At 42.9% G+C, this 144179-nt stretch overlaps 3 protein-coding genes and 2 non-coding genes across 5 annotated transcripts; 1 reads left to right on the forward strand and 4 right to left on the reverse strand.

Moving 5' to 3' along the window:
• Window positions 1-42766: 42766 nt before the first annotated feature.
• RASL11A (RAS like family 11 member A) lies at window positions 42767-44356 on the reverse strand. The gene is made up of 4 exons (XM_036404123.2): window positions 44186-44356; window positions 44034-44090; window positions 43880-43959; window positions 42767-43681 (listed from the first exon to the last, which is right to left on the reverse strand). The coding sequence occupies exons 1-4, from the start codon at window positions 44304-44306 to the stop codon at window positions 43229-43231; spliced, it is 711 nt and encodes a 236-aa protein (XP_036260016.1). The 5' UTR covers window positions 44307-44356; the 3' UTR covers window positions 42767-43228.
• Window positions 44357-48395: 4039 nt separating this feature from the next.
• Window positions 48396-53222, reverse strand: RPL21 (ribosomal protein L21). Its single transcript, XM_036404124.1, has 6 exons — window positions 53122-53222; window positions 51644-51722; window positions 51030-51091; window positions 49936-50048; window positions 49130-49280; window positions 48396-48531 (listed from the first exon to the last, which is right to left on the reverse strand). Exons 2-6 carry the CDS (start codon window positions 51708-51710, stop codon window positions 48442-48444), a joined length of 483 nt encoding a protein of 160 aa, XP_036260017.1. The 5' UTR covers window positions 51711-51722; window positions 53122-53222; the 3' UTR covers window positions 48396-48441.
• On the reverse strand, window positions 49744-49876 carry LOC118699929 (small nucleolar RNA SNORA27). Its single transcript, XR_004982148.1, has one exon. It is a non-coding gene; the product is annotated as a small nucleolar RNA SNORA27 (small nucleolar RNA).
• LOC118699928 (small nucleolar RNA SNORD102) lies at window positions 50255-50335 on the reverse strand. Its single transcript, XR_004982147.1, has one exon. It is a non-coding gene; the product is annotated as a small nucleolar RNA SNORD102 (small nucleolar RNA).
• Window positions 53223-66491: 13269 nt separating the features above from the next.
• USP12 (ubiquitin specific peptidase 12) lies at window positions 66492-99243 on the forward strand. Its single transcript, XM_036404145.2, has 9 exons — window positions 66492-66696; window positions 77497-77577; window positions 82956-83169; window positions 86175-86401; window positions 91394-91470; window positions 91651-91734; window positions 94070-94267; window positions 96018-96096; window positions 96638-99243. The coding sequence occupies exons 1-9, from the start codon at window positions 66649-66651 to the stop codon at window positions 96737-96739; spliced, it is 1110 nt and encodes a 369-aa protein (XP_036260038.1). The 5' UTR covers window positions 66492-66648; the 3' UTR covers window positions 96740-99243.
• Window positions 99244-144179: the final 44936 nt, after the last annotated feature.

Raw genomic sequence — 144179 nt, forward strand, 5'->3', positions numbered from 1 at the left:
TGCTGTCTTTGGGCCAATATTTACCAGTGTTTATTAGTTATTTGAAAGGAAATTAATTGCATAAAAGTCACGTTGCCTTTCAGACTCTAATGTGCTTGGGCAAGTCACTTATCTCTTCTATGATCCCTGCATGCATCAAGCATCTGACAGAGCACACAGGGAATAAAGCCATTGCGTCTCTGAGGCAAAGTTCACTGTGGATCTGGCTCCTTGAACTGCCACATGCCTTCACTTCCAGAGAAGTGGTTTGGTGGTCCATGAAGGACACTCAGACCATGTCAGGAGGTCCTGCCTCCACAGTATCTAAAAGTTAGGAGCCTAATTTCAAACCAAAGTATAAATCCATGGGCTAATACTTATTAGCTAGTGAAAAAACTCTACAGTTTCCTCAAAGGAGATTCTAGTGAGGTAGCTGTTGGTCTCTTTTCCACATAACAACAGATAGGATAAGTGGAAATGGCCTCAAGTCGTGCCAGGGGAGATCTAGACTGGATATTAGGAAAAATCTCTTCCCCTAAAGTGTTGTCAAGCCCTGGAATGGGCTGCCTAGGGGAGTGGTGGAGTCATTGTCCCTGAGGTATTTAAAAGCCGTGTAGAGGTGGCACTTGGGGACAGGTTTAGTGGTGGAGTTGGCAATGCTGAATTGGACTTGGTGATCTTAGAAGTCTTTTCCAATCTAAGTGTTTATGTGATAGTCTCTGCAGGCTGCTACCATTTCATTCACCTTTCAGATGACAATATGCAGGACCTAGTTTTTCAAGCTCTTCTGTAAAAGAAATCAGGCACTACTTTATTTCTCTTGTTACACAGGAAAGCAAACAGACACAGTACTGTATTTAGAATAGATTTGTGGTTTTTCTCTTTAAACCAGAAGACCTGAGAATGCTGGAAGTTGCTATGTGGATATGTCAGATTTTGGAAGGAAGAGGGTGATAAATGTTAAGTTTCTCTATTTTTAGCCTTCATCCTAAAGACTGAAACCCCTCAGTCATGTCTGTCTCTTTTTGGCACCAACTGTAAGTTTTTAGACAGGAATTACTTTGGAAGTTTAAAAACTTAAAACTTTGGAAGTAAGATAGGGCAAATTTATGCATGGCAACTGCAATTCTTTACCTACTGAAAACCCAGGAAAGTTTTTCCCACTTTCCAAAAGCTACATGGTAAATATACCACACTTATTTACTGCTATAGATAACAGATGAGCTTGAATATTGCCCTTGTGGTGTTTCTGAAACATCCTTTGATAGCTAGTCACTCTCTATAAATGATGTCATAAAAACCCAAGAAATTAATAAAAAATAGTCATATTTCTGATACTTTCTGTCTTTACACTTACATGAAAAAAATTGCATTTGTCTGGTCATTAAAGTTCTTTACTGGACTAAAATGATTCTGTGTTAACATTCACAATTCAGAGCTATGAAATTTCCCTTTACTAGGAAAAATGTAATCTTTCTCTTTTTTTCTTTTTTTTTTCAAAAATAAGTGAAAAAATATTAATTTCCTTTCCATTATAGATGCAGATCCTATTCCTTCTTAATTTGAAACCTTGTGGTAGACATTTTAAGTTTTTTGCAGCTATGCTGTAAGTTAACACCAATGCACGTCTTCCATATATTCTTTTGAATGCTATCTATGTCCTTGTGAACAACAGACTTTGAACTTTGCCTGTTGCTGTTGTGAAGGATTTCTTCATGAAGACCTCATCTTCCATTGCTTTTATTCTTGCAGTTAGTAAATAATATTACCATCAATTATATTTATGTTTTATTGAGCCACTTGCTGTACAGGCACCTAACAAGAGACGTGCCCTGCCCATGTGCATTAGACAACCAAGATTACTTGGTAAATATAATTTTCCTAAAGATCATGCAAACAGTTCATGTTTCCACATTGCACTTCCCTAGTTTGCCATTCTCCTTTTCTGGTTCCATTGGTTTATCTTAATACAATTCTAGGCTAATGTGACTGTCCTCACATTCTCCCAGCTTTCTCCACCATTGATTATCATGATGAACTGAGTTGCTGCATTGAAGCAAATCCCAGGCTGATAAGCAGCAATAGCATGTTAAGCAGGTTTCATGCTTCTTTCACAGATTGCTTGATTCAGCTGATACGGCCCTAAACTACAATTGGCTCCATTTCCCTCCCATGGTCATTTGACTTTAATGTCTCTCTGGTGCTCGGTCTGCGTAGTCAGAATGCAGTGATAATAACAACAGACAAAATCTCTCTTAATGTTGAACTCAAGCTTCCTTGAAAAGGTACCAAGATGTGTAGCAAATTTTTCTTCATCGAGTGGATTGTTACGTGTCTTGCACAGAAGGGTATTAATTGGAAGTGCACCAATTCAGAATTTCCCAGCTGAGATAACCTTTCAGTATAGCAAGAGATGTCACACAACCTTTATGCAATCTCACTGTGCTGCTTCAAAAACATCCTTTGACAGATTTAGATACATGGATCAGAGTGAGTCCTTGCTAAAACACTCCAGCCCTGAGGGCGTCCCAGGTAAGTCTGAGCTGCAAGCTGCAAGCCTCTACAAGTAATTGACCTGTGTGGAAAGCCAGCTGGATCACCTGCAGATGTTAGTCGTGGTAGGACACACTCGCCCACGGGGAACTGGATTGAAGTTACTCAGTTTTCATCAGATAGCAAAAATTATCCCTCTTTATTGACCCCAGATGAACCATGACTTCCCAGTGTGAAATGGCTCTGGATACCAGCTGGATCTCATTGAATAGGAGTAATGTCACCACTGGTTTCCTCCTGGCATTGGATGATCAGTGCAGACAGAAAGCCTTTGTCATTCTGCCCTCAGTACAGGGCAGAATGAGCTCAGTCCAACTCTTAACACTGCAGCTCTTAGCACAGCATCACAGACCACAGCCCTTACCTGCGAACTGCCTGCATCCAGATCTGTAATGAGCACTATATCCTCATCTCTCAATGAGTCCTGGTCAGAGGAGGTGTCTCAGATAGCCTTGGCCAATTAAAAACAGTCAAGAAAATCCAGATTAATACTGTTGGACCTGGACATGACTGTGGAATTAGCTGAGGGCCTGAATCACTAATGTAACAGCTTTGTGCCTGACTGCTTTCAAGGAGATAGGAATGTGTCCCCAGACCAGGATAAGCTCAGAACAGCCCTTCAAGATATTGGCAATGAAGTAAAATACCATTCCTCCGACTCTTTTAGTGCATGGTTGATGTGCAAGAGTCTTTACTCATTCAATATCTGCTTAAATGACTACAGATAGTATCAAGCCAGCTGGGAGGGTGGAGTTGCTGCAGGCACTTTACGGGAAGATAGCCATGTTTTGCCTTCATCCCCTCTGAAGTTTAAAGGCAGCTTCAGTGAGCCCTCCAGCTAAAAGGCAGTGGAGATCTCCTGTGACAGGAAACTCAGAGCAAAGAAAACAATGCATTCTGGGGAGATTGCTTGGGTACTGACTGGATAGTGTGGCAGACTTAAAATTGTAGAATCACAGGGTATGCTGAGTTGGAAGGGACCCATCAGCAGTTGAGTCCAGCTCCTGGCCCTGCACAGGACACCCCAAGAATCACACCATATGTCTGAGAGCATTGTCCAAATGCTTCCTGAACTCTGTCAGGCTTGGTGAAGACCTCCTGCATCTGCCTGAAACCTGGATCTGTGCTTGAAGATCTCCCCAAGCACTCATCTGCCATGACACCTGCTGTAAGAGAAACCAACCTTAGTTGCAATAGGCATGAAAATGGGGATACTGTAAAAAACTGCATTCTTATTTTAGGCAACATCTTTGCTATGACAAAGGCTAAGTTTTTAAATACAGTTTAAAGAAATGCTGCGACCTGGCCTGAGCATCTGGAAGGTCTGGTTGGGTCAGAATAGCACAGGTGTGTAAGTTTGTAACTGTATCTGCCCCTGAGAGCAGAAACAGTCAGTGTGGACCTCTTTAGGACTAGGAAGATGAGAGTGAGATCCTCAGATGGCTACCTATATCCCAGACTTTGTAAGAAACAGGTTCCAACACACGCTCTGAATTTGGGATGCTCACAGTACATGATATGAAGCCCTGCTTAGTCTTCCAGCTTTTGTTCACCTCAAAACTGAAATATTCTGTGTAAGAATTGAGTAGCAGTTTGAAAAATGGAGGAAACCAGTGGCTGGATAATTTACTTGATGGCAAAGCTAGAGTGATTCTTCCCAGAGGTGTACAGAACAGCAGTCCTTGACCTTGGTGGAAAGGAGGAGAAGGCCTTCTCTGGGAGCCCCAGTGTGTATCTCAGGATGTATCAGATGGTGAAAAACCCCCAAAGTAGTTTTCTTTGCCCTCTTCACTTTTCTGTATCTTTGTCCATATATCCACATATATCCATGAAATTTTTTTCTCTTCAGGAGCCATATGAGGACAATACTTCTCTGGAACCAGCAACACTCTCTGGTTACTCATCCCATTCCATTAGATCCAAATGGTCAATATGTTCCTAAAAGGTTATATCTCAGGCTGAAGCCCAAACAGACATGGATGGGACTGGAAAGCCAGTTTGAGAACCAGGAGTGCAGGCTCCTGTGTGTGCATCAAGAACCATGGGAGCAATGGGGAGCCCAGCACACACCAACATGTCAGCATTCCCATGCCTCCCTCGCTCACACTGACACTTCCACATGAAAGATCCATGCTCAAGTTGATTTCTCCTGGACACCAGAGCTCTGTCTTGCCCAGAGCCTTGGCTCCATCTTACAGCTCTATAACAGAGGTCCACAAGTTCTGGAAGTCACCAATTCCTCAGTGTGTCACAGACAACTTTAGCTCAGCAGAGCCCAGGAGTCCAGACTGCTTCACAACCTCCTAGAAAAGCTGGCAGCATCTCACAGTCAGATCTGATGGATGTGTGCCCAACATAATTGAAATTAGTGTATTTCTTGAATATTCTGGCTCCTGCAGATTGATGTTCAAGCCTGGAAATCCCTGTCTCTGCAGAACTTGCAGCTTGCCCTGACTCTGCCCTCAGTCCTGCTTTCTGGCATCAGGACAGCCCCTGCACAGTTCCCTGCACCTCCACCATCCCAGCAGGCACCACTGCTTTGGTGTTTTCCACAGACCATGATTCCACCTGAGTGGCCATCAATGCTGTCATGCATGTGGGAGGCATGTGGGACACGTTTTCTGTTGAGTATTGACAGGAGGTGGTGACCTTTGTGTTTGTGCTGCTGGGGATACATAGGGAGTGTCAGCACTGTGTTATTGAAGAGCTTTCACTGCAGGAAGAGTTAATAATGCCTGCTTCTTTCCCTCACACTCCTGCAGGACTCGGTCAAGCCCAGCACTGTGATTGATGGTGTGAGCAAAGCCTTGTTGGCGCCGTCTCAAAGGCAGGTGCCTATTAATGAAAGGAGAAGACAAGGATGAAGGTATCTTGCAGGACTTACAAGTCGCCTATCAGCGCTGGGCAGTCAGAGTGAGTGGCTTGCTCAGGGGGTGTATTTGCTGACAAAAGTCTGTGCAAACAAGGACCTTGAGAGAATGCACAGGGAACAGCTGCGCTCTATCTGGGAAAGGTGAATGCCGTTTGCAGAGCAAACTCGCTCTAATTCAGGCAAATACTGTTACAAGCAATGCAGCTGGAAAGAAAACATGTTTACTGGGATGTTAACATGACTCCTATCAAGTGCAGGGAAATGGGGAAAATGCCTGTGTCTGTGAAACTTCTGCCTGAAGCAAATAATTCCTGCCAGGAAAACCCTTTCACAAAAGCATCTTGCCTTGGCTGAACAGTCTCAATAGCTGGGGATAAAAGGTGTTCAGCATGTTGCAGGATTCAGCCTTCACAGGCCCCCTCCGAGCACCAGCTCAGTGGTTATTTGCAAAAATATTCTTGCTTCAGGTTTTGAGTGCAGGTTGAAGCTGCCCCCACTGTTGCACTGCAGAGGCAAGGGGTGCTGAACACTTCCCAGGAATCAGCATCTTTTAGGGGGCTGGCACTGAGCATCCCCATGCTGAGCACCTCAAACCACCTTTCCAGAAAAATTTCAAAAGAGATGCTGCTGAGCACCTCTTTTCACCCTTCCAGAAAAGTTTCTCCCTTCTCATCTCCAGGACCACTGCCACCACACTCAGCACCTCAGAGGGAAAAGATGCACATGCCTTCAGGAAAGCAGGAAAAGCTGCAAAATTTGGGGATAGAGCCCCACCTCGTGGAAACGACCTCAGGCCCTGCTTACCAGAGGCTTTTGTGAGTTGGCTTTTGAGCCCCAGCATGACCTCATGGCTCACATCCTGCCTGCTGCTACATTGATTAGTCTAATAAGAGGTTTTATCTCAGCGTCAGTCACAGTCACACCATGCACAGCACAAGCATGGGGTGGTGCCTGGGTCTTCATCCCCATAGCTCAAGATATTCTGTGAAGCCCACATGAATGGTAATGATATTTGTGTTACTATTGAAAAGAAAAAAGGTTTTATTCTTTACACTGGGTTTCTGATTTAGAGACCTGGTTGAAGGCCAGGCTGAGAATCTTCCATTGAAGCAAAGAAATTAAATGGCCTTTTAAGTGGTCCCAAGCCATGGAAAGGCACCAGACAGAGGAACCCCCAAGGACCAAGGGGTTGCCTACAGCCAGGTCAGCTGCCAGGAGAGCACTGGCTGGGGGAGCTGCTCAGCAAGCAAAGAAGGTGTAGCCCAGGAAAGGCTGCAAGTCAGCAGCTCCTTGAACCCTGTATTTGCTGGGTTTCAGGATCTAGAAATGGCCCTCTCCTTATTTCCCCACCTGTACTCAGGGAAGGTGGTCTCTACCCACATTTTTCATACATAAAGTGGGATAGTGAGAACAGTTCATTTTCCTCCACCTTCTGAAAGTCCCCCAGGAAAGTCCTGTGGCACTGAACCAAAGGGTACCATGCTTTGGAATAACTATGCATATATCTGTTGATGTTCTGCAGGCTGGGAGTTCCCAATGTTTTGCTCAGGAATCATTATTAGTTGATAACACATGAGAGTTGCTTAGACAGCCAAGCTCCCCACCAGCACCAGACACTGGTGTGAGGTAGGAGGTGCTCAGCCAAAGCAGTTGCCTTCTGCCAGAGCAGAGAAGCAGCAGCAAAACCCTGGTCTGTGCTCAAATGCCCTACTGATAATCAGATCAAGTTTTAAGCCTGACTATTTCTTAACCTTTTGCAGTAAAAATGCAGGGACTGTGCAGTGTCAGTATGCCTGGAATTAATGAGACTCTTGGGTACAGGGTTTGGGGTTTTGATTCAGATGTTTTATAGAAAGCCTGAACAAAAACAATGCTAATTAATGATTAGGCTGGCACCAAGCTGCTTTCAATTGATTTTTTAGAGGGGAAAAAGCAATCTGGAATCTTCATTTCCATGACACACAGGTGTCACACCTGTCATGTCACACCTTTACAGAGGAGTAACAGGGGCTGGCAGTCTGGACCTGCCACGCTGGGGAGCACAAGACCCTCAGCACACAGCACTGCAGCAGGGGACACTCTGTCAGGGACATCCCCAGCCCAGAAACGGTGACAGGAGGAGATGGAGATGGTGATGAAGAGGAGGTGATGGTGGAGACCTGCTCCCCAGGGTCCCAGCACCCTGCTTGGGGCAGGTGTCCCTGTGCCCAGCAGAGCTGACAGTAACATCTCCTCCCTTCAGGGCTCACCCCTTGCACAGATGCCAGCAGTGGAGGCAGAAGTTTGGATGCTGTCCCCGTGGCCGGTATGGCTCACAGGAGTTTCCCCGCTCAGGATGCCCATGATGCCCTCTGAACACCCCTGCACCGTCCATGGGCTACATTTGAGGTAAACCTTCCTTTCAAGCCTCCTTGCCTGCCTTGGCTGCCGCCTGCAGTGGGAAAAATGCGGAGTGGGGTTTGCCCACTGGTGCCTGGTGCATGGGTGACATCTACCGGCCGTGCCTTCAGCCTCGTTTTATGCTTTTACGACTAAAAAAACCTGTGCCAAGGAAAGTGACACTGGAGGCTGTGTGCTGTTTGAACTGCTCGTTTAACTGTGCCAGGGTCAAAGCCGATAGATTACTTTTATAACTGTGTGAAGGCTGGGTGTCTCATGCCACGGACTTTGTCTGGGGTTTGAAAAACAGCTGGGAATTCAAATGGAGCAATGCAAAGCTGTAGGAAATCTTGAGACATGAATGGAGGTTATCCCCCTGTAGTTTATTCCCCTGCAATTAAGATTGGATTTTGGATCTATTTCTTATATTGAAAATTCACAACCAGTTCAGAGCACAACTAAAAATATGAAGTAATATTAGTGAAGTTTTCTTTACAGAAAATTGCTGCCACTTATTTGAGGATTTGTTTTAGAATGGCAAAATAATGGTAATTTCTCTAATATTTTTTCCTTTTGAAGAGTATAAGGTAAAATTAGCAAAAAGCACCTGCCTAGCTGTGACCAAAACCTAGAATAATAACTAATCCAACACATATTTTCAAAAATTAAATACTTGTGTAATTTTTAGAATAAATACTTCCAGGCTGGTGGCTTTTGTTCTACTGGTATTGGATGAAATATTATAGTTAAGCTCCAGGTTATAACACTTGGATCCATGCTCAACAAACTGCCCTGGCTGGATACAACTCACCAAGTGCCTGGCTGTGGGCACAGCCAGAAATCTGGAGCTGGAGCATTGTTGCTCCACATCCTGGCTCTTGCATGAGGCTGAACCTTGCAAATTCTTATCAGTGCAGCCATAAAGAAAAAAAGTTGTAAATACACTACTCAAAGGGTCAAATTCAAAGGTGAATAGAAAATAAACAACCCTCATACTTTCAAATACTGTGATTTTTAAGCTTTTTATTATTTTGTCACCTGGCATATAATTTGTGAGTGTTTAGGTAAGGTGAGGCAGAGGTAGAGATGGTACAAGCAGTACCTTGGCATTCCCACAGTGTAATAGCACCCACAGCCACTGCAATATCTGCAGCACCATAAATGTTAATCCAGCTTGTCCTCTTTCCTCATGTTATTTCTTCACACCTTTATTCAGCTCCTAAAGCACAAGACTGGCACAGGGGCACCAAACTGCAGAGAAGCCTTGGGTGTTCTCGAGGATGAAAGCCTGGACATGAGCCAACAGGGCTTGTAGCCCAGAAGGCAAACCACATCCTGGGCTGCATCCAAAGAAGTGTGGCCAGCAAGAGGGGATTCTGCACCTCCACTCTGCCCTCATGAGACCCCCCCTTGGGGTGTTGTGTCCAGCTCTGGGGTCCTCAGCACAGGAAAGATGTGGAGCTGTTGGAGTGAGTCCAGAGGAGGGCACCAAGGATGATCAGAGAGCTGGATCAGAGCGCCTCTCTTGTGAAGACAATTGAGAGAGCTGGGGTTGTTCAGCCTGGAGAAAAAAAAGGATCCAGGCAGACCTTATAGCACTTTCCAGTACCTGAAGGGGTCTTATAAAAAGGAGGGAGAGGAACTTTTTGTATGGGCAGATACAAGGGGCAATGGTTTTAATCTGAAACAGGGCAGGTTTAGATTAGATATTAGGAAGAAATTCTTTACTCTGAGGGTGGTGTAGCCCTGGAACAGGCTGTTCAGAGAAGGTGTGGATGCCCCACCCCTGGAAGTTTTTCCAGCTTGGGTGGAGTTCTGAGCAACCTGTCTAGTCAATGGCATCTCTGCCCATGGCACCCATGGGATGTTGGAGCTAGATGATCTTAAAGATGCCTTCCAATCCAAACCATTCTATGATTCTCATTCTGTGGTGGGAAACTGGTTCAGGCTGGGAGAGGGCAGCACCTGTTCCAATCTCCAAGGCCACCAGTTCTTCCCCTACAATGTCCCAGTCCTCCTGTGCACTGACTGAACATCTCCAGGTACCATCCTGGGGTTCTGCTCTCTGCTTTGATCACTGGGGAAATTCTGTCCATGACCCAGTTCCTGAAGAATCTGCTGTGACCTGAAAGCCTGGCCTTATGTATGTGCTGTGTTGAATCCCATTTTCTAAAAGCTGTTTGACAATTTGTCTGAGGGCATCCAATGAGGTGCTTTTCAGATACCAACAAAGACTAAATAATTTTTTCCCTGTGAAGAAGGGTTCACGTTTATTTGGTATTACCTACCTTTTCTAGATCAATGTTCTTCCTATTTTTTTTAAATTCCTGTTTTATGTCCACTTCTTTGGATTTCTTTATTCAGCCCTTCATGGGCATGTGAATAAATAGGCCCATAAATTTTTCCTGTCTCCCATACTCCTTCTGAGTAACCTCATCTCAGTCCTCCTTGATTATATATCTTCTGCAAATCAATAGATATCACCTCCTGCTGTTAATAAATTGCCTTTATTACTTCATTTATATATTTTCTAATCTAAATCTCTCCTGATTAGCTCCATTTGATCACTGAGAAAACTTCCCCATGCTCCAGAGCAGGGTGTTAGTTCATCCATTAGTCACTGCTTCCCCAGCAGTCAGCCCCAAAGATTGGAACACTATAAGCAAGCACAGTATATTTCATGTGTGATGCAAATGACTAATACTATGTTTCATTTTGTGAATTATAAAATAAACTCCTTCTGGAGATACAAGAATGCAAATCATGCAGAAAATTATTTGTTCAGATTGTCAACCATGTGGAAGAAGAGTGTTTATCAACTTTAATGTCTGATCTCCAATAATAGACTGGATGAAATTTAATGCAGCCCATCTTGTGGTGCTCTTTTGGATAAAATCTGTAAAGAAAGCTCCTATAAGGAAAGCTCCTGCATGTTAACATCTTGCACTTTTATTTTTTTAAGAACATGATTTAGCAGATGTCCTTTGGCAAAATTCTCTCTTAAATGTTCTGCTCACCTACCCCCAGCTGACATCTTCCAACCCTTTAATGGTACCTCACAATTATTGCTTTTGAAGCCCTTAGAATTTACAGCTGTATAAATGTCAGTGCTGTTCTGTAAAAATGTCAGTTATGTGAAAATCTTGGAAAGATGCCCAGCTATGATACTGCCAGGAATTTGGATATAAGTGCAACATGACTGGTTTGGATTCGAAGGAGACTAGAGCAAGTTTTTTTGATTGATAGCTCCTAATAATCATGCTCTGAGTGTTGGAATAGAGTTTACTGTGGTTTAGATTTATCCATTCCTGCAGAGGAAGAAATTGCTCTGGCAGCTTCTCCATAAACCACATTGTTTGGGATGCCACCAGGTGGTGCCAGCAAATCAGGGAAACAAGAGCCGGACAGACTCGGGGAAATCAGCCTGGATCTGAGGATGAGACAACTCCCAGGACCTCTTTCTGTTTCTAGTCGGGAACTTCAATCCCAATCCCTTCCAGCTGCTCTTAAAATATTTTTCATGTTTTTGTGTCACACTTCAGAAGCCTATTTTAAGACTCAGCTCAGGATGCTGTAGGGCAGTTGGCATGCCCTCAAAAATGTCCTTTTTATAAAAAGACAAGCACTACTGTTGTTTTTCCTAGTTCCTAACAACTGTTTAAAGTCAAATGACGTGGAAAATCTAGTGATCTTTATGTCTTAATCTTTCATGCCTCATTTCTTTTGGATTAATATTTGACTGTGACTATTTTTGTTACTTAGTCATTGCAAAAATCAAAGCAAATTCCAGTGCTTCTTTTAAGAAATCAGTCATTCTAAGCTGTGTACCAGACTCTTTCTTCTGAGCTCATATTGCTCACATCCTGTTAAGCTATTGTCAGGATATTTCCCATCTTTGAGTCTGGATGTAAAATTAAGTCCTGCTCGAATTTAAATGGCATGGAAAACTCACATGGAGTTTTGTGAGGAAGCCCAGAGATCCATTACAGCCAGAGAGCTGTAATGGTGCTCTTGCCATGGGGTGGTAACAGGGCCAGGGAAATACCCTATAGCCCCATCATTTCACACAAGCTGGGCAAAAGGATGGGGTACATAGGTTGTTTCTCAGCCTTTGCTCATACAGGCAGAAGTAAAAAGAACATTGTAGTGGATCAAGAGAAGGGATTATCCCCTCTAATCACCCTCCATTATACCATATCTACATACTGCATCCAGTTTTGTATTCCCCAATACAGGAAAAATAAGATGGGGATGATGGAGAGAATTCAGCAGAGGTCATCAAGACATATTCCTGGATGTGAGTAGGATGAATTACCTTTAAGTGCTTTTCTCTCTCCTCTGATTACAGAGGGAGCCTAAGTACCTAAAGTTAGGCTACATGGATCTCCTACGAGGTGAATTTCTGAAAGTTGTAGGAGGGTCTGGACCAGAAGAACTGAAAGCCTGATTTTCTTGAGTGTTTAGCAGCTGCTCCAGCAACTGATTTGCTGTGAGTGTCTGGTTTGCCAGGCCTTTTGAATTGGTTCCACCTGTGCAAATGTTAACCTTTAGCCAAGCTTTCATTACAGGTTACTCAGTGAATGCATGTAAAACCTCTACATCTACACCACCATCTTTCAGGTGATCCAATCATCATTTCAACAGTAATTTTTGCATTGACCCAAGAAGAATAAGTCCATATCATCAGCTGAGTCAGTTTTTATGGGTAACAGACTCCATAGACCAGAAGCATCCTACAGACTTGTGTGTAGCCCTAAGAGAGAAATGGGTGTGATCAGCAATTCCTGCTCTGTGATCTGCATTTGAGCGCCTTGCCAATTGATGCTGTGATGCTGAGGTAGCCATGGAAGTCAGTACCTCCTGCTCCCAGGGTTCAGCCCCCTAATCCACTCTCGTTTTCAAAGGTGGAAGCTGAAGATGCTTGGCAGTGCAGGAAATGAGGCCTCTTGCGCAAGTCTGTAAATGCAGCCATAGATGTCGAGATGACATAAAGAAGAAAACAGATACAGCTGTCTCTTACATGTCTGCTGCCTTATAGACTCCTGAAACTATTATTGCACAGAGCTCTTGTCAGCCACTATTTAAATGGTAACAGCTGTAGCAGAAAAAAACATCCTAGTGTCTTCCTCACTGCATCTGCAAGACACCGTAAGGTAGGATACAAATTTAAAATATTATTTTTATCTCAAAGTCACAAGACATTTGGTGAAACTCTACCTCTCCTTAAAGAAGTGGATATTCTTGGAAGGTCAAATTGTTAGAAAGCTGTTTGCGTTATTTAGTCATCTCAAGATGATTTCAAAATTTTAAAATAATACAAAGAAATTGCACTTTTTTTCTTTTATTCTTCTTAGTTTTGCCATTCCTGCAAAAGTTCTGTGCCAACAGACCATACAGTCTCTGTGCATGCAGTCTCCTTCTGTAACAGTGACATTTAGGCACAGCTATTTAAGAACTCAGTGTAAGAGACTCTGCTACAGGTTGTATTTGATAACAGCAGAGGTGCCAGGAAGTCTGTGACCTTTAGTGCAATAAAATAGTGGGATAACAAGGATCAAAATTTAAATCCTGAGGACCCACAACAAGCATGGCTGATGCTGAGCCCTTGAAGGAAAGGCATCTTTGGAGCTGTCTGTCATAGCCTGCTTGATATGTCACATTAGCATCTTTTCCATGCTGACCCCACTGAAATGTCACAGCTCATTTATTTCATCCCAAGCATCCAGTGCCAGTGCTCGTGGCACAAGGTTGCATTAGCCCTGAAAGATTTCCTGTGCATTGGCCTGAAGACAGAAGACAAATAGGGGTACTCTGTGCTCTAGCTTGGTCAGTCAAATTGACCTTTCAGAGCAGCCTTACATGGATCTATCCCAGGTTTTCAGCACCATAATCTGAGGGAAGTTTTTTGCTTGTGTTGCAGAGAGGCATGCTCTCCTCCAAGAGGGATGGCAGATGTGTGTGTGGGAAGAAACCTCAACTAGTCCCTGCAGGAGGAATAATAAAATCATAGAATCATTTAGGTTGGAAAAGACCTCTCAGATCATCATGTCCAACCATTAACCCAGCACTGCCAGGTCCACCACTGAACTGCCCCCACGTGCCACATCTACACATCTTTTCAACACCTCCAGGGCTGGCTACTCCACCACTTCCCTGGGCAGCCTGTTCTAATGCCTGACCATCCTTTCAGGAAAGAAATTTATCCGAAGGAAAAGAAGGTCCCTTCCATAGGGACAAGGAGAGCAAACTGTGTAGGGAGCTCTGTCACCCTCTTCACAGAGTGTAAGACTTCCTCAGATCTTGCCTCTATCATCAACATTTGTTTCCATGCTTGCATGTGTCAGTGTTTATCAGAAACAGCACACTCACCTCCATAGACAATGGGAGAAGAGGCATGTCCCAGAAGACAGATACATGTCAACATACTCCTCGTCACTGGTGGTCAATGCTACTGCATGACCATGGCATAAGAACCTACACAGAAGAGAGTAAAACTTTTCCAAGTCTTACATTAATGTCGTTTTCTGGAGAAAAAAAAATAGTAATTTTATAGAGAAAGCTTTAGAAGCAATTAATATGTAGATGAACCAATAGCCAAATTATCCTTGTAAACCTTGGTGTACAGTTCTCAATACAGGGCAATAAAACCTGGGAAACAGGAGCTCAGTGTCCTTCAGCAAAAACCAAACAAAACCTTCCTTAGTCATTTTAGAAAGCTGAATAGCACTGCATAAATATATTTTCCTCCTTCAAAAGGCAGGTCACAACAGCCTTAATTATCAGAGGGACAGAATGGAAACAACATAAAAATAAATCCTTTGAAAGTTTGCTCTCATTACCACATTTGGCATATTTAAGCATAAACACCATCTGTGTTTATCAAGAAACACAGCAGTAGCTGCCGTCCGATCCCACAGTGACACCAGTGTTTACGGAGATTTACAGTAAGGGCACAGGCAAGGCTTCCACAGAAACTGAGCTTCCCTGAAAGGATTTGCTCAGTCGCCAGCTGCTCACGTAGATGAAGGCACTTTTGCCAAGAGAAGTATCATCACAGAAGGAAAGCAAAACCTCAAATCTCTTAGGGAAGTTTCTTCTGGCAACCCCAAGGAGGCAAATAGCAGCAAAAGTTGCTCACAGTGAGGCATGAAGCTATAAAACACACGTTGTGCTTTTAGCATTGTACCTACCAGGGCGGGAGGAGGAGCATCTGTGGCGCTGGGGTCAGCTCACTGCTCTGCCCCCCTCACTGGCAGAATGGGCCCTTCCTGCCCCTCTGCCTTTGCAGCAGGCTGGGAATGCTGGAGGGGACTCGCCCTGGCAGACCAGCCCCCAGGCAGGGAGGGAGTGGTTTGTGACCTGACTGGGCGCTTGCTCTTGCACCAGTCTCCCTCATCCAACTCTGGTGCAACAAGAGATCCGGGGGGGTTGTAGGCAAACAGGTGCCAGTGGGAACAATTCCTCTACAGATGCTGTGGTAGCTTGCACTGCCAGACACCTGTGCCCATGGTTTGGACCCTGGGTTATGTTTATTTGGGCTCTCCTTGATCCTACAGCATCCTTCTGTGCAGAAGCAATAGCAGAGGGAAAAAACAAGGACAAGAGCAGAAGCAAAACATGCCCTGCCTAAAGCCAGGATGCAATGTTGCCAAGGGGCAATGGTGGCTTCATCACAACCTGGACACTGTTGTCTAGCTCAGCACAGGCCTTTGGAATCCTCCCACCAGGACCAAACTGTCCCATGGGTGTGGATCCAGACAGCTGATCAGCAACAACCAGCAACATATCCTCTGTGAACGTGAAGCCCTGAGCTGTCTGAAACACAAAGGCACAGGAAATGACAGGCCTGCCTTCACTGCAGGCTGTGGCACCAGTCTTTGCTTCTCCTTTGCTGACACACAAGATTTAGGCAGACTGCTCATACTAAAATCCCAGTGTGCTTTATCTTCACCATGCAAAAGAGCTGTGTGAATAAATGTCAACTATTTTTAGATGATAGAATTATGTGAATACATAACAAGCTCTTTTACACTGAAACATTAGAAGAAAAATACACGGACATCCAAAATACATCACCTAAATCTGAACAGCCTGGAACAGCATCTGATTTCCACTGCTCTAGCATCATTTGCCCAAAACCAGTTAAGAAGACTGATACCAATATTCTCAGCATAATTTGGCTCTTCCTTCTTGTAGAGGTGGCATTGAGTGGCCTGATTGTGATAGAGATACAGTGACTGATGCAAAGGCAATCCAATTAAAATTAAAACAAATTAAAAATCCACAGTATTGATGTTATTTTTTTTTAATTCCAGCCTGATGGCTTTATGAGAAGCAGAACTGTGAAAGTTAGCAAAAACTGCAGGCAGCAGTTTCACTGCCTAAACTCTTTCACCAATATGTCCATAGTATTTAATTTGAATTTTCCTTTTCTTAATTTTCTCTCATTTACCCTAATTACATTGTCAGTGTGCTTGCCTGAGTAATTTTTTTCTATCAACAGTGTTTACTCTCCTCAGATATTTACAGACTGCTTTTACATCTGCCCAAACACATGTGTTATACATCAGAAAAACCTTATTCTGCTTTATGATTTTACTTTAGAGTTGATCACTCTGGTCTTCTCCTGAAATTGTGGCTTTGCTCTGGTTCTGTCATCCCACCTAGATGGTGGTCTCAGTGCTCAGTGTACACTCCCAGAGGCTTTGAAGGCAGCAAGGAAGACCTACATGGTAAACACCCTGTCCCAGACAGAGAAGCAATTTTCAACCTGTGCTTAACTCTAAGAACACAAGAAATCCTACTTGCTTTACTGAGATTACACATGCCCTTAAAATAAAACCTTGCTCAGCTGCTGTGCTGGAGTGGGACCAGAGGGTTCTGTTCTACATCAAGCCCATTAAAAAAGGTCTTTTCACCCATTTCTCCATGACAAAATGCATGTGTGTGAGTAGAGTTCAGGGTATGTTCTCTTGCAAGTATTTGATTTGCTGCCCGCTGTCACTTCAGTGTCTCTGGATGTGCTCTTGTACCTGTGCTTCTCCTCCCTGAACATTTGGGGCTTATGTATCTTTCCTGAACAACTTCATGTTCCTCCAAGCCAAGACACATTCTTGTTATTTTTTTGTCTGGCTTAAAAAGAGCATTTGAACAAGTGGAGGGATGAAGAGGGTTTTGGTGATGTGTTTGCCTTGAGAAAACATGACTTACGGTGGGAATGTAGGTGGAGTGGTTTCCTGGTGGATTTCTGCTGAGTCGCTGGATTATTTCGTGCCAGCTCCAAGACTTTTATCAGTGGCTGTGGTGGTCCTAATGTACCGGTCTCATAGAACTTCCCTGGTATCTGTGAAGACATTGGTCCTTTTCTCCTGCTTCCCCATGCTGACATGCCCAGCATCTCTTTTTCTCCTGTACATAGCCATTTATTTTTGTGAAAATAGTGAGACACATTAGCTTATGTCAGTCAAAATTTGATAGTGCAGGAATAAGGAGGAACACCTGCACACATGCTTTTCTGCCTAAACCATGGCATAGCAAGAGCTTCATTTGTGTAGCAAGCTTGGCTAAAAGAAGACTTGCTTGAGGAAACAAGGAGTTATCCCAGATGAGTTATGGAGAGTTGTACCATACTAATCACATTCTCACTCCTTTTAAGCTAACAACTGACAAAATCAGGGAGATCTGCAATGCTGAATGGCTTTAAAGGCAGATCTGCTTTACTTAGATGTCCAAGTATGGGCCTCAGTCTGTAATGCCACTCCTACAGATCTTGTAGCTGAAGCTCTCCAGGTCTGGCTGCACACTGCACTGGTAAGGCAGACAGATGCTGGTGACTGCTTCAAATAGAACAAGTTCGAAGATGTGACATCTGTGGTGTGAGGGAAAAACAGTATCAGCATATTGGAGCTGCAGGGGACCACGTGAGCAGTTGCTACATGCACCAGAGGCTTCATCTCTGATACTCAGACAGTGAAATGGCCACGAGCACAGCTCAGAGAGCTGGAAGATGTGTGGGGTAAGAGTGAAGGGCATCTGGCAGCCCTATGGTGAAAAATGGTGTGTGCCAATGGAGCTGCCATCCTGCCCAGCCACAGAGGGCATGAGCAGCCATAGCTCTACTCATGATGAGGACACCCAGGCCTGGCACTGCCAGCACTGGTGGAGCAATTAACTGGGACCCTTGACACACCCATACACAGCAAGTCTCACCTCCAAGGTGGTGGTAGACCTGGACTCTTCTGTCTGTCAGGCTTATTTTTTCATGAGTTGAGATCTCACAAATCTTGTGTTGTTGACCCCAAGGAAATTTTCTGCTGGGATGCCTGATTGCTCCTTTTGGTTCTTCTGTTGACCTAGAACAGATTGTAGAGCAACCAAGTGTGAGGGTAGTGCAGAGGGATGAACCCCATTGACTGCTACTGTACACGTGCAGTGAACATATCCATGGCAGTGTGCATTTGTTTGGATAACCTGCCTGCACCTACAGCTCAGGTGTAGATCCATACAGTCCATTGCACTTGTATGTGCACTGAGTCTCTTGGGAGCTGAACTGTGCCCAGGTTTGCTGCACCAAAGGCTGGCTGCTGGGCATAAAAACTGTGCCAGAGGTGTGCTAAGTATTCCACCAGCACAGCTGCAGGCCAGTGGTAGAGGCCCATGTCCTGTCCCTTCATAGTTTGTCTGCATAGGTGTATCCAGAGACCAAAAGGGGGCCCAGAAGAAGAGCAAGGCAAGGACAGTCTCTGGCAGAAGTGACGGTGTAAGAACTGAGCTGTAGCTGGAGTAACAAGCCAAGCCACCACACCACACAGCTGAGTTGCCAAAAGAGGTGAGCCCTGACCTCTGCAGAGTCAGCAGGAGGTGTCAGGTTGGAAGGGACAGGCAGAGGGGGAACAACTAGAGGGGGAACAACCATGCACACCAGGCTGGAAGGACCTCCCATGCACCTGGGGGCTGGATGGGCCATTTCTTTAAGAAAAATCATCCTCTGGCTCAGAGCCCAGACTCTCAAATCTGCTGTGAATGAAGCTGCCCTCTTTCAGCACTGCACATACCTTTCATATTTCTTTCCCTCAAGGAACTGTTTTGTGATGATTAATGAATTATGAAGGCCACCTTTTGAGTCTTCAGCTCTTGCAGAACTTGAAAGAAAACAAAATCCGGAAAAGTTTGAGCTAAAAGTGTCATGGCAAATGCATCCATTTTACTTTATTTATGATTATGTTCACAATGGACTTATTTAGTACGTTCTTTAAATAAACAGAACTTGAGACTGTTTGTGAAATACTGGGATTTTCTGCCTTAAAACATCTGCTGCCTATTTCTTAAGGGCCATTTGGGTAACACTAGAGCACGTACAGATATGCATCTATTTCCTGGAAATTGCTTAAGCATACTTCAAAAATGTAGAAATCTGCGCCTTTACCACCCAAGAAAACCTAAAACTAAAATGAATGAGACTGGGCAGTCTCTAGCCGAGAGAAATTCAATAAATCTACCCTGCACATGAACTGTGTTGGTATGTGAGATTAGAAAGCTTACTGGCAGGGGACAGGGAAGCTGACTGTAAGTGTGTATAACTCAGACTAATAATTTATCATGCTGCATAAAGCAACCTGGCTATTTGAGCACTGTGCTTTTTTCTAATGCTGTGCGTATTGAATAAACATCTGGACTTGCATCTTCTTCCACAGCTGATGATGCTCTGGATGAGAACTTCCTTTTGAGTGTCCATATCATTATATGGTTGGTAATTTATATCCTTGGGGAATCTTCTTTTAGATGCCAAATACAAAGAGGCAGATGTTAGCAACATCTGCAGGATAAGCTTTTAATGAGATGTGTTCTTGACAAAAATCTTCATGATGTTTGATGTCTCACCCCCTCTCTGTCTGTAAGAGTCCGACTGCACAATGACATCCAGTGGTTATATAGACAGTGTTAGACCTTCTCCAGTCTGGCTGCTTCTTGGCTTTCCTTTTTGTAACTCTCTTGTCTCTAATCAAAAGGAAGTCAGAAAATTAAGTCAGATTCAGCCTTCAAAGTCCAGCTGCTACAGAGTGCTCCACAGCATTTCTTGCAGCTTCCTACCTTCCTTGCTCCTCAGCCCATCACAGCCTCTATGTTCCTCTGAATAATGGCATGTCCTGCCCAAGTTTGCTTGAGCCACACTGAACTGACTTGAAGGATGCAGCTGAGACTGTAAGAAGACCCTTTGAACATTTGCTAAGCTGCTGTCACATGGGGTGTAGATATCCCATCCCGTTCATTTGTAGTGCAGATTGCTCTTCTGTTCTAGAAGAAAACAGAAGTCCAGTTTCCAGTGCATGCTGTTAACATGGCTAGACTGCACAATTGTTGCAGACAGTGTGATGAAACTCATTGTCTATGTCTGTTATGCTGATTGTTGGTCTCTCCAGCAGATGAACAGGGACCATATAAGCTTGTGAGTTTTGGATGAAAGCTGCCCTAGACTATATTTCCCCCTTCCAGAACTACCACACCTCATCAAAGACTAATCTTGCTCTAGACCTGGGAAAAAGAAGAGGGAAAAAACCATATGGGTTTTAACATAATGTGGTGCATCCTCTGGCTTGCAAGGGAGGCTTGAGAAACAGACCAGAATTTTTTACTACAAGAATGAAAGGACCCTTTCTGGTCTGGACCCTAAATGATAGCCATGTGATCCCAGCAATAAACAATCACCCTAATCACAATTCTTAAGGACATGTGACTTTATCTTCAGAGCTCACAGGTCATCTTCATGGCAGAAGGGTGAATTGGTTCCTAGCTGCTCACATCTGTTCCCCTCACTCAGCTCAGGAGCTGTTCAGAGGACTTACTCTCTCAAGCCTTTGCATAGCCCCCTTCCAATCTGATGCTTGAAGGTTTTGCAGAGCATGTGTGCAAAGGCTAAATTGATAGCCAGATTCTTTTACATTTATCTGGGGATGTACAAAAACACTATCACAACCCCTAAAGGATCATCTTAATTATTTAAAAATGCACAAATTCAAAGCATGTGAAATCTAAACTGCTTCTTTTTACTTAGTGATTTTGATCTTGGGTCCATTGTTCCTTTGGTCTTACCCTGCTCTTAACCAATCGGTTGAGACACATCAGACAGCTTCCTTGCCATTTCTAAAGAAATATCTTTATGCCAAACTCTCTTATTCCTGCAGATGAAGGATTTGTCACTTTCTCAGCTAGCCACAAATGCAAGCTCACAACAACTGGTTTTACACTAGTGATTGACAGCATATTATTTATTCCTAACTAGCAATGTCTCCATAGCTGTCCTGTCAGCTGTCTGCCAAGATGGTGCACATTGCATGGCCTCACTGCTGCTGAGCTGCATCAGAGTGAAGCCACCTTGACCTCTGGACATCACTCCAAACATTTCGTATCCTGGAACAACTGTAGCGACTCGCACATGTCTCTTGAAAGATCACCAGTCTGGATCCTGGATTGTCTGGATTTGTTATCAGTGAAAATGCACTGATCCTGCTGACATTTCTCTAGTTCCTGTGTGGCTGAAAGGGAGGCTCAATCTGGGCATGACAGCATGCTTGATTGTTAATATTAAATATGGTGTCTCTGGGCCTTGGAGCTTCGTACGCTATTCAGGACAGTTATTAAATTCTCCACCAAGACATCTGAGGAATGTTTTAATTTTAGGGAAAGAAGAGTGTCAGTCTTGAACAGGCAAGAATTAGCCATTCATGCTCCCTTACTATGGAGGGCATGGAAGAAGGAAGGAAAAACCTGGCAGGAGCATTGTTTGACTTGGCTTGATGAGAGCAAAAGGATGGTGTGATCTAGGATATGCCACTTGGAGAAAGTCCTTCTGGTCAGAGCTTTAGCAAGAGAAGCAAGGATCCTTCCTCGGATCAATCTCATCTTAAATACACATCAGAGGAATCCTGCAGCAATTCTCATGTAGAATTGCAGGCTATCAGGTAAGAGGGTTTGCTATATCATACAGGAGTCATTAGAAGAGAGAAAACTTTCTTGCTTGAGGGACTTCAGCAGCCTCCCACCTTGAAAATTCAATTTTTTTAGCAACAGCAACTGCCAGCTGATATTATTTCTCTCCCACCTGTGAAGAGAAAATAATAGCTCTGTCTTAGGTGTATGATTTTGATGGAAGTTGTGGTTAAGAATAGAAATGATGCTGAGATGCCAGAGTCTTGGCACCTCTGGGGTGCAGAGCAATGGGTCTTTCAGCTCTGCATACACCAGCAGTGGGGTGGGCAGTGCTCCCCTTCTCAGGCAGGGGCTGGCCCATCGCCTCGCTCCTTGGACCAGCTTTGACAACAAAGCAGCTCTGTGTCCTGTGTGTGTGTCAAGGTGCACAGAGTGCTGGGGAGTTCCAGACTGGTGAGAATGCAGGCTCTGTACAACTGCTGACCTTGCCAAAAAAAACCCTTACACAAATCTTCAAATGAAGATCAAATATAATCTCTTGATGATAAAATTTCACAGGAATTAATCATGTTCATCTGGATTTATGGAGTAGGAAGCTTTTGCTCTGTTCTGATTCAGTTAAATAATGATCTGTACCAGCTGCTGTAAACTGGGTGAGTTCACTTCTTTGATTCAGTTATGCCTACGCATTTTGGAGTCAGCATCCCCCTCCTGCATGGAGCTATCTTCAGAAAGCTTTGCCCTCCCATAGGGTTGGGAGAGCTGGTCTGCTGGCAGCAGTGGGGCCATGCTGTCCCACAGCCCACCTTTTGTGAGGACACCACCTCCCACGTGGCTCACTGTGCATGGATGAAGCATACACAACCAGAGGCAAAAGCCACAGTTTGCAGTGAAGTCCCCCTTAAACCTTGTCTTTGCTCTGATGGTTTCAAAACCCTGCGTAATATTTCAGATGCTGATATGCTGCGTCACCTCCTCACAGGTGTTCAAGGTTGTCCCCCCATCCCCCTCAGCTGCTTACCTTGCCAGGAGATCTGCCATCTCCCACCATGTCCTGGGGCACTGAGCACCTTGAGGGAAGGCACTGTGCCTCTGCACCATCAGTGAGATGGGGGCTGTGTCAAGAGTTCCCAGTCAGGCTGCTGGGGCTTGTGCAGGCTCAGATCATACCCCTGTCTCTGCACTGTCAGTATGGGGGCCTGGGGGTGGAGGTAGGGTGTCTCTCTGTTGGTTTTAGCTTCTATCAGCAGAATATCTCTTTTCAAGATGTCATTCTGTTCTGATTTTTCTAGTCACTTAGCCGTGGTCTCAGTCCTCCTGCAGTCTGAAGGGCTAATGGATAGTTACTCCTTTCAAGAATGACATGTACCTTCCTGAGGCATCTTTCACCTTTGGAGAAATTCCCTCTAGACAGAGATGACTCTTCCTTGCTTCTAAAGAGAGAGAACCCCTCAGAGGAAGGTCTGTAGTGATAGATATTGCAGAGCCTGGGTGTGGAGCAGACAGAACAGTCATAGACAGAGGTCATTTCAATTTTCTAGGTGGGCTAAACTATCCAGACAGGACAATGAAGTTACTGCTCTCAAGGCCTGCCTATTTTAGGCCTTTATGCCTAGGTCTCTGTGACATGTACTAACAGTAGAATGTTGCACTTCACAAGCATTTCTGCCAGACTCACTGACAACACAGCAGCAGCTGGAAGGGGTGCTGGTAATTTCCACTCTGCTTTCCAGTTAGGAGCTGGGACATCTTTCATAGAGCTTCAAGGAGAAGAAATGTAGCAATGAATAGATTTAGGTTCTGGCCTTCTTTTGTTCTTAATTGGAACAGCTCCTGTCCTAATTATAATCATTTGCCATGTGATTTTAAAGCAATCATGAATTGACTGTAATGCATGCAGATTACTGATCTCTCATGCACAAAATTAATTTACTCTGCCAGCAATTTCAGACACTGAACTTCAGCTGGTGACTCACAGCTTTGCGTAAATGATTCTACAGAAAACCAGTGAAATAGTAAACGTTCAATACACATTTTTCTTTAACAGAATCTTCATTATTACTCCTTAAAAGGAAGTTTTACCAATGAAAAAGAAAACACTCCCATGCAAACACAGGCAATTTAACTGGATACCTTTTATGAGGTAGGAGATTGTTTTATAACTGATGTATTTATTATGATTACACTTAATTACAGGGAAAAAAAGGAAAAAAAAAAGAAAATCACATGGGCAGAGAAAAGCTGAGAGCAAAACCTTACCAGGTTCCTTGTCCAAGAGTCACTGGGTTGTCTCTGCAGGTGCTGCATGAGAACTGCTGCAGGTTTAGTAACAGTGGCTGGAGGATGCAGCCCAGGAGGAGAAGCTATAAAACACAGAATGGTCCTTAAAAGATAGAGGCCCTTCCAAAACCACAGGCTGCTTATGAAACAGGCCAGTTCAGTCAAACCAATGGACATTCCTGCTTTGCAATCAATAATATAGACTTAAGTCTGATGAAATAGTTGAAAACTGCATGGAAATCATGGAATCTTAGAAAGGTTTTGACTGGAAGGGACCTTAAAAAGCACCTAGATGTCCTTCCCAAATCTTGGTCAACTTTACTAAATTATTCAAAACCATTTCAGACAAGACTGCCAGGGACCCATCTCAAATTATTCCATGTACCACCACTAGCATAGTGGCTCTCCAATGTCAGGGAAGCAGCAGATCCACTATATATGCACAAAGGCCATTTGTCAGGAACTTCTGGATGTTTAGAAGATTGGGAAGCTAACCTGGGAACTCAGGAGATCTCTGCCCAAGGAATCAGCCAGCCATCTGAATAAACAGGGATCGATAGCTTGCCATAGGAACCTTACAGCTGGTCACACACTGTCAGCAGAGGGAACTGATTCCAAACCCTCAGTTCCAGCTAAAGTTGTGCCAAGCAGTTCAGGCTGCAGAATTAGATCAGTCAATTCCTTAGCCTTTGTCATTGCCTGCCCAATATTCCCTTCAGAAGATTGTGATGATAAATTTACTACAGTTTCATAAAATATCACATGCAATTGCTTGCTTATGAACCACATTGTGACTCTTCTACAGCAGAGACCATTACCCAGCAGGAAAAGAGTGTGTTAATTCACAGCATCATTTCTGGGAGGGCAACCCAGAGCCCTGTATATGACAATATTGTATAGACAGTCAATTGTCTATACAGTACTTCTGAACACCAGGCTTGTCCTTCTTTTACTTACTGATAACAGCCACAGTATCTGAGGCTTAAGTCACATCAAGGTAAAATCCTGCTGGTTCCAGCGAAGGCCAACCCAGGCCCACAGTGATGAAAGAGTATTGGAGACCAAGTGTTCAGCTGCCTCATGAGTGGGAGTTATTAGCAAACAATGAATTAGTTCTCTATTATCTTTTATCTAGGTCTTGCAGCAGTGCACTCAGGGAGAGGAAACATAAGAGCCACTTGGAAAGGAACAACAGTACTACAGAGTGAATGAAGCCTTTATCACACAGCAGTCCAACAAAAGCAGGATTCCATGGCTGTGGCAGAGGAGTAGCAGCTCAGTAGCACTGCAGCCCTACAGGTATATATACCTCCAGGTCATCACATAAGCTGAGGTGTCAAAGGATCCAGTGCAGATAATTGAAGGGGACCATTAGGGAGACAAAGCATAGGACAACTCTTTGTTCCACAGATCTGCAAATACTTCACATCAGCAAACAGGTCAAAATATCCTGGGCACCTCTGGTTTTTGTGTCCTGAGTGTGTGCACTCGCTGTCCCAGGCTTGAGCAGGGACCATGGGCAAGGGCTTGACCTTAAATACAGTCCTTGGCTAGAGGTGAGTTGATAACCAGGGTCCTCATGCTCACCCCACAAATGTCCCCAGAATGAAGCAGAGCTATACAGTCCTCATTTATCTGGAAAAGAGAGGGAGGCAAGTGTGCAGTGCAGGCAAGTTGCTGGGAAATACCTGCAGAAGCACTGCTGGCCAAAAGGTGGTTGAGTATGATGCTGCTGGGGACTGCAATTACTGGTTTTACTGAGTCAAATGGAATTTGGTGGGACTTGCCCACTAGACAGAAAGTCCTGGAGACTAGATCCAGGCATTACTGTACTTACCCCACATCTTTGGTGGTATCCATTCCAAAGGCAGTTGTGGCCAATGTGACTATAATTTCACATTATCTTAGCTCTCTCATTTTCTGCCATCTTTCTAACAGCTCTAGCTCAGGAGAAGATAAGAAGGACAGAAACCAACCCAGGGAGTATAGAAGTTCAGGCAATTAACACATCAACTATGTTTTCTGTCTCTCTATCTATCCATCTATTCATGCATTTATCCATCCATCCCTTCCTTCTCAGGTACAGTCTACAGAGAAGGGCATGGTTGAATTGGGTCAGTCAGGAGATGGGACAGGTGGTAATCTGGGATTTCCCTTGTCTTCTAACTTCTATCCTGGCAGAAGCTGAACCCCAGTGGTACTTTCACTCAAGCTCAAGAGAGCCTTACTTGACTTTACCAGGCTGTCCAATAAGAACTTGCTACCTTTGTCTAAGACACAGATGTCTTTGCTGGCCAGGGGCCACACTTGTTTATGTAAAAACTACCTAAGTGGACTAAAGGTATAAGAACAAGCAGTCTTTAAACAAGGTACCAACTTTACTGAGTGGAAGAGACCCAGAGAGACAGCTCAAGTACTGAATCCCCCAAGCAGTTGTCCACACTCCGAGCTCATGCCCTGACTCCAATCCAGATGTCTTCAGCTATCTCTTTTCAAGAGAAATCTTGTACAAGAAGGACTAGCCCTGAGCATTGTGGACACTCAGAGCAGGAGGCTGGGGTATGTCTCCAGCAGTATTTAGTCTCCAGAATAACTCATCTAGTCTCCACTGTGTTTAGCTGTGTGGACAAAGCTGTGCAGAATCTGGGTGGTCAGTGTATGGATGACTGATCTATCCTCAAGTCATGAGCATATCCTTAGACTTCAACAGCAAGAATGGGAGTGAGAAGTAAGGAAGTAACGAAGTTATTAATGATCCTGGAAATTGAATAGAGTTGAAAGCCCATAAAGGAATCAAGAAGTAAAAACAGAGGTGAGGCTACCTGCATAAAAGTTTGAGAAGCTGTGATTCAGGGAACTCCTAACTAGGAATAACCAGGTTCTCTCAGCTGAAAGCAAATATATTGCTCTCTGGGGAGAAATGTGCAGTGTTTCCAATCTCTGACCCCTGAGTAGATTTTGTCAAGCCAAAGGCAACTTGAATGCACTCCTTCTCCATTGAGAACAAAAAGTGACATGAGAATCTGATGGTGGCAACTTCTCTAAAATCCCTGTTTGGATCTTAATATATAGTCATATAACAATTCCTTCAGAGACATTCAACAGCTGGTTGATTTGGTTGTGCTTCACTGCCCAAAATGTGAAACTGGAAATGGTAAAGCCTAATTCAAAGTCTTCTTCCTTGATGTTCAGGTAACATGTGTTCCCTAGAAATTGGGAGTTTAAAGGATTTTGGAAAGTTCACCTCCCAAAAGGCAGTAAGACCCAGAGGAGCATCTCTTCTGCATGGAAAAGCCTTCCTCCTCCTTCTTCATGGCTGCTTATGTTTTTTTTTTTCCTATCCATTCTTTTAGTACCTACAAACAAGAACATAGTGATGCTTTGCCTACCTCTTCAGGCTCCTTTGGATGACTCAGAACCACTCTGTGCAATTTTGTGACTTAAAAGATAAAGAGGGAAGGGCAAAGCTCGGCCACTTGTTACTGTACTTAAAGCTGTAATTGTGTGTAAGTACTTGCAAATATCAAGGCCATCTTTGGAGACAATGATGTGTAATGGCTCTTCCAGCTATATCCCTTTTTCCAGTGGGACATAATGGCTAAATCAATGCAAAGTGTCATGAATTTCTTTTTTCTGTTCTCCCTGGGGCTGTTCTTTCCAGTTACGTACGTTCAGCTTTGAACTCTAGAAAAATCAATGAAGATTTAGTTGTTCTCAAAAACCCCAAGCTAAAAATTGAAAGCATTTTCTGTCATCTTGGTGTGGAATTTGTAATCCCTCTCCCCCTCAAGTACCCTTTGGAGCATGTGACTCAGCAAGCTTTTGTTAAATAAGCAGTAGCATAAAAACAAGTTTTTACTGAAATGGTTTTTTCCTCAAATCTCATTCTTAAACATAATCAGTGAAATTTTATTAGTAGTACTGTCATAAAAGAAACACTACCACTTTGCTGTTCCTGAAAAATAAAGGCAGTTTTTACTCCCAACAAAAGAAATTAAAGAAATTGACTTCTGTATCCATGCGTTGACATTTTCCTTGTGTCAAACCCTGGTTTTCAGTTTACTTCTACACAATAGAAATGCTCATGGTGCAGTTAGCCAATGTCTGCAAGAAGACAAGGCATAGCTATGAAACTGTATGGAGGAATAATCTGAAAATAATAAAAAAAATTAGCCAGCACACTAAGCACAAACGAAAATATTTCTATGTTTATAGAAAAATAAATCTTTACAGAAGACATATTTGCAATAAAACCTTCATTTTAGCACTTAGACCTTCACAGTGGCTCTTGCTTCCAGTACAACTTCCCTGCTTTAGGAAAATCAGATACCACAACCAGTGGCTTACCTCTCAAGCCCCCTTTAGAAGCAGTAAAGTTTCATAACCTGACATATAATTCTGTTCTTACTACAGAAAAAACTACAATTTTCAGGAATGATGCAACACCATCAGAGCATCTCTCTGCAAAGTGTATCGGGGTCTTTGGAGCTAAAGGCATGGCACCCAGAAAGGTTTGGCACCACAGCTCACAGGCAGACTGTTCAATAAGGCAGTGGGAACACTGAGCAATCCAGGGCAAACAAAGCAATTCGTTACCATTTCAGAAAGTTCTTGGTTCTGATTTTAGCAGCTCAAATACCAAAGCTGCCTGGATATTGGAAAGTCAAAGCATCTGCTTAGGAGCATCAGGATTTCAACAGGTAAAAGTTGTGAAAAGTACTTTCAAGGCACCTCTTGGCCCATTCCTCTGATTTATATATTTCCTAGTATTTGTATATTCTTCCTATGGGTTGTGTGGAAGTTTGAGAGTTTTGCTTTGCAAACAGAAGCAGATTCAACAGCCAAGCTCAACCAGTTGCTAGCACTTCTTCTGAGGAAGGAAAGAAGCCAAATCCTCCAGCAGCATGGGGGTGTATCAGCACACCAGCTGGGTTACTGCTGACACTGCCAAGCAGGCAGGATGCAGAACCAGGCACAGCCATTCTGGTGCTGATTCTGTGCCCCAAGCACCCTCATTTCCCCCAGTAATAAGGTTAGTGTTGGCGTTGAGTTTATTTGGGTCTGATAGGAAGAATGTGTAACTCCATTTTAGGGGGGGAAAAACCAAGCTCTTTATCTGCAGCTGCTCAGTAACTGATGTCATCAAGACTGTTTCATTGCTTTAAGTTGAAAATTTTTTTGTCAAGCATCTTCCCCAATTCTTATGTAAGAACAGACTACACGCAGTGGAGAATGCCAGGAACCGACGTAAGCTTACATCTGTGGTCACATCGTCATAACTCTTGGGAGCAGAGGACAAAAAAGGGGAGCTTGAGAACTGAAAAGGCTTCTTGTAATGCCACTCATCAAACATGATGTCCTTGCAGGCCGTTTGTGGGGAGCAGGTAAGCCAGGAAATGAAGCTGGAGGGTATTCAGTGTTTGGCTCTATAACAAAGCAAAATAGCCCATGACATTTTGTTCTGGTTTATCTCATTCTCTCTCCCATCTTCTCTGCCTCAGCCAAACATCACCAGCCACACTGCAGGAATCATCTGGCACTTTTCTTAAAAGCCACAATCCAGCTCCAACTTGACTGGTGTCTTCAGAGTAATCTGAGAGAAGTTAAACCAGAAAATGAGATTCTCTCCTTATTTGACCAGCAGAAATTTCTGGAGAGCAAACTGCAGAAACCCAGGCATATCAGAGGTGCTCTGAGGAACAGGTCAAGCACACAGGAGTTTCAAACTTGGTGCTTGAGATTGTCTAACACAAATGAGATTTCTGAAGGCCAAATCTTGGCCAGCACTCAAGACTGTACTGGGAAGTGTGTGGAGAAGAGCACAAAGGCTTGAGTGAACCTGGTTCTTTCCAAGCCTTGGTGTCCTAGATGGGCAGGTGTAGAGGATGTCCCTGTGGATGCATACAAAATGCTTCTGTCTTCCAGAAGGTTCCTGTAGGATGCCCTGGTGAGACTCCTTCCCTCTGAAAGAGCACGAGAGGTCTGTGTAGCAGGGGATGACAGCACCTCCTTTCCACCTGGCTGGACCATCCGTCACCCATTCATGCCACTGCAGCAGAGACAAATCCAGTTGCTAACCCACCAGCTCCTCCATTCATCTCCTTCTGCCAAGGAAAAAAACATCCACACCAACTATGCGGCAAAACCCACCACCACCCCAATAGCTCACATTTGGGAATGTTGGGAGGATAGGGTACCCTGCTCTGCCTGGGCTGGAGAGGTGATGTCCTGTCTCTTGGCAAAAACAAGAGCAGGAAGAAGAGGCAGCACCCCAGCAAGGGGTGCAGGGACAGGGCTGGAGATGGGGACAGGGAGGGGCAGGAAGTACAGTCTGTGTGGTTCTGCACCCCACCACAGAGGACCAGGGATTGTCCCAGTGTCTCTGCTTGATCAGGAGCTCAGCAGAAAATGTTACATATACAAAACTCAGCAGAGGTTTAACACCACATTGTACACACAAAATCAGTACATGCTAACAAAATGAGACTATATATTTATTATATGCTGGAAAACAGGAAAAAAACAGTACTTACAAAAGACCCTGTAACTTTCTTTTGTGCTCAGCTTGAGCTGCCTCATGCTGGTTTCTGTGAGGTTGGGGATAGACAGCAAGATCCCCACATTGGGCCACCACACCCTGACACAGCAGAAGCTCTTGCTCAGGTGCGCTGAGGTTCCTGGGCTCAGTGTTTACCTGTGCACAGAGGGAAATAAGACTCAGGAAGACTTTTCTGAGCATTATAAATTTCTGCTGGAGATGGATGCTACCAGGCCTGGAGTAAGAGCCTCCCATGGTTGTTCACATATCACTGATGCCTATAAGCACTTGTTGAGCTCATTTCAGGAAATAGAACTAATGCCACATCCCACCCTCTCTAGAGGCTGATTTCACTGAGTCAGGGCTAAGCTGTGTCAGTAGCTCCTCCTTGGTGGGGTCTGCCCCAGGCAGCAATCCCCAGCTAAGTCTTGTGCACGAGGCTTCTGCTTCCTGCACTCTTCCCCCCTCAGCTGTGTGCTTTGGCTCTCCCAGCTGAGCACAACCCTCAGCCCCACGCTGATGGACAGTAACAAGGGCCTGGTTCAAATTAGAGCTGTTCATAGTAGCAACTTGCTCAAGTCTTCAAGCACAGCCCCAGGGAGATTAAACAAAGTTGTCAAAGTCCCCAGTGAGCAACATTTCCAACAAGTATAAGGGATAAATCAATCAAATTTCCTCAATCCTGGAGGAAGAGGGCAACAGCAGAGCAAGCAGATGACATACAGTAACCAGCATTTCCTTTCCCAAAGCACACCAACCCCTGTCTGGAACTCTCAAGAGCTGCAGCTCCCAGGTTTCCATGACTCAATGATTTTGGCTGACACAACTTTCCTCAGCTCACTCCAATGGATTGCATTACCATTTTCCTAAAGTACAGAAAAGCTGGAGAAGGGAGAAAAATCACCACAAACCACACTTTATCTTTCCTAATTCTGTCTCCACATTAGTAGATTGATTTAAAAATCATACAATTTAAAAGATAAGCGTTGGAGCTCAGGATGTTCTCTAATTTTCTGAACCTTTGGGTCACATTAGATCATAGCCCATTACTTTTCTTTTAGTGTGTGAAGGTCAGAAATTTGCATTGAATGACAGGAGAGATTTGTCTCCAGGAGACAAGGGTTTTAAAGTAAAAGTCAAACCACAGGACTTGTGCTGTAAAAGCAAAAATTTATAACATTAGAAATAATTTAGAAAAATTGGTAAGAAAATCTAGCCTGCCTTTGCTTTCTGGTGAGGAAAGTGACATTTTCTTGGGAGTAGCAGCAAAGAATGAATCCATCTTTATTTTTCAGACAGGAGAAGCTGTCTGTAGTTGTTAGTAATAAAATCTTCTCTCAGACTACCTGCTTGTGGATAGATTATATAGAGTTTTTCAGGAGAAGAAAAGGAACATAAGAAATAGAAAAAAATATAAGACATAAAAGTCTTCCAAGCTTCCATTTGCTTTGGGAAATCTTTCATTATGGCCTTTGATACCACAGAGTGCATCTTAGAACTAAAATTGGTGTTGACAACCTTCAAGAGGCTTTCTGAGGCTTCCCCATTTTAAATGTTGTTCAAATAATATAAACTATTACAGCAGTTGTGCTGTGCTGCTTGAATGCACACTGTTATATGTACAATACTTGCCCCCCAAAACAGACATCAACTTCCTTACTCCCACCTTTTGCAGTGTGCAAAACACCATCCCAGGACTACATCCCACCTTGCTTGCAGTTTTGCAGCAAATTCTGAGTGTTCACTGGGAACTAAAACAGAGCAGTGAACATCCATGGGTTAAAATTTTTATAAACCACTTTTAGAGAGCTCTGAAACTGCACATTGCACAGGCGCATCAAGGAATAGGCTGATTTCATTCGATAATGCAGAAGATTGGTGGTGGTTTTGCTTTTGTAACATCTTGTTTTAGCTAACTGGAAGAGAGATTTGTGACTTGAGATGTCTGTGAATGTCCTTAACTGTGGCTCCCGTGGGGTAAACCTGACCTGCAGGAGGGCTGGGGAAGAGTGCATGTGATTAGATATCACTGTTTTTTTTCTGGAAATGCACATGCTGAAGTGAAGAGCTTCAGCCCAGGTTTGACTGAAGTTTTTAGTCAAGACAAGGGTGGGCAGCACAGGCAGGAACAGCTCCTGCCCTTGCAGGGGTGGGAGCCCTTGGAGCCTGCCCTGGGAGCAAAGCTGCACCCTGAGCACCAGGGCTTTCCTCTCCAGTGAGCACAGAGCCGTGCATTCCACACTAGATAGTGACTGATGAGGTGGTCCAACCTTTCCATGGCATGCTGCTGAGCTGGAGATGGAGAAAGTGCCCTGACCACAGGGCCACAGGACACAGCTGTGTTGCTTTCTGACATGGGGAGGACAAAAGGGAGTTCCTGCTGAGAGTGGAAATCATGACAATTATAGCAGATTTCTGCTAGGTATTTGCTGAGTGATTCTCTAAATTAAGTAATCTAAAATGCTCCCTGGCAATGTTCAAGCCACTGCTGATGGTCATGCTTGAGAGCATGGGCTCCCTGCTAGATGGGAGCTGCCCCAACAGACCAAGGGATCCTTTCCAATTCCATCTCACCCAGCAGTATTCCCAGTGCTGGTGGCAGGGAGCCATGCAGCAAGGAGACTTGTTCTGGTTTATATTTTCAGCTCCCTTTCAAGATCAGCAGCCCTACCTACACATTCCCTGCATTTCCCTGGGTCCTCCAGGAAGGTGGGCAGCCCTCAGCCCTGTTCTCCAGGGGAGGATAGCAGCCCCTTTCCCCAAAGAGCTTGTGGGCTCACAAGCACCCACTAGCATGGCTCCACTGCTTTCCAAACCATGAAGAGATGGAGCTCCTGCTAATGAAGGAATGAAATGCATTTTTCTAGACCAGAAAATGAGAGAGTCAGAGAGAGCCCTTGAGGGCCTGGTCATGTGGAGAAAGGAGATGAAATGGGCAGATACTCACAGCTGAACAAAGCAAGATGGTACATTGAAGAGCCAAATGTGACCAAAAAGTGGGGCTGAGCAGGGCTTAGGAATTCATCCAGCATTTCCAGACCCAGTGCAGGAGTACCTAACCCCACTGCCCTCCTCTTTCTTTTTAAAAATTCTGAAGGGTGAGATTTTATGGGATTGATGTGCTCATTTTCCAGACCTAACTGCCCAGACTCTTAAAAATTATGTTCAAATTTCTGGCCTAAATCCCTGTGCAGCAGCTTATATCCATTATTTGCTGTCTTCTCTACAGCTGACAGGAAGGAGACAAGACAAGCCCCATGGAGATAGAGCTGAACTGTCGAAATGCCTGGAGGCAGGAGGCCTCCTCAGCACTAAGCCTGTGCTTCTCAGAAGTTAGGTGAGATCTGAGCCGGTGCCATGGACCCAAAGTGCAAACAAGTGGGGGATTACAGTCTGGATGTGGGATGCCAAGGGGGAATGCTTGTGACCTGACACCCTAAATCCAGCTGAAGGCCTGGGAGATCAGAGAAGAGTAACAGTGGCCCAGGGAGTATGAAAATGACAGCTTAGGAGCAAACTATCCCCTTGTGCAGCATTTTGTCTGAACAAGTGTCTTCTCAATTAACTGACATGTTAAATATATTTGTTTAACTTCTTTAGAAAAAACATTATCTAATTTGTTTTCCATCGGGATATACTGGGAGCAACTGCCATTTTGAGAACCACTTTAAAAAAAAGAGCAGAAACACTACAAGATAAAGCATCTACATAAGGTGCAAGCCCACCATTGCTCCAGGGGTCACAGAGCTAGTGTTCTAAAATAAAAGATAACAACAACTGAAAGCATGGGCAGGCAACTGAAAGGAGCCAGTAAGCACTGATCATTCACTCTGGGATGAAACCAGAAAGGACAAAGCTTGGCTGGATCTTAGACTGCCTGGCACAAGAAGAAACGTGAAGGATGGATGCTACACGTGTCTTAGCAGCAAAAGCAAATGTGGAGAAATTGTGAGTCCATCAACAAACGTGTGAGCCAAGCCACTGACAAGATGATAAGCAAAAAGACTAAAGCATTTAACACTTTTTTTTGCATACATTTCATTGGCAAGGCTTACTCCCACACCTTACATATCCAGCATGATTTGACAAGAAGGGGAAGAGATGAAGGTGTGCCTTGAGAAGCTGCAAGTATTGGGATTCAGGTGAGCAGGTGGGATTCACCTGAGGGTGCTAATGTGACCTCATGGCTGCTGTCCATTATCAGAAACTCCCAGTGGTCAGAAACAGCTCTGACAGCTGGAAATCCTCCTGCAGCATTTTCATGCAAAATCTGAGCAAACATGAATTGGATGAACAAATTGTTTGATGGATTGAAAATTAGCTGGACCAAAAATTAGCTGGACCATTAGGTCAAAGAATAATAATCAATGTTGTGATGGGCCATCTGGCAGCCAGTAATGAACAGAGGACCCCAGGGAATGACACAGGAGTTGATATTGTTCAATATTTTCATCAGTCACCAGGCTGATGACACAGAGGGCACTTTCAGCACATATACAGATGGTAATAGATTAGAAGTAATGACAGCCATCTCCATTTGGTAGAGCTGGCAGAGGCAGTCCAGAGGGACCTTGAGAAACTTGGGATGTGTGACAATAGAAATCCCATGGAGTTTAACCAGAGCAGTGCAAACCCTTTGCTTTGGTGTAGGACAGCATCCTACACAACAGCCATGCAGGAAAGGACCTGGGCTTTGCTGTAAGACTTCAGCACAATTGAAGGGTAGGTATTGCTCCCTTTTTACTCACTGCTAGTAAATCTGCCCCAGAAGTGTTGTCCCGTTCGGGGACAACAGTTCAGTAGTTCATTGAGGAACTGGAGAAACTCCATAGGATGGTCAGTGGCCTAGATAGAGCACATGAGCCACAAAGAGATGCTGAGGGACATGAATTTGGGTAGTCTGGCAAAGAGGTGGCTTAGGAGAGGTCTAAAATCAGTCTGAATCTGCATGAAGGGGAATGAAAAAGATAATGGGACCAAACTCTCTACATTAGTGGCAAGCTATAGAAAAAAATCCTGATCTTCACTGAGGTGAACAGGTTTGTCTCTTCAGGGGCCTGAAGGAGGGTCACTGAGTGGACCCCTGTGGTGGAATTCTGCCCACCTACTCCAGCCTATCTCTTCTGTGGGTGGCCCCAGCCAGCTCCCTCCAAGCACAGCCCTGGGAACAGCTCATTCCCACAAGTTGTCTCCCAAAAGATTGCATGGATGGGGTGGTGTTAGGTCCTGCCACACAGCCTTTAACAGAACCCTCTTGGGCATTGCATTCTAAAATGCCTCTGTGAGCCTCATGCAAGAAAACACAAAGCCTGTTTTGCATGCTTAAAGTACCATTTTTATGGGCTCAAACACAGCTCTCAAATAATTTGGGGTATTTTGAACTGCAGGGGGAAAGAAAAAAAGGAAAGAAACCATAATTTTAAAAATATTTTTATCATTTTTAATATTACTTGAGTATCCCAGAGGGCCCAGAAGAGTCCCAAGACTGAATATTATTTCATGTAGACCTTCCTAATCTAGGGGCAATCAGCTTTAACAGAGTAGGTATGGACCAGTTCCACTGGATGTCAGGACTGGGATTCAGTCTCCAGCTCTCTTTGATATGGAAGCATAGGCACAACCATGGAGACTTTCAGGCAGTTGCCAGGAGGAACTTCCCCAGTGTGTAAGTCATGTTTGCCAGCTCAGCTCCCTGCTGGGAGGGTGCTGAAGATCAGGAAGGGCACAAGCAGTGTGCCCATTGTGTTGCCTCCAGCTAAGCAAGAAGCTTTTATAATTACCACTTTTCCCATCATACAACACACAGGCACGTGCCTGGGTGGTGTGTCTGGAAGCAGAACTGACATCTCCTTACCTCTCTTCTGCTCTGTCCACATGAGGATGGACCCCTGAAATTCCCAGTTTCCTCCTGTGTTTTTCCTTCACTATGCAAGAGGACAATGCAGCCAGCAAGACAGCTCACTGCCTTGGTTAAAATAACTCAGTTCTGCTTAATGTCTTTCTTTTATTTCACCAGCTTCATATTTGAAGGTCTCATTAAGACAGACAAACAGATTGTAATGCCTTCTAAGCAAGCTTGATCAGAAATCCCTGAAATAATCAAAAACCCAGGAAAACAATTCATTGCATTTGATGTATCAGTTCTTGGAATTGCAGCTATATTAGGGAATACATCTTTGCTCACTCACATTAAGCTAATTGAATGCATATTTATTGTGCACTGTTCTTCATCATCCAGGCAAAATCAAAGAAGCCTGTTTCACTAGCGAGATGGTAATTTTGCATAAGGAATATGGACAGATTTACATCAGGCTATTAATGCTATTCCATTATTCAACACCAGAGCTAAAATTAGGAGTCACCTCAACAACCAGATGCATATTTTATCTTCAAGGTAAGAGCTTGAATTAGCACAGACCTCTGCCTCCTGCCTATAAACCCTAATTCTAGACAGGCTCTTCTACAGCAGGATCATTGGCATGAGAGAGGCACATGAGACTCAGGCTAACACTTATGTTTGCATCTTCCTGTTTAAATACTGAAGGGTTACCAGAAGTCACACTCCATCTGCATCCATTTGCTATGTGCTGAAAAAACATGAGCATCCAAATATGACATTTTATGAACATTTTTTAATAGCAAATCACTTAGTGGTACCTGTTTGAAGGAAATGGAGGCCACCTGCACCTGACTGAGCTCACTCCAGAAGCACCAGTGCTTTCCCAAAGCCTTCCTTAAAATAATACAGCATCTTTCCCCTTCCTGTGTGGCTGAGGGATGGGGAGCCCCTAGCACAGAGCAGGTGCTGTAGCTCATCTGCACATTGTACTAACAGCCAAAGCCTTGTTGTGCAACAGCCACAAACCAGCCCATTAGGAGGCTTTTAAATTGGCCATATGGGAGCAGCACTTGGGCAGATGTAAAAATTCCCTCCTAACTAATGCTGTGTTTAAGTATCTTTAATCTGCAGGGACATTGCCACTTGAGTGGGATACTGGGCACCTTGAATGCAATAAACCCAAGCAGAGCTCTCTGGTTTAGCCTCTACATGCTGTCTGAGACACGAGGCATAAGAGAAAGGGTAAAAAACATCATAATTTTGATACAAATTCTCAAATGCTCCTCCTGTCCGTACTGATGGAGTGGCTACTTATGTCTAAAGCCCAGGCCAGATCTTTCCCAGCTCAGTCCAGAGGCTCAGAGATGGTGAAGAGTGAAAAATCTGGACTGTGGACTTATCTCCTCATTGCTGGGGAGCACAGACCAAGGTGCCCCCACGACGCAGGGTGGTTTCTCCCCGTGGAGGAGCAAAATGATCTATCTCAGGCGTATCCCCTTTCTGTGGGCTGTGGTGCATGCTTTACTCAGAAGCTGCTGAGGAGTCCCAGTTGAGCTGAGGGCAGTCTCCCCAGCCATGGGCATGAACTCCTTGGGGGCTGGGGGCAGCTGCCCTCCTTGCCGGCCCTGGGCACGCTGGGGTGACAGCCAGCCCTTTTCTTTCTCAGCATCTGAGTGCAAGAAATGAATTTTCAACCAAATCAGACTAATTGCATCCATATTTATTGCCTGCTGTTTTCTTACAGGAAGGCAACACCTCCTTATCTGCTTCAGATCCTGAGGGGCTGCCAATACCACGCTGCTGTCGCTATGGTTTCTTCATGTTCTCTGCACTCCTCAGGCTTCTGCCAGATCTGTCTTCCAGGGTTAAAAGAGACGTTTGGACTTTTAATACCAAAAAGAAATGGTGGCATTGGGAGGTCTGCTTGCTGAGCATGGTTCAGATCAAATAATCAAGCTCTTAAAAGCTTGTGGAAGGGTTCAGGCTCTGAGCCCCAAACCACAGGCACATTACTTTTCTGCCTGGGGGATTTGTTTGCAGGATTGGAAGGAAGTACCAGCTGCAGGACAGGAGTCTGTAATTCACCTCACTGCCTCGGCTAGGGGAGAGTGTAGTCCCCTCTGCTCTGAGCTGCTCCCAGAAACAACATTTGTTGATATTGGCTTAACCACCCCAAGGGATAAAATTACTAGGAAATGTTTACAAGGGCCATTTGAAACCTGAGAAGAGGATGTTTTTAGTAATGCAGAAAGAGCCAAATACCTTAGAAGAGAAATATTCCAGCTTTAAGAATTAATTACTGCTTCCCAGTAAGGCAGGCTGACAAATAAGCTTGCGCAATTTCCCAGACAGACACATTTTAATGGAAATATTGTGCACAGGTCAAGAGCAAAATAGAGTTGCTGAACCATGACCCCACAAGCTTGGGTACATGGGTGCCTCTGCCCAAACACTTGCCCAGCAAAGCCCAAAGGGCAGAGCATGGGGCTGAAGCCACCTCTACACAGCAGCTCACACCATGAGGGTCCCTCAGGAGGATTGCTCCAAGGGCTTGTTGTTTTCTGTCACAAAGGAAAAACATGATTAGCAAACAATCAAGCACATTTTTCAAAACAGCAGCTATGATATCTATGAAGCTCTGTAATCATTATGCAAAATTCACTATGTAGCTTTTCAGTTGTAAATCAAGTATCACAGGGCACTGAAATGAAAGCTCAATCTCTATATCTCAATTTTTCTTTTGGTAGTGTGGGAAGATAGTATATAGCTGATTATGCTCCACAGTATACACTGGCATAACAAGTCACAATATACATTTATTATTCTTTCAGTCAAAAGCATCAAGCATTGAATGTAGTAAGAAAATTTCATGAACCAATTCCCTCAAAACCATTTTCAATAAAAAGTCTTTGCTTTCTCCCTCTTTTTAGATAGGCAAAATGAGGAGAGTGGTGGAAGAGCAAGCCTGAGAATCAATAGGGAAATCTGAATTGTCATTAATTACCCCAGATGCTATCTGAGCTGCTGTTTTGTGAGCTCTACTCATAACAAGGTTTTCAGAGATGTCACTGAAGGTACCTCAGGGACACAACTTTTTGGAGTGTTGCCTACAGTTTAGTGCAGTGACCCAACAATGGCATCACCCTCAAAGATATTACTCCTAGAAGGACAACAGACTTCAGATCCTCACTTCAGGAGAAACTGAAGAGATCCTGCTGCCCTCCTGATCTGAATCACCAGTGGTCATGTGCCAAGTGCAACTGCCATAAAAGGTCACCTCTGCCTAAAGGACTTCATTCAGAATCTATTCAGACCTTCCATTCAGCAAAAGCTAATGAAGTCCCACAGGAATAAAATCATTTTACAGGAGATCCATGCATGGCATGCAGATTTGTTTCCATCCATCCATCCATCCATCCATCCATCCATCCATCCATCCATCCATCCATCCATCCATCCATCCATATCTCTATCACTTTTTCACTTTTGCTCCCTGACTGAAGCTTGAACCCAACTCTTGCCCATGGTGTGAACACAGTTCTTGTTCACAGTCTGCCTTGTTCACAATCCTTCCTACAAACAAACCACAGAAAACAGCATGAACCTGCAGCATCGACCATGTCATGTGCTGAGAGGCAAGCCCCCATCAAGAGACAGTGAGGAAGCATCCTGGGTCGAGGTGCTCGAGTGGGGCAGAAAATAAAGGGGACATCCATAAAGCTTTTTGAAGAAAACACCCCTATCTCTGTCTAGGGATGTGCAGCTGCTGAGTTGAAGTGCACAGAACAGGTTGATGGCAGCTGCTATTTTAAAATTCATGAAGCCTTAAAGCATTACTGGATGATTTCAGAGCTTGGAGATAAGTAGACAAAATAGTCCAACAGGGGGGAGATGCTGATGTAGTAGCAGCCATAATAGTGTGTGATGCTGCACACATCCCTGCTTCTGAAAACCCACTCATCCATCTTGTCAGGGAAAATTGCTGTGATTCTGTTTCATAGCGGAGGTGGTGGGAGGAAAGAGACAGATGCATATTTTCCTCTGATCAAGGAGAAAAGGCCAGGCTATACACCACTTACCCTCCTGGAGCCACCCTGCCCCCTCTGTGAAGGGCTTAAAAACTGGGGATGGCAAGTATTCAGTAGGAAAGGCATAAGAGGACATGGCCCCCAAGAAACAAGGCTTTGGAGCTGCTCTGCTAGTACTTGTGAGATGCTTTGCCCTCCCTGCCCTGGTGGGCCCTCTTTGCTCAGGACTTTGCTCCAGCTTTTCAGGACTGAAGAAAATGCTGGGCTAAAATGTGCTGGGAGCCAGCAGGTTCTTCCTGTGCTTTACTTGCCAGCTCTGGCTTGAAAACTTCTGGGTTAGAGTAGATCTGTGCCAGCCAGGGGAAGTTCAGACAAACAGCATAAATGCCTAATTTATGTACCTCTACCCAAAAGTGTTACCCAGCGTGGGCCAAAGCAGCTGCTGCCTTAAGTTGGAGGCACATCAGAGCAGCCATCCTTTCCTGCCACAGACACACCCTAATCATCCAGATTCCCCTTACATCCCTGAGGAGGGGATCATCCTACTCCGCACATGTGGCTGAAGCAGCCCAGCAGCATGAGAATCATGGGATGGAGACAGGAGATTTTGCACCTTTGACCTGAGTATGGGTGCCTATGTAGCAAGAGCCACCCATGAGAGAGAGATGAGGAAAATTTATCACCCTGCTCCTGCCCATCCCTACCCCTTGAGTGCCCACTGGTTCTCACACAAATTCTTCTCCTATACCAGAGTGAGGACCCAAGCTCCTGCTTTGCCAGGGGCAGTGGGAGGCACCTAAGTCAGTGCCGAGTGTGATTTTTCACCTGGTCATTGAAGACCATGGTAAGATGTGGACCTGTCCAATCACATTACCTGACCCTTTAGCATATTTTGTACCATGTGTGTACATCTTTAGCAACTTGCTTGGTGAAACTCTGTACTGGATACATGAGTAGGAAATAATTTCTAAAAGCTGCAGGTTAAAAACAACAACTGAAACTCTACCAGAGTGGTATTTTCTCTTGGAAACAATTTGTTATCCTGGTTTCAAGATGGTGACATGTTCCACAAATATCCCACTTGTGACTTTTCAATTCCTCTTCAAATTTCCCCATGGACACATGGTCCATGTGGTGAGTTCAAGTCTGCCAGGGACATGCTCATTCTCACCAACCCCATCTCCTGCTCCCCTCAAGCCCAGAATCCTGGGCCTGGCAGAGCAACTCCCACAGTGAAGAAATATTTAACATGTGTTAAGTATTGTATTAACATGTTTAAGCAGTATTTGGTTTGTCCAGGCTGTCACCATGCTTTTGACATGAATTAGCTCCAAGAGTTTTGGCCCCAGCTTGCAGTCCCAGTTTCAGTCTGTTCCTGCAGTTCTGGGTATCAGCTCTCCTGTGCCCTTTGGCTGGGCAGCACAGGGCCTCCAGGGAGGAGACATACAGGTGACATGCCTGGGCTGAAGAGGTGCACATAGCCCTGGGTGGGAACAGTGCTGCTGGCACCGCACGCCCCTGCCCAGACCCTCTGGTGCTTCTGCACAGAGCATCATCTTGAACATGCTCAGTCCCCCTTCCCTCAATTAGCACCATCAGGAAGACTCAGATGCAAATAAAGAGTGAAGGTGGCCCAGGAAGCTTCAAGGCCCAGGGATCAGAAACAACAGGGACTGCCCACTAACTGCAAGGCACAGCACCTACCTGCCTTTCCTAACACAAGGAAAGAAGGAAGTGGTCTTTTGACTTACCTATTTTATTTTATAAAATAAACCTTACTGGACTTGCACTTGAGTAAGGACAGCGAGTTTCCCCTGTACAGATTAATCTACTTCCACATATTCTACTCAGCATGGAGTAGTTTTATTGCTCACATACATAATTCAGAAGCATACTGAAAGGGCAAAACCTACATTCCATGCTCAGACATCCAGCAAACAGTTAATAAAACCCATTCTAGTATGGTTTAGAATTTATGTGAAGTAAGAGTAAAGCCTGACCTGTTTCCAATAGCTACAAAATTACTCCAGGGAAGATAAAGGTGTGATTCCTTTTAAATGTAGCTATTTTCTGTCCAAGGAAAAAGTCCTACGCATCAGTCCTTCCTATCATACATCTCCAGAGAAAGCAACAGCCAACCCACACACTCCTCTGCTGTGGATTGCTCAGCACTTTGTTCCACAGCAATCTGTAGGAGAAACTCAACCCTCCTGTTAAATGCTTGGGGCTCAAATTTTTAATTCTGTAGAACAGATCTCTAAGGCACATGAGAAATCTGAGCTCATTCCTAACAGTCTATCAGCATTCAGGCTATTACAGGTGCAAGCAAAACAGCAGCTTTGAGGGAGAAAACAGTTCTGTTATAACCAGAATTCTTACAGACACTTTTGTATTTTCATGTTTAATGAAGAGATCTTTCTTTTATCTCCTACAAAGTTTTCCACCAAGGGCTTTCCAAGCATTGTATAAAGGCAGGTAATGATTCACATCATTAACACTCCCATTTTACAAACAGGAAATTGAAGCCTCCAGAGAAAATCATATGAATAGCTAAATACAGAAAATCCAAGTCCCCCCAAAAAAGAAATGGAATCAAAGCCTCCTGGCAAAAGTCCCCTTTCCAACTACCTTTATTTAGTTGCTGTGCAGCTTTTTTTTCCTTTTTTTTTTTCCTTTAGAAAAACCCAACCAGTCAAATGAGAGAACAGCAAGGAGATTGCAAGCTTTGACATACTTACTTCTACACTGCTGGCATTAGTACAAAAATAAAGATTTTTATTAACTAGTTTACAAAAATAAATTCTATTGAGTCCCAGAGGATGTCAATGGGAGGTTTACTTGACTTTGGAAGATAAAGCCTGTTTGAAACGTCTCTTTAGATCTTGCATGTTGGGAGATTTGGGCCGAGGGATGATGGATGACCGCCTCCTGTCCGTGCTGCCGGCATGCTGTAGTTTGCTGACCTCCTTGCAAAGGTACTGGAAGACATCACAGACACCTTGGGAGTCCTCACTGGTGGAGATTTCCAAGAACAGGCTGCCCAGTTCATCTGCCAGCTGTAGTCCCTCTTTTGCCTGTACTTGCCTGGCGTGGAGGAGGTCTGCTTTGTTCCCCACAATAATGATGGGAGTCCTGGCATCGGGGTGCACCTTGCGAATGTGCTGGTAGAGAGGCTGGACAGACTGGTAGCTGCTGTAGTCTGTGATGGAGTAGACCAGCAGGAAGCCCTCTGCCCACTTCACACACCGGGACAGGGAGTCCAGCACCTGCACACAGTCCTCCTGCACCTGCGGTACAACAGAGAGCACAGATTCGGCATTGGGTCATGAGAGTATGAAGACCAAGCACAGCACCATCAAACGGGTCCAAAGGGAAGCCTGAGCTCTGTCTCAGGTGATCAAGTCTCGGCATGCAGGAAATTTGGGCTCAAAAGCTGAGCCTTTGGGTAGCAGAGGAGAACCGATTGATCCAAAACATCTCCGTACCTGAATGCATCCCGGCGTGTCTTGGATCTGCACGGCAACGTGGTCCCCGTCCAGATGTACGAGCCGGGAGTAGAGGTTGCCTGTGGAGCAGAGAGCCGTGAGCCCGGACGGATGCGGGGCCCCGCCGCGCCCGGCCCCGCCGCGCCCGCCTCACCTGTGTTGGGCTCGTAGTCGCCGATGAAGCGCTTGGTCAGGAACCGCACGATCATGGCTGAAACACAGAGCGCCGCGTTAGTTGGGACGGACGGACGGACAGACGGGGGAAGAGGACGGGCAGGGGAAGAGGACGGGCATCCCCGCACTCACCGCTCTTGCCGACGCCGCGGGCACCCAGCACGGCCAGGCGGACCTGGGCGCCAGGCGGCCCCGGAGGGCACTCGGCGATGGGCGCCAGCAGGAAGGGCTGGGACATGCTCGGCAGGCGCATGGGAGAGGCGGCTCGGCGGCCGGAGGGCTCGTACGGCTCCGTTCGGCTCGGCGGCGCCGAGCGGATTTTAAAGGCCCCGGCGGCGGCTCCGCCCTGGGGCCGCCCCGCTGCCGCTGCACCGCCCCCCGCCGTACCGCCCTCTCCGCTCGATTTACCCACCCGGCTTCTACCTCCTCCTCTTTCTCTCATCCTCCCCACTCCCTGGGCGTGGAGTGGTCCGGGCGGGCACAGCCCAGGGGTCTGGCGGACAGCCTCGGCAGGCCGTGCAACCTGCGTCCCACGGCAGGGGCGAGCATCCTGCCGGGCATCCCCCCCGCCCGAGGAAGACAGGCAAATGCACCACCCTCTCAGCAGTGAGGGACTCCAGTCTTGAAAGAAAGGAAATGATTATTTTACCTCATACTATTTTGTTTCTATACCCGAACATATCCTTCTACAGCCAATGTTGAAAACTCAGCTTGTGGATCAAACAACAGCCAGCCCTGAAACCTAAGTGGTCTTGATTGGGCCCTTTGGGTTTTTGAAGTAGAAAAGTTTTGGAGAAGAATGGTGCTCCACCACGGGCAGTCCTATTTAAGGACAGCCTCAGACCTGCAAGCAGCTGTGCAGATGTTTCAGTGTTCACAAACCATTGCCCTGGCTCCTGCTTCTGCTCTGTGCTGCCCTGCAACTGTGTGAGTACTTAAAAGATAAATAATCCATTCAGAGGCTGCTTTCATTTTTATCTGGGAGATAGCACATGCCAGCAGGATACAACATGGAAAAGGACAGTGGATGGTACTCAAATGGACTGATCTCATGGCACAGAGGGATGGAGTTACCGTGAGAGCTGCAGATGGCTTGGACAGCCCAACTGACCCTGGATGTTCACACACAGGCAGCTGAGTTAAGACAATCCTAATTACATCAGTTAAAGTAGTACCTGCAGAAAAGCATAGTGGAAGAAGCACTGTTGATTATTTGTGCTACTTTAGTGCCCAAGAACCCTTATGGGTTTCTTTTCACTTCCAAAAACTATTGCCCCTGAAGTTTCTACTTTACTCCCAATCAGGCCAGCAAGCTCTTTTCTTTTGGGAAAGAAGACTTCTCTTGTATCACTAAAAGCTTTTGGTTTCCAGAGGTTCCTGCTATTGTCACCTCCCCCTAGTGTCAGGGCATCGCTTGTCTTTGGCCTCACTCACAGAGCCAGCAGCAGCTATTTTTATACACTTCTTTACAAAAGAGCTATCAGAGTACATTCAGTGTGCCCCTGAAAGAATGCTACTGAAACAAGTCCGTTCCAAGCAGAAGATTCCCAGGTGCTGAGCTGTGAAAGCAGCATTGAACAACTGTCCTCAAACCTTGAAGGAGCTGCCTCTTTCTCCTGTACAACTCGAGCTGCCTTGCCTGCTGCTGGGAGCACCCCCAAAGAGAAAGTGGGGGTGGTCAAGCAGAGAGATAATGTTGCCCAAGCCCAGGCAGGACACCCTGTGAAGGAATTAATGTGCAGGATGTGATGGACTGTGTCTCTATCAACACCTACCCAGGTACAACAGGAGCAGCTCAGTAAATTGAAGCATTTGGGGCCCAGATTAGCTGTCCCCATGCTTCAGACTAAGCACCCCTGGCATGTGTGAGGCTCCAGGCTATTCCAAGGGGCCTGTCTCTGCTCTGCAGGCCCGACTTGGAAGTGCCAGGCTGTACTTTTTTAACCTCCTCTGTGGATGGCCAATCCCACTATCCCTATGGCCCATCACGATGCCCTTTCCTTCAGCAACACTGCTCAGTGCCAGGTATGCCATACTGCTGCCTGACACATCCCCCTGTTCCAAGCTCTGGCAACATTCAACAGCAGTACTTTTGGGGGGAGAGTAGATGGCTTGTTCCTGTGATGGTGGCATGAAGAACATCCTGAGAACATCTGGAGCTTCTTTTTTTATTATTTTCCTGAGTTCCTAAGCTGTATGGGTGCTGCTGGTGGGAGCAATGTTCCTACCCCATGCAGCCTCTGTACTGACAATGGTTCCTCCTCCCACTTCCCAGTTCCGCCTTTTCACTGACCCTCCCTGTCTGATACTGCCTACACAGTGCTCAGGAAACCTCAAATCCTGCTGTTGCCAATAGGCTAAAAAAGATGAAGCTGACAGCTCAGAAGGCAGCTTCCTTGCCGCTTCTCTCGGCGATAACAGGAGATTTTGCCAGGGGTAAAGGTTTGTGGCTGCAAAGGAGCCTCAGAACAGGACTGCAGAGAACTGGTTACAGCTCATGGGTTTAGTGTGTAAAACCCTTCCAGAGCAAGTCAAAACTGGTGACTCCAAACCCTGTAAGGAACATGCTTCATGTTTCAGCTCAGGACTGGAGATGTCTCTACAGGCAGTTCTTCAGCTTTTCCCAATTCACAGATCTCCCTCTTTCGTCAGGATTGTGCAAAAACAGGGCAGCCAAACACACAGGAAGCAAACTTCAGCAGCTGAGATCAGGTACTGAGATCTGTTAAGTGTCTGGGCTGTGAAACTTCAGATGAGTGTGGAAAACCCCCACTTCACTAAGTGCAACAAACAGGCTACAACTTCGTTTATTTGTCCTCTTTCCAAACATTAAAAACAAACAAACAAAAAAGATTATTTTCTTCCTGTACAAACCCAGATTCATTTTCAGTCATTTCTGGGAATCCTGACCAAGAAAACCTTCCCAACCTCACTTCCCAGCCCAGAGGGCTTCCAAATATGCATTTACAACCAACTACCACTGGCATAGTGACCTTAAAAACACTTTTTCTAAATGAATTGAATAGTGTTGCAATGCAGTGTCTCTGGGAGCACAGCTCTTAAACAAGACCACTGTAATGCTGCCCAGTCTTAGTATTCCAATTTGTTGAAAGTTCAAAAAGTTTAGAACTGTGCCCCACTTATGATGTTAAAGCCCTTCACCCTTAAATACCAGCCCAAGCCAGACTGAATTCAAGGTCTGAAACCTACATTCCATGGGAATGGGAACACCCACCATCGAGAGTTAGGTAAAAGCAAACCTCATCTCTGTGTTCCCTACTCCCACGCTTACAAGCTGCCCTGCAATTCACTGTTCAGCAATGCTCAGCAGTGTACACCTACAAACAGCTTGAGATCACTTGCTGCTCTACTACTTCTCTCTGTCTACACGTAGACATTAGTTTTACATCACTTACTGAGGTAGCTGAGCAATGCCTGACATGACATTTCAAGGTAAACTATTATTTACCTATAACTACAAAACAAGCCTGAGACTGCGTTTTCAAGGCTAACCAAGCAGGTTCCCTTCAGCAGTCTCTAGAAGGCTACACACTGCTTCAAGCAAAGCTCACTAAACCAGCACTGGTTAGTAAACAGTCAGCTGAAGATCTTCTTCCATTTAAGAACTGCACAGGTGGCAGTGGGCTTTTGTGAGACATGAGTAAATCTGGGATGAGAGGAATTCACTGCAACATTCAACAGGCATGCAATAAACATATAAAATGAACGTGTTTAGTAGCTATACCAGCCAATTAAAATGTTAAAAATCAAAATACAAAGGCTGGCAGTTTTGGAATGAAAACCTTGTTTCTAAACTACCACTATTTTGTAAGGTTTATTGGCATGGGGATGCTGTAAACATTATTTTGCAAGTTACACTGGTGGAAGAACAAAATTTGCCTACAGACATTTCCCTAGAGGTTGTTTTCAAAAATTGTTTCAACAATTCCTCAGTATTCATGAGGCCCCTTAGCCAAAACCTTGCATGAATGAAATCTGAAACACCTTATCTCTTTTCCTACCAAAAAAACCCAGAAAACCCAAGCCCTTAAGTAGCACTGGGTGATTCTTGATACAAGTTCTTAGTCTGCTGGTGAAACAGTCCATGGCCCCTCATAATAGCTCATGATCATTACTAAGCACTAGCAAGTTTCAGTGTTCCTAGCATTTATCATCTATAGAAATGATTAAATTCGTCAGCAAAAGCTGCAGATGATTTAAATGACTAAGCATCATGGTAAATGCAAGCTAAATAAATAAACTTCAATAAAAGAAGGTTTCTAAAGCATCTGTTCAAACAAAAAAGCCCCAAACCCAACTAAATGAATCAGTCACAATCACATACACTTGTCCAAAACCATATCTTTAGTTTATTTTTTAAACATACATTATGCCATGAATTCATAAGGAATTGGCTCCAGCAGCTCTGGATCCTTGCCATTAGTTCTCACGAAGTGTGCTTCTCTTGGTGGAGCAGGCTGTAAACAGAAAAATAAAAAATGAAAACTCATGACATTACAGCTCAAAAGCATTTTTTCAGAAAATAACAATTTGTCAACCATTTAGTGCCTTATTATGTAAACATTACAGTGATTTTACCATTCCTAGTCTCATAAATTTCATTCAAAGAGTAGCAGTAAGAAAATGATCTGCCAGAAAATGTTGCTCTTGCTGCTAAAGATGCTTTACTCTCTCTGCAGCTCACCAACCCAATGAACACGGAGTGATGCATCCCTGCAGCTCCAGAAGCAATAGCCATTACCTCTTCTCTGAAGTCTGGTTATTAATTATTTCCTTCAAGGCTCACATTAGAACCTATTGCAACTGAAAAGTCACCAAAACCCAAGACTCTACTGACCCTAAAACCATCCAGAGCTGCTGCTGCAGACAAGCAACAACACAGGAAGTAGCCAAGCCTTTGTTCAGAGCTACAACTACAATTTTCATCTGGCACAGAACAGTGCTCAGGCACCAAACATCCCAGACAGCCCAAATGCCCATGCACTGCATGAGGCCACTACTCCAAGAATGCAGTCATCTCCTGCTCAAGGACTGTGACCTCAACAGAAACATTACCTGACGTTTCAGTTGAACCCAAATGCCTTTTTCTTTTGCTTCCTTTTTCTTCCTTTCATTTTCCTTCACACGCTGCAGAAAGCTGTCTCTGCTCTTGGAATGTTTAATATGCTCTATACGCACATTAATTCTCTTGGCCAGAATCTTGCCCCTAAGAAAGGCAAGCAGTTTTTAATCTTCACTTGAAAAAAGGTCACATTAAATCAAGATTTACAGACGTTACAGAACTAACTCCATAAGTTCAATTACAGATCATTTTTGGGCAATACGTCAAAACACAGCTGCAGATGCATCAGATATAACTTACATATAACTAAAAGCTTATTATTATATAACAAGGTAATATATAACAATGTGCTGACAATTTCAGATTAAAATTGTGGAGAATACATAGTTTTAGCCTCTTAGCATACAAACAAGTAATTTTATAACAAATGCACAGCAATCAGGCTCCTGGAACCAAAAAAACCCCAACTTGTCTTTTTTTGACTCAATTGTACAAAATTCAGCTGTATACACCTACATACTAGTATTTAAAAAGGGCTTCGATGCCAGCACACTGGCTGCGTGAAGCCCTGCTAGGTAATGTGACTTTAGGTGTTAAGAGAAACAAAAAATGTTTCCTCTGACAGGATCCAAGTCAAATGAGCATCATTTGCTTGGGTTATAAAAAGGAAATACACTTTACCCACCTTGAATGACCAATCAAGACAAGAACTGTCTAACTGGTAAAGTGAAAGGAGGGTGCAATCACAGTTCAACTTTCTCAAATACCAAGTTTCAATACATAGAATTTCATTACTTACTTAACCTGCTTGTTAACAATAATGCCCACAGCGTGCTGAGTAACATTATACACCCTTCCAGTCTTGCCATGGTAACACTTGTGGGGCATGCCTTTTTGAACAGTACCCATGCCCTGTTAAGAAGCAAAAAGAAAAGGGGGGGAAAAAAAAAAAGGAGTGGGAGGGGAAAAAGGGTTTTTCTTTAAGAAGTAACTTAAAGTATACATTTCAAATTATTTGAGATTTATTACAAAATATTCCCATTTTACCCCAAAGCTGGAATTTATTGCCATGCATTTTGCATCTGAAGACTACCAAATTTTGCTACATCAGTTCTGGTAGCTTTCAGTGTCGGTGAAATGACAGATCACTTTGCTTCCAAGACAAGCAAGCAATCACAAGAGACATTCATCATCAAGCTCCAGCGCGTGAGGAAGTGTCAATTCTGAACAATACGTTCTCCAAGTTAAACAACAAACCAGCAAAATTAAACTCCACCTTCCGTGTGACTGCTACAAGAACATGGCATTCCAAATGAAACCAAAGGATTCAACCAAATAGGAATCCTTGATGAAAGGCTTTCACATTCACTGCAACTCAGTTGTGAAAGTACAGTTGACTTAAAAAAAGTCCTAATATATGCCAAGTGATGGGAAATGCTGCTTCACTTTCCCCCCCCTTTATTAATATATATGATGTATCCTCCCATTTATTTCTTGATTTTGAGTTTTAGGATAGCTTTGCAATCACTTATGAACCACCCCACCACAAATCATGGCTCATAACAAGAGTATCAACTAAGTGACAGCTGAGGCTCCTAGGAAAGCTGTGCCAGTAGCCAGCTCAAATATTGGCTATGGCATACTTCCCTTTTGCAGCTGAACACACCAAAACAAAGCACACCCATATTATATGTATCTACAAAACCCCACATACACCAGCATGTGACACTGGCTCGGTAGCACTGTCGTTCCAATACTGCTCCCTAAGTGAGCAGCAGGCACTTGTGTTGTTGGCACATGTGACCCAAACAACAAGAGCCCACCCCAAGGAGCTGGAGACTGTTCAGGACCACACTGCTTCAGCTTTTAGTCACACAGCACTGCAGAAAGTACCTTGATATCAACTATGTCACCCTTCTTGTAGATCCGCATATAGGTAGCCAGAGGGACCACTCCTGTTAAGAGATACAAATTTGGATACTTAGGAAGCCTGGAATTTCACACACACATTAAAAGGATGAGGGACACAGATCATGCATATGATACAGTTTTCCTAAATACCTCAAAAATCAAACCATGCTTTTTTAAAGCAGTAATTACACACTTCAAATTTTTTAAATGACCAGCTAAAGAAAAATCAGATTTGTTTTCCGAATGCCAAGATTGAAGAGACATTAAACTATTTAATATATCAATATAAATGTAACTGCTTATTGATCAGAGGAAAAACCCCTCTATGTTTTAAGTAACTGCTGAAATACTTTCCTCACCTTCAAATTAATTTTCAAGCACTGACAGATTTAGCACTGTGGCTACTGTGAAACAACCAGAATATCAAAGCATTTGTAGTAAGAGCTCAGAGCTCTGTGTATAGTTCTACAGTTTTTAGCCCAAGTTGTCAGAAATCCCTTGGCACAAGCCTTTGTTTCACAGCCCATCCCCAGGGAGTGCAGCTGTCCATCAGGGCAGTCAGTGGATGCAGTGCTGGTACTGCCAGGGACACTCACCATGCTTACGGAAGGGCCTGGAGAACATGTAACGCGTTCCCCTCCTCTTTCCCTTTGTGTTCGTCATTTTGGCTGGTTACTGTAAAAAATTAAGGCAAATTATTCACAACTATCAGTTCACTCACCACAAAGCTGATGGAATTTTCAAGTATTTCAGAGTAATGGACTCTTTAAGCCTATTCAGAATGACACTGCTTCAGTTCAAGCAATTAGGCGTCCAAAGAAATCAGAGCTTATAGGACCACAGCTTAACTCAGGTTAGAATGGATGCCAGCAAGGTACTCAGTTTAACTCCTGCTTACAGCAAGGTCTACTGAGGTCAAGCCAAGCTACTCAAGAATTTTTTCCACTCACGTCTTGAAACTTGACTGGAGAAAGTTCTTGAGTAGGATCAAAGAATATACAGCATTAGAAGAGACCCGCAAGGACCAACTCTGTCGAGAACACCTCAAGAGTCACAGAATGTAACTGAGAGCATTGTTCAGAAGATTATTGAACTCTCTAGGGCTGGTGCTGACCAGCTTCCCCAGGGAGCCCATTCCAGCGCCCAACCACCCTTGGGGTGAAAAACCAAACCCTAATACCCAAATTAAAACCTTCCCTGACACATCTTCATGCCACTTCCTCGGGTCCCATCTCTGGTCACCACAAAGACCAGTGACTGCCCCTCCACTTCCACTCATGCAGTAGCAATGAGGAGCAGCTGCTCCTTGTATTACTTTCCCCCAAGACCTTACTGCATAGCCTTCCTAGGGAGCATATTTGGAGGCCTGGCTATTGCCATTAACATTATTCCCCTTATATCCAGTCTGAGCTTCTCCAGACTTCAGCTGGTTGTTCCATGCTTCCACAGGCCCTTGCCAGGCACCAGGATACATCCTCTCGCTATGCGGTGTCCCTCGATAACACCTGACCCTGTCCCGTTCCCTAAGCCCCTCCTTACAAGGCACCCATAAGGCAGGATCCCCACCACAACATTCACAGGAAGGCTCACATGCTCCGCAAGCCTACGCGGCCATCCCGGCATTGTCGGCCCCGAGGAGCCGCCCCTGTGCCGCCTTCCCTGCCCCGACATCCCGCCGGGGTGGCCGGGCCTGCCGCCACGTGCTGCAGCGCTGCTGCTCCGCACCGGCACCCGCCGCGGGCCTCGGCGGCCCCTGCCTCCCTCAGCACCCCCATTCCTGCCTCCTCAGCACCCCCATTCCTGCCTCCCTCAGCACCCCCATTCCTCCCTCCCTCCCTCAGCAACCCCCACCCGCCCGCCCGCCCCGCACAATCCGCCCGGCACCGCAACCCACGGCCTCCTGGCTCCCCCACTCCCCGCCCTAGGAAGGCCGTGGTGCTCCCATCAGAGCCGGCGGTCCCCCGCCCGCCCCCGCCGGCAGCAGGAGCCCTCCGGCCACGTCCCCGCTCCGTGTCCCCGCCACCCCGCGTCCCCAGCGCGTCCCGCGGAGCGGCGGAGGGGCGCGGGCGCTCACCGTGCGTGCGCACAAAATGGCGCCCCGGCTCCAAAGGAAGGGGGCGGTTCCGCGCCCGCCCTTAACAGCGGGGCCTCGGCGGGGCTGCCCGCGCCGCGCCTGACGGGAAGGGGACGGCCTGAGGGGTAGCGAGCCCCGGGATGCTGATCCCGGAAAACGGCAGCGGCACAAGGCCGATCCTGTGGCTAAAGCAGGGAGTAACGCCGCGGGTTTCAGGGCTGTGCATGTGTTTTCATGGCAACGGGCAGAAAGCGATGCACAGGAAGTTCCAGCTGAACGTGAGGAAGAGCTTGTTTCCTGTGCGGTGACCGCGCACTGGAACAGAACGCCCAGAGAGGTTGTGAAGCCTCCCTCCCTGGAGATATTAAAGAACTGTCCGGACGCAATCCTGCGCCATGTGCTGTGGCACGGCCCTGCTGGAGCAGGCAGTCTGGACCAGATGCCCCTTCCAGCCTGAGGCACCCTGTGACTCTTTGAGATGGGGGTGGGAGAGGTCTGGCAGCGCGGGTGTCGGGAGCAGGCAAGACGAGCGAGATGTCTGTCAGGGATCCCGAGGAGCGAGTCCTGCGGTGAGCAGCTGGCCCGCCATCCTTAAGTAAACAAGTTTGGAAATGTAGAACATAAGCAGCCACCAGGGTGTTTTACGACATGAAAGTAGTGCGCCAGCATTTAAATTGGCAGTGTGAGGCTGCCGGCGCTGCTGTGTGTCAGTCACGGCTGCCCGACCGGAGATCCCGCATTCCCGGGCAGGGAAGCGGGCTGGGAGAAGCATACTAACAACCAAATGCGAAGACGCTGCGCAGGTTTGGGTTTTCTTAGTATTGTAATGAGGTTTTTCGTAGTATGATGCCATAATCTTCAGTTTGTATGGCAGAGATTTCCACCAGATAAGTAAAGCCCGGATTCTCCACGAAGAGCCCTTCCAGTGCCACAGGTTGCATGGGCTGCGAGAAGGAAGGGAGTGGTGAGCAGGTTCCCGAGCCGGCAGTGACTCGCTCTGTTTGTGCATCTCCGGTATCGGAGCAGACGGGAATCACCTTGGGAATCACTGATTGCAGTGAGTCAAGAGAGGGCCTCCTTCCCCCAGGCTAAACATGCAGGGACGGTTCAAAACTTGTCTTTGTTGAGGAGTTGCCCTACTGCAAAATTCTTGTTTTGAATGAACGAAGCACTTATTTAATTTAGGGGAGGAATGATTACTTAAAGTGGGGTATAAAATCCTTCTTGATCCTCTGACTAACCTCACGGTTCTACTGATATTGTCTTGCAAAACTCAAGCCTTTTCAATCATCACTTTGAAGCAAGTTTATGGATCACAAGAATAAATATAGAGGATTAAATTCACTATCATGTTCTGCTTCTAGGGCTGCCTGGCAGGACGTGTTCTAACAGACAGGCCCTGTCTCCACATGAAACCTCTTGGAGTAAAGTGTTATATTTAGAAAAATGTGTCTGTACTCCATCCCTTCACCATGAAAAATCTAGAATTTACAGCACCTGATATCTATGCAGAGAAAAATCTATATAATTTAATATGCATTCAGCCTACATGTCATGAAACTTTTCCAAGCATGAGGATCATTACAAGCCTGAACAGCTCTTTGGTGAGAAAGTGCACTGACAACAGATTTCAGAGAGGATATCAAGCAAAGTAAAGACAGGAATCCAAATCCTAAAAGGCATTATTGGGTAAAGGAAGCTAGGCATTTGCAGTGAGTGAGCTGAATGCCTTAATCTTACCAGTGATTTACATGGAGGACATATCTCCACATCCACCTGGAAGGAACAGGGAAGAAACACCACATGTTCAAACCCATGTCCACAAACAGAACACGTATGGAAACACGTATGGAAAGTGTCATTCATAAGGGAGTGGTAACTGAGAACTTACTTGGACTCTGCTCTGTTTGTGGCCAAGTAACACATTGAGAATTTGCTACATGTTTTTTCCTGAATAAATCACATGAGAGGTTGATTCAAATTTCTGTAATGTTTTTTATTCATAAATTTACCTGTATTAGCACATTCCCAGGATCCTTCTTTAGCTCCATGTTTCAAAGAAACAGTCATGTTTCACAGTTTGTCTCCATTGAATCATTCCCTAGGCATGCTGAGTCTGATCCAGAAATCCATCTTACCTACCAGTGTTTGATACATGGTTTCCCAAAACTGAGACCTGATGAGCAGTTAAAGACTGCAAAGCCTTTGCATATTGCTCACAAAAAGATTTCTTAATAATGGCTGTCTGCAGCAGATAAAGGTGCACAATTTGTGGGGTGAGGTCTGGTCTGGAAGCTGGAGCTAGGAGCCAAGCAGATGTGGGGGAGACCTGCAGCTCTGCATTCCAGACTGCATGTGCTCCCCTTCCTGCCCTGCCCTGCCCTCTCATAAGCCCAGCCTAAACTGCTTTTCCCTGATCAAACCGCAAGTTGTAGGATGCAGACTCCAATTTCTCCTAGGCTGTAGGCAAGCACCACATCTGGTTCTGCTCCAGAAACACCAGGTACTCAAGATGGTGAACACAAGTAGCAGCAATCCACAGCTTAACACAAAGATCCAAAACACCGTGAAGGTCCCAGACTGGTGCTTCACCCATTGACGTACTTCGAAAATCTTTCTGCACCATGGTAAACTGTTTCCTTCCCACTTTGCCTGGTATGGAGGTAGAGCAAGACAGGGAAAACAGCTTCAGTGGGAGCCAATTCAAAAGTTGCTGGGGAAGGGAGCGTGAAAGGGAGGGCTTATTAGAAGCCAGAGGAGTGGAGAGTACATAAACATCACTTTGTTTTTTTCAGAGTGGAAAGTACCATGCCAAGCCCCAACCGCTTTCAGTCCCCAAGTTCCCACAGTCAGGATTCTGGTGTCTTCTCTGGGAGAGCCCTATTCTCTTCTGACATTTCTCTGCAGCATCTGTGTGGATGATGGCTCTCTGTAAAGAATAAATGTACTGTGATGATTCTGCACATGGGGTTGCCAGGAATCCTTCACTGAAATTTTAATGCACAGTGGGATCTGGCTTGCTCCTATGCTTAGTGGACCAAGTGATACACACAGAGATCCTGAGTGTGACATTCCGTTTGTGTTGGGTTATTCAGCAGGTGTGTGGAAGGAATTTAAATTAATGAGGGTTTGTAAAGGGCTTTGAGGTGACAAATGAAAAATATTCCCCTTCACTAAGGTGTAGGTTTCCTGTGTCTCACAAAATGCATTCATTACATGAAAAGAAAAAAAAGATAGCGGATTAGGACTGGAGTAAAATTTTAACAGAAATAACTGAGAATAAGTGTTAAAGTGGATCAAAATCTGCAGTTCCTTTTGTGATAATGTTGCAAAACCAAGATCCTAAATTGAAAATCAAGATTGTGAAGTTAATTGGTTACTCCATCCACAGAAGTGCAGCACCTACTCTGTGCTTTTGATTGAAAAGTTACTGACCAAAGTAATCTGCCACCTCCTCAGCTGACCCAGTTATTTCATTGTTCACTCTTTCCAAAAGGATCGTGTTATATGGCATCTCAGAGTCATGCTTCTGTCCCCTTTTATGGTCTCTTCAGCTCCCCCATGATTCTAGCCCTAACAACCAACCTTTTTATTTCTGTAGTTAGTTCATCCTTTATCCACAAATCCCCTTCTGTAAATGCAAGCTTGAGCCTAGTTCCATGGGAGTTAAAACCAATCAAATTAGTGTCTAATCAACCAACCTCCTTCCAAAAATGACAGTGCAGACAAACTTCTTCAAAGGACTCACTGTGGAATTGCAGAAGTGCCAGTACAGGTGGATATACTTAGCTGCATTGCCAGTGAGGCATATCATGGGGAAAGGAATGGGAAAAATGACAGCCTTTGAGAGAAATAAAAAGGCAAAAACTCTATAGACCAAGAATTGTGATGGGGCTCAGCATGTCACACATGGGTGGAAGTTTTCATTACACTTATGATACTTACAAATTTGTTGCCAATTCAAAGTGTTCCTCGATGCAGGAGGATTGACACCAGAGTGAAACAAATGGCCTTTTTTCCATCATTATCTACACTGCAGCATGAAATCTGAAATACTGAACAAGTTCCATCATTCCACTGCTTATTTGATTAGCATGGCATTCTACCCATACAGAAATCATGAGGAACTTACAAGGAAGCAGTTTTGTAACTGGGACCACCTTCTTACAGGTATCAATTAATATAAGACATTTATCAGACTTCATTTCAAAAGCAATTAACATCCCTTTCTTTCCTTACTAACAGAGCAACTTCTCAATCAACTGGTTTTATTATTCGATGTATCCATTACTCAGTTCTTCAACTGGTATCATCATTCAGTGTTCTCTCAAAACTTCTTGTGTTTCCACATTTTTGTCTCTCTGTAACCTCTCCTGGGTCCAAACCAGTTACCCAGGAACAAGCAACTCCTTATACTGTCACCATCAGCTTCACTGTAGATTTACTTGTTTGGCTAAAGGTGATTAGCCACTCCTACACTGATACAGCTGATAATTACAGAAAATTCCGCTCCTTTGTCATGGAGGAACTCAGCTGCTGCCAGCTGCAAATCTGCATAAGGTGGGGATTTTTGTGGGGATTTTCTTTTGGTAATGTACGGGATATAAAGATACAATTAATATTCAAATATATTTTTAAAAATCCGATCTTTCACAATCCAACCTTTAGCCATTTGCTAGCCCTCTTGGGAGTTACTACATACAGTTGAAGAACTGGCTTAATGATTAGGGTGCTATTTTCTCTTCCTTTATGTCTGATCTTATGCGTACTTCTAGCTGGAAGAACAATGCTTGCCCTTTTTCTGTAATTATTTGCACAGAATATCTCCTGTACACTTTAATTTTACCAAAGTAAATTCTCCATTCTCCTGAAGCCTCCACATACTTAGCAGGTATACTCTGTGCATTTTCTCCCATTCCCACACACCTCTCTTGATTATCAGTGATCCAATTTATACACAACAGTCCCAGTTAACTTGCTTACTGTGAACCCATTACTTCTGAGATACTTTCTGCTGTGTACTGAGGATGATTACAATCATCAACAAAACAAAGGTGCTGTAGTTTAAAAAGGTCTGATGGATGTAACAGCACAAAGTAAAAATGTGGGTGGAATAATTGTCTCGTCTATAAATACTCTATGTCATTCTATTAGCAAATTGGCATCTGAAGTAGCCATTTGCATTTCTCATTAATTGTTCTGATTACAGCTATTAGCATAATTGTTTTTAATTACTTATGAAATGGCAAAGAACCTTGCTGGAATGAAAGGGCTATATAAAATATTGCTAGTTTCATTTCAGGTAAAGAAATGTTGTCTACTTAGTGTTAGCTGAACTCAAGTAAGCACAAATTTAAATTTCTCTTCCAGCTATGCCAGGTTAAATTTACTTTTCTGTATGAATGCCTAAAGACAAAGTAGGCTTTTTATGATTTTAATAGTGCTACAAAATGCTGTTTTTAATAATGCATGAAGTAACCAGAGTTATTGCAAACTCATTGTAACAATCTTTCAGTAAACATTATTGTCTTGACTCTAGATTTAAATATTTGGATGCCAAAAGAAACTCCTATCCTGCTTCCATAGTATCTTCTTGAAAGAAAAAGAAGGAAGGATCACATCCAGAATCTACAGGAGTAAGAAGCCCACTGTTATCTGCATTAGAGTGCTTCACATGTGTTTATAATTCCACTTAAGTGTTCTTTCCTAGGTGCTTTAGCAGAGTTTGGATCTGTGGTCAGAAAATGTTGGCCTTCACTGAGGGATTTCCTTTCTGCCTCCTTTCCAAAGTGGGAAATGGTCTGTAGCTTCTGCAGTCTTACACATGCCAGTATCTTAAATGATGAACCTGAGACAAGAGTCCTTGACATCACAAGGTACAAATGCCTTAAAACAGTTGTATTTTTAAAAAGTACATGTGCATTTATTTTCACCCTCTTTTGAACATTTTCAGTCCTGCCATCATTTTCCAGCTTTCTAGCTGATTGAGCCATAAACTTGTTATAATAAGATGAATTTCTCAAGTAATCCTCATCACCTGATCCCAGGAACTGTAGTTGCAAGGGAGCTATCAAATATCACAAGGCTTGCGATAAAATAATGAGAGTTGGCTACACTCTGACAACCCCTGTCAGTAAGACAACAATAGCTGCTCTGAACAAAAACTGCAGCCAGAAAAGAACAAATTAATGGTCAGTCAAGGAGAAGTGAAACAGAGAATTAGCAAAGGATAAACTTGACCAAACTTTGACCAACCGAGGATAAACTAGACCAACTTTCCCATCTTTGTAACAGGAATAGTAGGACATATATATGGAGCAGGGTTATTGTTAAGGATCAATTAATTGGTATTTGGGAAATGCTGTGGAGTCCTTCATGGAATATGCAAAATAGCAATGTGAGCTAATCAGCATATGGGCTGCTCCAAGGTGGCTGCAACTTATTCAAAGGAAAGAGTCGCATGAAGGGACATAACAAGGAAAAATTCCCAGAGGGCGAATGGCAATAAGTGCTGCAGGGAGAGAGAAGGAAATGAAATTGCAGGGCAAATGGAAGGAGGAAATGAGACCATATGGGACAAAGAGGTGATGCTTGGATTACTGCAGTATAAAGACACAGGGCACAAACTGCAGGAAATGAAGCTTTATTAGTTCTGCTGCTCTTGCAATAACTTGCAGTTGATTGGTGGGTTTGGATTTTTTCTTTGTTTGTTTTTTTTTTTTCCTTTTCGGATTGTTTGTGGGGTTTTATTTAGCTTTGTTTTTAGAAAAAACTAAGTATAACCAGAAAAAAACAAATATAACCAGATGGGAGTATTTAACTGACCATCTGCAAGTACAGAGGGGAACTGTGGGTTCTCCAGGGTATCAATCTTGCAAGAGAAGAAATCAAAATTATTGTACTTCTGTACTGCTGACAAAGAGAGCATTGTTTGAGAACTGATTGCAACAAGAACTTGAACAATAGCTTTAGATCAACGGAAGCACAAAATATTGCTGTGACATATGTTTCATTAAAACAAAAGTAATTCACCATCCGTTAGTGTCATGAAAGACACGGGCCATTAACAGTAAATGCTCTTTAACAAATTTATTATCTCCACAAAGCAGTTTCCAGTATTTTTTTTCTACCTCTTATTGGATATTATTTCCTACTGCATATCTATCTCCATGCTGGTTTACATATTCTTCCTTAGCCTCCCTTGTATCTTGGTACTGCAGAGAGCTGATGAGTGGGGGAGATGGTAACGATACAAAGTCTTCACCTGGAGGCTGCCTGTTGTCAGATGGTGCGTCACTGTTGTTATTCCCTGACAGCTAATCTTGCTTTTGGGAAACTGCTGCGCAGATCACAAAAATAAAACCTTGCTGACTGCAACGGGAAGCGTTGCTTGGTGTTCTAGTAGGGAACACAGAGACTGAGGAAGCATCTTGTACTTCTTACTTCTAACAATGGATTTTCCAAGTTAGCGTTAGACACTGTCACTGACTCAAGAAGTTTCAGATTAACGAGAAACTAGAGTTACTGGAACAGTGGCATCTCAAGTGCCTGGATCAAGGATCAAAGCCATTAATTTTTAAAAAGTTTCCATTTTGAAAGCATTTCATTACAATATTAACCCCCCCCCCTTTTTTAAACATACTTGTGGCCCTATTTATTCAAAAGATTATGTTCAGAACAGTGTAAAAAAGCACGCAGTTATTATTTTTGTGCCTAGCCCACATCCTTTTATATCAAGATCACCGAGACCCAAGCTATGCACACTTCTCTTGCAGAATACAATAACATCATTCAAAAGGGTTACCATTTTATAAATGGACTCTTTTTCTACAAATTATAACTTTATTTCCAGTTAGAATGCCACCTTTTTTTAGAAGTCTAAAGACTCAACAGTGATAAGAGTTTAGAAATCTACTGTTATTTTCAACACAACTATATTCTTACATTTTACAGTCCATTGGAAATCTCTCTTAACTGACCTATATTTTATATTTGTAGAAAATTTTATTCAGTATAGTAGCATAACATTTTTTACTTTCTCTTAGCTTCTCAGATGCTGGTTATCCTTTGTATAGCAGATTAATTGTTTGCCAGCTATACATATATGGCAAGATGCCCAGTATCAGCTGAGCTGTGAAAATCAAAGTATGAAAATATCTCTGTGTGTGAACTCAGCAAGAAACAAATATTAACCTCTGCTTAAAAAGAAAAAAAATAAAACAAACCAAACCCACCAAACCAAAAACCAACAAAAAACCAAGAGAACTCAATACCTTTACTGAGGAAATCTTTGATCTTCTAAAATGAATGTAAGGGGAAAAGTTACCATGAGCAAATTTTACCTGTCAGAGAACTCTTGCCTAATCTATTTCCTTAAAAGATTTGGTCTAATAAGGATTATTTCTCACACCTCTTTGTAAAATATTATGAGATCTACTGATAAAAGATGCTAATAAATAAAAAATATTTATGTATTGTATAATTATACATCATAATTTGTACATTTTATATACTTTCCTATGATAACAGTTTGTTTATATCTTCCTAATGATTACAACTAAGACAAGTCATGCTTTTGAAACTATGAATAAAATGCATAATTTGCCTAACTACTTGCTCAGATCCTCCTATATCCAGGGAGTTTACCACCACCCCTGTCATGGCTGCCAGAGAGCATGTACAACTGTTATGGAAATAGTTGTATTTTCTGAAAATGTACCTTCAATGTAATTTATAAAAAAAATGTACTAATACAGACGTTTCACTGTCAGTCAGTACAAGATGGTTTGATAACATTATTTTCTAAATATATTTCCTGTTGTCTCTTCAGTTCCCCAGAGGGATCCAATTTCAGTTTTCATAATGTGTTAAAATTCCAATTCTGTATAATTTATGCAGCACCAGGTTTTCTTGGAATTATGAGATATGGGTTGGGGAAAATTTCCTTTGTGTCTTACTCTCTACTGCCTCACAGCACAAATCCTGGAATACCCATTGTCCACAAAGTGAGGTGCATTTCCATAGCAAGGCTGGTTAATCTGTCCTGAGAATGGTGGATGACCTTCACTGGAATATGTGTCAATAAAAATACAGATGGTGAATTCAGATGGCGTTTTTGCAAGGACAAAACTGCCTCCCTTCCACCCCCACTATTATGTCTGGATCCAAATTTAAGAGTTTCCAGAACAAGTGGAGAATCTACAGAATCATAGAGCCATTTAGGTTGGAAAAAGACCCTTAAAATCAAATCCAGGCATTTACCCAGCATTGCCAAGTCCACACTAGCCCATGTCCCTAACTGCCATATACACACAACCTGTTCTGGCCTCAGATCTGACTGTGCTAGGAGCAGAAGGCTGGACTGAAGACCCCCAGAGGCACTGTCCAACCTGAAATATCTTATTACAGTATGCTCTTGCAGTCACTCTGTACACAAGTCCAACAACAGGTGTGCTATGTCTGCATGCAGGTAATGCATCAATACCCAGATCAGCTGGTGGTTTGACTGGCTAGTGGAAGGGTAAATAGACTTGTGGGACCAATTCTGTTGTCAAGCAACATTAATGAATACCTGACATGCCCCAGATTCAGCAGAACCATCTATAGTCCCAGATGGGTGATACAGGCACAAACACACCTGTACCATGCCTACTCTTCAGCTTCTGAAGCCAACCTACCCACACACCCTAGAGTGAGCTGGGTGCTTGCCAAACCACAAGATTATGAAACAAGGAGAGGCACAGGTTAAGCAGCAGCAGTTTACCCTTGTTATATTTTCTCTTTGCTCCCCTGTATCTCTGTACACTTGCAATGTGAGTTCTTCAGAAGATAGAATGGGGTTTTTTCTTAGTGTCTCACATATTGACTGAGAAGGCCAAGTGCTGTGGCCTCTGACTTGTATTCTTAGATGTTGTGGCAGTACAAATGCTACGCAATAACCACAACTTCATGCTCTGAGAGATTTTCAGGGCAGGGAAATAATTCTATCTGTTCAACTGATGTACCTCTGTAAAAAAAAATCCGGTCTTTAGTGAAGCCCTTAGGAGGTAGTGTAGGTGCCATTTCTCTTGGCAGCATATTCCAACCATTAATGTCTCCCACTGTTAAAAAATGTGTGCCATTTATAATTAAAACTTGTTTCATTTCAGCTTATAGGTATTTTCCATATTATGCCTCTCACTCTGCAAGATTAAAGATCACTGTAGACACCTTCCAGTCTTTTTGAAAAGTCAAGCAGTTTGTGCTCTTTAAGTCTCTCGATATAAAGAATTTTCTCCTGCCTCAATTTCTCAGCACTCTTTTGACAACAAGGACACCAGAGGCTAGTGCAGTATTACCACAAAAATCTGTTCAATGCCATATCTGAAGGGAAAATAATGTCTTTTCCTGATTGCCATATCCCTGGCTCCCTTGTTATATAGGCAAGAATTCACTTATTTGCTTATACCATAGCATTAGACTGGCCCCTGGCCACTCTAAATTTCTTTTCAGGTCACTGCTGTGCACACCAAAGCCCCCCATCTCCTGCAGATGTGACCTGCTCGCTGTATTTTTAAGTGACTCTACTTGATAATATATTGAAATATAATGTATCTGAATGGGATGAATTTACCAAACAGTGCAGATCCTACGATGATCCCAGAATAAATTTAATTTCTCATTTAGCTACTCTTTCTATCTTGACAGCATATTAATTTTGCTTTCTCAGTGCTGAAAATACTAATGCCTCTATTTGTTTTTCCTGCTGTTAGGAGCCCAGTACTCTCCTGCCAGGCTTCCTGAGTAACTTTACCCTTCAGTGCTGCTGTTCATGGCATCCCATCTACCAGTTTCCTGAATACACTTGCCTGATCCTCCAAATCCAGGATTGATAATCTCCTCCACTTCTTCCTCAGCCTGCACAGGATCATGTACTCCACTCCTCAGTCACTACAACCCAGGCTTTGATAACCAAGAGATTGATTACTACATCCCTAGTTTCTCCTTCGTAGTGAAGAGCAGATCCAGCTGCCAAACACTCCGGGTGGCTCAGCCACAATTAAGAAGTTATCCTTGATGCCTTCCAGAAATCTCCTTGATTGCTTGCATCCTAATGTGTTATACTTGCAGCAGATATCAGACAGGCTAAAATTATCCCCAAACCCATGATTTGTGATCAAGAAACTTTCTTCTTTCTTATTACAGTTCTCCTCAGCAGATTGGTGGCCAGTTGGCAAAGATGCTCTGGTTGCCTTTTGTCAGGCAGCGATACAAGACATGGCTGATATCTTTTCTTAGGCCAGGTCGGTTACCGTGCTGATCTATATGAATTACAGTCATTCTGTTTTCAAAACACTGCAGCCTCAAGCATACACAAACACATCCACAGTCCTGGTCTACCTACCCTGTTTTTCCTTAGTTCACCAAATATACTTAATTTTTGAATAATTCCATTAGCCCCAAAGGGCTTGGTGATGACAATTACGGGACGATTTTCAATTCTATTCCTCACTTCCTCATATTTTACTCTAGTTTAATGGTTGATCATACAGAAAGTGTTTCTGTATTTCCCCTCATTCTCTGTGGTGTGAGTTCAGTTTGCTTATAACACAGCAACTCAGTTTACACAGAACAAAATCAGTCTCTCTGTATATTATTAATTTAGCATCTTCCCAGCTGCTCTTAGTCTCTGACCACAATTATCCTTACCTGCCAGATAGAGGCCAGCACAGCCATACATTCTCCATGCTTTTTGAAAAGTAATCCAACAATAACTGAAATAATTCCAAAATAACTGAATTTTTGCCTTGGAACTAGAGACAGAAAGAACACTTCACAACAAGTATATTTTACCTTCTTTCTCTAATTTATGGGCAGGAAGAAACTTCTAGGCAATCTCTGATTTTCCAGTTGAGTGCCTTTCAAAATTTCCTGCAGTATTCTCTGGCCTGAACGGTTCCACTCGATGCCACATAATTGGTTCCAAACTGAATTATCTCCCAGATAACGGTATCAGCTTCTGCAACAGTGCAATTGCTTTTTGTGCTTTTCTGCTTCAGGGAGACAGCACGCTGCCTTATTTTTTTCATGTCATGTTCTGAAATTTGGTCTGCTGTGGATGATAGAGGAGTATCTGTTGTGGTGGGTCTGATTAATACTGTAAGGGATTGTTTTGGAGATGTTTCTGGCAGCAAATGTATTTCAGTAGATGAACTGTTGGATATCTGAAGGTTTGACACGTCTATCCTCTAAATACCCATTCTTGCTTTTTTTCCTCAAAAATGGCCAATCCACTACTTTTGTTTCTATTCTTTCTCATTCCCCGGATGCTGTCCTCCCCCATGGTTTCTGTGGCAACAGTTTCAGAATGTATTCATCCAAGAGGTGTTCATTTTCTCAGCTACTATACTTTTGAAATATACAATTCGAGATGACAGGTATCTCATAAAATGGTTTTATGTGATATAAAACCATTTTCAGGATATTTCAGGTTGCAGTAGAGTTCATTTATAATACTTTCTAAAGTCATATTCTTTATGTTTCAGCTGAAGGAAAATTTACTAGTCCATTAACTTAGTTGCTAAAGAGCAATTACTTCTGAAGATCATAGAAATTGTAATGATTTAATGTTATAGATATTAAAACACTTTACAGTGAATAAATGTATTTATGATCAAGACTTTGTGTGCATTGACATTGCTCTTAATGCATCTTGATCTACTAGATTTTTCCTATGTATGAAAAAAGACAGGGTGGCAGATATCTTGGCTAGCTTTGTGCTTCTTTAGTGCAGGTATCAACATCTTGAACAAGTCATCCAGATTTCTTCTTACAATCTGCAGACAAACAACATGGTTAAGCTCTTTCTTAAGTAGGTCCCTCAGTTAACTGGTATGACTACTCTGCACATCAGCTTTATTTTCCCACATGTCTGAGGCTGGCACACTGTGGTCCCTTCTAGCCAGACCCTATTCTGTGGTCAGATATTGGAATAGGTTGCCCAGGGAGGCGGTGGAGTCGGTATCCCTGGATGTGTTTTAAGAGCCTCTCGCCCGGGCGTTGGGCGATGTGGTTTAGGGGTCACAGTGCTGGGTGGGCGGTTGGACTGAAGATCTGAGGGATCTCTTCCAACCTTGACGATTCAATGTCTCCGTACAAACTCTGGCGCCGCTGACGGATCTGCCGGCTCCGTCCGTGCCTCCCGCGGCGGCCGAGCCCGGGCCGGCCCTGGCGGGGCGGGGCGGAGGGGCGGGCGGGAGCCGGGCGCTGACCCGGCGGGAGGCGGGGCCGCGCCGGGCGGGATCGCTGGGAGCCGGCGGGCGCGGGGAGGCGGCGGGAGGGAGCGGGGCTGCGCGGCGGCGGAGGGAGCGGCGCGCCCGGCCGCGGGGGCCCCGCGCCGGCGGGGGCGGGGGGCTGCCCCCGCCGCCTGCCTGCACTGCCTCCACTGCTTCCCTTCCTCCCTTCCTCCTTCCCTTCCCCTCCTGCTCCCGCCCGGCCCGGCTCCGCTCGGCTCGGCGCTGTGATTGGGCGGAAGATGGCGCTGGGCGGATGGAAATCCTAATGACAGTCTCCAAAATCGCCTCCATCTGTACCATGGTGAGCGCGGGGCCGGGGCTGTGCCGGCTGCCCGGGCTGGGGGTGCCGGGCCGGGCTGCGGGGGAGGCCGGGCGGAGGCGCGGGGCGGGAGCGCTGCCGTGGGAGGCGGCCGGGAGCGGAGCGGGGTTAATCGGCTTTGGGAGACTCAGCCTGGATGCGGGCGCCGAGCGGGTCGAAGCCAGGTCCCGGCTGCGGACGGGGCTGGAGCGCGGGGAGACCGAGCGCAGCCTTCCCAAAGTGTCTCGAGAGCGGGGACAGCGCCCCGGGGCATCGCCGCCGCTCCGGGGCTGCCCATTGCAGGCGTGTGGGGGTTACAGTCGGGCTTCTGGAAGCGCCCTCCTTTTCCCGGCACACTCCGTAGCGTCCCTGCTCTCCCTCCGAGTGCTGCGCTCCTGAGCTGGGGCTGGAATCGCCCATCCGCGGGCGGTGCTCCCCGGGCTACCCGGACACGTGCGGGCATCCCAGCCCGGCCGTGTGATCTGCCTGGTGCGCATCGACCCAGGTCCCGATTGGAGGCTTCTCCCTGGGATTGCTTTCTCATTACTCTCTCTCTCGTGGTGAATTAGAGCCATAAGCAGAAGCACAGATGTGATAAAGCTCTCTTGGGTTGTTTTAAAGAGGGGTTGGGAGCTCAGTACATTTGCTGATGGAGGAGTGATGAATTTAAGGAAGGAAATATCCCTTAGTCAGTAGAAGTTAGTGCTTGTAATGGAAGAGATGTGCTGATGGTTCATAGCAGAAGTTCTTACATTTGTGCTCTCTTCTACCTATTCCATGGCCATGTGAAAGTTCTTGTTACCAAATATGTTTCCACGGGGGAAGGGAAAAGATGAATAAGGGGAAGAACATGCTCTGTCATCTACTCTGTTAATTTGCTCCCATTATTATGTCTCATCAAACAGTGGGAAATGCTTACGTTTCATATTATTGGAAACTGATTTATGGTTTTCATAAATTGTGCTGCAAAGAGGCTTGAATGTCTCAAACAGATATTTTAGAGGTGGCCTGTGAGACTTTTGAGTGAATATCTGTAGGCCCATAGGATGGGATTGCTCAGGTAGTGTTTAGTCACTGGAATAATGGGGGTTTTTTGACATGGGAGATGGCATATTTTAGTTTGGAATTGGAAGAGTCTGACTTCTTGAATTTATCAGCTGTATATTTATCAGGTGTCATACTGACGTCTTGATGTGGCCAGATTGGTAGGACATGTACCATGTGCTTCAGGAGTTTCCATCTGAGGCAGGTTTTAGGTTGTTGAGGAATCAGTGTGATTGTTCCCTGAGCTGGGGAGATCTTTTATTGCAATTCTAGCTGACATCTTTTCACCCAGAGCTGGCTGCTGGCCTTTGTGTCAGCATAAATTCAGTGCTGGCCTCTTGATTTGGGTCAAGTGTGAGACCTCACTGCTCTGCTTCTGGACTGCATACAAACAATAGCTCTGGACAGGCAGATAGTTTAAGGTTATTCTGTGTGTATGTTTATTAGAAATTATGTTATGTCACTCAGATTTAGGTCAATCCTGAAAGAAAATTTTCGACCAAAGATCATCTTATTACTGACCGAAGTGTCTGTATCCATAAAGCTGAAATTCTGATGGCAATTAAATACTATCTGTCCAATCACTGTCATGTGCACTGAGGTGGATGAACTCCAGGCATAAGATTTTTGCTGGGCCTTTTTGATCCATAAGCTTTAATAATACTGTGATATGGGACACCTAGCATAGGATACCATCTGTAAAAACTTTTCAGCAGTTAATAGAAGACTGTGCTTAAAAGTATATCCGCAAAGATAGTGTGAAGGAGCACGTGGTATTTACTGTGGTGTTGTGTAGAATCATGTGGTTGAGGCGAGGCAGATCTTTTTGACTCTAACAAGATCAAATACTTACGTTTAAGCATATGTTTTACAAAACTGAAGAGGATTATAATTGCTGAGTAATACTAATTTTTTTTCTGGCAGTGCTTCTTTGTGTCAACACACTTTGATAAAGTGCCAGACAAGTACCTAAGAATTCTTACAAGTTTTTCTTGCCTTTTCCCATGCCTGTTACAAGAACTCTCAGACTGTTCTGTGTCTTCTTGTGAAGAAAAAAGTTCTTGTTAGTACAAAACCAGTAACAGGCAATTTTTGTCAAGAGACAGTTTGTGCCTACACAAACCTAGCGTGCATATACACTTACAGTCTGTAACAGAGCAGTCTAGAACTGTATTGAAGAAACTCTTCCATTGCAGTTCTGCTTTTCATTACTTCTTTTTTTAATCCAAATTCAAGTTTAGCTTCTGCTGACCCATTTGTATTTTATGTGTCTTACCACTGTTGTTCAAGCCCCGTATATTATAAAGTAGTATATTATGTTTTATAGTATGGGCAGGTTGTGTGAAGAGTGATAACCAGTATGTTTAGTTTATCTGTGGTACCTTTTGGGGATGATCTTCCAAGAGGACATCCTGTCTGTGTTGTTTGCTACCTTTGTATATGCTGCATTAGTTCATTGATCAAACACCTCAGTGTTCCTCCCAATGTTAACAGAGCTCTTTCTACAGTAATGTGTCCTAGTGTTGTATTGCCTTTCAGCTTCCTTAAAATTCTTTGCTGTATATCACCATTCACATGCTTCCTTGTGCTGTAGTAAGTCTTAATTACAAGGCTGGAGATTCTGGAAAAGCTCTGAAAACACCTCTGCCCTTGAGTGCTTTAGCCACTGTTCTTGTTGCAAAATGGATGAGGTTAAAATTGTGGGGTCTGCTTTTTTAAATTATTTTTAAAGTCTTTGCAGTAAAAGTAGAACTTGGTCTTTACCCTCATCCATGAGTAAAACTGCAGTCAAAGCCTTACTTGACTGAACTGTATGGGATTTTTATGCATGGCTGAGGAGGGATAAAGTAACCTAGGCTAACTGCAATGAAGATGTGCCCCATGCTATACTCACAGATTGCATCTAGTACTTCTGCTTCTGTTGTCTAGAATCCAGGAAACGCTTGCTAGCAGTTAAAAGGCATCAGGTCTTTGAGTAGCTGAAGCAGAGAGAAGATAGAAATTACATTTGTAGCTGACAAGCTATGAAAAGCCTCTAAGATGTCAGTTTCAGACATACACAAGGAACTTGAAATGGCAGTAGTACTTGTTTTCAGTGCTTCTTCTACAAAGTGCTTGAAGATGTTGGCACAACCTGAAAAAGTGTGATAATATTTTAAAACTATGCTAATCTAGAAGCTGTAACATTAGACATCAAAATCTTCTTCATGTTTTGGGTGTTTGTGTCTGTAGTCTCTGTATTCCCTTCTCTGTCTGCCATCTCAGCATCTTGCATGCAGGGTCTGTCACTGAATGTCTTCAGTGATTGTTTCAGCCCCCCAGCACTGACATCAAATAACATAGTTGGTGGTTAGGTGTTGATTGTGTGATGTAACAGTGTGTTCTGCGGGAGAACCTCTGCTTATCTTACAATGCAAATTTTTGTTCTGTTTTTGAGATGATTAAGACGTGTGGAGTCACTCTGAATGGCTGGCTATTGTCCTTTTCCTGCCTGTCTCCCCTCGAGGGGCACTGTCACCAGCACACTTATGTACATTTCAGTCACATTTCACAAGGGTGAAGATGTTTCAGAGGTACTAGAGTTGAAACAAGCATGTGTGAGAAAAGCATCTTTAGAGGAAACAGACCCTGGAAGTTCCCAGCTGAGGGAAGGCTGTAGTTCACCTACCTTGAGTATCATAGCAGAGAGGCTTTATAAAAACTCCCAGATGCAGGAACATTTTCTAGCTAACTGTGAGAGAGGTGTGCATTTATGGGCTTTCTTACTGCTTCAGGAATTGTTTGGTTACAGTAGGGTTTCAAACCTGATTGTGAAATCTGCACTTAATGTAAATTGATGTTTGCCAGAGTCTGCAGCCAGCCAGCAATGGCTATGATGTACTCAGTCCTGTCCCTCTAATTGCACTGTCTCCTCTAGAGCACAGATTATAATACTTAAACATTATTTGATGATCAAGTTAACAGATTCCCCAGGAAAGTATACAGAGGGCCCATGCTGGAAGAAAGGAGAATTGAATTACAGCAAGGAAAAAAAAGTTATGGGAAAACAGCTTCAAAATGGGAGGTGATGGGAAAAAAAAAAACAAAACAAAAACCAGCAGAGAAGGAAAGGACTAAAGTAACACAGAGGAAACCACAGTATTATGGGGTTCCTTTATCCAGCTGGCTGGCTTGCTCGTGTAGCACAGTTGGCAAGAAGGAACATGTGCTGTGTCTCAGCCACTGCATTTCACTCTGGCACCATGACCTGGATCTGCCGTGCTCTGGGGACCGGAGTGTTCAGACACGTGTCTGCTGTGGTGGCTCTGCTGCAAGCCCAGGAGTTTTTGGAGAAGTATTTGTAAGGCAGTTGGGGTAGGAGCTTGCACCGCAGTGAGGAAGTCCACTCGTCTGTTGGAGTTCTTATCAGGAGACACTTAGGCACACAAAAACATGACACTAAGATTCAAGCATTTGTCATCATCATTTTTCTAGCTGTAACATGCTACAATAAAAGATGAATATTTATATTTGGTCTTTTTAATACTGGGTTTGTGGCACTGTTTAGTATAATAATTAATTTAGACAAATTTGTTTTCAATTTTCATCAAAATAGGAATTTGACTCTAATATAAAACAATTGTCAAATATGAAACGCAAAGAAAAAATTCTCAGTTACCTAGTTGTAAAGCAGTATTTAGACCAGCACAGGGAATTATTTAGTTGACATATTACTTACTTGGGTGATTTATGCAAGTGTTCCATTTTCTTTTTACTTACACACGTGTGTATATTCATCTTGCATGTTCTAAGCACAAGGAAAAATGAAATATGAATTTGGACTCTGGTCTTGGCAGCAGAATTTTTAGCTGTGTCAATGGGAACAACTGATCCTGTTACTAGACAAGGCTTGAATATTTAGATTGGTCAGTTATGTAGTCTTTGTATTTACTTTTTACATGCCTAATGCAACTAATTTGCATTAAAACTTCTGGGAATGATTCTGTAAAAATGTGGCAAAAGGGGCTTTTCTATTCAAATTTCTTGAGGGGAAGAGGTGTATAAAAGCCCTGTGTAAGGGCTAACTTTTGTTTTCGTGGCTTAGGAATATTGTCAAAGTAAAATGCTTTTAACAAATGGTTTGTTTCAGTAAGATCTATCTGATCTTTCAGTTGAGGAAAAAAAGAATCTAGATATTTTCTGTAGTGTAAAATCAGAAGGTTGTATTAACGTAAGTTAATTTCCACCAGAATAGGAAAACATTTTTTACCATCTTTTATAAACTCAAATTCTTTTTATGATTCCATGAAAATGGGAAGTTATAAAAGCAATATATTTGTTTTCTGAAAGTGGAATTATGTAAGTAATAAAAGCATGTGAAACACACCACAGGATGCAGTTTATAAAAAACAACTATTGAGCAAATGTGTTTTCCCCACTCACCCTGCATTTGGGTAGTTAGGTGAATCTAATTTTTCTGAAATATGAACTTGTCTTTGACTTCAGTACTCAAAAGGATACACCATCATACGCTTCTCATGTGCAACCAAGTGCTGCTATATGTAGTTGCCTGAAGGAAAATACATTGTGAATGTTCAGTGGGGCTCCAATAGATGGGTTTAGTAGACATACCAAATGTGAAGAGAAATTAATTTTGTGCTTTGGTATAATTTTCCTTACCCAGGCAGAAGTGTTTTTACTTCATACTCAGAAAATCTTTTGTCTTAGCTGCACATGATAAGAGTATATAGGACTATGTCTTAGACTGATTAATAAAATAACACTATTTGGAAGTATTTAAAAAGCATTAACTGAAACTGTCCAAATATTTAATGTATTAATAATGCATATTCTTTTGCAAAGAAATTAACAACAAGGATTATTGAATCCCATTCATATTTCACTGCTACTTCTTGGCTAGAAACAGTATCAAAAGAATTGTGTTTCAGTTTTGGTTGCCACTAAAGCAACAAATATAAACTGATTTAAGATAGCTGTTCTCTTTGCTCTTAGTCCTGATTCATGTGAATACACAGAAATGTATGCATTCACATATTCTGATTAAATGTAACTGGAAGAGTAGAATTCTGCATTTCTTCTTTAGCAGAGAATTCCTGTCACAGTGCATTGGGCTGTGAAATTCTGTATATCTTCACTAGTTGCATAGACAAGGAAGAATCTTTCTAATCAGAAAAAAAAAAGTGAGAGCACTAATGAGTGCTTCTGTAGTGAGATTTATTTTTGCAAATTATAAATAATTCCATGAATTTTACATTTGTTCAGGAACATTGCAATTCCTGATTACTGGGTTTTCTTTTACTTGTAATGCCCTTTTGTCACTAGAGAGAGTGATAGTTCTGTGTTGTGTGGCGGTATGGTTCATTCACCTATAGCTAAGGTCATGTTTAAAAAATTTATCTTAGATATACCTGTGCAACATGGTTTATTTATTTGAGTCACCTTTAATCAGTGTTGTTCTTGCTTCTTGAGTGGGGTGGAGAGCATTGCAGGGAAGGATCTAGCATGGTGCATACGTGAAGGGAGAAATGGATCTTCAGGGTGCTGGTGACAAATGTAAGTTTTCAGAAAAGAAAATTGTTTTAAAGGTGAAATTCTGATTTTACTCAGAAAATGTACAGCTTAGTTAAAGTAGAGGGTAAAGGTGTTAAACAACTGAAAAGGTGACCCACCAAGCTATCAAGTGATCTTTATTCTAGAAAGGGATACATCAGACCCCCCTATCCAAGGCCAATAAGGTGTGTAAGCTTCCAAGCACCTTAGGCTGGTTACGAATCAAGGCTTTGTAAGGGAAATTCTGCCTGCTAGGTTGGGTGCTAATGACCAGGTAGGACACTTGAAAACTGCCATTGTTTGCCTGCTTGCTGACATGTTTTGAGACAGTATTTTTAATGTAGGGTGGCATCCCAATTTACCACACTTTGGTTTGCATTTTGGGAGCAGGTCTTAGAGTTCACAAATTAGATGACTTTTGGAGGAAACTACATCAGACAACACAGATCAGCTGCAGCTGGTGTTCAGTCACAAAACCAGCCTGTAACTAATCTGGCAAGAATGCTCTGAAGCCCAAGGTGTGTATGTCAGATCCTAAGCACCAACTGATTTGTTTTACAGATTGGCTCCAGTTATCTTATCCCTGTGTCAGCTGTTGGTGTGTCTCAGAAGGACTAGTTCAACATGAAACACCACAACAGTGTGGCCTCTGAGGCTGTGAGAAATGGCAGTAATAAATGGCATTTAATGATACTGTTTCAGCAAGTGAAAAACTAAACAAACAAAACAACGCATCTGCATTTGTCTGTGCTTTTTGTTTTTCTGCCCTTTTCCATGAAATGTATGGCATCAGTGAGCTTTTTAGTTTATTTTAGAAATTTGGGATGATGTATATTTGTAAAACATGAAAATCAGGAAAATGCAACCATACACATTTCAAAGATAATACACATTCCTATTCCACTGTTTTTCCTGGGCTTTAATTCCACTAAACTGAAATAAAACCCTCATCTAGTTAGTGTTAAATATGTTGATTTATACAAAACTCAAGGTCTTGAAAAAAAAAAGTTCAAAAACTTAATTAAGGGACTTCTGTGGCAAACACAGATTCTTATCCCTTCATTAAGAAATTAGCATTTAAAGCAAATGTTATAAATCCAATAGTACAGCTTTTTTCTTTCCTTTGATGGAGGAGATAAAGCAATTTATGTTCAACTGATTTGAACATGATTAAATAAAGGTTACATTACTTGTCATTTTGAAGGATGAAATCTGTAGTAGTTCAGTTTTACACCTAACTTTCATTAGGTTTGTGAAGGTTTTTGTGTAACTATTGATAATTTTAAGTAACAAATAAAAAGCAAATCTTGATTTCATATTTTGTTCTTGTAAACACAACTTAGTTGCAGAACTTTCCACATTTAAAGCTGTTTTTCATCTACCATAAGAAATGAGTGTTTTCTCTGCCTGTAGTATTGTGTCTGTGCTGGAAGGGGGTCAATGTAAGGCAGTGCTTGGTTGTGCAGCTGTACAGCTTTTACACTGATGCTATGCAAAAAGTGGTAAATCCCAGAACTACAGCAATATTGTCATCATCTTGAACTTCTGAACTTCTGGCTTCTCATTTCTAGATAATGACCATGTGTGCTTCCCCTCAGAAGAACAAGGGAAATTGGATGTGGATGTGCTGTCCAAACTTGGTGATGTTCCTTTCTGTCCCCTGTGTAATACCAAAGCCAGGTTGCAGTGTGGAGACTGAACACCTGTTGTATCTGTTATTAAGTGAGCCCCTCAAAAAAGAGTTTTATTGGGGGATTTTCCCTGGGGATCCCAGTTAGGTGGCAGAGGAATAAATTCTCTACTCCACAGCATACAGCACAGCCTGAAATTTCCCAAGTCTGGTTCCCAAGTCCAGTAACTCCAACTTGGCTGATAAAAAGAGAGGCACCCCAACTTCTGCCCTAAACCTCCTCATGTCCAAGAGATGATACAGTAACATAATAGTAGGTGCTGCTGCAGTGCTCCCCCCCTGCATCTGTTTTTGCATAATGGAATAGTCAGCTGGGACTGATGATGTGGACTGTAATCATGACTGGGAAACACTTTGAAGCAAGGGATAATTAGGTTTTAAAATAGCTTTTATGGGTCAGTTGTGAACACGCATTTTAGTGTACTCTTGCTCTTTGCAACCAGTACACTGTGCACAGTATCAATGATTACTTTGGAGGGAGAGATAGCATCCTTTATGACAGACAAAAAGGGAGCTGTAAAGGGTAATCTGAGTAGCTCGGGGAGTTTTACACTGTTGTAAAACATCCGTGCTGGTTTGTAATAACATTCATAAACAACTGCATTTAAACATAGATGATGCCATGCTTTGAAGTCATGTGAAAGTCTGAGCCTTGAATGAAGCTTCTTTGAGTAATCAGAAAACCGTGACAGTCTGGTGCTATCTCAGCATGTCTTTCTTATTGCCAAGTCGGATCTTTATTGTGCTGCAAAACTAAATACAGTGTTCAGGTCTGCACAAACACAAACATCAATGTCTATAGCATAATATTTACCTTTCAAAGATGGAGTTAAGTAGCTACTCCACCCTAGCTTTTAAAAGAGAAAATTTCCTTAAACCTGCTCTTAAATTTATTTTTAAAGAGGTAGAGATTTTAACAATAGTGTAAAAGTCCCCCACAGTTCCTTCTTTTTCATAGTTTATTTTTAATACTCACCTTGCTGGAGCTTGTGGGTGCATTTAAATAAGGCTGCAAAACTTAATATTCAGAGTCTCAAAGTGCTTTAATCTTAAATGAAGGTTTATACCCCTTTTCCGCACCACTATAATCTCCATTTGAAAACACCTTCTCAAGTAATAAGCCCTGCAGCTAAATCCTCAGGAAAGGAGAGGCTTTATCAAACTGGGTAATTGGAGGGGATGTGACTGATGACAGCAGCTAGGGCTGTGCTATGAATGGAGCAGAACTGTGTTGTGTCAAGCGTGGAATTTTCCTGGCTTTTGCCATATTCTGGTTAAAGCTGTTACTCCTCATGGGCCTTTGAGCACATGCTTCCAGTTTCAGAACTGCTAAGGTAGTTTGTGTAAAGTTCTGCAGTACCATGCCACATCATAATTTCATTTTAATGATATACATTTTAACACAGTTCTAATATTCATTCTGTTTCACTTCTCCCTGTCTGTAATTAATCTGTGCAATCCTGTGTGCTGTTTTTGGTGCAGTCCATGATTTTGATGTCATTTAGTTGTTGTAATATGCCATGTAATGGCTATTTGCTATATCTTTGGTGTAAAAAATGAACTAGTTGGGATGGAGTTGCACCCGGTTTTAAGGTTCTTTGCTGTGTATTATGCTCTGTTTTAGCTGCACTTAGACCTGCTGGAATAGTCATGCTCATGTATTAGTCTCACTGGGGACATATATAAACAGATATAAATATATAGATACCAGTTCTGTTGAGTGCAAAAAGTTGCATACATTTCCATTTCTTTAAAAGCAATCAGTGTAAGAGCTTATCCAAAGCTACGGTTTTTTTCTCTGAATTTTCCAGCCTACAAGTTTTTCTGTCTCTAAATAAAAAAATAAAACAATGCTTTTCTTTGAAACACAGTGTTTACTGCACCAGTTCAGTCAACAGGCACAGAGTAACCAAAGTCACATTCTCTGACTTCTTTTTGAGGATCAGACCAAACAGATTTTCTGTGCAAAGGCTGCAGCATTTGTAATGCACACCAGCACTAGCTATACTGCATTTTCTTTTAGCTTTACAAAGTTCAAGGCATTTAGCAAAGCACTTTGAACAACTTATATTTCCAGTGTAAGTGAAGCAGACCAGTCTCTTTGCTTCCTGTGAACAATCTGCATCTCTTAACTTTTTCTGGAATGTGCTTTATAGTATGAAAATTATGAAATGATGCTTGTTAGAAGGAGCTGACCAGTTGGCCTTGTATGACCTGCTTTGTATCCTGTATTAGTGCAAGTGTTACTAAAGTAATTTGACTCTGGAAATAATAAGTAAAGAACATTGAAACAGTGTAATTGCATGAAAATACATAAAAAGTGTATAACTTTGAGATGCTTTAGAATAGCACATATTTGGAAACATCTCTAAGGTAATTTTTAGTTGTAATCAGGTGTTTTCGCAGAGCTTTTTAATGGATGGTTAGTTGGTTTTGTTTATCCTCGCTGAAAAACTTTTTTCTTCAGCTGCTTTCACTGTTGCCACACTAATATTTTGCTGCTTTTGTTTTTTTCCTAGGGCGCCAATGCCTCAGCTTTGGAGAAAGAGATTGGTCCGGAACAATTTCCAGTCAATGAGCACTACTTTGGTTTGGTTAATGTGAGTCTCGGACTAGAACTTAATGCTTTGGAAGGACAGGGATGGGTTGGTTAAACAAGACTGGGATGAGTCAATACTTAAAATTCTGAAAGATATAATCACTGAATATTCATATTATTGAAATGTGTTTCAGTATTTTGTGTATTTGTTGAAATATGCTACTGAATTGTTGAAATGGGCTCTCTATTGAATACTTTTGTTTTGTTTTATTAGTTGTAGGGTAATTTTTACATCACTTTCATGTTATTAAAATGTGTAAGTCTTAAAGAAGGCTTTTTAATATGTAGCTTATTGTTCATAAGATGCCAATAAAGTAAAATAAATACATTAAAAGAAAAAAAAGTCTTGTGAAAGACTATGATGCTATGAAGTATTTATATCTGCTATTTATATTAAGATTAAAAAAAAATACAGCCCAAAGAGGAAAGCAGAAAAAATATATTGGATTGCTTGAATCAATAATTATTTTTAAGGAATGATTTGAACTTCAATTTCTGATATAACTGATGAAAAGTGTATCTTGTCAGAAATTGAATTACACTGATGTGAAATATTAAATTAACTGGGCTTCAAAAACGGCAGAGTTAGAACAGCTTGATTTAACCAGAGCTATTGTCTTGCTTTTCTTAATGGAACTGATTATTTAAATGTTGTCCTGGTACTGTAACGTGTCTCTACCTCCAGGTGCTTAGCACTGACCTGGTTTGAGAGTCTGCAGTCTGAGCATGCACTGTGGAGTCAGTAAACACTGACAAGCTGACTTCCATGCATCTCAAAACACCATCTCTTAAATTCAAGTGATTTCTTTCCTTTCTCATGAAAGCTGAAACCCCCTCCAAATGCCACATTACTTCTCTCAAAGAGGAAATGCAGCAGTTTCACTGTTAATGCCTGTCAGTTCTGCAGCTGAGCTGAGCCTTTCCATTTTTCCAGTGACAGGATTTCTCAAATCTATTTCGCTGTTGACAGATAAACTGTTTTCCTAATTTCTTGTCTAAGTCCAGAGAGGATTTAAGACTTAACAGTGAAATTGTATTGTACACCTAATCTTTAAGTTTTACATAGTTTGTACCCTTAGGAGAAGGTTCAGTAAAGGACAACCTTTCTAATATGTCATGACGATCAACAAATTCTGGCTTTTTGTACTCAGGGGGGAGTAGAAATTTGAGTGGGTATCTGTCATTGCACTCATTTAGGAGGCAGGCAGCTACAATATATCAGAGTGCTTTTAATTTTCTACTACAGGAATGTTGCTTATTTTAGCTTCAAACAATAAAATTTTATGGGCTAAAATTCTTTGAATTGTAACAAATAATAAAATGGGATCTCCTTACATTTATGGCATGCTGGTGCTGGTTTTCAGGTATAGTAGTTGGCAAAGGAAGTTCAGTGATGTTGATGCCTGAATGGTTTTCAGGTCTGTTCTGCAGGTTGTGTTTACTAGCACAGCACATACACACCGTAAATGTGTAATAAACTTGCAGCATGTAGATCTGCCAGGAAAAGTGAAATTAACTACCTATGGCCAGTGACTAGAAAGAATGACAGAGATAATGAAAAGAAATACTAGATAATTAGATAATAAATTAGTACTATTAGATTGAGAAGTGATAGAAATCACAGTTTTTGCCTTCATTGATTTCTCTAATTTATTTGTAGCAATTACAGGAAGTGAATCTCCTAGAGGCTTATTAACATTTACTGCTAAGTTTTTCTAATTTGTTTATTGATTTTGTTTGTCCTAACTTTCTCCAGAGTAATGGGTAAAAGGGAAATTATGTGGAAGTCAGTAGATTTCTTCTAATTATGTGATAGGCGGCCATTTGAGCTGTCTGGAATACAGAAGAGCATTTTAGATAAAGATGACAATCCTGAAATAGAGATCTGTCAATTTATCCAGTGGTAACATAAAAGAGGAGGAGGCAAAAGCACTGTCTTACCTCTGTTCCAGCTTTGTGGTAGAGTCTAGGGATTGTTCAGAGGATGTGCTGAAAGAGCAGTTCGAGAGGTAAAAGACCTAAGAAAGGGCAATTATGGGAAACATATGGAAGACCAGATGGTTTATGGGAATAGAAAATTCAGCTTATACTTGAAGGGACGTTATCATTCGCTAAATCAGCAGGAAATATCTAAGATATGTAGTAAGATGAAAGCTTTAGGAGTGTGATGTCCCATGCATCTGGATAACCAGGAGCATCAAGGCTGCTTATCACTCTTCTTTCCCTCTTCAGTGCAGTAATGCAGACTGTTCAAATCTATGTGCTTCACAAATTATATCAATCATTTTATCCAGTGAGGATGAAATAAGATTTTTAATCTCAGAGAGCTGCTCTGGAAACTCTTCAGCAGTTTACCAGATTCCTAGAGCAGAAGGTTTGGTTATTCAGTCTCTTGCAGTGGATCCATGTGTTTTGGAGAAATCCTGTTCACTGGAATGGATCATTGCAAGAATGAAAAGTTGTTAGAGCTGCCAGTGCATCAGAGCTGGGAGGAACCCCAGAGCTGCTCAGTGTTCCAAACAGATCTAAGTTCTTGTAAATCTCTTTGTTAAATGGAGTTCAACAGCCACATTTCTTCCCAGTTGTACGTGCATCAGAAGAGTAAGCTCTAAGACTGTAAGTGTTCATGGGTGTACAGTGTTTTTGTTGCACAGTGGTTTTGTTTTGCCTACTGTCTCGTTTTTCCACGTAGGTTGGGGTGTTGTAACTTTGCTTTCAGAATTTAAATGAGAACAAGAAAACGGGTATGTGTGTGAAACATAGTGAATGCAGTATTTTAGAGAAAGGAAACAAGAAGAGCAGAATGAAAAAAAATGTGGGGTTTTTTTACGTCTCTTAGTCATGCACAGCATAAGATGGTCGCAAGAAGGTCTTTTTTGCATTTTCTCCTGCTGTTCTGAGGCAGGCTGGACAAGCATGAAGTCCCACAGTGCAGTGCTTGCACTCCCAGGTGTTGTGGCTCTGGGGCAGTGCTGGCTGGGAGGAGGAAGAGGAGGAGGAAGGTGTCTCTTGGCAGCCCAGCCCAGTGCTGAGGGTCCAGGATTAGAAAGCAGAGTGTGAGTGGGTGGTGGGAGCATGGGGAGGCTGGAGCCAGGTGTTGGGTGTTTCTCTAAAGATGGGAACTGAAGTAACACTGGTGGTAAGAGCAGCATTTGTTCATTTAGCAAATTGAGTAGTTGTGTAGTCTAGAAACCTCCCAACCATTTTTCACTTGTTGCTCAGTACCGGTACAGCCTTTTAATTTTTTTTCATGATTGGAAGCATTTATTTTAAAAATATTTTGAGTTTTGAAGTGATAAAGACTGATGCTTTAGAGATAAAACAAATGTGAACTAATTAAATTTTCTTCAGGGTTTGCTTTCAAACATTCTCCTGTTGCCTGCTGTGTTTCTGAATCTGGTTGGAGAAGGCCTTTTATGAACTTAATCTGGTTGCTTTCATTTCATACAGGCATGTAGGTTAACATACATTCATATTAAATTAATCTGAATTTTGTTCTGTGTTCTGAGGTCTTCATATTTTGTCTGTCTCTCACCACATGGTTGCCATTCTAATTAATTTATCATCAGACTGCTCCTTTTTAAAATTGGAATCTTATGAAAATTCTAATTTGCTTGCTTTTCATCTTTTAACACTTGCTGTAGAAATTTTAGCAGTTTTCCAGTTTGATTAAATTTTAAGAACTTTCTTAGCACTTTAATGACTTTAATGTAGCTCTCTTTTTCTAGCTGTTTCTAATTATAAACTCCTAAACAGCTTACAAAATTAAATGTTTTGACTGAAGCTACTGTGGGATTTCATCAGCTTCCTTTAAGGTAAAAAGGCCCAGTTTGTCTCTTAAGTTCATTGACTTATTTGCAGATTTGGACCACAAAGAAGCTAATAAAAGCATTTTCCTAGCTTAAATCAAGAAAAATAATGGATGTTAAATTCATCACTTTTTAATATGGATACCTTAATGGCATCTTAATATTTTTTTAAATATGCTTCTTACTTATTCCTTGTCTTGGTTGTTTAGAAAGTAGTTCTTTGTATTTCATTTGTTTAAAATAGTGGAAAGTAATTAATTTTTAGGTTTTGTAATTAAATTGCATGGTCCTCTTGTTTGTCTTAACTGTGAGAGAGCAAAAAGTAGTTACTTCCCTGTTATTCCTAAGATGTGGAAGCTTTTAGTTCTTTTTCTCTATTGAAGGAACATGCTCTTAAAATATCTCTGAAGGCAGTCTTTGCTATATAATTCTCCCCATCACAACGATAAACTCTCAGAATTTGCTACCGAGATGTGCTGCTGTCTCTGTATAACATAAATCTGAATGTTATTTCCACATTTTGCAGAATGTGTGCAATAGGTGCATGCTTCAATTTGTACGTTGTGTGACTGCAGCTGAAGGGTTGGATTACTTGCTGAGGGCCTTGTAAAGATTTTTCCCACACTTTCAGTGTTGGATAATAGGTTCCACTGGAGAGGGCAGCTTAAAATTAGGATGGCTTTATCCACTGATGGTTCACCACGCCTTCAGAGGAGTGGTGGAGATGTTTGCAGTGCTGGGGTGAGCTGCAGACAACAGTGTCAGTGACCTCAGGTGCCTAAAGGAGTCTGAGGAAGGGAACATCTGGAGTGTCCCACCTGGGGTGACCTGGTACAAAGTGGGTTATGGACACTTTTCTTGCTGATCCTGCTTTCCTCTTTCAGTCTAGTGGCCTGTCTCCTTCAAAGTGTGCATATCCCAGTTGTGTTCTCTTTTCCCTGCAATCTTGATTTCAAGCTACCAACTGCCATAGCTCTGAATCCTAAGCAGGCCATGTCACGTTGGCATTCAGGAGTTTCCTTAAACAAACCTTGTGCCCCTGGAACATGAACTGAAAATGTAGGAGCTGGTTAAAGTAGTTATTTCAGACTTCAATGGCAGCTATTAAGATTTGGAGAATCTAATTCCTGAAGTGTGTGAGGCACTCTCCGTTTTCAGCTGAATTTCTTTGCAGTACAAGGTCATGCTGTGCATGTTCATTGCTGTTGTGACTGATGTGTGGCAGACAGATATTTTTACCTGAGCTTATTTTGGGAGTTGTGACATTGGAGGTATTTTTTGAACATTTTGACCCAAATACATAGAAAATATTACCAATAAGTTAAATTTTAGGTGAGACAAAATTAAATAGTATTGTTCAAATTAGCCTAGGTGTTTCATGCACTTACATACAGGGTACTTGGTAATCCTTTGTGCAACATCAGTATGTTTTCTACCTTAAAGTCAGGAAGAAATGACTTGCAGAAAGGTGACCTCTGCTTATGCACTCTCTTACAGCTTGGAATTATTTTTGTCTCTCTACAGTAATGCAATGCAATGCAAACTCACAGATCTCTCTCTTATTTTGTAGTTTGGGAACACATGCTACTGCAATTCAGTTCTCCAGGCACTTTATTTTTGTCGACCATTTCGGGACAAAGTCTTAGCCTACAAGAGTCAGCCAAGAAAAAAAGAGAATCTCCTTACATGCTTAGCTGATCTCTTCCACAGTATAGCCACCCAGAAGAAAAAAGTTGGAGTAATACCTCCCAAGAAATTTATAACAAGATTACGAAAAGAAAATGGTAACTTTTTTTTTCTTTATCTTGTGTAACAATTATAGCAATTATGATTTGATTCTGAAGCTGGCACAGTGTATGCCAGCTAAATGCCTATGTATTTGTGCTCTGTAGAGTGCCTATATAGAAAGTGCTCTTGGTGCTGTAGTATAAACAAGAGGTGGCCCCAGGGTAAGGGTGTAACCCTGGAGCAGTTTTGAGAGGGAATCCTTGTTTCTGTCTCTTCAAATAGAGCTAAAGTCTATTGTCATATTGTCACTATCTGCTTATGAAATTGCTTGCTAGTTTTGTTTCTCTGGAAGTTTAATATTTGTAATCAAAATTCACTGTAAAACCTTTGTTCTTTGTTTTTAAAAAATTTTTTTGAATGGATGAATCGGTCTCCCAAATTGAGCCTATAGAAAGATTTGCCCATAAGAATCTAGATTAAAGCCCCCCACCTTTTTAAATTGACCTAGAATTTATGCAATATGTAACTTGACCTTCTTTTAAAACCACTAAGTAGTTTTGGCAAATTGTTTTTTGAATGTCATCGTTATCCTAAATTTCAAGAAATTTCTAGGGATTTTTCGCATTTCTTGTTTCTTATCTGCAGGGCTAATTACGTCAGAATGTTCTAGAAAATTATTTGATGTTAAAATATAAATGAAGCCTTGTAATCTACTACTCAATTTGGACACATTTTTGTAAAAATGCAACATTTTTTCCTTAAGGAGTAATTACTATATTTAAATAAAGAGTATGAGATACCATACTTAATGCTGCTGCAATAGATGTGTTCATACTGTTGCAGTCTATTCCAAGACCATGAATACAGATTGAAAAAGCATTTAAATTATGACTATCTCTGTAGTAAAAACAAGAGATAAAATATTATGATGACATTCCTAGTTTGACATGGTTCTTCCAGCAAATGCACTCCATGAGCTGTAATGATGGTGTTAAAAAAAAGCTCTTGGGTACTGTACAATAACTTGCCTGTGCAGAGCAGAAAACTCATTCCCTTCTTTGGCACGTATCCTCGGGGTAAGTGTGCTTGTGTTTGATACATTTACAGAAACAGTTCATTATAACAAATGCAGAGAATCATTCCAATGGAAAGCAGAAAGCAAACCACAGGGGCCATTGAGTTCATTACAGAAAGTGTTCTTTGTAGTGTGTAATTATGTCATGCCACTAAAATTCTACGCAGAGCAAGGCAATTGGAAAACCTACAGTAGAGAGATCAGATGTAGAAGTTCAACCCTTATATTTTTGGGCCTCTTTTAATGATGATACTCTCACCTTTTGTACAAATAGATTCAGGCTGTAATTACATGGGTATCATATATGCTATTAAGTGCTTATTGTAAGGGTTTATAATTTTGAGCCTTAAAGAAGAGTTAGTTTAGGAACCAGGTAGGTGTGCAACACCAGTCTAGAGTCTCTTCAGTCAGTATCCAGCTATATCAGGGTGATAACTGAGGAGACAGTCTTAATGTATTCCAGACTCCAAAGCTGCTGCTCCATCTTTATTTGCAATGTCTGAATACAGCATGGATATTTTGTACATCTCTGAACTGGAGAGGAGCTTTTCACTAGGGCGTGTAGTGACAGGACGAGGGGAAATGGCTTTAAACTGCAAGAGGCCAGGTTTAGATGAGAGATTAGGAAGAAATTATCAACACTGATAATGGTGAGGCATTGGAGTAGGTTGCCCAGAGAAGCTATGGGTGCCCCATCCCTGGAAGTGTTCACAGCCAGGTAGGATGGGGCTCTGAGCAACCTGGTCTTGTTGGAAGGTATGCTTGTCCAGAGCAGGGGAGCTGGAACTCAATAATCTTTAAGATCCCTTCTAACCCAAGCAATTCTGTGTTTCTCTATTAATGACCTTAAAGTTTATTTGCTTGGGAAGCAGCTGCTGGCTTGAAGACAGCTGGAGGTGTACTGTTACATTTGCATAAAGTTATTATAATTGTAAAATGAGCAATCTGTAGCTTTCACTTTGCTCTAGTTAATGCTTATTACTGACTGGGCACAAAGCCCTGACCTGTGGTATTACACTGTGAAGAACCTCTGAAGTCTTTTACCTCAAGAGACTTGCAGCTCTTGCCCTGCCTTGATTTACTTGATTAAGTAAAGACCTTGCAATTGGCTAGATTGAACTCACTTGTCTCAAAAATAGTGTAGTAGTTCATTAAATAAACTACATGGTTCCTACTCTTGCCTGGCCTATTGCACTACTTAACCTCTCCAAATGACCTAGATTAGCCTCAGGGTTTCCCTACTTAGCTAATAACCTTAGACCTTTTTTTTCTATTTGAAGTTTATTCCTGGATGCCATCAGGTGAATGACTGTAAAGCTTCCCTACAGTGCCTGTTAGCATTTCAAAATCTGAATTTCACTGAGTATCTTTTTCATTCATCTATCCACTCCTGTACACTGAAGGCCTGTCTCTTAGAACATTCTTGGACTGCCAGCAAAGTGAAATAATTGAACATTAAAAGATTTGCATGAGACAAGCTGGGGATATAGAATGCTTTTTAAATAGGCAGGTAAATTTCCTCTTAGCAATTCCTGGTCAGAGAGAAAAGAAGTGACTATTACTGAATCTGTGTTATCCAAGACATTGACCTAAGCTTGGCAGTGATAGCATAGCCCCTTGTAGGAGATCCAGTGGCATCTGGAGGCTGGGCAAAATGACCTGTACCAGTTCTGGCAGCACCCCACATTCACCTGTGTTTAGGCCATTGAATTGTGCCCTGGTTTTCTTGCAATATGGTTCAGTTTTCAGGTAATTCCAATCAGCTGAGTGATTTCTGTCAGTGCAAGCTGACTTGCTGTCCCCTCTTCCCACCCCCTATTTTTTTGGCTTAGTTTATCAAGTAGGCATTTTGGGTTGGTGTCGTATTGCCGCGAATGATTCAAGATGGGAAAGAAAGGACTGGTTTTGAAATCTCACTCTCTTAAAAACCTTTCTGTAGCACAGCACTAACTGATCAGTTAGTAAGCCTTGTGTTTTATCTCACAGAACTGTTTGATAACTACATGCAGCAGGATGCACACGAGTTCCTGAACTACCTTTTGAACACCATCGCGGACATCTTGCAAGAGGAGAGGAAGCAGGAGAAGCAGAACGGGCGCCTGCCCAATGGCAACGTGGACAGTGAGAGCAACAGCCCCCCAGACCCCACCTGGGTGCACGAGATCTTCCAGGGAACGTTAACTAATGAAACCAGGTGTCTTACCTGTGAAACTGTAAGTTCTCATGGGCTTTGTAAACACCAACGCTGCCACGTTCAGAGCTGCGTGCTTCACGGTTCATTTCTCCCAGCAGACCAGGATATTAATTTCTTTCCTCAGTGATCTTTATAGTTGTGTCTTTTCTTTGTTAGTAAGAACATTCCAGCAGCCGATGCATGAATTGTAGGAAGAGACATTTGATCAATATTAGGAAAATGCCCAGTTGGATTTTTTGTCAGTGTGATCATAATCACCTTCAAAATTTCGATCAGAAAATTCTAAAGTGGTGTATTCTTAAACAGAGTAAACTCTGTGATTTAAGGGTGTGAGGTTCTTCTCAAATTTAATGTCTAAATAACTTAGTGTTGTGCTTACTGATACATCTCATAATTAAGTATTATGAATCAGTTTCCATGGATTCCTAGTTTTTAAATTTAAAGCCGTTGAAATCAAGATACTAATGGTTGGCTTTTGGCACTTTGGTAGTAGACTGGGATTCTCAAAAAACATACCTTCATGTTCACGAAAAGTAATCCTTCCCTAAATGTCTGTCCACAGGAATTCTTCTAATACTACACCCTGAGAAATAAACTCTTTCTCTGAGTATGCTATACTAAAATATTTTTGAGAAGTTCTACAATAAGAGAAAGAATGTATTTCATAAAAACTTAAAATTGGATTTTACCAGCTTGAGAAAGAGTAAAAGCAGCACAATTTTAAAATTACAGTAATTCTGTCATGGTCTATTCCTTAGAGATTGTAAAAAGTTAAATGGCTGTGGTTTTTGTATAACTTCACACCAATTTTCTTTAACTTAATTAGATAATGCAGATATGTCAGCATGATGTTGGAAGGCAAGAATTAATCAAATCTGTATATTTCTCATGTAATTTTCTCAGTCTTCTGGAAATACCCATCTCTTTTATTTCAAAGAAAAGAGTTTCATAATATCATGTATAATGTAACTGCAGACTATGAGTAATTTAGGTGTTTCTTCCACGTTACCATATTTTTTCTAGATTTCCTCTCCCTAATAAGTATTTCTTGGCAACTGTCAATTGTTTCTCTTCTACTTCTTGAGCTGTTCTTTTTTTTTTTTCCCTTGAAACATGAGTTTAGCCTGGATCTTTTGACACAACTGGCATCATTACCTTTCCTCACTGTGGCATTATGAATTACTGCTGTCAGGATTTTGATCTAGGCATCATCCTTAATGCAATTTTAAAACACTGATATGCTCTTTGCCAGCATATTTTATTAGTTATCAGGTCTGTCACAATTTTGAGAATTCTACTAACACTGCTTAGTTGTTTTTTTCTATTAGCTGTAGCTAATAGAAATATTCAGCTATTGCTGAACAATATAATAATCAAAGTAATCTGGAAACTATTTTATCAGTTTCTGTTGTTTTTGTATGTCAGCTTGTGTCTAAAACACAATGACCTGGAAATGAGCACTTAGAAGCACATTTGGAGACATTAAATGGGCAATATTACTGTGAATAGTGTCTTATTTTTAAAATACTGAGTATATGATTGTTTTGATGCTTATTAGGAGCTGTTGGCATTTAGATTCTTTCTGTGTTTAGAAATATAAGCTAAAATGTTAGGAGGACTTGGAAATAGCTCATGTACAAGATTACAAGCAGTAGTGGATGAATTTCTGCTTCTTAATGACAAGACAATAGCCCTAGTGCATTTTTAATTTAAATTGTAAATTTATTGCATATTTAAATATAAAGCATAACATATATCTTTGCTGAAAGTGACAGTCATTATCTTCTAATGGGACAAACCTCCTCAATGTTCCTAAAATGAGCAAAATTTTATTCTGATTTTGGTTGTCCTGGTTGTGGAAAAGAGCATCCTGCCAGATGCACTGTTTCATTAGCCCATCTTAAAAACTGAACTATCTGAAGATGCATCCTCAGTTTAAGTATGGACAGTGGAGTATAAGGAACGTAGATGTGATTCTTTAATAAAGATTTGTGTTGTGAATCAAGTCAATTTATTAAATGAATATGTTACAAAAGGATTGTAAGTTGTTTTTACATGTTTTTAATGGAGTTTCTCTGTATAATGCTTTCGCCCTTCCTTGATAGAGGCAGAATCATGAAGTGAATGTAAATTTTAGGGCTAATTTATAGCAACTATCTAGAAGTTAATTGGTTTTATGGATTTCTCTCATAGCTTAAGGATGGATAACAGTAAACCAGAAAGTATTATAATTGGCTCCATTAAATTTCAAAGAGCTAAATGTGGCCAGTACTTCTACAGAGAAATATAGGAAATTGTCAAAACCACCATATCAGTCTCCAGATGATGGTCTTGCTTTTGGGTTCAAATGACTCTACAAGGCATAAAATTCTTTGGCTCAGGTTCTGCTTTGGACTGAGAGAAGGCAATAAGTAAAATCCCAGTGTTCTCTCTCATATGAGTCCTACAGAGCCTTTAGCTCTGCTCGATTTTCATTTCTCTCTTTTTTTTTTTTTTAACCAAGATAAGTCACACACTTGTTTCAGCTTCTTTTAAAACTGCTTTCTGTTTTAGCACATGTGGCAGTCTATAGCTGCAAGAGCTCTTTTGCCAGTGAGCAGATTCACATTGCCAGTGAAATCCCCAAGTGTAAGAAATAATGGATTCTGTGAGTTTCAGCCTTCTGAGCTTTGTGTTCTGTGCAGCTTTGGTCATCAGAGTACAGCTGAGCTGTGTGGGTGCAGATGATGTCCTTGACGTGGGAACAGCACACCATCCTCTTCAGCCAGAGCTCTGGAACATCCAGAGTCCTCACTATTACTCAGATGTTCCTGTTAGGGGCACTCAGACAGCTTTTTGAACACCTCAGGGCTCGATCCTGCAAGTGCTGAGGTTTTCTGATCATGCCCATCATTTTTTTCATTCTATAGATGATTGAAATACATAGCACTGCTGATTGTAATCTGAGAATTGTAGTGATGTGTATTTGAAACAGAACCTTTACAAAAAGTGTTCGGGGGAGACTTGTAAGACTCCAGAGTGGCTTTTATTTTTTTTTAATTAAAACTATGAGTTCATGTTAGAAAAATCTGTTCAAATACTAAGGCTCAAAGAATCTTAAAAATTAAGAATAGCAATTTATAAATCACCAACATAAATGGAAAAAATTCCACTTGGCTATTCTTGCAATGAAACCTTTAGTGGTTCCTCGTGGTCCTAAGTGCACAGTGGACTGTCTAACCTGAGTGAGGTGTTTTAAGGCCATATTATCACAGAGAATGGAAATTGTCCTTTTGCAAACTTCTGTTTTCAGTACCAATCTCTTTTTATCCAAGTAGAGCACATCCCTTCCCTCCTCTCCATTGCCCTTACAGCTTTTGTGTGGGATAAAGCTGCCTGTGAAATCTCTATTGTTTCATGTAATTTTCTTTGATTAGACCAAAAGAGGAAGAATTATCTAATTGCATGTCTGAATAACACTGATCACATGACTCCCTAATTCCAGCTGTCCTAGCTGAAGACTGCAGCAGCAGAGTATTTTCTAGAACTGATTTTTTTTTTTTCCTGAGCCATTCCTAATCCCCAGTTACAGTGATTTCCTCCAGAGTTCTTAGTATTATAAATGCAGGTCTGATAATTACAAGAGTGATTTGCAAGGGGATATTTTGAAGAATTGACCACACAACTAAACCTTAATACATCCCTGAATACAGGGAATGTGCAGCACACTGAAAGCCCAGGTGACTTTTTTTTCCCCCACTCTAAACATTCTGGAAGTTTTCCATATGTGTTCTGTGATCTCTCTAAAAGTATAAACATTATACTTGAGCGTCTGAATATTGCAGTAGAAATTATGTGTACTGATTAGTGGTGTTTTTTGACATGCACACTTACTCTTGGAAAGACTAGGGACAGAACAGTGGGAGCCCAGTTTTCTCACAGGTATTAACAGAAGCTTTCAACTTAATTTCCTGGGTGTTTGGACTTGCCTTGTGTTTTTAATGCTCAAATATGGTTGTCTTGACCATCTGCCTTTTTCTTTTTTTTCTCCATGTACGCTGCCCTTAGGAGCTGTGTGTTTCTCATCGCTTGATTATTAGAAAACAAATTTCCACTTCTTCTTTTTTTTCCCCCTTCTGAGCTGAAAAGGGAACATAAATGTCACATGTTTAAAAGACTCAACGTATATTATTTCCCTGTACCTATTTCACTTTTCCTGCATTCAGTCAAGAAACTGCAGCCAGGTATCTTTTCTAAAAGCATTTACTTCTGTATCTAGGCAGAGACCATTGTCATGAGTGACATTGAGAATATTTAGATACAGAGAGGACACACTAGCAGGCAAAATTTAAGGTTGCACATAACTGGTTTTTAAAACTTCAATAGCATAGTTGGTTTTCAGGGCAGCTATGGATCTTTACATCGTTTGTCAGGGTTTGTGGTGGAATTTATTTTCTGCTTCTAGAATGTTCTGTTTTACTTTCTTGTTGCTCTTACATTTTTGTGAGAATTGGCTGCTATTCTGCCGCTGTCAGACCAAGCTCCAAGCTCTCATTTGCCAAATTTACTGTCTGCTGCTCCTTTAAGAGTATGAGTCTAGTCTGGAAGAGGCTTCAAAATAATCATGCTGTTTATTGGGTACACTATGACATGCAAATACATAACTTTCAGTTCAAGGGAGTCAGAGAAGAGCAGAAGTGAGAGCTCTAAGCAGAAAAGTCACAGTGATTCTGTTATTTTGAAAAATCTGAGGTGTAGAAGAAACTTGGCATTAATATCATTCATCTGAAATCACAGCATAATGACAACTGGCATTACATACACCCAGAGACTCATGCACACTTCACCTTTCCTGAAAAAAAAAGAGAAAATACAGCAAATCTCTGAAATAGAAAGGCCGCTTGCCAATTTTTTTAAAAGGATATTATAGGGTAAAAGATGCATTCTGTCAATAGAAAGTGGTACTGAAAAACAGAGGTAAATTAGTATTATTTGTCTTAACTATGTTCTATTGGGTCTTCTTTTCATGCAGGTAAGCAGCAAGGATGAAGACTTCCTAGACCTTTCAGTTGACGTGGAGCAGAATACTTCAATCACTCACTGTTTAAGGTAGGCACAAAAATCCAAATTTTTGTGATTTGCCTTTACCTGTTACCCAGAAAGCAGGAAATAAGCTGCCAGTTCTATCTTATGTAGATTGAAGTGTATTAAGTTTTGTTGATATTGTACATTTATAAGGATATTTCATATTAAAAAATCAGTGTTTACAGCTTTGTCTTTTTTACTCAGGGGTTTCAGCAACACAGAAACTCTGTGCAGTGAATACAAGTATTACTGTGAAGAGTGTCGCAGTAAGCAAGAAGCACATAAAAGGTACAGCACAGTTGGGGAAGGAGACAATCAGTGAAAATACTCTGGTACTGCTTTTGTGTGTGTGTGTGTGTAAAGGCAGGAACACCCTTTTCCCCTTAGTTTTTCTACTGTTCTTCCACTTAAAAGTAACTTGCCTTCATTCCTCTTGCTAGAATTCAATGTGTCTCTTTCCACGAGTAGAGAGAATCCATGTAAAGGACTCCTTTGATCATTATTTATTTTACAAATGAGAAAATGAATAGTCTTAAGACCAAAGAAAAGTTAAAAAGCCAAGTCAAAACAAGCTCTCGGGGACTAATAAAAAATAATTGGCAATGATGAAGTCATTGATTGCATGTGACTTCTTAAACTCAGTTTTGTTTTGAAAATGAAATCATTTCTCCAGTTGCTGAAAGATTCAGTTTGATAGCACTTTTTGTAACTGTTGTTGTTGACTGAGTTTCTGATTTCTTGAATGTGTTTGATTAGTTGCGCTAAACTGCTTGACAGAGCTCCTGAAAATCATCAGAAGCTCTGTGGAAGCCTGAAAACCATGATGTTTGTTTAAGACCAATTCTTGTCTGCCTAATAATTCTAGTCTTGTTTACACCTTTGAAAAACCTGTCAATTTGTGTACTGTGTGGTTATTTATTATCTGATAAAGTATTTGGCTGAAGGAGTGGGAGCTCTGACATGCTTTACTGGTTATGCCACTGCTGCTGGTTATTTGGTTTACCATGGATTGCACACACAGCTTTTGCATATCTCATCTGCCAAGTCTGCCTTCACACATTGCCTCAGCTTACTAATTGGTGTCTGGTAGAGGTTGTGAATCCAGGCCTGGCCTGTTTTCTGTTGCCTGAGCTCTTTTTCTGTGTGGGAGGTAATGTGAGCCATGACCAATATAAATTGGGTTGGCATAAACCTGTACTGTAGGCACTTCCATGGCAAAACACAGCTTTGATTGCTTATGTTTTGGGTTTCACGTGGGGTGTAGGCTCAGTTTCACTGCAGTCATACTTTTCTTCCATCTCTATAAAACAGTTTTTATATCTGTGATGGGGACTACTCAGCTCTCAAAGATGGTGTAGCAAATTTCTTCACCACTGAAAGAGCACCAATTACCAAACACAGTTACATTGTAAGGAGAGGACTTAGTTTTGTAAAGAGAGCAGAAATTATAGCCATAATACAATAAAAATGTAACTCATCCTAAAAAATAGTTGCTCCTGTCATCTTTCTGCCCTGCTCCAGCTGTTTTCATTTCCTGGTTCCCTTGTGGGCAGGTGAGTTATCAAGGAATTTGTCCACAGTCCCCTATCTTTTGAAAATGGGCTGTCTTTTACAAATTTCCTGACATTCTGAAAGTGTGGCCTTAATAGACACGTCTGAAACCTGGGCTGTATTGCAGAGACTTTTGAGCTGACTTTTGGGGCTGAAAGTTTGAAAAGGCAGCACTGTGCTGGTCTAAGGCACTTGGCTGTGCCAAGAAGCAGAGAGCTCTGGTTTGGTTGTTCTATTAGCATGGGCAGATTCATTGCCCAAAGATTTGGAAATCTGTGATGCTGCCAGGCCAGCTATGGTTGGCTGAGGAGGATTTGTAGGCACTGATGTGAGACATCAATACCTCATGCTAGGGAAAGGGGCTATTGAGCCCTCAGTAGAACTAGGTCACTTTCTGGCGTTGACTGCTGTAAAACATTGCTGCAACATTTGTACCAAATTTTTGTGCCAGAGCTCAGCCTTATCTTGTTTGGATAGCAGGAGGTAGGTGCATAACAGTGGGCTATTTGTGTCCCTTGGAAATTTAAAAATGAATGGCTTGGAAATGAATGGCTAGGAAAACTTGGGAGTAATACTTATGTGACAAAGTGGTGTAACAAAGCTTATTTTAAAGAGCTTGTTTGACTTGGCTGGTTTACTAGGAAATTCAGCTGGAACAGGACCTCTGAACTAGCTGTTGCAATACCTGCACTGTACATCAAGTGGGATCTGGCTTTTGCTTTTGGAAAGCTATGGGTAAACTTAAAAATTGATAAACTTAAAAATTGAATTCTGTGCTATGTGATCTTTATGTGTAAATTATTATGTGAGCTCATCACAGCTGTTTTTATGTAGTACATCTTACTGTTTCAAATACATTTTCAGTTCTCTCTCTCTTCCAGTTAAAAATCTTCCTTTAGTTTAGCAACACAACATACTTTTAAACAGCTGATTGTTTTGGTTTCTTTTAATGCTTGCAAAGGTTTTTAAAGACTTCAGTAAACCAAATTTCTTGGTTGTTGATGCCTACTGAATGTTTAGGATAAATATTGGAAATACTGCTGGGTTTTTTTGGGTTTGTTCTTTTTTTCAGGATGAAAGTAAAAAAGCTGCCTATGATTTTAGCTCTCCATTTGAAGAGATTTAAGTACATGGATCAGCTGCATCGGTACACAAAACTCTCTTATAGAGTAGTTTTTCCTTTAGAGCTTCGTTTATTTAACACCTCAGGAGATGCCACCAATCCTGACAGAATGTATGACCTTGTTGCTGTGGTAGTTCATTGTGGAAGGTAATTACTCTGCTATAAACAAGGGATTTTTTTATAAACATAACTGTGCTTAAAAGAACAACACAAAGCCCCCAGTGTCATATAAATCAAATAAAAAGAAACTTTTTTAGGAAAAAAAGTGTTGCGGGGAAAAGCTATCAGTCCTGACAGAAATTATGGCCCTGTTGCTTTGAGAGATCATTGTGAAACATGGTGACTGTATTTCACATTACAGATCTTTATATGAACTTAACTGTGTTTTAAAAAAAACAACACAAACCACACATTATCATATAATAATATTTAAAAACAGTTTCTAAGGAAAACAGCTTTCTTAGGAAGGAAAGCATTATAGAAAGATTAATTTATAAAGCATTTCCTTTAGGGTGTGGTTTTTTCCTTAAGGCTTGAGCAACATTTTCTGAAATATATCCATATATTATGAGTTTTGTTGATTACTTTGTTTCACTGCTTTCAAAATAGGACTGTTAGATTTGTATTTGATTTTGCTATATTCAACAAATGTTCTTGTGGCTTCAAGGCTTAAAACCAGCTTGTTCTACAATCTGCTTATTGAGTGGATAAAAGCCTTAAGTTGAAAACTTGAAAATTAAGATTTGACATTTAGAATCACAGAATAATTTATATTGTAACGTCAAATACTAAAACTCAAAGCAGGGTAACCTTGACATTAGATTAGGTTGTACTGGTCACAGTTTCATAGCTAGGAATCCTAATTTTGCTTTCTATTTGGACAATTTGCTCCACTTATTCAGTCTTCTCACAATGACTAAAGAGTAGACTTAAGATAAATAGATCTCAAATTGGACGATTTTGGAAAAAAAGCCTTTGTGCCGTAGTTTTCTGGGACAGTCTTGTTCTGGATTATAGGGGAAAGTCTTTCTGGCCATTCTGACCATTTCTGCTTTCTTGGGGACTTTGCTATTCTCGGGGCCATGGGCAGGAAGGAGATGCCCATGCTGTTTTCATGGTGGTCTGGTGCACAGATATCTCCCTCAGGGATGGCACCTTCCCTCCCTGACCTGGGCACAAAAGCCATGGGAGTGCTGCTGGCCAGCTGTGGCAGTTCCAGAGCTGCTTCAACTCGGTTGTGCACTTTCAGTTGTAAGGTTCAGCTGTTTCAGAAATTGTGCTGTTTCCTTACTTGAAACCTGATGACAAATAATGCACTCCTAAAGTTCTGGTGGGTTGTTTTTTTCTGGCATAGTCGTGGAGAAATTTCTTGTCTGCCAAAACTGAAGAGGCTAAGCATTGTGACAGTTTTAATTTGGAGCCCTTCTCATTGCTGAGCTTCTTGAGACTCCTAAACTGCCCATTTAATTCAGTTTCTGTTTACAGTGGACCAGATAAAGAGACTGGAGATGAGCAGCAGCTCTACAGGCTTTTTCTTTCTGAAGATCAGAAATAGTTTGGGATCTGTTCTGTCTCTATGAAATATCAGAATGCTTTATTGCTTTCACTTCTCTGTCTCTGTTTAAGATTTCATTTATATTGTCAGTGCCTGTGCTGCTCATTCCTTATTTGAAATTGTAATACTTTATTTAGCATAATAAGTAAGACTGTATTGTGAGGATGATGTAAGTAGAGAGTAAAAAAAAAAAAGACAAGACACATCCAAACAGAAATTGTAGTGGTAGCCATTTTAATTATTGTTAAGTGCTGCTTTTCTACAAGAAAAATTATTAAAGGGAATGCATCTCCACATATATGTAAGTTATGGTTTATGTTCTTTCCCCATTTTATTTTACAGTGGCCCTAACAGAGGACATTATATTGCAATAGTGAAGAGTCATGATTTTTGGTTGCTTTTTGATGATGATATTGTTGAGGTAAGCCTAACCAGAGCACATGCATCTCTCTTGTGGATCTGATTATTTAAAGTAGAATGACTGGTGTGCTGATGAAAAGAGGCTTCAACCCCAGTCCAAATGGGCAATAATTGTGTGTGCAGAGCTGTGCCTTACTATTTGACTGTACAACGCTTTGAATTCCACTTAGGTTTTTAAAAAGAAACTCTTTTGTTCATGACCACTGTCTTTCACCATTGTTTAATGAACTGTTCTGTGGCAAGACAAATAATGATATAGATAAATTGGGTTTTAGTTTACGATACATAGGAACTTAATGCAATACTTACAGCAACATTTAAGAATTTATATATAAAACATACATAGCTGCTACCCTCTGTGCAGTTGATGGCTGAGGAAAAGCTGAAACATAACAAGTTGAAGAATTATTTGGATTTTATTGTGTTATGTAATTATGTGAAAGTTAATTTGGTTTTACAATAACTTTTAGAGTGGAACCTAATTTTATGTGTATATTATGCAAGACATTCCTACTTCAATTTTTTTGTGTTTTTACATCCAGAAAATTGATGCACAAGCTATTGAGGAATTCTACGGGTTGACATCAGACATCTCAAAGAACTCTGAGTCTGGTTACATCCTCTTCTATCAGTCCCGGGACTGAGGGGGAGCTGTAGTGAAGAGAGATTCTTGTGTCTCACATCTTCTCTGTCCTGGAGTGGAGCAAGCACTGAAGAGAAGGAAAGCAGGGAGCTCTAGGGGCAATAGCACAGTTTGCACACAACTAAGAAAAGAGTTTGGGGTTCTTAAAATGTTTATATCATTTTCATTTTATTTGCTCAGGTATCATGCTGACTACACATCTCCACTGCATCCCATAAAAGCAAAAAGAGAGATACCAGCCACTCTTGCAGGAGCTTTCCTTTGGGGAATGCCATCTCTGTGGTCCTAGTTCAAAGCCCATTGAAGCCTTCCATGGACTTCAGTGACCTTTGAATCAGGTTTGGTGCAGTTAGGAACATTAGAAATCTGTATTTTATACAGACTTTGTGTAGAAAAGGTAAAGGATTCCCTGTGAAGTTAGTTTCCTGTGCTTAGGTTTGAAAGAATGAGGTTTGGAAGGTTAACATGTAAGCAAGAAGTTATGTCTGGGCCCAACTCAATTGCCTTCTTGATGGAAGTGGTTTAACTGATGGTGTAAAGTGGTGTCAGGGAGGCAAGGATGCTTTGCTTCTCTGGAGAAGCTTACATTATTTATAATGTGTGATCGGGAACAATCAGTCAAGGTTATGGCTTTTCATCTCCGTATGGGGAAAGATTTGGTTTGTAATAGTTTATTTTTTATTTATAAATTATTGTAACTTAGGATCTTGTGTATTGTCCTTTATTCTAACAAGTATTGGAAATTTTATATATTCATTTGAATTTAAACTAATTATGTTTAAATATTAAAGGAGAGACAATAAAAATTACAAAGGCGATGCCTACAACATCTGAAAAATTTTTAACGCAGAAGAGAGATTTCCTTCTGGAGGAACTGGTATCTAACTCAGGTACTTTATTTAATAAAATCAGAATAGACTCTTCCCATTAATGGGTGAAAAAAGTGATGTAGAAGACTTAAATCACAAGAAAACGTTGGTGCAGTGGTGGTATACCAGTCTTTGTAGTTCTTTGATGATTTGTTGATGGTTCATACTCCAGGCAAATTAGAATGATTTGGATTGAAGTAAATAATTTTAAGAATATTATTTCCTCTCCTAAAAGCAGATCAACTTCTGTTAAACATTAAATTAAGTCTGAGTAATAAGAAGAAATAGGTTTGGAATTTCATGAGACTGAAGGTACCACATTCTTCTGAAAGTAATAATATTTAAGTCCTGTATAGTGGAAATTTTTGAAACTAAGTAGTTTACTTTGCTTTAGGCTTATGAAACAGCGTTAAGAATTAAATCTTGGCAAAACACCTGATCTGTAAGAAATGTGAACTATTTGACATTCTTCACTTAGGAGTACATTTTCTGACAGTAGCTGAATGTAATTTCTGGAAGGTCATTGGATGTGCATTCCAGATTATGGCAATCAGGTCTTGGATGCCCCTGTCACTCCCTTGTCAGCTAGTGATTTTTACATTACTGTAATTTTCTAAGGTTATTTTATTGATACTGTTACAACTTTTAAAAAGAATGTCTCCTGTCTGCTGCTATAACTGACTATTTACTTACCTGTATCTTTTAGCTCAGGAAATGACTTCACCTATTCACTCAGTTGAACAAATCTCTAACAGGGTCACTAAATAAATTGGGCTATTTAGCAACTGTCATACTATTAACAAATCGCTTTTGTAAGATGCAGAGTTTCTAACGCCTTGGTTTGGCTAGAATTCTTTTATAGAAGATTATGCATCATGATTAAACTACCAGCATTGTAAAGTAAAGGCTAAATATTCTGGGAGGTGCAGAAAAATATGATTGGATTTTTCTGAAAGGATTCAAATAATGTTAACATCTATTTTTGGCTTTCAATAGAAAAAGGTTTAAGGGGTAAATCAGTTGAATAATGGTGCATGTTAGAAGGATGAAGTCCTTTGCATACTAAAGGTACAGTATTGCAAAAGAACTGTCATATTACCTTTTGCTAATTTGTTTGGGTTTTTTTTCTTTTTTTTTCCTTATTTTTGTTTTTGTTTTTTTTTCTTTTATTTTAAAGTAGGTGAAAGCTGAGGCTAGTTGATAAATGTTTTATACTTTAACAAAATTAAAAACATTTTTGTTGTTTCACTGGTTTTACTCCTGCTATGTATTTTTATAAGATACTGACTTTTATTTTGTATAGGGGTTTTGAGATAGTATTCCAAATTATATATTTCGTTTTTCCTTTAGCGCAGCTGAAATAATTATAAGTTCTTCATTAAACTGATGTCAGAAACTGCAACTTAAAACAGAATTAAAAGACAGAAATACGAAATATAACTGATTGGTATGTAAAACATTATAGGATTTTTCTTGACTGTAATACAGTGAGGAGTGTGGGAAAGTTGTCAGTTGTTGTAAATGGTGGAATTTATTTGCTGTGTACCTATGTAAATGTCAATTGGGATTGCAGTCCCTTATTTTGTATATTGGAGCAAAAAACTTCTATTAAATAAAGTTATGTTCTCTAAAGATACATACTGTATCCTTTGTGGAGCCCAGATGGTCAGTCAGCTGCCTTTTGTACTTTATAATGTTTTCAAACAAAAAATCTATGTGGAACTTGCTGTATGAGGCCAACTGCCCTGAGCCCTGGGCAGAGAGGTGTGTTTAAATACACTGCATTAAGTATCTTAGTGTGTTGTGAGGGAAGTCATAGGGTGGTCGCTGTGTTTGGGGTGGTGTGCTTCTCTAGCAGTAGTTTTTGGTAAATCCCTGCTCTCTGAGCCAGAAGAGAAGGGAGTTTTAAATACTGTTCTTCCTGGACTTCTTCTCCCTTAAAAACAAATTTGTACCTTGCCACAAAGTACGTGTCCGAGTTACCCAAGGGATTACTTGGGTCGCCACCTTGTGGGAGGGAAAACAGAAGGAAATAAAAACTGGAGAATTTACATCATTGACGTGTGAGAGACTGACAAAGGACAGGAGTCCAGCTCACAAATACAAGCTGTAGCTGGTTACAGTATCCATGGATCATCTGGGATCTTTCTTCACTTGGAATCCACTCTTCTTCTGTAATGCAAGTAAATAAACATGAGGTTTCACAAACAGCTCAGACCCTGCCGTATTTGTAGTTGTGATGACTGTATCTGTAGCCTTCCATTGCCCAGAAATGTGACTTTTAGGTGTTGGGGTACATGTATGAATGGTTAAACTGAGGTGTGTTTTCAGAATTTAGGTGGCATTCAGGTTCTGGTAGCACATAGGGATTTGGGGCCACTTCAGATCCCCGCAGCACACTCTGTGCCATCTGCATAGGGCTGACAGATTAATGTAGGATCTACAGATTTGAATCCCTCTGGATTGAAGCTGGGTAGGACATCCTAACTTGTTCCCCGTGGAAAAGGATGGTGGTTGGGTGGTTTGTATCTGTGGGTTTGGTTTTTTGTTTTCATTTTGTTGTTAGTTTGGGGTTTTAAAAAGTTGTCTGAGAGCAGTTTCTTGAAATTGTATTCATAGATGAAACCACCTCTTTGGTTACCTTTGTCTCTAAAAGAAGAAAACGTTTCAGTGCATGTTAATTACCTGTGAGCTGCAGTATTACACTGACAGTACTTTTGTGACTTTTCTAAAAGTTTAAACAGTGCAGGTATTGATTGTTTGCTTCCAAAGAGTAGCTGTACTTTGTAAGTTTCCAGTTTTCCCCCACATTCCAGTTTCCCCCACTTTCCAGTTTTCCCCCACATTCATCTGAGTTGATCTGAAGTTTTTGTGTCTTGGAAATTCAGGGTTTTTTTTCCCCTCTTGACAATGCAATATGCGCTATTAATGGTTTTGGTCTTACAAGGCTTCAAAGTCCTCTAACCTCTCACAGCATAATGTGAGATGTATAATACATTAATTTCGTTACCTGTGAGCCTCCAAGAACTCAATTATTACTGAATTAATATTCTTCATAATCTGTATTCAAGGGTGGTTCACTTTGCAGCAGCTTTGCTACTGATTGATTGCTATAAATGAACTGTGCAATTCAACTACCATGCAAACAAACACAAGCTTCATAAATACAGAGATCCCTGAAATCCATTGTTTCCTGTTTTAATGATAGAGTGTGGTGAGGCAGTAATAAACTTTCTTTGGTATTTGTTAAAATATATTCTTTGGGGAACTTCTCTCCTTCTATAAGAATTTGTTGGATATATAAGGAAAATTTTAGATATCACCAGTTTTGAAATTAACAGAGTAATGTCTTTGGCTTTCTTAATAAAAGTACAGATGAATTCTATTCTTTCTCTCTAGTGGCTTGTGATTGCTGCCTGCATAAGAGATTGTAAGGGCTCAGAAGAGGGTAAGGTACTTTGTACTCGGGTCATTGTTATAGAATCCATGTTGGCATCATTAGGGAACTCTAATTACAGAAGGACCATCAGTCATGTCCTTGATCTGCATTCTGCAGGTTATATAATCCAGGAGAGAGAATGCACAGCAGGAATCCATCTGGAAGTAGAGAGACATAGCTTTACAATTATTTACTGACACAACACATATGAAAGCAGCATTCCCCCAAAAGACAAAATATTGTATTTAGTGCAGGTTTCTGGTGTTTGGAGAATTTAGGGGATGCTCAAAACATCCTGCTGTTCTTGACTTTTTCATGCCTTTGTGTGTGTGTTTAATTTGCTGTTTGAAATTTCTGTCTGAAGACAGATATTTAAGGTTGATATGATTGTATTAATGAGTGCTCCTCCAGAAACAATTTATGCATATATGGAGTGTAATATTTTAGTGGTCTGATCTACAAAGATTTTCTGACTCTTCATTAGGACCCATTTGTGTATTTTCTGTAACTGATTTTAGGAAAAAAATAGTGAAGGCCTCAGAATATTTTATTAGTTGTATTATTAAATGATTCAATATATAGGGATGCCTCTGCTCTTGAGTTCATCAGCTGAATTTGAGTGTCATTGGGTCATAGCACAATGTGATGTGCATCAGCTGCTTTGAGGTGTGATTGTTATGTGCTTCAACTCAGTTTCACTGAGTGTTGCTTTGTTGCAGTGACTGCCTTGATCAGCTCTTACAAGATGTGCTAACAGCATTCAGCTGGAGTTGCCTATTTCCAAGCTTGCACATTTATTTGGCTTTCTGGGGGCTTGTTATCCCAATGTTGTGTCACATCCATCTTCTCTGCATCTTCCATGTCAAGGAAGATTGCCAGTACACAGCCTCAGACAATGTTTGGTAAATCACTGAGTTGTGTGTCAGAGATGAGATATAAAATATTTGCACTGACAATATCTGGTGCTTTCTGTTTTCTAAATTGTCATGTCTCTGGGGTGAAAGTATTCCTCAATATAAAAAAGAAAATTGGAATCATGGGATTGAACAAATGCAACCTTGGTGTACCCTTTTCCTCCTCTTTTTAAGAAGACTATGGAAGGCATGCAGTGTTTCTCCCTAAGATTGCTACATAATCAAAAACATATTTGAAAAATGAAATATTTGTTTTACAGAAGATGCCTTTTAAGTTGTTTTTGAGCTTTTTTTGGGGTTGCATGGCAAGGCAATGTTACACAGGGGTCATCAGAAGCAGGTTATGAAGACCTGTTAGGAGCTAGATGCCAAAGAGATGTCACTGTAATTGCTAGTCCCAGTCTAACATGACCCAAATTTTGCAGAACAGCCACCAAGAAACTTCAGTGAATATTGGGAGAAAAACTGCATTAATCAGGACTGTACTTGCTGCATATGCAATACTCTGAGACTCTCTTCCATTGCTTTTTTTTTCCTAAAAGAAAGACAAACCATTTTAAATGTACAATTTCAATATTTATAGGCTGTGTATTCGCTCTTTTTTGGGTTGTTTTTTTTTGGCGGGGGTGTTGTTTGTTTATTTTTCATTCTGATAACTTTTCCTTTATTGGAGAGTATTAAAGGGAGATACTGCAAGTTGAGATCAACAGGTGTGTTCCACAAATATATCACAACACCAATTAGCCTTTTTTTTTTCCTGTATTTTGCATGTAGAATTATTCATCATTCACCAAAGGAGAAAAGAGACAAAAATTACTACAGGTCCTAAGTTGTCTTTTGTCTTTATTCATTATTGGATTGTGTACAAGTCAATATATATTTGTGGAGGTAAAAAAAAATTGAAAAATAACTTGTCCATTTAAAAAAAGTAAATGCATGATAATTTTGTGTTTCATTGAGTAAAGAAATTTTTTTGAGACTATGAAGCAGTGAAGTGCTGCTTTTGGACAATATGGTAAATTTAAAAAATAATAGTAAAAAAAAAAGAAATTAAAAAAATAATACCAAAAGCTTGTTAATAAGGATTGCAGTGAGAGGAAAAAAGCCCCAGAGCCTTGAAATCTCTAAAGCCAGTGACAGGCTGGCTGATGGGGCAGTCTGTATTACACCAGTTATCAGCCTGCAGTGGGAATCTGTGCGTCCAAAACTGGCATCTCCTGGTGGTTTTGCTGTATGTCAGGTACATCTGCACACATCAGGAGACACAGCTGTGTGTTCAGCTGGAAACTTCCATAAGGAACATAGCTGGGATAGTAGTGGCAGCACAGCAATATTTGTCTCCAAGTGCACAAATGCCAGCTTCCATTTTGGAAACAGAGAAGGAGGAACGTGAGACCGCAGCTGCCGAGCGTCCCCTTCACAAAAAGATAAATCTCGGATTTATATGGGGATGCTGAGTCCTAAGTACTCCAGTCCCACTTCAGTGTTTTCCATCAAGAAAATGTGCTTCAAACAGCTGCCACACATCTCAGGAGGTCTGGCCTGCCTGGCACTTGTCCTGCTATGTTCTAGTGTTGCAGCCACCTACGTGAAGGGCGATAGAAATTCCATCTTATAAAACACTCCTTGCAAAATTAGTGGTAAGCCTGGACAGAAAGCTGCCTAAACTGGTTGCCTGCTCTTCCTCTTGTGTGCAACAGGCATAGCAGCTTCAAGGGCTTAGCACATGCTCAGTGGTTTTCATAGCTTGTTCTAACTTGCTCAGTTTGGTGGTTTTAACTGAGGGGAATTTTAGCATCTGCTTGTGGAAATTATCTCGTTGAACCATGATCTGAATCCAATTTCCATTTCTGGCTGGGCATGCATATCAAACATTTCCTGATGTTCTGTGCCTGTTTACCTAAGTACTAAGAGCAGAAATGTGGGGTTTTTTTGTTTGGTTCCCTCAAGGTTTGGGTAAGATTGTAGGGGTCAACATGCAGGAAGGTTACAAAAATCCAGTTAATCACTAAATTTAATAGGAGTTACATATTTTAAAAATTTTTGTTGATGAGGAAAACAGATCATGTTAAAAAAAGGCATGATTCATGTGGAAGCAAGGAGTGATAAAAGCTTGTGGCCTTGAATATCTGAGAGAACAAACCTTTCAAGTGCTCCCTAAGAGTATCTGGACCCTCAAAAAGCAACATTTCTCTCTGAGCATTATCTGATATGCTGATTCAGTGCAGATCTTACCTTTTCTGGTGAAATGAAAAGCAATTAATTTTCCTATTCTGCAGGCAAGGTCTACAGTAATTTTGGGGGGTTGAGGTGTTTTTCACTAAAAATCATTTTGATGTTTTGTGATTAATGATTTACTGGAATCCTTCTTACAGATGATTAAATTTGGTGAATTAAGGTTCTAAGTCACCTTGTATCAAGGCTGGTTTCCCATTGTTGCTGTTATTTTTTAAATTATATTAAGGAAGATGTGAAGATCAGAATTCAGCTGTCACATTAATGTACCATTTATTTGGCTGATTGCTCTGTTGTGGATGTCTAGATAATTATATGTAAATCACTGACTTCTTGCTAATGGCCAACTTGAGGGGTTTTTTCCACAAATCTGTCAGTTCTTGAATGTTTCTCCTAAAGTGTGAAGGGGAATTAAAAAAACGTTTTGACATATTCATGCAAATGTAGGCAGAATGTAGAGGTGCAAGTGCTTAAAGTGTGGTATCTAAACGTGGCTGTTTTCAAACTGCTGCTTTTGAATGGGGAATTTATTTAAAAACAAAAACTGATGAAATGTAAGTGCCTGAAACTAATCATTGCAATATGATTTAAAATCCTGCTTGTCTTCTGAATATTTTTTCAGTGTCAACAGTAAAAGTCCCCTGAAATGAAAAGGAGCTGCATAATCCCAGTGTCTTTGGAAAGGTCATTACAATGTGGGTGCCTAATACGAAGTTGGAAGCTTAACTTTTTATACAGAGTTGGCAATTTTGGCCTGACTTATTAATAGAAATTTTCCATAGTTTTACATGAGGTAACAAACTCCTTTTGTGCCTGGTGATGAAAAAAAAATATTTGCATTAAAAAATCCTTGTTTTCTTAAAATCACTGGAGCTAGAAATAGCAATGGTCAAAGCATTAGGGGTGTCCTAAGTGTGGCATATTTAAACCTGTGTGAGCAAGGGCTTGTGTTAATGGATGATTAATACTATTCATACAAAAGACTAGCATCAGCAGTGAAGCTTTCACATGTTATGTGTGAAAAAGCAGTTCAATTTTAAAGAGGCTTTTGAAAGCAGTCTTTGCTCATAACTTTATTGTGCTCAGTTAATTGAACTATTCTTTCTCGTTCAGATACCATTTGGGACTTGGGAAAAGCATTTACAGTAAATTTGGATGCTTTTATAAATTCAAGTGAAATACGTTTCAGCCTAAAACTGAGTGAAGTATGCAGGCAAACATAGTTATAATTATTTCATTCACATGTCAGTAATAGCTTACTTATCCCATATAGAATTTTAAATCTTCAATACTCAATTAATAAGCCTTGGAAAATTGTGCTTAGTCTGTTTTCTTACACTGTTCTTCTTCTGTTTTCTTACACTGTTGACCTGAAGGTTTTTTTTGTTTTGAGAAGAACAGCCTCCTGCTAGAATATGTTATAAACTAAATGACAAAGTTATTTAATATATATATATGCCATTCTGTGAAACAGTTTGTATAGCTTTCATAAAGTACTGGAATAAACCTTGATGATGATAATGTTGACTAATAAAGTGCAATTCCAAGCTAAAGAATGGCCAGCTGACTGGAGGGTTTGGATTTTTTTGTTTTGTAAGTCATCCTTTGGTTGCTGGATGTATACATGTGCCCGTCCCTATGCCTCTGCTGTGCCCTGAGATGAAAACCTAAAGCTGATTTCCCTGTTGCTGGATTAGAACTGATAAACCATGAGGAATAGTGGCCACTGTGGATAATAGAAACAACTATTACTGTTGCCTCATATTGCTGAAGAGCAAGGCAGACTGAAACGTTGTGGTTGTGGCTGAGAAGAGCAGTGGTCCCACCAGGATACCCTGGGACCTGGGCTCCAGGACTGGCTCTGGCTGTTTTGTGGAAGGACAAACATTGCACTCTGCTGCAGAATTCATACACATTAAACCAGTCCTGCCAAGGCAGTGCCTTGTATGTGTACTAAATACTCGATGTCATCAGGAATTTTGCTGATGACTAACAGTGTATCAGGGGTTTTTTTGCTTTAGAGTGCTGTTGTGAGGAAAAGCAATTGCATTCATGTCATTAATACACGCTTTTAAAAGCAGGGCTGCAAGAGCAGCTTTCTGAGAAAAGGGAATCTGGTTCTGTTGAAACATGTTTCTCTTTCCACATCAAAATAAAACCCAGCAATTTGCTTGGGCAAACAATGGGACTGGAGAGGGAGCATAGGAGGAGTTCCAGCTTGTTGAGCGTGCAGTGGCCACCTCCCAAGCCGCGCTTGTCACAGCAAACACAGCGCCCAGCACACTGAGCCCTGTGCTAGCTTCCAGCAGGACACTGGCTCAGATCCACTGTGCTCTTCCTGGTCTTCAGAGCACCAACAGAATGTGCCTCAACTTCCTCAGAGCCCATCCATCTCTCCCTGAGTCTTGGTGGATTGGAGATCACCAAACCACCAAGGGCCAGAGTAAAATCCATTAGTGCCGTGTGGCCTTTTCAGAAGAAGGTCCACTCCTGTTCTATTTGTGCACTTGTGTCTTCAGAGCTATGACTGGGTAGGAATTTCCCAGCAAAGAAAGCTTTGCTAGAAATTGATGATTTGTGGAAATTGAAGTGTTTTGTGGGAACATAATTCACCAGTTTTTGGTGAAACAGCTGCAGAGTGAAGATAGTGATCCATTCACTTGCCTGCCAACTCATTGGATGGGCTTATGGGGAGTCCAGATTTCAGGAGCACTACAGGGTAGTCATGAGGGTTTCAGACAACATAAGTACTTGAGTCTGCTGTGCTTAAGTTCTCCACAAGATACAGTGACTTCAGATGAAACATTTGATAAGCCTGATAACATGCACACACTAAGAGGCTGGATTGAGACTGCCTTCCTCCCTTTGCTACCTTTGCATGCTTGGCTGGATTTCACTGAAAGACAACAGGGAGAAGCAGAGGTGGTTTATTGTGCTGATAATTTATCACTATCTAGAAGAACTGAAAACTTTGGATATGTACAGGAAACTCATTTGAGCTCATAGAGCAAGAAATAGGATGGTTAGCTTCAGAAGACTTTGGTATTAAAAAAATGAGATAGCAAGGAGTTTCACAGAGACTTTTGAAGAAAATAGGTGACCTTGGAGTGATCTTTTGACTCCCCAGACTGAAGGGGATTGTTTCCCACTTAACCCTCTCTTTTCATGTCTGCCCATGGCAAGTTTTTGGAATTATCTTTCAATGCCACCCCCTTGTTTGCTTCTCACTGTGATGAATTAAAATTGGTTAGAGAAAGAGCAGGAGCTATTCCCTTCCCAAATCTGTGTTCAAACAGCGTCTCTGGTCATGCCAGGTTGTTCAGGGCTTTGTCCATTTTGGTCCTGAAAATGCCCAAGGCAGAGATGGTACAGCCTCTCTGAGCATCCTGTGTCACTGCTTGACTGTGCTTGCTGTGAAAGTTTCTCCTTGCAAGTCTGAACTTCTCCCTCTTCAATTTATGACGATGATCAATCATCCTCCCACTGTGTATCACAGAGAATAGCCTGGTTTCCATCTTCTGTGTTTTAAAATCAAAGACCTATTGTTATTTAATGTGACCCCTTGTGTATCACAGAGCTGTGAATTCCATCCTGCTCCTCCTGGGGGACACCTCTAAGTGGTAAATGTCTCCTCATTTAAGGTGCCTCTTGCTGGCTTTCTTACAAGGCTACTTGGGGCAGCTCAGTACCCTTCTGTTCATCTGCCTTCAGAATTTTCGTGTGACCTTGTATATGGTTGGCTTGAACCAGTGATTTCCTCCCCCTGACATGACTCATCTCTTCTTCCCTGTGTTTGCCCTCACCTCACTCTCCCTGACTCTCCAAGTCTCTTTGTTTGTGTGTAAGTCTCACGTTCCACAGGACCTGCTCCCCACCTGTGGATGCTGCCTCTCAGAGCTGATGGCTGCACCCACATGATTCTGCTTTCTGTTCCTCCCTCTGTCTTCCTCAGCCTCAACTCCCAGCCTAGCTCATCCCACCAGCTCCAGCCCTGCTCTCCTCTTACTCTCTTCCCCCTCCTCTGGAGTAGATCTGAGATTTGGCTCCTTTGCATTCCTGGGCTCAGCAGCAGGATGTTTCTGCTGCAGATTCAAAGCTAACCCCCAACCCCAGAATTTAATTTGTGACTCATGAGTTCTGCCTTTGAGAGCTGCAGATTCACAGGCTGCAGGCACTCCATGTCACATGGGGGTAACCTTCACCAGGGACCAGGCCATGCTGCTTGCCAGAGGGGACATTACCACTTACTGTGTTTTCAGCCTGGAAACCCCTGTGCAGTGCTTCTGTTGTACCATACAAAGCTACACATTGCAGTTTTGAGATCTCCTGCCTGTCAGAGGTCTGCTCCTCGTCTCTATCTGCACTTTGGCTTGGGCAGCCATGCCAGCTTCATTTTCCTAGCAAAGTCACAATAACTTTTTCTTCATCTCCATTTATGAGTAACATGGGGGCTCTGCTTAAGATTCAGAAATTTGTAAGCTAAAAGCATTGGAAAGATGACTTCGCTTTGTGATCTTCTTCTCAAGAAAAATTATCCTTGGAATACCTGTAAATTATCTGAGGTACTGTGTCTGCTGCTAATAAATATCCTATTTATTCTCATTTTCTACTTTTGAATTTGCACTGCTTGTATCCATTTATATCTCCCAGTGAGTTGCTGTGTTATCCTGAACCTGTAGGAGGGTCAGGCTATTTCCACCAGTTCATACAGCCTCAGTCCAGTGGGGCTGGGTCCCTACATGCTGGAGAAACCGGTAAACCACAGCAATAATTATCTGTGGCAGGAGACATTAATTACACAGGGTTCCTGATTCTCTGCTGCATGTAATGCATTGCCATTTTAATTTCCTGTCCTGCACAGCAGACACCTTGGGCTTTCCTGCTGCTGTGGTTAAGCCACAGTGGTGGTGCTGGGGCCATGAGGGGGTCCCAGGGAGGCAGCAGTGGGGTGCAGTGCTCCAGTTGCCCTGCTGTGACCCCCAGCCTCAGGACAGGGCAGCTTGCCCAAACTGGTTCACCTTGAAACCCAGCAGCTGCCAGGTAAGGCAAGAAGGAAACGCTGAGATAAAACTGTGTTACAGCAGCTTTCCTGCCCTCAGCTGTCTTCCTGCTCCTGGATCTAACAGCAAGCCCAGAACTCCTCAGTTCTGCAATGACAAACCAAGCTTGCAGGGATGATTTCTGCCTAGCCAAGAGCACGTGGCAGCCCTGAGAATGTCTGGTTTTCTGTCCACAAGTAATAAGTGGCTGCAGGACAGACCCCTAAGAAGTGATGGGGAGCAAGTTGTCAACCATCCATCCAAACAACAGCCGGGTTTGACACGCTGGTTTTCGACGAAGAGAAATGGAGTTTACCCAGCCCCTTGCTGAGCAGAGGATGCTGCTGCTCCTGCCTTTGGTGGCAGCTTCTTCCCCAGCTGCTGCTCCAGTGGCTCCCCCAGCACAGCTACACCAACCCCCGGAGGAGGTATGGCTCCCCAGCACCCCCTTCCCTTTTCCTTGTCAGTGTATGAGCTCTTGTGCCCCCAGGGGAGGTGAGCAGCTTGGCAGCAACACCAAAGCCCTCAGACACAAACTCTGGGGGAAGTGTTTTATAAACATCACACTATTTTTTTACAAAATGTAGTGAGTCTGTAATCAGGAGTAATGAGAGAAGGTGCAGTTCCAGCATGCTGCTAATTAGGCACTAAAAATCTGAGCACAGTTGTCAGCACCTCTATCTCCAGTGGTAATTCAAAACGTGGTATTCCTCCCCTTCCAATTGCCCCCTGATGAATAACTAAAGTGACATTCAGTTATAATCACAAAAAGTTATGGCAAAACCTATTCCCTTTAAGCTGTTGCACATCCAACAGTCTCTGGCAAAGTCAAGAGGGCTCATTCCAATTATTGAGACACAAAAATATATTGCTATCTTTTTTATAAACAGTTAGAGAAAATTGCACTTGTTATTTCCCCACAGCCGATGGCAGTAGTGCTGCTTCCTCGCTTGGCTGGAATCCAGCCCCAGCCTGAGCCTGCCATGGCTTGTTTGGGAAATCAGCTCCTGAGCTGTAATTTATCCCTCCAGCTGGTGCCTGAGCAGTGCTACTGAAGGGATGTGCTAATTACTTTGTATTAATTCAAGCAGAGACAAGCAAACTGCACTTTCTAATTTGTAGGTGGAATTAAGATGTTGGACATTGGTCCTGTCTTTAACAGCCTCTCGTGCACACATCCAAGCCATGATCATTCCAGCTTCTCCAGGAGAATGCTGTGGGAAACAGCATCAAATGCCTTACTGAGGTCCAGACAGACAACATCCACAGCCTCTCCCTCATCTACTAAGCTTGTCACAGAAGAAGATGAGGTTGATTGAGCACAACCTGCCTTTTGCAAACCCATGCTGGCTGGGTGTGGTCCCCTCATTGTCCTGCACGTGCTGCATGGTGTCACCAACCTGCTCCGTGACCTTTTCTGGCACCAAGGACAGGCTGACAGGCCTGTAGTTCCCTGAATCCTTCTTCCAGCCCTTCTTAGAGATGGGCATCACATTTTCTGACCTTCAGTCAACTGGAACATCCCCACTGAGCTAGGACTGCTAGTAAACCATAGAACTGTAGAATGGATTGGGTTGGAAAGCACCATAAACATCAACTAGTTTTAACCTCCCCACTATGGGTAGGGACATCTTCTACTACACTAGATTCCTCCAAACTTCATCCAGCCTGGTCTTGAACACTTTTGGGGTGGAGCATCCACAGTTTCTCTGGGGAAACCTGTTCCAGAGCCTTATTGTTGCCATCTTATTGCAGAGGCTCCATACTGCTGTCTCCTCATTGCAAAAGTTCCATACCTTCTTGGTGTTTCTCATGGGCACCTCCTCAGAGCACTGCCTCTTTCTTCTTCACAAAGCAGCCAACTGACTCCAGTTCCCCTCTCACCCAGCCACCCCATTCTTTTATAGCACTCTTCTTCTCATTGGTTACAGCTGTGGCCTGTTAAAGTCAGGCCTATTCCTAATCTTTGATAATTGGCCCAGCTGCAACTCCTTAGGGGTAAGATTACTTTCTACACTATCTTTATTTTCTTATATTCTATCCCCCTACACCTTATCACTCTCACAGTAAAGTATTTCTTCCTAATATTTAATTTAAACCTATTCTCTGATGGAAAGTGGCTTGATGAACACTTGAGCCAGGTCTCTTGGTACTCTTGGATGAATCCTCTCCAGCCCCATAGACTTGTGTCTAAATGGTGTAGTAGGTGAGGATAACTAAACATTTCCCTTTGGAATCTGAGGGCTTCACTCTGCTCCCCATCCCTGTCTTCCATCTCAGGGGTGAGGCCCTGTAAACTCCTTTAGGCAGGCCATGTTGCAAAGGCTGCAGGATGTATTTATTACTCAGATCTTGCAGGAAGAGAAAGTGACTGCTTTTCTTTAGAAAATCCTCACTTTTCTAGATCGCTCCCTCGTCTTTCAAAAATCCCTAAATAGAATTTAGTATAAAAACCCTGATAGTTGGCATTCCTGTTCCTTGTAACAGGTTGCATTAGCTGGGACATCCAAGGGAGTGTGGCTGTTCATCATCCTTGCTCGTGGTTCCCCTGTGCACTGCCAGGGGCTCAGGACCCTCTCCCCTTGTGGCTTCTGCTTCCAACAATGCCATGGGGCAGAAGGACATTTCCCAAAGCTTTGAAGGCTGGGAAACTGGAGGTGAAGTTGTTTACTTCTTCACCTGACATTTCCATAGAAGTAACAATGAAATCCAGCAGTGGCATACAGCTGGCAGGAGGTGCTGAACCTGGAGTCTGGTGAGACAAGCCGATGGGTCACTTTAGCTTCAGAGAGGAGTGGGTTTGTGCTCTCAGCCCCCAGAGATCTGCTGGGTTCCAGCTGCTGCCCCAGGGGGTCCCACAGGATCCTCTCCTCATCCTCCACACCCAGTGACTCCTTGATGCAAGGCAGATTTCCTCATCTGAGAGCCCATGCTGTGGAAAAGCCTTCCCCCAGTTTTGTGCCTTACCCACAGCCTTCCCCCTGTGCTCTTTCTCCAGCAACTTCTGAACCAAACCCATGCCTGACTCAGGAGTCTCAAAGGTCATTGTTAGGTTAATGCACAAACACCAGAGCATAATGTCCAAAAAGGAGACAGAGGAGTCCTTTAACTTTATTCAAATAAAGGGAGAGGCCATGGGGCATTCCCCTGGGGTCTCTCAATTTTTTGGAGGACGCAGCTTCCCTTTTTATCCCAATTTCCCAGCCACATTTCCCTTCTCTCTTTCCCCATTGGCTGAGGTACTTGAGAGGTTCCTGATACACCTGATACTGAAGATTTCCCTCTAATGTATAACCCTCCCTTCTAATTTTTAATTGATATGGAATTTAGGAGTTTTTCTTCTCCATTGTTTCTTTCATCTTTCAATGTCTAATTTAATTTATCAGCAAACTTAAAGTTTATTTGCAAAGGCAAATATCTTTTTCCGTTCATCAATCAGTGGAATCCTTCCCATTGTTTCTTTTATCTCCCAGTGCTAGTTTTATCTACCAGCAGACCCACAGCTTGTTTGTAAAGACAAATCCACTATTCCTCTCATCATCAAGTTTCTCCAAGCTTCATGCATGGTGTTGGATTGGTAAAGGAGGAGACCCAAATAATTATTTCTACTAGTTGTCTCTTCTAAACTTTTCATAACAGGTTTTCTTGAGGTATTTTCATTCTTGAGGAGTGAAAACCATCTCTAAGAGCTGAAGAGGAAAAAAATAAGCTCCCTGCCAAGTGTCAGTGACTTTACCCAAATCCCAGGGGCGTCTCCTTCACACCACTGCGCTCCCAAGCTTCTTAGAGTTCAGGTTTTTATAACAGCACTGCTCCTGTACTAAGGGGACCATGTATTTTTGTAGGCTGAATCTCATTTTTTTTCCATCTTAGTTTGTATTTTTAAAATGATTCTTCTTCCAATATCTCTATCAAAACACACACCAGGGCTCATTTCTCCTAACTATTTATAGTCCTTCACTACATTTGAAGTTTCCTTTAGGGGCCCTCAAAGCTTGGCACAAGGAGGCTGGCCAGGGGTGGGGCAGGGTTAAGTCATGGCAGAATGTTTTAATTCCACGGATGACAGGAAAGTATTAACCCCAGTATCAGTGCCTTAGCTCTGGTCAATGTGCTTTGCAGCGCTTACCTGGCGTGTAACTCTCTTAAGAAACATCCTAAACTAGGGCACATTTTTGGTATAAGCAAAAATACCCCAGGAGTTTGCCACTGCCTCTGCTGTGGCCGCTGTCCTTGAAATTTAAAGATAGCTGTGCAGGGAGCATCCCGCCCGCCCCGGGGCTGTGCTGCCCTGCGCCAGCTCTGCACAAAGCCAGAGCCGGCTCAGCCGAATCCTCCGAGCTCGGCAGCCTTTGCATTTCTGTAGGTGCTCGTCTAAGCCCTTAAATAGCCCTTGCTGCTTTGAGGCTAGACACAGGTACTTAAGTCCCGCAAATATTTCAGCTGTCATCAAAGGCAAGAAAGAACTTGAGTAGGCAGCGGCTTATTTTTAGAGCTGATGATACACCCATGGAAAAGATATTGTGGTTGTGTTGTGAATATCCTTCCACTTAATAAGAATTATTCACCCACTCTGCCATGGTTTGCTTGTCTGGAGTAGGCAGTGACTTGGAGTTTCAGTCACAAATCCTCACTCCCAGTTTCTGAGGATCTCTCCCAGCAAGGTCTGCTCCAGCCATGTTGGGGACAGAGCTGCTGTCAGCCCTCCAGTGTGTCTGACAAGGCAGGGGAAGCCAAGTGGTCTGTCATCTTGCTGTTATCAGCAGCAAGGAGGGGCACCTGGTGAGCAGAGTGTGGGGACTGGGGCTCTTCCCCTCTCCCCAAGCAGCTGAGGGTTGCATGCTGCTTGCTGTGAGAAAACACTCCACCCCTCTCTTCTTTAACCCTGGAAATTATAACCTGTTCTTCTGGCAAGTGCTTCTAGAAAGTCTCTGGGCAGCAAGGTGAGAGTGTCCCTAGCAGAGAGGCACGCTGGCATCATGATGGCTCAGGTCCATGTGGTTAACCAGTCTCTTGGATAATTAATGGATGTTTTTGAGATTGGTAGATCCTAAAGATGATTCTATTATTCAAGGTAGTAATACTAGAGAGAAGGTGGGAAGAGGCCTCTGGGCTGTGATGAGCAGTGGGTATACATGGAGCTGCAACGAGCAGGGGGTGTATGGGTAGCACAGCAGCTGCCAGCCGTGTTTTCCCACGTTAGTTAGAGCCTCTCTGAGAATCAGGTTGCTCTGAAAATGCTAAAACCTGCTTGCAAGCAGTCCTAACAGTGATACTGAAACTTGAACGGAGATCAGCTTGATCTGGAATGAGATTAAAAGTCCCTGGGTTTGGATATGAAGAAGGCCTCCATCTCCAAGTCCCTTGCTCTCTGCAGCATTTTCTGCTGACTTGCTCAATGCAGCTCTCTCTCAGATGGCAAGACTCTGGTTTTTAAGTTGTTTGCCTGCTCTGTCTATGCTACCATGTAGAGTGTTTTATTCCAGTGGAGGATGAAAGATAGAAAGGGAGAGATGCTGCAAGTCTGCATTGCAAGTGCCTCAGTCACTTAGCAGACCTTTCAGTGAATTCCTCTCACCTCACATGAAACATTCTTATTTAAGGTATGTAATGTGAGGTATGTAATTAAAGAATGAGAGGCCTGGCAGTGCAGCAGTGAGCCCCTGTGGGAGGGCAGGAGGTGCTGCCTGCAGCCACAGAAGCCCTGAGGAGCTCAATGCTGGGCAGCTGGGGACAGCCATGGGTGGATCTGTTTGGCATCTTCCTTCTGCAGAGCCCCAGCTGCCCAGGATTCAGTAGCCAAGCTCTCATCTGGACAAGGATGTTCATGTCCTCAGCAGACAGGGCAGTGCTAACGTGCCCTTCTGGGAGGTCAACCAGAATTTCCCCAAAGACACAGCCAGACCCAGCCTGGGTCCTGAAACAGCACATTTATTTTAAGACAAGTAAAAGATTGAGTAAGACCTACAGGAAGGTTTCTGAAATGCTTTTTATTTTTTTAAATCCAAGTCTATAGGAAGCAAAGATGTTACATTGCAACACTCACACTGGGCTGTTTGATTTAGTAGGTCAGGTTGAGCACAAATGTAATTTCGTTTGATTTAGTAGGTCAGGTTGAGCAAAAATGTAATTTTGTGTGTCCCTCCTCTGCCTGCTGTCCTCAGATATAGGCCAACTTTGTTTTAGATACAGTCTAATGGTAAAAGATCTGATTTCCAAGGGCCCAACCTAGCTGTGCCACCCGCTGCCTCCAGCAAAGTTCAGGAGCTCCTGGGTGTGTAGAACCAGAGTGCCAGCACATTGCACACACAGCCTTTCCCCTGCAGGTCTGCAAGGGCCTGGAATCAGCTGTGAGGTGAGATCCACACAGAGCAAAGGTTCAGCCAGTTCAGTGATTGGTTCAGGGCTGTCCTTTGTTCTCCTCCTCTGCCTGTGGTGCTGCACTAAAGGGTATGAAAGGTGTAGGAGTGCTCATCCATGTGCGGCTGCTTGGAATGGGAGTGGGAAGGGAAGGAGCAGCTGGCTCTGCTGGTGTGGGTGCTGTGAGAGGCAGTCGTGGGCCTTTGGGGTTATTTCTGGTGGGGATTGCAGAATAACTTGGAGAAACAGCATGTGAGCACTAGGGCCTGTCTGCTCAGTACACGTGCTTGCTGGGCTCCCTTAATCACCTCTCTTGTGTCTTTTCCATGAAAGGCTGTTGGGAGATTGGAGAGGCTCTTCTTGGGAAAAAACTGCAACTGGCAAGAGGAAAGAGAGAAGAGGGGCATTAAAACGTGACCTCACAGGTGGAATATCTTTCTGCATCCAGAGGAGCAGCAGAGCAGCAGGAAGACAGGAGGTCTTCTTGCTAGCTCTCTACAGAGCCCTTCAGCACCCCCTGCCTCTCTTGGGGAGTGACTTCAGCAGCACTGACTCAGAACCGAGTGTTTGCTTCTCCAAGTCAAGAGATAAACACGAAGGGTTTTGTTGATGTTGTCCACAAGGGGGGTATGGACAGCACAGCAACAATGGGACAATAATTCTTGCTACACAAATTTGCTGCTGGATCAGGGTTGGAGATTTTACAGGGTGCCAGAAGGGTGCAAAAACATAAATGCTCTGGCCTAGGAGGGTGGGGGCTCTGGCAAGCCAGACACAGCTCATGTGTGAGAATTCAGGACATCCCTGTGGCTGTCCTGGATTGCCAGAACCCCTGCCAGGGGGCTCAGAGACCCTGGCACAGAGCCCAAGACACCTGTGATTTTGATTATGACCCCTGGAGCAAATTACCAACCTTATATGAGGATCTGCAAGCCATGAAATTATAAGTAGAATAATAATTAGTTTGTCATGGGGTGAAAAATAGATTTTTTTTGAGGTTTTTAGAATGGGGGTTTGGGGGGGGTAAGATGGCGGGATCTGGGCGTGTCCAGCCTTTCTCCTTCTTCTTCTTGGCCTCCATCTTCTGCTGTGATGCTGGCACTTTTGGATTGGTTTAAAGTAGAAGCTCACTGTCTAACATAGGTGATAGGAAAATAATTGTAAACATTGTATACATAGTTTTTAGTAGAAAGACATAACACTGCCCCGGGGGCAGGCAGAGTGCCTTGGACTGTCTTGTTGAGCGGACCTGGCAGGCCAGGAGAAAGAATTTTATAGATAAGATACAATAAACAACCTTGAGATCGAGAAATGAAGAGCTCTGACTCCTTCTTCAACCACTGGCCTGGGAAAAGAGACTCGCTGATGTTTCTCGGGGTCACTCTGACCAGCTAAAGCCCCGAGACTCGTGGGCAGACAAAGCTTTTTGCTGCAAGACTTTTGCCAAGCAGCTGTGCTTCTCCTGTCCACCTGACTAGCAACATGCTCCTGTCTGGCTCCCTTTCACAGAATCACAGAATATTCTGAGTTGGAGGGCACCCCTGAGGATCATTGAGTCTAAATGTAAAAGTGCATGGCCCATATGGAGATCAAACTTGCAACCTTGGCATTATTAATACCATGCTCCCAACAACTGAGCTGATCTCAGGGTCTTTCTTCCCACCAGCTCCTGTGGGGTTCTGACCTGCCTGTTGGGATTGCATTAGTTCAGCCATAAATACAATAGCACTGCTATTTATTTCAATTAACCTGTTTTCTGATTAGAGCAATCAAGCCAGCAGTCACACACAGAAAGTGGCTCAACATATTTTTTTCAGGGGCTAATGCTGCCAGCTGAGGTCCCACAGGAACCTGGGATCCAAGTGCTCAGATGCCTGGGCTTGCTCCTTCCCTGGTCCTGTGTCCACTGCAGACGCTTCCTGCCACGCAGCTGAGTCAGCATGTCAGTGCCATCAGCTCTGGGACAGCTATGAAGTAAAGCTCTTTGCAGTAGTATCACTGTCTTCTTTTGAAATCTGTAGTGTTCAGGATAGCACCCACTCAGCTCCTGCACTGAAAATGGAGTGACAGTAGATAGGATCATAGAAAGGATTGGTTGAAAGCTCACTTAGTCCAGGACAGGCTACACCTCCCACTAGACCAAGTTGATTAAAGCCATATCCAGCCTGGCCATGAACACTTCCAGGAATGGGGCATCCACAGCATCTCTGGGCAAGCTGAACCAGTGCTTCACCACCCTCACAGTACAGAATTTCTTCTTAACATCCAATTTACACCTCTCCTCTTTCAGTTTAAAACCAATCCCCTTGTCCTGTCATTGCAGGCTGTTGTAGAGAATTACGTTGCCGTCGCCATCTGCTGTGTGTGGTATGTGGGTACAGGGCTGTGGTCCTTCTTGTGCACTCCCCAAAATCTGTCCCTGCCTGCAGCTCAGGTGGGGAAGGACCAGGAGGTGGTGGCTGGGAGCTGTGGCAGCTCCTGCCTGTACTCCCCCCGTGGGTGCAGGATGGCTGCTGGGGTGTCAGGAATATGTCTTGTGCCTACAGACGTGGTGAGAACCTGCAATCTTGTTGCTTTTATCCTCAACAAATCCTATGTAGGTGGAACCAATTATATATAATGTACTTCAGCTTCCTAAATGCAAAGCATAGGAGGCTAAAATGTGCCCCAGACTGACGTCAGGAGTATTTCAAGTGTATAGCTGAAGGCAGTAGCCCTTTGATATCTGTCTATTAGTATCTGTTTTGCTGATGTCATGGGTAGCTTTTTCTTCCATTCATCTGTTTAGAGGGTTTTTTTAACTGTGTTTTAAGTAATCATTTTCACCAGCAGAATGAAAGAGAATTAGCTAAGCCCAGGATGGGAGTGCATGTAGCTGTTGCAAGAATATGATGCCATGGAAAATACTCCCTTGAGTTTCCTGGGTTCAGAAATAAGCTCAGAGTCACATTCTGTGGAGGTGCAGAGCACATCACGCACAAGCCAGTGGACTTCAAACTGTGCATGTGTCTCAGCTCTTGGGGATTCAGGTGATGGCTTTATTTTCATAAGCACATCTATTCAGTAAGAAATGGTTTCTCAGTAGCTCTGGAAATCCAAGGGCTGGCTCAAAACTGCGCAGGCAAATAAATCCATTTCTGTTTCAGGCAGCAGGGAGGGGGCAGTGTGGGGGACATGTGGGGGCACATATTGGAGGGGGTTGAGGATGGAGAATAGCCTTCAGGGGGCAAGGGCTGGCTTTTCAGGGGGTGTTGGTTGGGCTTTTCATCCCAAACCACCTTCTACATCATCTCCTTGGGGAAGGGAACACCTCCCATTAGGGTCTCACAGGTCCTGGGAGCCAGAGCCACCCTCATGCCATGCTGCTGCCTCCCTCAGCCCACGTGGAGAAGGTAAGGGATGCACAAGGAGTCAGGGAATGGAGCCCCTACAGGTAAACAAAGATTCTCCACAGGTAGTCAGACCTGAGAAGGGTGTGAGATGCAGACTTCCCCTAAGTCCCAGACCTTAGGCAGACAAAGAGGAGTCCCTGGGATTGCATGACAGGCTATTGGAAGATGTACACTTCTCACTCATATGGAAAATACTTCTAATTCATACAAGGAAAGAGATTTATTTATGAGATGCTGGGCTAATTTAGCACACTCAGTAACCAGCCATCTCCTTTTCACCAGTCAAGGTTTCCAGCAGTTCAGGCTGTCCCCAGTGCCTGCATCTTTAACTGCTACTGATGTTTCCACTGTGTGGGGAAAAAGATGGTGAAAAATAATAAGGTTTATCTGTCTTCAGAAAAGGCCACATTTTCAGTAGCCACTGACAGCCTTTACATTTAGTCTGTAGCATCTGCTAGCACTGTATTTGTAGTAATGCTTCACACTGTGGATTTGGTATAAACAGTGGCTTTACATAAGCTGCTTCTTCAGAAAACTCATATCAAGCAGCTAATAAAGTGTAATTAGTAACCTGGGCCTTTCGTGATGTTGCTTTAAACAGATTGTTCTCTGTGGATGGTAACTGTCAGTCTGTTCTCTGTATCATTTCCTTGAAAGCTCTCACAAGTACCTCTGCCCTCCTGATAAGGGCACTGCTCAGGGAGTTGGGAAATGAAGAGAGAACCTGAGCACAGAGGCAATTAGTTGAAAGTACATCTTGTCCCTTGAAAAGCTGGCCCTGTTAAAGAGAATTCAGCCCACCACACTCAGGCCTGAAAGAAAACACCCTGAGAGGTCATTTGGGAAAAACTGTTACTCAAAAACAACATGTACCAAATCCACTCAAGGTAAAGGACGTTCAGGCTCCTGACAAGATCAGCAGCCATCATCCTGAGGGCTGTCTATACCAACAGCTCTTGGAAACTCCTGTTCCTCCTGTGCCTCTCAATCCTTTTCACTATTCCCCAGCCACCACGCACTGCCATAGTCACTGCCCATCTCAGATATTGAGGAAGCTGGAAGAAGTGCTCACTGAGCCACTTTCATGGAATCACATGAAGCCACAGAATGGTTTGGGTTAGAAGGAGGAGGTGGGGGCAACAGCAAACTAAGGCCTAGAAGCTGGGCAATGCTTCATGGGGTTCAAAAGCATCATGAGAACTCCAAATATCAGCCAGCAGCCTTGGGGAATACAAGCATTTCTCCAGAGGCAGGTCCTCTGAAGCCACTGCTGCTCAAAACTGTTGTAGTTCTCCTTATTTCATGCTTGCAAGTGGAGCAGAGTGATTTTGGCTCAGTCCGTTCCAAGTCCACCTGAATCTCATACCTACCCAGGAGAAGTCAACACAGAGTTAAAGCTGATAAATTTAGACAAAAAATAAACTCCTCAGTTGCAACAAATGTCTACACAGTAGGGAAAGTCCCTAAGCCTTGCCTAAATGGACTATCCTGAGCTGGAGAGCATCTCTCCATAAGTGAACAGGCGGGAGATACGTAAACTGCACTGATGCAGATGGAGCAATGCCACTCTGCCCTGTCTCCTTGGCTGTGCTGCATTTGCAGAAGAATCCAGACACAGGCTTGCACTAGGCTTATTTTCTTTCCGTTGTTTCTTTCTCAGTCATACCCAGAAAATGCAGCTCCTCTGACTGATAAGAGCCTCCACAAAGCACATCACATTTGGTGTTCAATGCAGGCACATCCATCCCTCGGCCTTGCTTCAGTCATCACTACACATGAAAGCCAGCAGGGGACAAAGCAGTGATGAGCAAGGCAGCAGAAAGATCAGTGGAGCAGGGATGCTGTGGCAGGGATGCTGTGGCCCGAGAACCTTGTTAGTCAGAGTCATGCTGGGGTGACTCAACTTAGGAAAATGTGCTTTTTTGATTACTTAATAAAACATCCTTTAATTGTTAGGTTTTTTTGATTTAAACAATTGCTATAACTGATTCGTTGCTAGTGGATATCAAGGAAAGGGAATGTGATGGTACAAGCTTATCTAGCAGACTTGTAGCTGCCACTTCAAAACATGCTCCATGTGGTGTCACGTGTATGTTAGGCTTTCATTTATGCCATCCCTGTGATTTTGGTGGCTTTAAAATTTTGCCAAGTGGGTATGATTGAATGGAGTGTTGCCATGCAGGTAGCCTGCCTTGAGCTCCTGTTAGTAACAGAACTGTGGTGTGTCTGCTGTTTCTGAGAACTAAATTAGGTGGAAATGTTTTGCAGATCACTGTTTTTTACATTGCAGGACATAACAGCAGAGGTTCTGGTCTCAAAACACCACCACATGACTGCTTTTGAAATGTATCAGCCTCTGCTTTCTCAGATCTCACGTGCTCCCCAGAGACTTCTCCAGATCCAGCCTCTCTGCAGATGTTTTACACCAGCTCTGGGCCTGCTGTTCCCTGTGCACTGCCTGCCCTCCACATTGGCCATCTCCAGGGGACACTGACCCATTGCTTCCTCCACAGGGCAATGCCAGAGCAGGGCTTTCTCAGCAATCATTTATTTCAGCTCCTGGGTGCCATGGACCAGAGGCCAGAAAGCCTCTCAGCCCTCTGCTTTTGATACTTCTCCCACTGGCACAGAGAGGCAAGGAGGGAAAGGAAGTATCTTTGCTCGAATGCCAAACTGAAATAAGTTCATTCAAGGATAAGAGGTATGGGGGGAGGAGGAGCAGGGCCTGAGGAGACAGACAGACTGGAGACAGCAGGGGCAGAAAGGGTCACGCTACCTTAGAGGGGATAGGCTGATGGAGAACAGCCTGTAACCAGCACAGCACACTCCTTTCCTGAAACCTGGAACAGGAGCCAGCACTGGCAGTTCTCCACATTCCTGGGCAACCAGCAACACCTCTGCCCTCAGCCAGCAGTCGGGATCCATGGGCACTGGCACAGGGGTGTCCCTGTGGGTCTGCAGCAGCTTGTTGGCCACAGATCCTCACAGTCAGCCTCAGGAAAGCTTGTGTGAGTCTCCTGGGCTTCAGCAGAGGGGAATTACTGCTCATAGATGCTCTGGAAAGGGAAAGAAGGGAGAGAGGAAGGAGCAGGCTGTACACACCATTGTGCTACAAGACCTATGACAAAGTAGACATTGCTGAGAACACTGAGAGCACCTGGGAAATGCCACCACACATGCAACCTCCTCTCCATTCCTCAGAGAGAAGGAACAACCCTTTCTTGTTTCATTCCTCATTTGAGTAACCCCATGCTTTAACTGGCAAATCTGAGTGGGTCCAGGAGCAGAGTCCTACAGCACATCCCCTCCTGCTGCAGCTGCCAAGCTCCTCACCCTTTCTGTTATTCATTCAAATCATCAGCTTGGGTCTGCTTGTCCAGGAAGGCTCTGTCCCAGGCTCTCACTTCTCACATCACTCTTCAGATTCTGATTCCTCAGTGTACCAATTTTAAGTCCACTTACTCTCAGGCTTTTCAAAGTTTTCAAAGTACATCATGTACGACAGAAAGGGCAATCTCTATGCTAACAGGCAACTCCCCAAAGAAGTACAAACCTGACAGTCAGAGTATTTCTTTGATTGGTCATTCTCCTATTGGCTGCATTTGTAACACTGAATGTTCTTAGAGATATTGCTGTATGTCAGCTAGAGTTATTGCATCAGACTGAACTTAAACAGCAGCAGTCTATTGCCAATATTGAAAATCCACACTGACTGAGACCTATGAGCCTACTACTTTTTGTTCTTGCTTTGCTTAAACTTTAGCCCAAATCATCTTAAAGAAAACAAGAAATGCATTTGAGAGCTTAAGCTCTATATCCACTGAGCTTTCTGGAAGATGGATTAGTGAATTTATTTGCCATATAAAATGTAACTAAATAAAGCTATAAGAATGTTCACTAAGAATAATTCAGCACTGGCAGAAAGACAGATTATAACATCTATGTGCCTTCTCTTCAACAAGGTTTTACAATTTTAAAGGAAAGGACACACAGTCCCTGAGAATTAAAAAATGGGTGCTCTCAATCACTCCCACTTGCAGTTGTGTTGGTCTAATTCTGTGCTGGTGCAGCCTAGATGGGTGCATGGGGACCTGTGCCCTGGAGAGGAGAAGAGTATCTCAACTCTTACAGACCATACCAATGCCCTGGCACTTTGTTTTGCCTAAGAAGTACCACAGAGCATAAAGTTTTTGGGTGGAAGAGGAGGGATAAACTACCAACAACAGCCACTCACTTTGCCCCCATGCCTTAGGAAATCCCTCTTCAATAATTCCAGCTCTTGGCCTTCCTGCATCTTTCCCATGCCCACCCAGCCTTCGCCCCACCCCATGATCTCAGGAAACATTTTCTGCCCTCCCCTTATGACCATATTTTCCTAATTCCTTTTTTTCCCTGTCTTCCTCACTCTTCTCCCTTTGGGCAAATTGTAACCATGATGTCCCGGACATCCCAGCCCTTCCACAGCGCCTTGGCTGCTCTGGCTGTCCTTCAAGCATGCCATGGCCACAGTCAACTCCCATCCCCCACCCACCCAGCTGGGCAAACAACAGCAAGAAGTCCCGTACGCCCTCCGTCGCAGGTTTATCCATAGATAAAGGCGATGCGGGAGCTGCCGCGCCTTTGATGGGAGCGCGGTGTCCGCCTGGCCCGGGCAGGTTTCGCTCGGTGTCGCAGCGCCACCTGATGGGACAGGGCGGCTCCTGCTGCTGCTGCTGCTGCCCGGTGTCACCTCCCGGTGCCCTCGGCTCCTCCCGGTCAGCGGAACACGGCTGAGCCCCGCCCGGACACGCTTTGCGGGTGCCGTGCATTAACCCCGGGTGGGCAACCAAGCCCTGCACAGCTGCTTCCTCAATCCTCCCCGAATGTGCAAAATCCGGTCCCCATTGCTGCCCAAGCAGTCATTAACCTCTCCTACTCCCTCAAGCCTGAAAAGGGTTGGAAATCCTGAAAAACCTTGGAAAGCAATGTCTGTGCTTGCAGAACATGCACAATGATTCCTTCGGTGGAGGATTAGCACGGAAATAGCAATAATGTACCCAAAAGGTGTTAATGAAGTTCACACCACGGAAAAAATTGACTGAAGTCACATCCTGCACAGTCCTGGAGAAGACTTCTTGGAGAGTCCTAAGATTTCTACCCCCTCTGCTTCCCATCTTGCTGTCTGTATGCAGCACATTTGCACTCAGAGGCAAATTAAAGTCCCACCGGCAGAGCTGCTGCAGATCTGCTCCACTGTTCATACCAGTGCCTATTGCACCTCACCACCTCCCATTTCCAGTAGAACAGACATGCCTCATTTCCCCTGAGGTTGTGTAAAACTTTAAAACTTCTGCTGTACATCCCATTAGAAGTCAGGCTGATCAAATGGAGGGACAAGCTCAGGACATGGGGAAGGGCTCACAAATTGTGGATTCTAACCTTGTCCCTGCCACACCTTTACATCACCCCCATTTTTTCTGCCTGCAAAAGGGTAAGAGCACAGGAGCCCCTTTTTGTCTGCAATCTAATGAAGAAAAACACCTTTAGGCTTTGTAGAGGCCTGGTCTGCAGCTCTACAGGGAGGCCTAAATATTTTGTGGAGACCTGTGCTTGTGGGTTCCTCTTGAAGCAGCAGATGTGTGACCTGCGGGTGAGCAGTGCATGCCACACCTCTGGCCTCAGCAGCCCCTGCCACTCTGCCTCCCCTGCCTGCTGCACACACAAATGTGCCACTGGAAAAGTTATGAGCTTTTTATTGTCACTTGTGGAGCGAGATACTGAGCCATCGAAGTGCTTATTCATTTCTGGTTATCTGATTGTCGTCATGTTTCTGAACTGCCCGTTGAAGGTAAGAGATAAACCACAGCCAGCCTCAGACTGAGAGGCGCCTGTGACATAGCCAGGTTTTTTTCACCTGGGGATGATATATTATTTATTGACTCACACAGGGTCACCTGGAAATTCTTCGTGCAGGGAATCGAAAGGGAAGAGTAAATACTAAAACCAAAGGCTGTCAGGACCTCCTTTTGCCAGTGGGACGGGGTTTTTTTCTGCTTGGTGGCTCTGCTTCTTAGAGGGAAGGGAAACTCCTGTGCCCTCTGTCACTCCAAGAAGAACAAATGCAGCACAGAGAAACACAGGCAGCTGTTTATTTATTTCTCAAAGAATTCTGTTTCCCTGTTTTCATAACCTTCCTCTTTTTTACACCAGCTTAGAAGTGCTAAACTACTTGAAGGAGTGAACTGCAGGGATCAGCTCAGGGATGGTGGGGAGATCCAACATTACTTCCAAAGGAGATCCAGCAGGAGAGAACGTTGCTGTCCTGTAGATTTCCCAGGTTTGCTCTCTAAAAACTAATCCAAATCCATCCCATGAAACAGCATTTGCACCGTAAAATGGAAAAAAAACGTTTTTCCGAGGCTCAGGGGAGTGGTGTATGCACAGAGCATTCAAAGATAACAATTTTCTGAACAAATCTTTGATGTTAGTCTTTCAGCACATAATTTCAATGGGAGGCAGGAGAGACATCCATCTGCTAAAGGGAATATTTGCCTCTTCCATTCTGCATGCAGCTTTGCTGTTGCTATGGTCACATATTGTTATAATTGTCTTTTATTAAGGAGATTCTCCCTTAAAGAGTTTTCTACCCAATGCATCCTGCCAGCTCTCTGGTTCATGAATACATGTTTACCTATTTAGCCTGCCCAATGATGGCATTTTTAAGGCCTCAGGGTATTTGGTTTCCAAGCACTAAGAGAATTACTAGAGAAGTTCCCAGCATGATCATGATTTCCTGAAGTCAAAGTCAAATAGAAAGAGGTGGCATCAGATATTTTTATGTCCCTTTATGAAAAAAAAAAAAAAGAGAAGATTTTTGCTTTTTATCAATCAGAGATCAAGAATAATAGGCTGAAATAGATTAATTAGTGTAATTTGTCTGCTTGGATAGAATGGCTTGCCTGCCTTCTGACAGAACTTTCTCTCCCCTGTTTTTCAATGGCCTGCAGTTGACATACATATGGATTCTACAATTTCCCTGCAGTCATCACAGTGCTGGGGAAAGTGTCTTATTTTCAAAAGTAAATTGCTCTGCAGCAAAGCCTCGCTGTGCACCAGGCTGGGTGTGAGCAGTGAGGCCTGGGCCCTCTGCACAGGAACCACAGGAGTTTGTGACATCTCCATCCCTGTCACTTGTGCCAGTGTCTCACCACTCTCACAGTTAAGAATTTCTTCCTTGTATCTGCCTGAATCTCCCTCTTTTAGTTTAAAACTGGTACCCATTGTCCTATAAATGACCCCATGGATGATATCTAATTGGAGCAGACCCATATTGGCTTTTCTTCACTTGCCCTCCCAGATGGGAAGTTTATTGTTGGTAACTACTTATTTCCTTCTTTGGTCTGAGCACACAGAGAGGTTGAGCTGGCAATGTCCCCTCCATGCTGAGTGTAAAATGTTGGCTGAGTTCAGTCTGACCTGGCAGAGGGACAGAGCTTTCAAAGAAAATTTTGTCTGTATAAATGTCATGAAAGTGCATATAGCCAGACAGAGACAAGGACCCTTCTCAGCAACTTTTCTGAGCAAAAGCTGTATCTGAGCTCATGGCTTGTCAGACACTGAGGAACCAGCACAAGTGAGAGCTCTTGTGAACCCTCCAGACAAAAGCAGAGCTGGAGCCAGGCTTATTGCCATTGATGCTGGACTCAGTCACAAGGCAAGTCTGTAGGCAAGCAGGCTGTGGGAGGCACAGGGCTGAGCACAGCAGCTCCAAATCTGTCCCACAACCACTTTGCCTCCTCTGCTGGGTTAACCCCAGCTCAGACAGGGTGAAACACAGCACACTGGTCCAGAGGAACAGAAAGCAGCAAGTGTACTTGTAGAAACCCTGTAGCAAGGCAATGCTGCTGCTGGCTCTGCTGGACATGAGTGCTGCTGGGTGGTCAGCATTGAACAGTGCGACTGTGGAGCCAGGACCAGGGGCCAGGCTCAAGTGGCTTTTATGGTTAGGAGTTTGGAGCTCAGAGAGTAAAATGCTACTGTGTTGCTGACATTTTGGTGGTGTTGTAAGGACTTGCTTGCTTTCAGGGAAAATGGGAAAGAAGGAAAGGGAAAAACAGGTGGTCAAGTGGCAAAGATGAAATGGCATAGTAAGAAACTCACCCTTTGTTTTCCTGAGGTGAAGAAGTGGAAGGGCAGGTTGATGGGGTTGCATTCCTCTTCCTAATCCTCAGCATCCCTGAGTTCAAGGAGCACTGCCAGACCCTTGGCAGCAGAGCAGCTCCAAGAGTGCATCTCAGTCCCCTGTTCAACTGTGTGATTATTTGCAATTAGCTGTGTGTAAATCCAGCAGCTGGAGTATGATGGGAGTTACCTGATCCAGCTCTGGAGCAGTTCTCAAAGTATTGGGAAGAGCTAGTCACTAAACTAGGATGGCACAAGGATGATGGTGAGGTCATAGGAGCAGCCTTACCAGGCCAGCCCAGCACCCTGTCCCCAGCAAGTGGCTGAAGAGAGAAGGAGGTTATTTTAGTCTTGTTGAAGTTGTGTTGATGCCCATCACTGGTGGAAAAAACAACAGAGGTGGTACAAGGGAAAATAGAAGAACCAAGCAAGTATATTGAGACATTTCAAAAATATCTGTTCTATTGCACAGTGATCTATGGCTCAGGGACCTAAGACACCTCAGTGGATTTAATCTCCTTGAGAATGTCCAAACCATATGTGAACCCATGCACAATTACCTTACATCCATGAAGTCCTCTCACAGGGAACATCACAGATCTAAACACTGTGCAACTCCATAAATTCTGCACTGTATAAAAATAAATCTCATTTTGTTTTCCTTGAAATTGCAGCCTGCTGGTTTTGTGTGAGTTGCTCCCATGTTAGAAAAGGCTGATGGGTGGTTTCTTCACCTTCTTCCTGTTGTTTGTAATTTATAACCTGACAGAATAATTTCCTGTCTTTTGGGGAGCTAAAGAGTTCTCTCTACCTGTTGTTTTTTTTTTTTTTTTCCCATGCACAGAAGACTTTCTGTACTTTTGTTCACCTTTGTCAGCTTTCTCCATATCTTTCCAGCCATAAAGTAATGTGCCTTGTCACCTGTCAATAGCACTGTGTAAATGCTAAGTAAGGCCAACATGTGCCAATCATTAAGCTCAAGGGAAATCTTTGGAGGTGTTTGTATCCCACTGAGGTGGATTCAGAGCAAACAGACACAAGTGGGACCAGAGTGTGGCAGGTGGAAAATCTGCAGCACCAGAGACTGAGCAAATTCTCATACCTACAGAAACACAACGTTCTCAAACAGCTGATAACAAATGCAAATTTCTGTGTACTGAACACAGGACACTGCCTGCTGAATCCTTGGGAGGGAGATGTCTGAAATGTTGGAAAGGCTGGACATATCCTTAGGGTAACAAACCACACTTCTGGGTCTCCCTTGAACCAAGCAATGGACACAGCCTGAGTCAAAGACTTAAGTCACTCTGCAGTATCCAGCTGTGTGCAGTGAAATGCAAAGAGTCTGGGCTGGCAGGCACAGGACAATGCAACATTTAAGTGTTTGTCTTAAATTCACAGAGGGACTGGGTTATACATGGAAAAGTCTCCAGATATGTAGGGTCTGGTGTTCATTTAATGTGGCAGCCTGGATCCTAATATCAGGTCCCCCTAAATTCTTAGCACAGTCCTTGGAACAGTGACCTTCTTCTTTAATATCCATCACTGAAACATATAGCTATGAAAACTGACACAAATCATAGCCCCTTTTTTTCCTTCCTAGAGCTAGAGGGGACATCTGCTGCTCAGGCTGGTTTTGCATACACCTTGTGCTGGTGACACCAGAATTAATGAACTACAAAGTCCTCACAGCCCCTTCCTCTAATAATTTCCCTGAATTTTCCTGCCCAGCTCTGTGGCTAGCACACACCTTGAGGATGGAGAAATGAGTTCAATCCACATCTGCATCTTGCCAGAAGAGGTCTGTGTTGCCTGCTGTGCAGGTAGTCAGTGTACATAAGAAGGGAGAAGAATGCAAAATACAGTTCTAGGTCACCTGAGCATTTTAGAGGGGAAAGAGTCTTCTTTAGGTGATGCCTTTTCTGCCCTAAAATCTCAAGCCAAAAAAGATTAAAATTATAAAAAAGCAGTTACCATTTATTAAAGGTCCTTCAGGTGCACTTATGGCAGAGTGCCCCCATGACAAAGGGCTTTGGCAAATTATCATAATTGACAACAATCCCCAGTTAGAAGTACTTAATGAATTCATTCCCCTCTTGGTTTAGCCCCCTGCTGAAGCCTTCCACCTTGCTTCTAGCCCCACACTGTTTATGTCTAAACACATGGAAAAGTGACATGGCCTTGGTTCACAGAAGAAGCAAGATTAGAATAGGATTCCAGGAATGTGTTTGTCTAACAAAATACTGGAGTTAGCCTAATAAACTATGTAACTATACAATAATAGTCTACAGAGCTACAAATATGTGAAAAATACATAGAAAATAAAAATCTTCTGGCATCATAGGAGTGGCTTTTCTGGCCTGTTGCAGACATCTGCTCTAGGCAGAGCCCAGCTGTACTGCAGGTGAGACTGCTTCTCTTCATGCATCTGCAGGAGGAGCACCACAACACAGATCAGCTAAACCCACAACTGTGTGGTTGTGTCTCTATGTGATGAATATCGAGGCTTAGTGACAAAAGTGAAGGCTCTGTTGCCTTGAAAATGTGTTGCTAAGAAGAGGCTGAAAAGTGTGAAATACAGGCAGCAGAGGAAAACACAAGCAGTGCTGTGGAAGGAAGGAAGAGGCTGTTACTCATAGCTCATCAGATACTGCAAGGTATAAAACCTGGCTTCCAGGAAGATCCCAGAGCCATTTTTATTTGAAGAGTAGGAACATTTATAGAGCTCTACATATTTTAGTGAGCCATGTAAACACTAGCTAATTAATCTAAGTAACAGCATAAAGCAAGTTAAACCATTTATTTCCTCAGAGATAAACCAGTCAGCAGAGTTTAAAAATCAAATCAGATCCCTAGTAGAATGGTTATTTAAAAGGGGAAATGTTTACGTATTTAATTTATTTCTCCAGAATAAAGAAATTTTCTGATATTCCTGCAACAGATGAGCACAGAATAAAAGGAAAGTCATTTGGAAAGCATGTTTTTCCCTCCAGTGTTACACCCACATCAGCCCTTGATTTCAGAAGCATTGTTTTTCATCAGCTGGTGAAAGCACCTGGAAAGCTGGAGTCCTAATTCCAGTGATTGCTCCTTCAGCTCTGATCTTCCTCTTTCATATGCACAAAAAAGAAGACTTTAACAATGTGCATAAAATATTCTGATGCTGAAATTGGGTTCAGCTGCTTTCCTGCTCCCCCCACTCGCCGTGCTTAAGCTAAATGAAGTGGTCTCTCCCAGAGCTGAATTCACCCAAGTCCCCAATCATTGTCTAAGACCTGGGCATTTATTTTCCTTGCAGCCTTCCAGTCTCTCTCCTGAGCTCATGAGCAAGAGCACAAACCAGAGCTGGCTGTGTTAACTGGGGGCCACATCTCCCATTGCTTCTGCAAACCCACACCTGGCCTCTGGCAGGACCTTACATAGCTGAATAAAGGTTTTGAGGATGTAGCCATATAAACTAATGTAAATACTACATAAAAAATAATCTTCATTGTGGAGGAGGAAGTAATGCAACTTTATGAGTGGGAAGGTCAAGGAGTGTTATCTGCTATTACCATGAGCTTTGTAGTCTCCATTCACATTTGATCCATTTGCTTTTCTATTGACACTGGCTTGGGATAGAGGAAACTCAAGCTAAAATCAGATTGCCTGTCAAGATCCTGACAAAGGAAGGAAAGGGCCCTTGATTACAAGGGACCTGACCTGGCATTCCTCATGGAGCTCCCTGTCCCTTGGCAGGGCTTGCTGCCCTTTAGCTGGCTGCTCCAGGTGCTTCAGGCTGGCAGCAGGTGTCTGCTGTAACTTGCAGAGTGGCTGTCATCACCGTGCTTGGAAAATTTCTACTGCAAAAAGTTTCAGAAGAGAGTTCATCATGAATGACAGCATTGTCCTTGCTGGGTCCTCTTGGTCCCCTCAACCAAAGCATGACCAGTGTTATTCTTCGTTAAAACAGTTGTCCATCTAACAGTAAAACACATTTATACACCATTATAGATCCATTACATGAGTATATAGATACATGCAGACACACTCCAGATTATACACCAGGAGTGACCTGCTTACATAGTAAATTTGGAATTTTTTTTTAACAGCTGTTTTTCAAAAAATTATTATAAGGTGCTTTGTAAACCATGGGGAAAAAATCCTACAATCTATAACTCTAAAAAATAACAAGTAGAAATTAAGAAGAAGGGCAAAATTTGCACAGGATACACAGATAATTTTAAAGATATTTTGCTTTGGAATGTAGCAATTTAACAGCACTGCTGAGTTGAAGGACATTTACTGGCACAGAACAAAACATTCCTGATTATATTCTGTCTCTTCAGGTCAGTTTTGCAGATTTTTCTCTCAGGAGGTCTGAAAATTTTCATTACAGAAGTTATAGGAAGACTAAACCTGTCCCTTGTAATTATTTCCACTCTTTGTTTAAAATGCTGCAGCAGGGAATTCTCTGCCAGTGCAGAGAGGAAAACACAAGAGACAATCAGGAATACTGGGCCATGGTAAGGATTGATGCACAGCCCACTAGGAGAGAGGCTTTGCCCCTGCAATGAGTTTTCTGGGCTCAGGACAGATAAACTTCCCCATTGACGCAGGCTCGTGTGTGCCTGCACACACACAGAGCCAGCCAAAGCCTCAGGGACTTTTGCCACCCTGCTGTTAATCATTATCCAAGCAGAGCCATACTCTTTGAGATCTCTGACCTGTTTTGCAGCCCTGGAGGGGTTTATTGTAGGCAGCACAGCCTTGGCCAGTGTTTGGATTGGGTGCTGACAGGCAGCCAGCTGGCCCTGGTTCAGAGCCCGCGATACAGAGCCTTGCACGGCCGCGCATTTGTACTCCTTGGGAAAAGGGAGCAACTCCTGCTTCCATCGGCCAAGGGGGAGTGGGCAGTTCCAGGGACACAGGTGAGCAGGAAGCAGCCAGGTGAATTTCCCTTGGGTGATAATGAGGCCATGTGGATGTGGTATCTGCAAGAACGTGGATTCAGGACTGAAAAGCAGTCAGGTCACTGGGGATGGTGCAAGGAGAGGCCCTGCCTTGAGTGAACTGTGCCAAACACAAGAAGTCTCCACAGCCCCAAATCTTACGAGATTCGTGCACACAGAAAAGATTTCTCCCACAGGTCTTTAAGTAATGAATAATTTTTTTTCAGGTCTTTGGAAGCTCTTCCTCAGTTTTTATGACTTGCTGAAGCCTTGAACTTCAGCAAGAACTTAATTCAAGTTTGAATTAATTCAAGAATTCAAGTGTTGTTCTATTCATGCTCTCCTAAATTGTAGATAATTTAAAACAAAGAGGAGTCAGAACCATTTTGTCAAACATTTTGATTAGCCAGTATTCTGCTGAATCCTGCATGTCATTTCTTGATGGTGAATCTCAGGGTATGTGTCTGCTTCCAATCTCATGAAAGTGTCACATTAAAAAAATCCATAAAGAAATGGAATTGGGAATGTAAACCCAGTAACCTTGCCACTGAAAATACAATAGATACTCTTCAAAGATCCTTTCCAAACCAAACCATCCTATGGGTCTGTGACTCTACAGTAAGTGCATGATCATGCAGTCACTCAGGGAAGTAAGAGGGCATAAATGAAGGAAATGGTTCCTTCTTTTCAGTACCAGAAACTCATTAAAATCTCCTGCAATTCTAAGGAATGGCACCAGCCACATTATGTGGGAGACAGATCAATGGAGTTACTCTGGTTCAGGAGGCTAAGCCCTTGCAGAAAAGTGTGCTGCAATCTGGATGGAATCCTTCTTTCTTCAGAACATGGAAAGGTGTGACTTTCATAGGAGCAGGAATGGGATGTATTGATTTTTCTTTTTGGCACGTGTGGAAGACCAGTACAATTTTGAGCCTCCTCTGTTGGCTTGCCAGTTCAAATCCCTGCACTTTGCAGAACTGACAGCTCTGTGCAGGAACTCGACACTAATGGGACAAGGAAGGCTGCATACTATTGACAAAAGTCTTTTCATTACTTACAGCCAGCTCACTGGGTGTATAATCCCAAAATCCTTTGAAATTTTGGGGACTGAATTACTTTGGATGCATGTATCTGTTGTCTTCTTCAGTCTTACTCAGGAGTTTGCAATGAGCAAACTCATTAGGGATAAAGATCATAATTAACTTGTAGTTCTACTCCATTTTACCAACTGCATCACTGGCAGTAATCTTTAAGGTATATATATATATATATATATATATATATATATATATATATTGTTCAGCAAAGGGCTATTTTTGTGCAGTCAATAAGGTATAAAGGCACTGTGTGCCCAGGAAAGAACAGTTTAGGGCAATTAGGAGTTGTTTTATGAATGCAAGAACAAAGCTTGCTTCCAGCAGCTCTCTGCTCTGTGGCTTCTCTGGTGCCTAAGAAAGAGCAGCCTGTGTCCAGTGGGGACACAAAGGTTACAAAACCTTCCCCCAAGCTGTCCCTGGAGCTGTCTTTAGATATTGAAGAAAGAGTTTCTTGATGAGTGGGATGAGGGTGTTACTGTGCACCAAGGTGTTGACTGCCACACACTCTCTGTGTTGTGTTTTTGGGCTGTTCCTGAAGGCTAGAAGATGATTTACACTGTGCTGGACATCTGGGAGTATAGGTGTGGTAGGTTTGCTCTTCCCTTGATACAGATCTGTGAGAAGGCAATGATGCAACTGATGACATTTGTTAGCAGAGGGCATAGTGCAGAAGAACACAGATGAAAAGTATAGAAGTGGAAAAGTTAGGAAGAGAGTAAAAGAAACAGGAAAGGATAAGGGTTAACTTTGGAAGCAGTTTTCTTAGATTTGGGATGGAGAGAAGAGCTGAAAAGAACAGAGAAGTGAAGAACAGTCAGCAGTCTCCAGTTGTCTGATTTATAGGGCCCATATAAACCCTCAGTCACACAGCACTTTCGTTTTCCCGAAGTCCCAAGCCATGGTGCAGCAGACACCCATGCTGTGGCTGCACAGGCTCATGCAGGATGCCTCGTGTGCCTGCTATAGGGTGCAGCCCTCTGGACAGCTCTGCAGGCCTGGCACTGTCAGCACCACCCTTTGTCTTATGGTCAGAAGACAAACTGAAGGTGTGTCCAGTCCAGGATTTGTACCTATGTAAATTAAGTTTTCCAAACCTCTTGCTCTGTGTGCAGATCTTTGTGCATGTGTTGTCACTCAGGTACACAGAATTTTTCGTGCAGGTAGTTTAATATGATGTTGTCTTCCCACATCCTAATTATCTCCCCTGTGGAGGTCCCTGGTTGGAGCAGTGTAGTTGGGAGCAGGAGGCTCCAGTCCTTCTCATTACTTTAACTGATTCAAATCCTTTCAAAGAGCAAGCCCTGGAACAGCAGTTTCATGACCTACAGTCACCTTCAGTGCCGAGGCTCACTGAAAGGCCACCCACGCAGGGTTTGGGCAGTAGTGAGCACAAAGTGACACCCGAGCTGTTGCGTTTTCCATGAGCTGCCACACAACAGAGTGAGTGCCCATATTCCTCTGAGTGGTGCTACATGAAATGCCAACACTTAAAGCACCTTTGTATTTCGGTAGAATAACACAACCTGAAACAGGAGCAGAGCAAGTTCACACAATTCAGAGGTACCACAACGTGAGGGTAGTTGATCAATCAACTGACTAATTGTGTCTGACTGCAGCAAGGAGAGATTCTTCTGTCCTGTGTTTGCTTGCAATGAAGCGAAAAAGAGAACTGGGTTGCCCAAATGGCCTGGGGAACAGGCTACCCAAGGCAATCAGTTGCTTCACTCAGTCACCCTCGCTGATGATGGGAAAAATACAAAGTGCCCCCTGGTAGCCCTGGAACCTTCAGCTGTGAGGCTGCCTGCAAAGAAATGCTCAGGATAACAAGCATTTTAGATTTTTGATATATTTCTAAAATGTAACTGCTATTTTATCACCTAATCAAGCTGTATAGTAGTATTTTATTGCCAAATCTGAAATTTATTATGGCTGCTTTGTGGTTATACACCAGTGTTGAATTAGTGCTTTATTACTATAAGCAACTGATAACACCTACCCAATTAAGGTATCTTTGTATCTATCTCTATTTGGAACTGTTCCGACACCAAGTTCTTGTCAATACTGAACAATTATTATTATTAGTGACTGAAACAGGACTAAATTAACAGCTAGACAAGTTGTGATTGCACCACTAAACTCCTAAGTAGTTTGATTAGTAAATAATACAGTAATACCAATTAAACATAACAGCTGCTTATCTCATGGAGATTATAAAATAAACATATAGCTGTAAATATATCTTGTTATGGTACAGTATAGTTTGCATGATTTAAAATACTTTTAAGAAATAATTAAGCTTTCTAAGAAGTCAGGCACCAGAAAAAAACAGTGGTCTGTATCTAAACATTGTGAATACATCATCACAAAAAACCACAAGCAAGTAAAAGGAAAATATAAGACAGGTAATTTATGAGATATTATTTTGTGATACTAAGTTCTAAGTAGTATTTCATGTTCTGTTTTGTGTCTTTACAAAAAAACTACAATCAAAGATGGCAGAATTTGCATGAAAATTGTGGCTTTATGGCAGAAGGATTTGATCTTGCTGTTAACCAGGTCTTTGAGCTGCAAAAATAGGCTGTATTTTGACATAGACCTTCCTGTGCTTTCAGAAAATCAAGGATTTGAATCCTCTGTGTAACAAGACTGCAATATCTGCTCCTGGCTGCAGGTTTCCTTTTCCAACTGCACCCCCCAAGGCCAAAATTGTTCCAAAGAACAGGAATTACCCCAGTGAGTTGTGGAATGGTCCACAGAGTGGCACAGCTCCTTAACTTGTAGCTCAGGAAGATCATGGAGCTGTGGACACCGTGCTGCTGAGAGGTGCTCCATGCTGCTGAAGGAAGCAGAAATCACTGCACAGCACTGGAGCATGGCCCTGTTCTTGAGGTTTGGGTGTCTCAGGAGGACATTGGAGGTGCGTCATTTTCTATTTTTTGTTAGGGATTTAGTCTTCTGGGAAAAAATGTCAAGGAGCCCAGAGAAGATACAAGGCAGATCAATTTGATTTTCTTATAAAGGAAGTAAGGAAGAGGCAGAGACTGTGACATGAGTCATAGTTGCAGTAACTGGGGAAGGTGGGAACAGAATGTGGGTTTCATTATTTCAGTTAAAATGTTCTTCTATTTTTTCCTTCCTCACTTATAATTTTATTCAGTCCTTCTCCTCCTCCCATATTCTCCCCCCTCCCCTAGGATTGACAAGTGGGAAAGGCAGATGATGAAGGCCAATATCTGCCACTAAAATTCAGCAGGCAGCAGGGCTGGTGAAAATTCCCTGCTCCCAGCATTTATGGCAGGGTGCAATCAGTGGCTTGTGTTTGCTATTTGAACAAAGGAGCTTTGGAGTTAGAGGGAAGGTCTTCCCCAAGAAGCTGCTGACTCCTGAAACCTGATGTCCTGTTCCTTATCAGGCTAGTTTATGACAGGTTTCATAAATGTTTTATGAGACCCTGATGACTGCATGGCTAAGCTGGGTGGTGGCAGCTGCCTCCAACTTCGTAAGTTATTGACAAAGGATCAAAGACCAGATTTACCACCCTGATAAGATCAGATGGATAAGAATCCTGAACTGACTTTTTTCCTATTTCCTGCATGAACAAACACGTTGCAGGATTTATTGACAGAGGCTCGATGCTGAAGACCTTGTTCAGACAAAATTCCTGCCAATTTCTACACCCCTTCCCCTAGGCTTAGTGAAATTCCAAGAAATGAGCAGTAAAGTTTGAGACCCTTGTCTCACCACAGAGTGAGCCACCACTTTGACTGAAAATCCTTCTTGCAAGTGTCCCTGGATAGGGGGACCTTGAGGCGATCATTGGTCTTGATGGAGAAAGGTTGATGGGAACCACGATGCATTGCCAATTTCCCAATTGTTTGAAAGCTCTGGTGCCACATGTGGCAGGGCTCTATCTCACTTCCATCTGCCGTCCTCCAGGATGGGATCTGCTGACCACCAGCTGAGACCAGTGGATGCAGCAACTGGGAGCATGGGCTGCATGACAGAGGCCAGCCAAGCCTGTCACACACAAAACATCTGAATTTCATGCATTCGAGTTTAGCACATCTGACTTTACAACAGCCAAACCCCTGGGAAGGTCCTGGGGTTGATCTTAGCCAGGGTTTGAAGTAGTGCTTGTCCTACAAAAGATGTCTCTCCTAGGTATGTCTGCCAGCACCTCCTGCACCAGGAGCACTGTCAGCCCAGATGGGCACTGTGGCCCCAGAACCTAAAGGCTGCAAGGTGAGAGGGCTACTCAGCATGGTCAGAAGCACATTACACCTCCCAGATTTAGGGTGTCAGAGGGGCTAGCAAGCTAAGTAAAGGGGGTGACAAGGCAGGACTGCAGTGTGTTTCAAACAGAACTGCAGGTCCTAAGAGTTGACTGCTGTTACTATTTTTTTTGTTGTAAACATTCTAAGCAATTGTAAAAAAAATGTATGTCTCTTTTCCAAGCCTGGGAAGAGAAATATTTTTAGTTTCTTGTCAGGAGATTATTTCATTATTAGTCGAAAAACTTTTTGAGACAGCTAAAAATAAGATACCGTGGAAACACTGGGCTCAGTCATTCTGTGTTTGTTGATTTTTTTTAAATGCAGGAGCAGAACAACTCAGCTGTCTTTGAATGACACAGGGCATGCCTGTGCCATGACGTTTGTTTTCCAGGAAGCCTGACTACTGACTCTAAAAATGTTCAATAACAGGGCTTAGTGAGACTAAAGTATCACAGAAATTGCCTTCAGAGCCACATTGACCAGCAGAAGAGATGGGTCATAGAATTTACTTGCCCACAGCACTTAAATACAGGCAAGAGTACCAAATAAAGAGAGGTGATGTGGGATTGAAATTCTGATCCCCAACTGCTCAGAGCCAGAGCCTGCCTTAAATGGGATTCTTCACTGCCAGACACACCCTGCCTGAGAGAGACTGGTGTTCCTCTATCTGGAGAGCAGGGAAACACTATCTGAACTCACTAGGAAAGATTTAGATGTTCTCATTCTGCTGTGTCTGACAACAGTTGGCTAAACTGGGGATTCTCCCAGGCTTGAAACATGTAATTTGCTGGGAGCTGCTGTCTGGTTTGAGTGCTACATTTTCTTCAGTCTCACTGAAAATCAAAGTCTAAAAAAAGTGCAAGTTTAAGCATTTTGCTTCTGTCCCTGATGCCAGAAGCTTGCTTCTCTAGAACTCAAAGGAAGATACTTACTTAAAAGGTAGAGCTAATTGATCATGAGGTAGCCTGTCAAGTGGGAATGGCTGTGTTTACTCCACTATTTGTGAAAGTATAAGTAACTCCACAAAGATATGGAGAGCAAAAATCAAGCCTAAGGACCTGAAGTACCTGAAGGACTTTTTAAAAAAAAAAAACAACATTCATGGAAAACGAATATATATAAAATCTGTCATGTTTTTGCTGGACTTGATAAGAACAAATACTATGTTATACTACAGGTCTAGTAATACACCACCAAATAACAGAACGTGGAGAAGCAGCTGCTGGTGAGTAAGAAAAGAGCTGAGAAAATTACAAAGAAGAAGAAAATCTTGTTTGAAACATTTGATGTTGCTCACAACTCATCTCTTGACAATGTTGATCACTGCCAGCAGGGCAGGATGACAGGCAGCAGAACCACCACAGAGGCAGCAGCACCGACTTTTATAGTGAGCACAGGCAGGTGGACACGGATCTTTATCTTCTTCCAATTTGTTTTCTAAACATTATCAACTCAGATTGCCCTTCACAAATTTCACTCCAAAACTTCAGAGTAATTGGCTTTTACAATGCAGTAAAAAAAGATATTAACTGGTTTGGGGATTGACTAGACAACCATTCACATCACTCTTTTATCAATATTGCCATAATTTGACACTTTTGAATGGAGGAGGATTGTAAAGCGCCTGCAGACCCTGTAAAACATGTTAAATGGAGATTAGTCTTACTGCTTAGTTTAAGCCTAGTAAAAGATAATAAAATTGACTGATGCAGCTGTAAATCTCACTTTTATCAAATCCTGGCTCTCTCTGTCCTTATGATTTTACAGCATCATTAATGCTGTTGTGACAATATCATTAATCTCCTCCTGCTGTTCAGAGAATGAAACGCAACCAGCAAACACTATAAAAATCTGCTCTCTTCACTAGTATTATCTTTTCTCCCTTCTTGGCTCTCATACAGCTTAGACACATAATTCATTCATGAGCTGATTTCATAAGCTGAAAATTAATTGTAAATACACCATATAGTTTCTGTGGTTTGTGAAATGGCATTATTATTATAGTATATTATATGGAATTTGTAAAATGGTTTTATTAGTTTTGGGGGTTTAGAGGATTTTTTTTTTTTTTGTCAAGCAAAAGAGATTAGAAATAATTCCTCAGTGTTCTTTAGAGTTTTGTTTCAGCTCTTTTTTTTTATGCAAGTCTTTGTAACAACACAAAAGATCATCAGGCCTACAAATGAGGTACACTGCTGTTTTGGAAACCCTGGGAATTCCACCATAAATCATTAGGTTTTATTTTTCCTCAATTTATTAGACAGGGAAGATTGACTTTTTTCTGCTTCTGTTTTCCTAGTGAGGGCTGGGCTTGGGGAGGAGGTGAACAGCCTGTATGGGGAGCCTGTAGGATAACAAGGCCATGTAAGCCATTCCAGTGTAGTAACTGGAGCTGTTCAGCCTGCAGTAGGCTTTGCACATCCCTCCCTGGTGCAGTGGCTGCTGGGGACGTCACTCATCCCCTTATTGTTCTGCCAGAACTAAGGCACCTCTGCCCAAGGCACCTCTGCTTCTCACAGTGTCTATTCTGCCCATTGCTGTACCTCAACATCTCCACAAAATTATTCCATCTTTCTTTTCTCTGTGTGCATCTCCTCTTTATGATTGCATATGAGCTGTACAGCCTGAATCATATGGCCTTTTAATTTCCAAAGTACTTTTCTTTCCAGGGCAAGGACACTTGCCTTCCCAAGGTGTAACTGTGGATGCTGGGTCACGCACCTTGAGTTGATCAGGGCGCACAGAATCCTCTCTCTTGGTATGAGGTGGACAAAATAATCCCACCTCAAACAGGAGGAGACTTTAGATAAGTGAAGTTCAGATAACCACGCTGTCTGTTTTCCCCAAGGTCAGCTGGCTCAGCAGGGCTTTATCCACATTGTTTTACCCAGGATATCTACCTGCAACCCAGGATTAAATCCTTTCAAAGCCAGATTTCTACTTGGGCACTTCACTTTAGGTGGTGGATTTCACATGACCGAAACCTTGTGGAATCCTCCTGGGGGAAAAAAAAAACAAACAGCAACTCTCCAACAATCTGAATGCTGTTAGGGTCTCAGCAGGCTGCTTTCTCTGACTGTCTGTATTTTCCTGGTTAATTCAAGGTTTAAGGCTGTCCCTTAGGCCTAATGTAAAACCAGAATCGTGCTGTACTTAGCTGAAGTCAATAGAACAAATTGACTACTTTAGCTCACTGTTTATGAGGGGGAGAGTTTATGTAAAAAATATTTCAGAGTTCATAATCTGGCATTTAAGTTACAGTTAAGCCTAAATATAGTGCTTTAATCATCAGCAGCTATAATTTCACTCCAGTATTTCTTTAAACTCTTTGGTTTGAAAGTCCAAAAGATAAGAAGTACTTCTCAGTAATGCAAATAGACAGAGAGCATGGAATTCACCCAGAGACTGTTTCTCCAGCCTGGGCTGTGCTTACCTTTTCAGCTCACAGATAACTGGGAGGAAAAATTCCATCTCAGCTCTTTCAAACCCTTGAGGTGGCCAAGGCTTGCCCCTCTGCAAAGATCTAGGGCAAACCACACTCTTCTCTATCAGCCCTGTAGATAAACAGCCATGGTGATTCAGGGGTGACCCCTAAGTTCTGCAAAAGGAAGTGGTGAGGAGGGTACAATGCTATGGGATGAAGGAGTGGTGGGAATAAAATCATAGATAGTTTTTGGTATGAAATGTGTTAAGGTTGAGCTAGCCCTATACATGACTAGCTCATAGCTAGTCTTTTATAGCTCACTAGCTTTATATAAAAGAACTGGTGCAGCATCACCTTGAGTCCCTGTGTGCAGCTCTGGACACCACAATATAAAAAGAGGGTGTCCAAAGGAGGGCAATGAGGGTGGTGGAGGGTCTGGAGGGGAAGCTGCATGAGGAGCTGCTGAAGTCATTTGGTGTGTTCAGCCTGAGAAGGGGAGTCTGAGGGGAGATCTCATTGCAGTCTGCAGCTTCCTCCTGAGGGCAAGAGAAGGGGCAGGGACCAATTTCTTCACTCTCATCAGCAGTGACAGGACTTGAGAAAACTGCCCAAAGTTGAGTATGGGGAGGTTTAGATTGGATATTAGGAAAAGGTTCTTCACCCAGGGGATGGTTGCGCACTGGCACAGGCTCCCCAGGGAAGTTGTCACAAGCACCAGCCTGACAGAGCTCAAGAGCCATTTAGACAATGCTCTCAGGCACATGCTGTGACTCTTGGGGTGTCCTGTATATAGCCAGGAGTTGGACTCAATCATTCTGATGGACCCTATGGGTAACATAGAGTGAGTCCTGTCCAGCAAAGAAATTAATCAGAAAAGAGAAACCTGTGTGAGCAAAATACAAGGATGACTGTGCACGAGTCCCGGGTTTGGTATGGGCAGCTCACTACTTCCTGCTGCCTGCCAGGGATTTGGTCACAAAGAGAGGCCCTGATTTCTGTTCCCTTGGGCAGGGTGGGAAGGGCCATCATGTGGGGGCAGGTCAGCAGGGCAGGGGAAGGGTTTTTCCAAGCTGTGGGTGGCCTCTCACTGCTCAGAGCTGTCCCCCAAAGCCTGGGGAAACCCTTCAGCAGGGCACCATGCCTAGCTTGTTCCAGGGCACCATGACCTGAAAAGCTCTCTTAGGCAGGTCAGCAGGTGCAGGTGCTTAAGAGTCCAAGGGCAGAGTTTTGCCAAAGTTCACTCCTTTATGGCACACAAAGTTCTGCTGCCGCAGCCGGGCGGCTCCGCTGCACCCAAGAGCAAGGCCTGGGCTGTCCTAGCTCCAGGTGGAGCATTTGTGCCCAAGCCAAACATAGTGTTTTTCAAAACCTGCTATTAAACAAGCTCCCAGATGCATCCCTGGGTCTGCCAAATGGCACTGTCAATGCTCAGTGTCACAGTGGTGCAGCAGCTGGAGGGGCTCCAACATTTGATCCCAAACTAATGGCACAGATTATCTGGAAACAGAAATAGCAGAAGATACTGTGTGTTGCTACTCCTCAATAAAAGATGCACATGATTTGGTTCTAGTTATATTTAGTTCAAGTTGCTTCCTAATGCTTAGCATTTGAAAGAGATGTCAACAATTTTCACTTTCTTTAAATGAAGGGTGATAGGCCTTTATAGCAGAGTATAAAGATATCAGCTGGGAAATCTATGGCCATCAATGGCTTTAGTTTTCTCCCTTTATCTATTGGTATAGCCCTAATTTGACACTTGCCTGTTGAGGAAGCTTGTAAAGCAACTGCCGACCCTGTTAAATTTAGATTAGTCTTACAGGTCACTTAAAGCCAGTAAAGTGATAATTATATCCACTCTTGAGCTGTAAACTCCAGAGTACCTGGAATTAGCTCTATTCCTGCCACTGGCAATGCAGCTTCATTAGAATTTATACTGTCCCCTGCTGCAGGGACCCTCCAAACATGGAAGGGAGGGGAGTATCTGTCTGATACCACACTGCCCAGATCCTGCAGCCTCCTCTGGCCCATGCAGCCCTGTGAAACACTGCTAGGTGCTTCTGAACCTTGGCACAAGGCTGATATGACAATGTTTATCTCTAAATTCAAACCAGAGGTTACAATGTGGGTCAAAATCATTCAGTTTATCAGAGAGAAAAGAGCCCTGCCCTGCTGTTGGAGCAGACAACAAATAATTTTGTGTTGTCCTTTCTTGGCTTCTGCTTTGAAACAGCATTAGTTTTTTAGGAACTGATGCTCTCAGACTTTGGCTGAGGTTTTGTTGTGTCTCTGCTGAGCTTTACAGGAGACAACCCAAATGCCCCCTTGCTTTTGCCATCTATGAGCCAAATGTGCCACAGCCCAATGGGGACAGCAGAAAGTGGACTAGCCCTGGATAAGAAGAGGAGCTGGAAGAAAGCATGGCAGTCTGTCCTTCCCTCATAATGACCAATTTCTTGGGTCATTTCATTCTGTGTCTGTATCCCTGGCATCCACACATGGATTAGGAAACACGGAGGAAGACAGTCTTCCCTCAGTAGAACCTTCCTATGTGTCGCTTGGTTTGGAAGAGTGCCTGCCACTGCTTCTTTCTTTGGTTGGGGAAGGGATCTAAAATACCCCAAAACTGCTTTCACATGTATCAAAAGGAAAGAATTGCACATCAAAAAAGTCGTGCAGAGGAGAACAGGTTTCAGGTTTGATCACTGTGACTCTGCCGAAAGCTTATGATGAAAAAAGTTTTGAAACACATTCAGTGTACTTTGTTGTCTCAGTTGAAGTTTTGTCTGATTTTTTTAATTTCAAAACATTTTGGGCAAGCACTGGATCATATTTTCTGAGAAGGTACTGCAGACACTTGTCTGTCCTTAGTCTTTCCCCTTCATCTACGACTAACAATGTCTGCTAGAGCAGGAGACAGGTGGAGTTTGGCGCTGAATACAAATTACCATTTACTACCTAAATTTATTGAGAAAGTGGCTGAGTAATGCCCACCTCTGGTTTGATGCCAGCTTGGTGGAATGTCCTTTGTTACATCCCTGCCTTCCTGGATGTGAGAGGATGAGATAACTTTGTCCCAAAGGAGCTACATGGGAGGAGCAGTTCAATTTTCAATGAAACCCCCTAAATTTATCAGCCTGCCTCTCTGCTGTAAGTCTCTAGGCTCCCCTTAGAGGCAGTGCTGTGGTCAGGGGAGCAGTGCTGCCAACCACAAAGCTGCCTGGCCAGTCCAAGGAATCCCTGAGCACAGCAGGCTGCACTGACAAGATCTCTTGTGTGCTGCATGCTCAGTGTGCAAATGGATGTCCGA

The sequence above is a fragment of the Molothrus ater genome, chromosome 2 (genome assembly GCF_012460135.2).
Source record: "Molothrus ater isolate BHLD 08-10-18 breed brown headed cowbird chromosome 2, BPBGC_Mater_1.1, whole genome shotgun sequence".
NCBI lineage: Eukaryota > Metazoa > Chordata > Aves > Passeriformes > Icteridae > Molothrus > Molothrus ater.

What these genes read in the sequence shown, in the direction of transcription:
- RASL11A (XM_036404123.2), bottom strand. Translation starts at nt 44,306, where the DNA reads ATGCGCCTGCCGAGCATGTCCCAGCCCTTCCTGCTGGCGCCCATCGCC. An exon ending in CCGCGGCGTCGGCAAGAGCG is followed by an intron (nt 44,091 to 44,185) that starts GTGAGTGCGGGG and finishes TCTGTGTTTCAG; the next exon opens with CCATGATCGTGCGGTTCCTG. An exon ending in ACACGCCGGGATGCATTCAG is followed by an intron (nt 43,682 to 43,879) that starts GTACGGAGATGT and finishes GTTGTACCGCAG; the next exon opens with GTGCAGGAGGACTGTGTGCA.
- RPL21 (XM_036404124.1), bottom strand. Translation starts at nt 51,710, where the DNA reads ATGACGAACACAAAGGGAAAGAGGAGGGGAACGCGTTACATGTTCTCC. An exon ending in GTGACATAGTTGATATCAAG is followed by an intron (nt 50,049 to 51,029) that starts GTACTTTCTGCA and finishes GCTTCTTAACAG; the next exon opens with GGCATGGGTACTGTTCAAAA. An exon ending in GGGTTCAACTGAAACGTCAG is followed by an intron (nt 48,532 to 49,129) that starts GTAATGTTTCTG and finishes TTCTGTTTACAG; the next exon opens with CCTGCTCCACCAAGAGAAGC.
- USP12 (XM_036404145.2), top strand. Translation starts at nt 66,649, where the DNA reads ATGGAAATCCTAATGACAGTCTCCAAAATCGCCTCCATCTGTACCATG. An exon ending in AAGATTACGAAAAGAAAATG is followed by an intron (nt 83,170 to 86,174) that starts GTAACTTTTTTT and finishes TTTATCTCACAG; the next exon opens with AACTGTTTGATAACTACATG. An exon ending in TTGATGATGATATTGTTGAG is followed by an intron (nt 96,097 to 96,637) that starts GTAAGCCTAACC and finishes TTTTACATCCAG; the next exon opens with AAAATTGATGCACAAGCTAT.